We start from the raw sequence: 101,838 nt of genomic DNA on the forward strand, positions 1-101,838 counted from the left end.
CCATTTTCGACATTGATATTTTCGTTAATATTTCTAGAAAGCTCACTGTTGTCACAAAATCGTATACATAATACATGAAACTAAACGACCACGTTAATGAAATACCGTTAGCATCTTTAGCTCAGCAAATATGATGACTCAAATGTCTAGTTATTATAGTGGGCGTTCTATAACTCCGCTAAACCCATCACTTTACATATGGAGAAAACAGGGCATAATCCGCGACATTAACGTCATCAGGAGTCACGTGACGTTGCACGTTCGCATCTCTGTAGATGCCGGAACATGACAGAACATAGCAGAACATGGCCGAACATGGCCGAACATGGCAGAACATAGCAGAACATGGCCGAACATGGCCGAACATGGCCGAACATGTGCATACATATAGTATTTACACGTATAACGACATCGCGTTTATTTCAATAACGCCTTAGTTTGTACGTGTATTTCGACATATCGTTTTCCTGTGTAACGACATAGCGTTTAGCTTATGACAACAAAGCTTTTACCGGTATAATGACATAGCGTTTAGCTTATGACAACAAAGCTTTTACCGGTATAATGACATAGTGGGAACTGTGTTCGAATTCACGATTCACCTTGATTATGTTTCTAGGTTATTCAGGACCAATCTGTGTTCCTAGATTTCATCAAAGGGGCATTCATCTATGGCCTGCATCTCTTTTTGATTTCCTCCCATATTAAGTTGACGAGACAACTTATAACTGATTCAGAAATACTGTTCAAAGGGGAGTGAGTTTACCTCACTTACTCCACACGCAGCCCAGACAGCGAATGGGACTTCTCCCAGGAAGCGCTGCATAATGACACAATTAGTTTCATTGACACTTAGTGTGTACGTGATAGATGACACAATGCATAAAATACTTGTCTGTAAAACTAGAATGTCGCAAGGTGTTTTTATATAGCTAAACATATATATTTTCATATACATATGGTCTCCATACAAAATCTCAGACCCCACCCTCTCCAAGAATATTTCATCGCGTCATAATGCTAAGGCGTTGTCTCCAAACAGCTGTCACCGCCGCCCAGTGCCGCGGGACGTGCACGTTAAGATAATTGGCGTACGGTGATGTGAAATGGTCACATTCCCATAAGAGCACATGCAAACATCGGAACACAGATAACATAACTTTATGTAGACTTGGTGGACCAAAGGCCTGTTTTGCATTTTGTTTGGGTATATCTCAATTATGGCGAAACATCTCATCCTTAACTATCTTCATTAGATATTAAGATCACCTACTTTCGTTTCTTTCTTAACTATTGTTGTTGCATGTAAGAATGTGCATACATCGTGATTCTACAACTAAAAAAGAATAGACTGAGTGACATGTTTACAAGCTACACAAAGCTAAACAGTTATCAGCTGAAGAATAAAGGATGATTTGACCACAAATATGAAAAAGAAGTTGGTGTTGGCTTTGGCATTGATGCAGAATGTTTGGAGGTGTGGTAATGTTGTGTGGGCTTCTCTTTAGGCTCGTTAAATGTAGGCGTTTTGTTACAAAAGTTATATTTAAAAATCCTGTACTTTTATACAATGGTTAATGCACATATTGGATTGTAGTTCTGTGCTGTAAAACCTATACAGACGTCTTTAGTCATTTTAATTTTGACTTGTGTTTTATTTAATATGCAGTTTTCTCAATCAATCCAGAGGGAGCTCAGTTTTCTACACGCCCCAAATATGTGTTCAATAGTTCAATAGTGATTCAGGTTACAACATTCTAGGGCTCGGTAAAGCTTTATGGCAGACACGTGGAAGACATTTCCAAATTTGAGGCATCAGTGGCAAAAATTATGACCGATGCAATTCCCTATTTTGACTTGTACCATATGTTCCCGTGTTTTTTCAGGTGAACAATTTACTTGCCTTTGCATGTGTCTGTGTCGGGTGCCACCGGTTGGGCAGGATACGCCCACCTTCTCGTGTACACCTGTACAATTTACTATTTGATAGTGATTCATAAACACATCCTCATGACATAGTCGGAATCGTACAATCGACTCTACTTTAATATATCTAAAACACATAACCTAAATACAACAATAGTGTATGCAGAAAATGTTAATCGTCTGTTACATGTTTGCGAGTTAACACGCGAAAAAAATGAAAAACAGGTGCACCACGGACAACTGCAAATGCACGTGCGGGTAAGGGTAAAACACGATTGCAACGGCAAGTCAGACATCCACAGTGATAAAAAAAAACACAAAAGAAATGTCACGACTCACAGTCGAACAACGTGAACGAGCCTTGGGTAGGGTACAGATGGGAGCAACCCACGCCCATATTGCACGAACCTTCGGTTGCTCCCGTGTTGCCGTTACCAAGTTGATGCAACGTTACAGACAGACAGGGCGGACCGCTGACAGGCCAAGAACCGTCAGACCCAGGGTGACCAAGCCCCATGATGACCGGTACTTGCGTACCTTGCACCTCCGAAATCGCTTCCTGACAGTGACGTCATCGGCGACAAATGCCTTAGGTCACAGGGTTAGTCGACAGACAGTGGCAAGGAGACTCAGGGCTCATGGAATCAGGGCTTTTAGACCATACAGAGGACAGCTATTGACAGCGCAACATCGTCGTCTGCGATTGAGATGGGCCCGGACTGTACGACGTTAGCAACGACGTGACTGGCAGAGGGTTGTCTTCACTGACGAAAGACGATTCTGTATGTTTAGGGCTGATGGAAGACAACGTGTTTACCGCCGAAGGGGTGAACGAACGGCGGCGTGTTGCGTGCAGGAGGTCGTACCATATGATGGAGGGAGTGTCATGGTGTGGGGAAGGATCTGTGGGCAGGAGAGGACACCGCTGGTCATCGTTGACGGAAACTTGACAGCTCAGCGTTACATGGATAACATTCTTCGTCCAGTTGTCCTACCATTTCTCCAACAGCAGCCACGTGGTCTCATTTATCATCATGACAATGCTAGAGCCCATACAGCCAGAATTGTCACTAACTTCCTCGCAGCGAACAACGTCAACGTCCTGCCGTGGACTGCACGCTCAACCGAAATGTCCCCCATAGAACACCTCTGGGACTTGATGGATCGTCGTGTTCGACAACGACTACACTCTCCAGCCAACCGGCAAGAACTGATCTTGGCCCTCCAAGAAGAATGGCGTAAAATCCCACGTGACCTTATCAGACGACTGACTTTTTCTGTGCGTCAAAGAGTTTTTGCGTGTATTGAGGCATTTGGTCGTCACACACGCTACTAATAACTTGTTATTGAACGTGAGCGATTGTTTATGTACTCTGCCTATTGTCCATGATTCTGAATGCTCGAGATTTTTACTACACCCAACTTTGGGGGGCTCTGACGTCATTCTCGGTCGCGGTATGATTGTCATTTTCAGTGTAGATTATGTTGAAATATTGATCTTCTCAATACCCTTTACTATATGCATGTATTTTTTGTAGTTTTTGAGCAAGAGTGATTTCAAACTCTGGTAAAGTTTCTTTTGGACGTCAGTTTAGTTTACTACTTTTCCTTTCCAGTCTTTCAACATGTATCACCTATTTTGTTGTAATCGTTAAACCAAACTCCCCATGACAAAGTACCAAATTAGCAATATTCTTTCACCCTGATGTTTTAAAAAATATTCCACTACGTATAGGGTACATCCTCCTAGTATATACACTTGACCTGTAACAGTCACTTTGTTTCTAAATCACAACTATTAATTTCGAAGGCACTGACATTATTGATACTTTGAATACATTAAACAAGTGCAATCACTTTGAAGTAAATGCCCTGTGTGTCATTGATACCGTTTCAAACTGCATTATTTATTTTACTTGTGGGCAACTAATGCCCCATCTCTATTTTCACATACAATTAAACTTCCTTTACTTGACCTGGTTTGTTTCCCCAAATGAAACTGATCTATAACACAGTCAGGTGGGTCAGGTATTGCTGAAAACAAATGATTGAGGTTTGGTAATACTAACGATTTTAACGCTCTTCCCATGTCAGAAGAGTCAGATTTCTGATTGACCATATTGTCATCACTGTTTCACACTGTTTAAAGTTAGTTTTATAGATTGCTTCGATCATTTCCTTACCGTCTGTGTTGAATTACACACCTGACAATTCCAATGGTTCTTGGCCCCAGCAAATACAATGCTTTTGTCAAATCTCAAGTTATTTTCAAGTCTAAAAGTGCACAACGTAAGTCGTGATCCTATAATATCCTTCGACACAGTGGCTTCATGGCTTAAAGATTATATTATATTGTACCCAATACACACATATATATATATATAGAATAGAAAGAAAAGCGTCTGAGAAACAAGTATCCATTAATCAGGTACGGAGTTCCATTCTAACGAAACGGAAACAAGGCATACTGGGGTTCTTTGAACAATTCCTATCTAGCAGACACGTATCTAAAATTGCTCAGTGGGCAAAAACCAATCATACCTCCTAAATTCTAAATCAAGCCCATAAATGGGGAACTCGACACACAGTGTGTCCTTAGAGAAAAACGTGCCATGGATTCCATGAAAACTGAAATTGAACTTTTACTACTGCATGCGGAATCCCATAAACTGAAATTCAAAGAAATGGATGCAGAAATCATTGAAGAACATATGAAAACAACACAGGGAAAAGTTCTTGAATTGTTGCGGAAAGAATGGGACAGAGTATGTCAAATTGAAGAAGAAATATCTAACAAGCGATTAGAGAAAAACAAGAAATGGCGTACAATCTATGTCTCAAACGTCAACTCAAAAGAAGAAAATCCCTTCATAAAAGTCTAAAAACTGAGGGGAAATCCTATCCTGATGTGGCAAAAATAAAACCACCCCAATCACATTCTGTGAAACTGACTTGCAGAGGTCCTCTAACACGGAACTCCACATTCAGAGGATGCACAACTTCCAGAGGAGGAAGACCCACCCGAACAATCAACATCACCCAAGGCAGATCTTCAAACCAAAGGAGACAGCAAGACCAAGGTCGCCCAAGAAGTCCAAACTGCAATCGTCGGGGCCAAGGACAAGCCCCTGACAACAGGCGAGGACATTTCGAAACTCAAGGACGTGGTCGAGATCGAAATGAAGATGGATATCCACGCTTTAATAAAAAGGACTATAGTTCTTTTTTAGTGACAGCGCGGTTCCCCAAGGGAGGGGAAACTCAACAATAGAACCTAAAGTGATCAACTTATCTTGTGTAGATCTGACCGAGGAGGAAATGTCTGTATTACTTAAAGGTGTGAAGTTCACCCCTACCCCATTAAAACAGGATTTACATGAACTAGAAACAGATATGTCTGATTTTTGTAGAAAATTGAGATTACTAAATCCTTTTGATATTGATGCCAATAACGAAGATAATTCATTAGTTAGAAACAAAAGCACCTTCACTCCAAAACCTAGTAGTAACAAAGTGTTGGACATTGTTATTAACCGACTAACAGATTTAACCTTTACTGTAAACCCTCAAAGAGGTAAATCTAACATATCAAAAAATGAAGGAGCAGCTCTCAACAGATTATTAAAAAAAGAGTCAATTGTTATTAAAGAAGCCGATAAGGGACGCGCTATAATAATTATGGACAGTAAATATTACAAAGAACTCTCATGGGATACGTTAAAAGATGAATCTTGTTACAGAAAACTTTCAGACAGTTCTGAAAAATCTGTATTACTTAATCTTAAAAGATTAGTATATTCACATTCTCATGCCTTACTAAAAACGAGGAGGATTATTTAATTAATTTTGAATCGAAAGAAAGTTATATTTATGGCCTCACTACAGTTCATAAGAGCGCACAGATCCAAGAAAAATGTCGAACTTTGAATTCTGCTCATGTCAAAATAGCCCCCGTAAATGATTTAAAATTACGGCCAATAATTGCGGGACCAAAATGTCCCACACACAGAATCAGTGACCTTATGGATAAAGTGTTGAAACCAATAACTAAACATGTCAAGAGCTACATAAAAGATACCACTGATTTTCTGAACCAACTTCCCGCCTCAGTCGAAAATGGTACAAAGTTGGTCAGTTTTGATGTAGTCAGTTTATATTCAAACATTCCCAATTATCTCGGCATAGAAGCTATTGAATACTGGATAAATAAACACCGTTCGGAAATCCGAGAAGACATTATCTCCGAATTCATTATCGATAGTATTAAATTAATTCTAAATAATAATACTTTTAATTTTGATGGTTCTCATTACAAACAAATTAAGGCACTGCAATGGGGACAAAAATGGCCCCAACTTATGTAACCCCATTACTTGGTTATTTGGAGGAAAAACTGTACTCAAAAATTGAAGAAAGATTCGACATTGAATTTGGACAGGGTTTTCAAGATAAATGGAAAAGATTTTTAGATGATTGTTTTGTTCTGTGGAATCGGAATGAAAACGATCTGAAGTATTTGATAGATATTTTACAGACACTCCATCCAAGTTTAATCTTTACTTTAGAGATGAGCGATAACAATCTAGATGTAATAATCAAATTTTCGTTGTGTTCATGGAAATTCCTGCATTCTGATTAGCTGAATTGGTCACGTGTTATTGCCTTTATTTCCCAATGAATGTAAAGAAGTAAGCCACGCCCACCGCGGCGCACTAGTTTTATTACTGCGGAATGTCAGGGAATCCCAATATTACAGTCGAGGGAATTCCCTGTCTGCTCACGTGTATCGTCATGCACAGGACATTTAGCGACTTTCATGCATATTCATTTTCCAAACTACCCTTTGAAACCGAAGGCCGAGAATGAATGAAAAAGCAAACGTGCAGGCTCGCTCGCCTGTTTTTTCCCGCTCGCCTTGGTTCAACTTTCATGTCTTCGGGTTTCATTTCTAACTAGCATTTCTCCAACTGTGTTTTACCGTTATCAGGGAAGTAATGTTTGAATCACGCAGTAAATGACCATGTTATTTGAAACAGCCGCCTTCTCTAGGACATATCTTTTCCGGTTCGTTACAGTCTGACTGTTGCAGTTCTTTTCGCCTCTTGGCTTAATTGACAGGTCCAATGAACATTGTTTTAATCCCACTCTCCGTTGATTGGCTACTGACTGTGAAGGCGTGTCAAGTTATGTGCATAAATTAAACGATCACCTGATTCATGTCACGCCACTGTATGTATTCCTACACCTGGAATGTTTATCAATGCCGTCATTTTTGTCTGTTGTGATATATGCAACTGTTTTGGGTTAAACTATTGTAGATAAAACATGTTTTACGTTGTCGAATTTAATTATAAGCATTGACTGTATATTTTTTTCGGTTCATTGAGGTATGAATCGAAAAACCGATGTGCAAACTTTTGTAAGAATCCGCTATGCAATTTCAAACAATAACATTGAAACAGATGTATATTACAAACCAACCGATTCCAAGGCAATACCTCAATTAAAGGCTATCTAAATACAATGTTTATTCCTAATGCAGGATATTTACCATCCCCAAACACACAAGTATGATAACCTCTATATCCATCTATCTATCTATCTCGCTCTCTCTCTCTCTCTCTCTCTCTCTCTCTCTCTCTCTCTCTCTCTCTCTCTCTCTCTCTCTATATATATATATATATATATATATATATTTGGTACAATGTTTGAACTTACATTTATTAAGTAAGATAAACAACCACTGCTGTCCACCAGGACACTAGAAGACCCATTCCTTGTAGACACCGATGAGGGTGATGAGGGGAGGAAATCGTGCTTCGCCAATAAGTGGGGTTTTATGACATAAACAGCACAGGTTCGTTTGCACAGAAGCACAGGCGGCGTGGATATTCAGTGGATGTAAAATCAACAGAAATAAAGCAACGCCAAGGGACAAATTGGCGAAACTGTTTGAGTTTGCAATTGCACAAGTGCAAGTCTAAGAGGGTATAGTTCCACAATTGTCTTCATATTGTCTTCAATAGGCAATTTTCAAATGTGAGACGTTTTTGCTGGTTTCGTATGTAAAAGGACACTCACGTGTTCAGTACTATTAAACACGTTCTTATTTCTTTTCCGCTTTCATAAATGATCTGAAGGGTAATTCGTTGCACAGTATTATGACGGGGTATACACGCTGGTACGATCCTCGGAAATAATACGGTGCTTCGGCTTAGTTTCGCCAGAGAGGCGAAAATGAGAGTAACGTCACGTTCAAGATTATCGCACTTATATGGCAATGTGCATGCGCATGTACTACTCCGGACTAATGCCGATTTATAGGCTAGCCCACTGACACACGCAGTTTAACATTGATACCACACCTAGACACAGTGTACTGACACCGAGCAGACCAGTCCTTGTTGTAGCCCATTGATGCCGAGCGCCGGATAGGGTAACAACAGGTACCACCTTTTAACGACTTTTGGTATGGTCGAACCCCCAACCTTACACTCCGGGCGGACGCTGCAAAAACTAGAACACGGACACGGTCTATAGTCTCTTAAGAAATTGGGCATTCAGAGGGGCTATACGAGCCTGCAAGCCATGCCAAAGTTCCACACAACTTATAGTATTTCTCATAAGAGTAATTTACTAAATTGCTTAGATTGTTTGTCAAGTCAACGTTTCAACAGGAGATATTTATTCACCAACATTTACATCAATATATTCAGTCATAGCATGGTTTTTCACATCTCCTGGGGCAGCTTCCGCAGCACTTCTGGTCCCCGGGGCAGTCAAAGTCACCGTCACAGTACACAACGCAGGCCCCCGCATCATACTTTCTCTTTGGACAAGTTCCGGGCTTTTCTGGCCTGTAGCACCCCTGACACCCTGGCTTGCCGCAGCACTTCTTGTTTCCGGGGCAATCCTGGTCGTTGTGACACGCATTTCCTTTACAAGGGCCTCGTTTTATCACTGGGCAAATCCCTACACAATATAAATATTAACTTGTTAGCACATTTCAGTTTTCAACTTGTCAATAATATTTGTTATACAGTACATCTGCGAGGGTATATGAAAGAAACAACGTGTTTTGTAACATATAGCTTGTAAAGTGTGTAGCGATTCTTGGTCCAAGGTTGTGTCCCGTTGTCGTGGACGGATCCTGATCACCCTGAACATGACCCTTTCTTTTCAAACACTTCACAGGTCATGGTGTAATTATTTCATACTGTTTAATTGACTGAGAAGATGTTGTGATCGATGTTTAATGCTCACAAGCAGATATGTGTCGGCCCAATCAGGTCAAATCCTCTTCAATCAGCTTTTACTCGAACGCAAGGGGAAATATCAGGGACTAATGTTACCTCAGGATGCCAAAAAGAAAACAACACATTCCCTCAAACTTTCACTTAAGCAGCTTGATATGTCTTTGAATGCGTTTAATTTACCTGGCTTGGGTTTGGAGACACAGGTGATGATGCATCCAGACCTACAGCAGAAGTCCCCAGGACGGCAGTCACGGTCGCTGTAGCAGCTCTGATTGCACACAGGAATGAAGGTCCACCCAGGAGGACAGTCTGGAACAGTTGGTACAGGTGCATGGTTATTATGTACTGTTATAGACCTGTATGTTCAGCTGCAAGTGACACACACATATATCAAGATGAACCATTTACTGTTACCCCATCATCGGCACTGTGATACTAATTAAATTCGTATGTTGAGATAAAGCATTTTGGGTTTGTTTTAGTTTTGTAAAATATTAACAGTAAGCCTTAAGTGTTTTATCATATTAATTAAATTGTGTGCATTAACGTGCAATTAGAAGCATTTCTTTAGATTAGAAGATGTGAAGTTAACCAGGATAGCAAACTATATCAACAACATAAACATAAGATATGACATGTTCATTTCATAATATAAGTACTTGGTGAATGGCCCTTTTGGAAGTGACACGGTAGAATTAATTCACGTTTCACCTTTCACCTTCCCCAAGCATGCCAAACATACATCATAACATTGTTACACATTGAGGAATGAATTTTGTTTTGTGTTAGTCAGAAATAGATGCCTGCTATGGGACTGTTAGTGATCATGTTTGGACTGGGCGGACACGTTTCGCGGGTACATTTATCATTGGACCAATCAGGAACAGACTGTATAGCCACCAAGGGTGATAATATATCATCTGTGAGTCACTGTATATTTTGAAGTTATATTCTTCTCCTGGTAAGATATATCTATTTCAATGTGTATCAATATTATTGTAAAATAAAAATTCATGGATAAACATATTGTTAGTGTGTTCATTGCAGATGTGCATGAACGCGAACGTTTAGTGAACTTGGAGCTGACCGCAACCTTATGGCGCTTAATGTGAGCGGCATATCCTGAGAGTGAGAGTCAGTACATGTGCACTCAGGAATACCAAGCTACCTGACAGTAGGTAACATATATGTTACAATGGTCAACAACGGGCAGAAGAAGAGACAGTGCCAAAATATAAATAACTGTAATTAATCAGAGACATAGTTACACAGCTCGTTTAGGATGGCAGACAGTCAATGTACAATGAAATGGCGATTAATAATGGGGATGAACATTTTAAAGAAATTGCGATAAACTGATGCTTGGCAAAGACAGGTACAGAGTAGTTAACCTTTGTTCATTCAGACATTCAAATCGGTCGCTATGACAGTATCAGTATCAATATCTGGGGTGATTTGCTTTACCTGGGAGCGGTGGCCCATACCCAGTGGCAGTTCCCACAAGAGCCGCTGTACAAACAACCTGTAGACGTCAAACAAGTGATATATGCCATGCAAATACAACAGCTTGAATTTTAGATCAAGATTTATGCTCAGCAAAATTGCAACAGAACTGTGGATTCTAACACACCCAACAAGAGGGAAATGACCATGTTTTCATTGGTGAGTTTACGACAGCAATACGTACCAAACACAGGAGGAGATGCATGTTGCTGGTGGTCACATGATGGGAGCAGTTTGCTTATATAGGAGCCCAGAGTTGAAGGTGCGCTGGTCTGACATATATCACAGGTGTCAGTGACTCATCTGTAGGATTACTTTGCGTATTCAACAAATATATTGTTTTTTGCTTTATGAAAATGAGCAGTTTATGATTCAACATACAATCCCTCCATGTAATACATGTTGTTTTAAAACTAATGTGATTGTCTTACGCGATCTGGCTAAACATGTGGGTCATTAGAGCCAGTAAGTTCTTTTCATGGCATCACCTCTGGTTAATATTGGCGTGAAGTCTGCACACTGAACAGTAGATTTGTCACTTTTCCGTATACTATTAGGTGTTTGTTCTTAAAAATCAAATTTACAGAAAGGTGTTTTCTCAGGTATCATACAAAACAGTTTTTGTCGTGCTTAGAACAACGTGTTGGAAGCGTATCGGCTGCTACTTTGTCAACATAGTATGTTGCGGAACCTACTGTTTTATGTCAGTGTATGGTATTGTTTAACAGTGATTATTGTTGTGTTACATTGTTTCTGTTGGGATTCGGTTGGCGCTCATTGCATTGTGTTTGGGCAGTGATCAGTCGTCAGGAAGCTACTATGTTTAGATTCTAATGCGGTCTGTGAACCTCCGGTCTGGTTTGCCGCGGACGGTGATCGTATGTTATGGAAATTTATTTAATGTTCCAGTGACGATGGACTGTTGATGGCACTATACAGAACTATCCAGTGGCTGGGTAGATTGTATCTAAGGAGACACTGGCGTGTTTAATGATCTTTCACTCATTTCATCGCTTCGGAACAAGCTTTCATGTGAGGATCGTTCATCATCCCTGATTGCCTGCTTGGCCCATCTCGAAAGTTGATCACTGTTGCCGCTGGGTGAATATATATTATTATGACTGACTTTTGCTATCTCCTCTGTATTTGTTTATTTGATAGTGACCACAGACATCATATTATATACTGTCTCATTGAATATTGTGTTACCACTCTATTGTGTATCGCATTGTAATGGTGCTGATGTGTAAACCTAGTTAATTTTGTAATAATTTGTTGATTGTATACCACCTGTTGGTTGTGTGTTGGTTTCACACTACGTTCTGTCAGGTACAGATTGTTTCAATTTGAGAATCGACACGTGACAGGTCTCTCCATGTTTTCGATGCCGGGTGTTTGATGCAGGAAGTGAAAGGACATATCTGGTGTTTGATGCAGGAAGTGAAAGGACATATCTGGTGTTTGATGCAGGAATTGTAGCTCCTCGCTGGTGAAAGGCTGCCACTGTACAACGGCCAGGGAACATCATGCGGGGTTTAGAATTGGTTAAAGTGTTGTTAAGCTGACATGTCTTGACACGTGTCGTTATAGATGTTATTGCTGAGGTATATTGTGCATGGATTGCAAATCCTGTTATATACCCGAAGGCCGGTGTCTAACGTTGTAACATAAAAGTCAAGAGTATATGTGAGTTCATACATTTTTAGTTGCATCTACATTTAAAACATTGGACAGCATGTCCTTTCGTTACCCCACCAGCAGTCGGTCAGGGTGACCTACCTCGCCCTGCCTCAGGTCACATCAGTTGCAGTTGACAAGGTGCAATATCGACCCAAAAAGGTAAGGAAGGAAAAAAGTGTCAGTTTAATGCCACAGGATCGTGCTTCAGTGACCAACTGAGCTTCTTATTTGGGTAGTTGTAAGCCACGTTCCTAACGCTAACTACATAGGATGGTTAACGGTGACAATTCAAATAAATATAGCTATCTAGCTGCATAAGTTGAACTTTAAATTAAGTACAGTTATATGTGGGGCATATTTCCTCTGGGGTTTGTAACACATTACCACTGTGTGGAGCAATAGTTTCCCTGAGAGGATTGTTGGACTAGGGATAGAGCTGCTTGCCGAACGAGACGTGCACTGGACGTCTGGCACTGTGCGATGGGCTCTTTGCGTTCTGACCTCGTGGATAATAATTCATTTGAACAAGGCAAGTTCGGCAAGTACTCGAGTAAAACTGTATGTTGAAAAACCCGTGCATAATTTTTATCAAAATGAAATGACCCATGAGAGCAATTTCTGAAGGAAAGTTATAATAGGCGCCAAATACTATATACATGCTATCTACGACTGAAGAGTGTGATTAGGGACAATAGACTCTGGTTTCACTGAAGAGTTTCTGGTTTCTTTGTAGCTATTCTCAAAATGATAAAAATGATTCTTCTTGACTATGTTTCTAGGCTTATCAGAACCAAACTGTGCTATTCGTCTATGACCTGCATCACTTTTGGATTTCCTCCCACATTAAGCTGACGAGACTTGTTTTATAACTGATTCAGACCTGTACAATGACACAATACATACCTTACCATGACACAATTCATACCTGTACAATGACACTACATACCTGTACAGTGACACTGCATACCTGTACAATGACACAATGCATACCTGTACAATGACACTGCATACCTGTACAATGACACAATGCATACCTGTACAATGACACAATGCACACCTGTACAATGACACTGCATACCTGTACAATGACACAATGCATACCTGTACAATGACACTGCATACCTGTACAATGACACAATGCATACCCGTACAATGACACTGCATACCTGTACAATGACACAATGCATACCTGTACAATGACACAATGCACACCTGTACAATGACACTGCAAACCTGTACAATGACACAATGCATACCTGTACAATGACACAATGCATACCTGTACAATGACACTGCATACCTGTACAATGACACAATGCATACCTGTACAATGACACTGCATACCTGTACAATGACACAATGCAGCCATGTACAATGACACTGCATACCTGTACAATGACACAATGCATACCTGTACAATGACACAATGCATACCTGTACAATGACACTGCATACCTGTACAATGTCACAATGCATACCTGTACAATGACACTACATACCTGTACAATGACACAAAACATTCCTGTACAATGACACTGCATACCTGTACAATGACACTGCATACATGTACAATGACACAATGCATACATGAACAATAACACAATGCATACATGTACAATGCCACAATGTATACATGTACACTGACACATTACATACCTGTACAATGACACTGCATACCTGTACAATGACACTGCATATCTGTACAATGACACAATGCATACATGTACAATGACACCATACATACCTGTACAATGACACTGCATACCTGTACAATGACACTACATACCTGTACAATGACACAATACATACCTGTACAATGACACTGCATACCTGTACAATGACACAATGCATACCTGTACAATGACACAATGCATACATGAACAATGACACAATGCATACATGTACAATGACACAATGTATACATGTACAATGACACAATACATACGTGTACAATGACACTGCATACCTGTACAATGACACTACATACCTGTACAATGACACAATACATACCTGTACAATGCCACTGCATACCTGTACAATGACACAATGCATACCTGTACAATGACACCATACATACCTGTACAATGACACTGCATACATGTACAATGACACAATACATACCTGTACAATGACACTGCATACCTGTACAATGACACTGCATATATGTACAATGACACAATGCATACATGAACAATGACACAATGCATACATGTACACTGCCACAATGTATACATGTACAATGACACAATACATACCTGTACAATGACACTGCATACCTGTACAATGACACTGCATACATGTACAATGACACTGCATACATGTACAATGACACAATACATACATGCACAATGCCACAATGTATACATGTACAATGACACAATACATACCTGTACAATGACACTGCATACCTGTACAATGACACAATGCATACTTGTACAATGACACTGCATACATGTACACTGACACAATGCATACATGTACACTGCCACAATGTATACATGTACAATGACACAATACATACCTGTACAATGACACTGCATACCTGTACAATGACACTGCATACATGTACAATGACACTGCATACATGAACAATGACACAATGCATACATGTACAATGCCACAATGTATACATGTACAATGACACAATACATACCTGTACAATGACACTGCATACCTGTACAATGACACAATGCATACTTGTACAATGACACTGCATACATGTACACTGACACAATGCATACATGTACAATGACACAATACATACCTGTACAATGACACTGCATACCTGTACAATTACACTGCATACTTGTACAGTGACACTGCATACCTGTACAATGACACAATGCATACATGTACAATGACAATGCATACCTTTAAAACGACACAATGTGTACTTTACAGGGACAAGGTATGAACTTGTTTGACATCGGAGATTGAACTGTACACTGTGTCTTCGAAAAGCTTCAGCAAGACATATTTATTATATGTAACCATTTGGGATTTTATCGAAAAAAGTAAAATACAGTAAAATACGGTTATAACGAACTTAAAGGGACTACTAATTTTAGTTCGTTATAACCGTAGTTCGTTATAAGCATATATACAGCATAGCTACAGCATATAGTCAGGACCAAAAAAGTGAGTTCGTTTTATCCGTCAGTTCGTAATAAGTGTGTTCGTTATAACCGTAGTTTTCTGTATACCCAAAGGTTCTTTGAAAATATCATTTTACTTCAGACTGATATAATCTCTTTTTGTATAAAACTAGATTATCGCAAGGTATTTATTAATTATAAATCTGTATTAATCTTTACAATTATAGTTTTGTACACACGTTATTGGGTAAACACTATATCGTTACAGGATAAAATAAAAACTATTTCGTTATAAACTGTACACTATTCCTTTACAGGTTGATGCCTTTTCAATAGACGGACGACATGTCCCGATACAGGACCTCGACGATAAGAACCAGTTTAAGGTTGGAAGTTTAATCATGCCATGTTCTGTCATGTTTGTCATGTTCCGGCATCTCTAGAGATATGAACGTGCAACGTCACGTGGCATGATGTATCAGTCTCACGCCTCGAGGCAGACTCTCGTGCTCAGACATGATCTAATGAAGCGAAAAAAACTTGTGACCAGTCCTCTGGTCTGTATATTGCTAGAGAGAAGTGTGTTTTTCATTTCGAGAATAGCAACAAAGAAACCAAAACACATCCCTCAGTGAAACCAGGGACAAAAGGTCACCAATCACACTCTCGTGTCGTAGTTAGGAATATGACTATTGTTTTTAGAATAGTATGTGTTTGTATGAGTGTTAAAGTCGTTAATACTACCAAACATTTGTTTTCAGCAATACCTGACCAACCTGACTGTTTTATAGATCGGTTTAATTTCAGGAAACAAACAGATAAAATAAATGAAGTTTTATTGTATGCACAAAAATAAATGGAGGCATAACATGCCCACACATGAACGAAATAATGCCGGCTGACAAGGTATCGATGATAGACACTGCACTGGCAAGTTTTCAAAATGGCCGCAACTGTTGAATATATTCCAAGTATCAATAATGTCAATGCCTTCAACATAAAAAGTTGTGATACAAAAACAAAGTGCATAGTACAGGTCAGCAGTCAATATTCGAAGGACGTACACTATACGTTGTGGATTTCTTTTAAAACGATAACAGCAAAATATTTGATACATGTATTGAGTGGAAAGATTTGAAAGGAAAAGGGACACTTTCTTACACACAATTTGTGATATAAAAATCAAATAAAACGACACTCTCTAAGATGCACGAGTAAACTGAACGCAGGAAAAAAATTCTGTCGAGCAATGAGGATAAGCAATTTCCCCCGAAAATGGAATACGCTTTTAAATTATTTCACCTAATTAAAACATCACAAGGCGTCATCATTACAACACAACTATGCCAAACATCAACACTATTTTACATTGGAATGTCTTCTAGATCACGGATAAGGATAAGCGTAACCACAACATACAACCTTTTAGATGGGAACCAACACAAAAGTCAAATGATTCCAACACCAAATGACTCATCTCATTTTATTAACAATAAAACAAGTAGGGATACCCAGAGAACAAATACATAGCTTCAGTTCAGATTTCAAAGAAACTATTGAACACATATTTTGGTCGTGTAGAAAATTGAGCTCAAACTGGATTGATTGAGAAAACTGGATTCTAAATAAAGCACAGGTAAAAATTAAAATTACTCAAGACGTCTTAACAGGTTTTCCAGCACAAGACTACAATCCAATATATGCACTAACCATCGTATCGAAGTACATGATTTTTAGATATAACTTGTGTAACAACACTCCTACATTTCAGGAACGTAAAGAGGAGTTCATACAATATATGCCCACCAAATATTCTGCATCAATATATATGCCAACACGAACTTCTTACTAACACATTTTTGGTCAAATTATCATTTATTGTTTAGTTCATCACTGTTTAGCAACACTGTGTCTATTAATTTTAGTTATAGAATCACGATGTATGCATATTGTTATATGCAATGACAAAATCTTAAAAAGAAACAAACAAGGTGGTCTTAATGTTTAATGGGAATAGTCAAGGATGTGAATGTTCGCCACCATTGTGAAATAACCAAACAAAATTTAAAGTAGACCTTTGGTCCACCAAGTCTACAAGGCTATGTTGTCTGTGTTCCGATGTTTGCATTTGCTCCTATGAGTATGTGACAACGTCTTATCACCGTAGGCCAATTCTCTTAACGTGCACGCCCTGCACCACTGCACGACGTTGACAGCTGTTTGGAGACAACGCCTTAGCATTATGACGCGTGGTGACAATATCCATTGCGCTCTACCTAAATATTATTTAACAATGCATTCAAGGACAACATCATCAATCAGTCATCATCACGCGAAAATCAAGAGTGGCAAGTTCCTGAGTAAAACAATGATTATTGTGCAAAACTACGTATTTTAAATGAATCAGCGACCGTCCATTTGGTATTCTGGGGGAGGGTGGGGTAGGTATACAATGACACAATACACACCTATACAATGACACAATACATACCTATACAATGACACAATACATACCTATACAATAACACAATACACACCTATACAATGACACAATACATACCTATACAATGACACAATACATACCTATACAATGACACAATACATACCTATACAATGACACAATACATACCTATAAAATGACACAATACATACCTATACAATAACACAATACATACCTATACAATGACACAATACATACCTATACAATGACACAATACATACCTATACAATGGCACAATACATTCCTATACAATGACACAATACATACCTATACAATGACACAATACACACCTATACAATGACACAATACATTCCTATACAATGACACAATACACACCTATACAATGACACAATACATACCTATACAATGACACAATACATACCTATACAATGACACAATACATACCTATACAATGACACAATACATACCTATACAATGACACAATACATTCCTATACAATGACACAATACATACCTATACAATGACACAATACATACCTATACAATGACACAATACATACCTATACAATGACACAATACATACCTATACAATGACACAATACATACCTATACAATGACACAATACATTCCTATACAATGACACAATACATACCTATACAATGACACAATACATACCTATACAATGAAACAATACATACCTATACAATGACACAATACATACCTATACAATGAAACAATACATACCTATACAATGACACAATACATTCCTATACAATGACACAATACATACCTATACAATGACACAATACATACCTATACAATGAAACAATACATACCTATACAATGACACAATACATACCTATACAATGAAACAATACATACCTATACAATGACACAATACATACCTATACAATGAAACAATACATACCTATACAATGACACAATACATACCTATACAATGACACAATACATACCTATACAATGACACAATACATACCTATACAATGACACAATACATACCTATACAATGACACAATACATTCCTATACAATGACACAATACATACCTATACAATGACACAATACATACCTATACAATGAAACAATACATACCTATACAATGACACAATACATACCTATACAATGAAACAATACATACCTATACAATGACACAATACATTCCTATACAATGACACAATACATACCTATACAATGACACAATACATACCTATACAATGAAACAATACATACCTATACAATGACACAATACATACCTATACAATGAAACAATACATACCTATACAATGACACAATACATACCTATACAATGACACAATACATACCTATACAATGACACAATACTTACCTGTACGACCCGTGAAGAACCGGAGTAGAATAGGTCTTAAGCAACCATGCTTGCCGTAAAAGGCGACTATGCTTGTCGTAAGAGGCGACTAACGGGATCGGGTGGTCAGGCTCGCTGACTTAGTTGATGCATGTCATCGATCCCAATCACTGGATTGTCTGGTTCAGACTCGATTATATACAGACCGCCGTCATATAGCTGGAATATTGCTGATTGCGGCGTAAAACAACAATCCAAACCAAACCACACCATCAGGAGTCTGACGCAGTTTCTCTTCTGTAGTGTCAACATCGAGTCCAAAGCCTGTTGATTTAGCAAGAGCCGATATCTGCTGTAACAGTGGATACGTAAAGTAATGCTATTCCAAATACTAATGACAAATCCTGACTTGTTCACGTTTATATTTCACAAATTCATCGGTAAGCAAAGATTATTTATGACCACGCTTCCCCTCCTCCATATGGATGTAGAGGTCAAGGTCAGTAAGGTAAATTATTGTGAAGCGGTAGTAAAATATTTTTTTAAAAATATAATAAAATGAATAATTCAGTTACACAGTCTCTGTCGTTCTTTGCACGTGCTTTCCGGTTTTTGGGAGATATTGGTGTTTTTCAGCAATTTTTTAAAACATTCTTTCCGAAATTATCGTGCAATTTCCGGGTATAAATTACGCACGGATCTGTTGCCTATCATTGGTTGCGATGATTAACACCAACGAACATGCCTAGACTGACCGCTGTCCAGAGGGAGAGAGCCATAGGTATGCTGCAGATGGGAGCGACACAGAGAGCGGTTGCCATTTACATGAACTGCTCCAAGATGACCATTACCAGATTGGTCGCACGTCTCCGACAGACTGGCAGAATCGCAGACAGACCACGGAGTGGCAGACCAAAGGTCACGACCCCGCAGGTTGACCGCTATTTACGGGTACTTCATCTGAGGAACAGATTTCTTACTGTGACGTCATCAGCTACCAACAGCTTAGGACATCCGGTCAGCAGACATAATGGTCCCCGGGCTTATCGCCCTTTCAAGGGCATGACCTTGACCCGTCAACTTCGACGTGTAAGATTGACATGGTGCAGGCAAACTCAGCGATGGCAACAAAGGGAATGGCGGCGAGTGCTGTTTAATGACGAGAGCAGGTTCCAACTCTTCAAACCTGATGGGCGGACGCGAGTTTATCGGCGACGTGGTGAACGTCCAGGATGTGTCCAGGATGTGTCCAGGAGGTGGAACCTTTCGGGGGCGGAAGTGTGATGGTCTAGGGCTGAATTTGCTGGGACGAAAAGACGGAACTTGTCATCATCGAAGGCAATCTGACAGCACAACGCTACATTGACAATATCTTACGGCCAGTGGTTCTTCCTTTCATCCAGCGTCAACAACGGACGTGGCCAGCTCGATCACCAGATCTGTCACCCATAGAACATCTCTGGGACCAGCTGGAAACGTCAACATCCTCCCTTCACGAGACAAGCGTTGATCGCTGCCCTCCGTGAGGAATGAAATCGGATACCTGCAGTCGAAATGAGGACGCTTGTCTACTCAGTTCAACGCCGCATTCGAAGATGCATTGCCGCTCATGGAGGTCATATGCCGTATTGAACGGTCTGGGCCGTCGTCACCTTAAAGTTGTAATCAATGTTGTTGATCGAATACTGGACGAATGACCCCTTGTCAAGAAATGTCCCAGTTGGAGGTCAAGGACATTGTTGTTGAATTAGTAAATTCGCATTTTACTGTTCTGAATGATGAATTTCTACAATACAATTGTTATTGCTGCTTCATATTGGGTTGGTCATATTTTATCCTAGAAATATCGTTGGTATATCGTCAGTTTAGAAACACAGACAAAACCATAAATATTTATATTGATAATTGTTTATTCCTCCAGGTTGTGCTGAACTTTCATCAGTGTATGATCCTTGGTTACCAACTGGAGCCATAGATCCTACTTCAGCAGCTACTACCTCAACCCCAACATAAAAAAATCCTGAAGTCAGAGAATCCCAAGAAACAGAGCACAGTGAAGCAGCACCAAGACTTGATGACGGACGTCAAGCCAGGCAACTCAAGTACAGAAAAGAAAGTACAAAACTCAGTTCTTAAGACAGAGTCTATCAATTGCAGGAAAGAGTTCTATCAGGAGAGCTAGAAAACAGGAAATGGAAAAAAAGAAACTTCAGCTACAAATTCAACTCCTTGAGCAAATACTGCAACGTGATGCTATTGACAATTGTTACTTTCTATAAACCTGCAGTTTCATTATCACTATATTGAATTCGTGTGTCCTCTGTAGGTTTTTAGCTGGAGAAGAAGGTATTGGCTATATGATCTCTAATGCCTCGTCCATCATGCCTTCCGACATATGTGTCCACTGTTCATCTGGGTTGTCGTTGTCATCTTGTAATGGCTCATTCAGTAATATGGTTACATTGTGGAGGATAGCACAGGCAAGGACAATCTGACACTCACGGCGTGGACTCATTCTTATCTGTTTAATAAACAAGAAATGTTTGTGTCAAATACATAAATACAGAATGTCACATTAAAATTTTAGAAGCAGCTTGTTTGCTTCTTTGAATTATTAATATTACTAGTATTTGGATATGTCAGTTAGGATTCATGGAGTATTATTTGTTTCTGCTATGTGATCGATGTAAAATGTGAAGCATTGGAACACACAACACAATGACTCCAAACCTTAAAGTGAAGAAAAAAATCATGATTAGATGTAGAAAAGTAAAACATTGGTCAAATTAAGTACACAAATATACTATGCATATTTACCTCAGAATGAAGTACATGAAACCGTCTTTTCCATCGACCAAATGTTCTTTCTATTGTAACTCTTGTAGCACACAAGCTGTCATTGTATCTGTGCTGAGCACTGCCTTGTGGAGTCATGTATGGGGTTTGGAGAAAAGGCCTGCAAAGATATCCACTGTCTCCCAATAGAAAGCCATCTGATATTGAAGTGTGCGATCTCTCTAAGTATATACACAAAGTGGAGGTTCTAAATATGTGTCTATCATGAGTTGATCCCGGCCGTTTAGCACACACATTCGTAAATTTACATACAAATTAGACAAATAATTAAAAAAAATAAGCAATGTTCATAATGGATTAATGGAATTTCTATTATGGGCATACATGTATATATTTTATTACCATTTAATAAACATACAGCTGTATAACGCATTGTGTAATACCAAAACGCGTGCTTATGTACTCTCGGAACACGTTTCAGGAACAAATATTGGAAGCCCCAACATCCCTTGGCTTATTCAACGACATTGCGTGTAGAGTTGATAGATCACTGAGACGAACTTATCTTGCAACAAAATTCCACAAATTACGTCATCGGGTATTGTGACGTTATTGTAAACGTTGAGGTGCAAGGCCCGTTCCACAAGGCGATCGTATTGTATCGCAACGACAGTCGTTAGTCTGTTAAAGTATGTGAGTTGTGATAGTCTTAGCCCTACGATAATTTTGTGAATTCTAAAGGTGGACCGTTGTATAGTATTAAATTCATACGTTTCAATTTTTGACGTGTTTGAAGTATTATTCTGTTAAATTCAATTGGACTATGCGGTGGATCGTGTAGGTGTCAGCTCATTAATACTCAACAGTATAATTCTAAAAACGTTATAAATGGCAAGTAATAAATATAATACTACAAACTTGTTACAGCTTTATTTTCTTAAAATTACACATCTCTTGTCACAGCTTAGAGCTGAAAAGAACTTTAAAACATCCTATGTTAGCTGACTAGAATATCCCATTTGTGTTTATTAAGAGTAATGAGAGCATTTACGCAAACCTTTCATTATTTATCTTATTCCGAATCTTTTTAATGCGGAGTTTTATAGACCTTGCAAGGGAAGCTACTCTAATTGCAAAAAGGGACAGTACTCTAATCTCACAAGACGTACCTTCGTGGTCACAGACTGCCTGTACGATGATACTGTGGTATCCTTTCCTATTAACGTAAGTTGGTTAATCTCTGATCGGTGCCTGAATACGTATGTGAGTACCATCAATGCAACCTAGGACACTCCGAAAACAACCTTGAACCTGACGTATGTAGCATTCTTGTGTTGGCCACTTTATGAATTCGTTCTTTCTTTTAACCAAGGCATCAGTCACATCGACTATGACACGTGAAACTGTACTTTTATCCACCCCCATCGTATCACCAATCACGGAAACGGAAAGCTATCATCAGTTGTTGATCGACGTTTAGAGCACGTTGTGTAGGGCGCTCCAAATCTTCTCTCAGTATACTGGCGATGTAGTTGATAGATTCCCGCCTAAAAATATGTACCTATCACGAAGTTCACTGTCTGTGTAGTTCATTAATGCAAAATTAACAGCTCGGAATCGCTTCTGTTGTCTCGCATTAACCTCTGGAACCATGAAAGCGGCGCTAGGCCTAACCATGACCGCGATTTTGTTTCAAAGATAACCAAGGTGTTAAGTATTTAACGGAGGTCGGGAGGTGTGTTCACTTTAACGGGTGTTTAACCAGTCGTTAAAGATGACCATGCTTTGGGAAACAACATAACCATTTGGTTAGATTTAACAGAGAGTTAACACTGACTTAACGGCTGGTTAACAGTTAACCGGGTTTTGAACAACCGGGCCCAGATTGTTAGGCAAGGCACGTATCTCAAGGGAGGAGTATCAACTAGGAAAAACCAAGAATGATAACTAATGCATTAAAAGAAATCAGTTCATCTCTTTCTGTCTAAAAGAATCCTATGAAAATTCCATTCTTTGTCAATCTATGACACTATTGCCACCCAAATTGCAATGGAGGTAATTTCAGGGGATTTGTACATTGCTTAGTGGGATATATAAAGTCAGATGAGGCACAGCAGGCTGCATTGAAGACACGTGTCTGGATGATCATCTGAGAGTCCAATCAACGGTATAATAGTGGTTTGTGTTTGATGTTGTCTGTAGAACACACACAATAACACTTAATATATTTTATTCACCAGCATTTACATCTTTACATTTATTCATAGCATGGTTTTTCACATCTCCTGGGGCAGCCTCCGCAGCACTTCTGGTCCCCGGGGCAGTCAAAGTCACCGACACAGTACGCAACGCAGATCCCCGCATCATACTTTCTCTTTGGACAAGATCCGGGCTTTTCTGGCCTGTAGCACCCCTTACATCCTGGCTTGCCGCAGCACTTCTGGTTTCCGGGGCAATCCTGGTCGTTGTTACACGCATTTCCTTTACAAGGGCCTCGTTTTATCACTGGGCAAATCCCTAGATAATATAAATATTGACATATAAGCACATTTCAGTTTTCAACTTGTCAAGAATATTTGTTATTCTGTAAATGTGTGTTTGTAACGGGTGCCACCGTTTTATTTACCTGGTTTGGGTTTGGGGACACAGATGTTCAAGCATCCAGTATTGCAGCAGTAGTATCCAGGGCGACAGTCACGGTCGCTGTAGCATCTCCGATCGCACACAAAAGGGTAGTTCCCAGGAGGACAGCCTTGAACAAGTGGCATATAGTGCAGGGTTATTGTGTACTGTTGTGCTACGAGTAACACTCATCATATATCAAGAAAGTATGAACCATGTACTGTTGTGCCATCATCTGAATAAAGCACTGGGACAAGTCACATGTTGAGATTTTACGAGTGCTTCATTAAATTCTCTAGTTTCTTTGGTTTGCTCGGTTAATCATCCCGGTTTTAGCCAGTTTTTGGCCAGGCACATGGACGTAAACAGAATATGAAATGATCTTGTGTAGGTGTAAAGGGCCCATAAAGTTTGTAAGTATTAACAAAATATATAAGTAACAACATGTAAATTATAACTAGAAATGCTATAACAAATGTAAATGGTGTAAAAGGGTAAATTGCATGTTGAAAATGTTGAAGTGTGTATCACAGATATTTTGTTTAAAAGCCGGAAAATAAAGTTTGGTTTGATAATAACATGTACTTGTTACCTTAGTTACAAGTTGTAATATTTCACATTTGTTTTTTATTTTAGCTTGTACCTGTCAACAATAAGCCTTACAATTAAAGTCCAGTAGAATAATTGGAAGAACATACTTAATATCGGTCACAATATTTCAAGACTGAATCAAGAATGTATGAATCAAACTATGTTGAAGTTTGACATAAACCATTCATGACAGTGTACAGACTTGTGTGTCAATGGCCAATGTGTATCACCTACAAACAGTAAGCTTTAAGTGTTTTATCAAATTAATTAAACTGTGTGCATTAACGTGCAATTCGAAGCATTTCTCTAGATTAGAAGATGTGAAGTAAACCAGGATAGCACACTAAACCATCAACATAAACATAAGATATGACATGTTCATTTCATAAGTACGTGTGAATGGCCCTTGGTGAGGCGACACGGTAGAATTAATTCACGTTTCACCTTTCCCCTTCCCCAAGCATACCAAACATTGTTATGCATTGAGGAACGAATGTTGTTTTATGCCAGTCAGAAATCGTATAGAGGAACAAACTGTGTAGCCACCAAGATTGATAATACATCGTCTTGGAGTCACAATTTATTTTGAATCAAATAGTAGATCGACTAAGGTGCATGTTATATTCTTCTCATGGTAAGAGATATTTATTTCAAAGTGTATCAATATTGTTGTAAAATATACATTCATGAATCAGCATATTTTAGTGTGTTCACAAAAGATGCACATGAACTCGAACGTTTAGTGAATTTGGAGCTGACCACAATGCGGGAAATAGCGATGGCAGTATTGTCAACGTTGACAACGGGAATAAGCGCTTGGGGGAATCAAGGACAAGATCGGTATCACATGTATGTCATAATATAAATAACAGTAATTGATCAGAGACATAGTAACACAGCTCGTTCAGGATGGCAGACAGGCAACGTACAATGAAATGGCGATTAATAATGGGGATGAACATTTTAACGAAATTGCGACAAAATGATTCTTGGCAAAGACAGGTACAGAGTAGGCAACCTTTGTTCATTCAAACATTAACATCAGTCGCTATGACAGTATCAGTATCAATATCTGGGGTCTTCTGAACAGTTTAGAGAAGAATTTAGTTTCTAATTGTGCAGTTTTGTATTATAAAGCCAATGTGGGGAAAACAGCAATACTGTGAAGCTTTATCCAAACTAGCTGGCTTTTGTACCACCACACAACAAAGACTCACTTCTAGACACACTTCTGCCTTATTTCAAATAATATCAAACTAAAGGATAAGAGGCTTTACCTGGGAGCTGTGGTCCATACCCAGTGGCAGTTCCCAAAAGAGCCGCAGTACAAACAACCTGTAAACGTCAAACAAGTGATTTATGCCATGCAAATACAATGAGCATCAGTGCACTTTCCCTAGATCTATGCTTAGCCAAATTGCTATAGATTTTAAAACTGTTAGCAACACACCGAACAAGAGGGAAATGACCATGTTTACATTGGTGAGTTTACGACAGCTGTACGTACCAAACACAGGAGGAGATGCATGTTGCTGGTAGTGACATGATGGGAGCAGTTTGCTTATATAGGAGCCCAGAGTTGAAGGTGCCATGGTCTGACAGATGTCACAGGTGTCAGTGACTCATTTGTAGGATTACTTTGCGTATGCAAAAGATATATTGTTTTTTTGCTTTATGCCAAATGAGCAGTTTATGATTCGACAGTACCTTCGGGGTAATGCATGCTATTTTAAAACTAATGTGTGTTTGATTAGGGCTAGAAACTTCTTTTCATGACGTCACCGCTGGTTAATATCAACATAATGTCTGCACATGGAATAATAGATTTGTCATTTTGTGTATACTTAAGGATTGACTGTGTATTTTGTTCGGTTCATTGAGGTATGAATCGAAAAACCGATGTGCAAAAGTTTGCACATCGGTTTTTCGATTCATACCTCAACGAACCGAACAAAATATACAGTCAATGCTTATAATTAAATTCGACAACGTTAAACATGTTTTATGTACAATAGTTTAACCCAAAACAGTTGCATATATCAAAACAGACAAAAATGACGACATTGATAAACATTCCAGGTGTAGGAATATATACAGTGGTGATGAATCAGGTGATCGTTTAATTTATGCACATAACTTGACACGCCTACACATTCAGTAGCCAATCAACGGAGAGTGGGATTCAAACAATGTTCATTAGACCTGTCAATTAAGGCAAGAGGCGAAAATAACTGCAACAGTCAGACTGTAACGAAACGGAAAAAATATGTCGACCGAGAGAAGGCGGCTGTTTCAAATAACATGGTCATTTACTGCTGATTCAAACATTACTTCCCTGATTACGGTAAAACACAGTTGGAGAAATGCTAGTTAGAAATGAAACCCGAAGACACGAAAGTTGAACCGTGACGAGCGGGAAAAAAATAGGCGAGAGAGCCTGCACGTTTGCTGTTTCATTCGTTTTCGGCCTTCGGTTTCAAAGGGTAGTTTGGAAAATGAATATGCATGAAAGTCGCTAAATGTCCTGTGCATGACGATACACGTGAGCAGAAAGGGAATTCCCTCGACTGTAATATTGGGATTCCCCGACATTCCGCGGTAATAAAAGTAGTGCGCCGCGGTGGGCGTGGCTTAAATTTTTACATTCATTGGGAAACGAATGCAATAACACGTGACCAATTCAGCTAATCAGAATGCCGGAATTTGCATAAACACAACGAAAATTTAATTATTGTCAGGTATTCCAGTTTTATAGATTGGTATGATACCTGAGAACTGTTACATTGTCTTGCTTAGAACAACGTGCTGAAAGTGTATTGGCTGCTACATTGTCAACATCTCCACATAATGCTGTATCAATGTATTATTCTATAACACACACGAGACACACGCGCACACACGCACACATACACACACACTCACGCACGCACGCACGCACGCACGCACGCACGCACGCACGCACAGAGTAGAACTCCAGATACTAATTGCATGTTCCACAAACATTAACGACAAATGGAAACAAATTAAGATCATCTAGAAATGAGTCATTCATGAAAGTGACATGTTTTAAAGAGGAAGTTTTTTAACAGGGATTACAATTGACAAGGAAAACAACATCGACATCGATTGCAAATGAAAGAGTTAACTTTGATTTCTAATGGATGACAAGACTTGTCTTACTGCTACCAAAACTGTAGGTAATATAATCACAGGTGCCTTCTCGATTGTTGTCAATAACACCCTTCGTCAGTTTTTAAAATATGGACCAAAATGTCGTGAGCTGCCTTCTACCAATTGGGATCACATCTATAAAAATCATTTTGGATGCTCTCAAAGAGTAAGCCCAAAAATAAACGAGAGAAATGAGAAACTTGTTGAAAGTCTTTCGGGGTGGGTTAAGTCAATGCGTGGTATTGTCATTGCTAGAATTCACAAACTGATAAAGAGGAAACAGAAATCAAATAAACCAATTCTGTCCCAGCCAGCTGTCATCAAGTCTGCCTGCCCTACATGGAATGTTTGTCGTTATTAACAGAACCATCATATGTAAGCATCACTACATTAATTGTTTAATCAAAGGACTTGGCATAAGTGACATATCAAATAATGCCACGTATAAGGCCAGTATAACTGGTTCATTAAGGAAGAAATCTACCAAAGCCATGCATCAGTACTAGCAGCTTTTGACTTCACTCTTAAACTTAAAAACGAGTCCATTCCGCCTTTGTGTGGGTTTCCAAAGCTTCAGAAAGATCCGCAGAAGAGAGATATATTGCTGGATCCAGGAAATGTACCACCAAATCCTTGTCTCAAAAACTAACCATAACCATTAATACAATCAAGGACTGACTTTCTTTGTAGTTGCAGAAAGTATTTGAGACAAGTGGAATTAATACCACGTGGGTTCTCAAAATATTCAAAGTACTCAAATTTAATTCTATCAAAACATTTGACTTTTCTACAACCAATATCCACATGAGAAAGATAAGGAAAAACTTAATTCTGTGATCCATGGGACTTTTGTTACAAGACCATGGTGACCATGGATACAGTCACATATCTATATTCAGAGGTTCAGGACAATTTGTCAAAAATGAACGCAAATGCCGGAGAAAACAATATGTGAAATGCTGAACTTCTTCATTGATAATATATTTGTTAATTGTGGGGGTAAGACATTTAGTCAAAATGTGGCCATACCCATGGGAACCAATGGTGACCCCCCCTTCCTACTGTTCTGTGTCTCTATGCTTATGAATTTCAGCTCGGATTGGCCAAGTCAAAAGCAGGGAAAATGGCCAAATACGTTAATTTTAGGTATTTTCAGGTATATCGATGATCTTATATCATTCAATAACAATAAAATAGTCAGTTCCCTTTCATTGGTTTACCCAGTGATCGGGAAATAAGGGAGTGTTTCATATTTAGATCTATGCATAAAGATTCGGAGTGACAAATCTCACCAAGACTGTATCAGAGGGATGACTTTAACTTTCCAATAGTCAACTTATTCCTTCATTAAGTAAGGTTAAGAATTTATTGATGAACAACTGCTTTATTACAATTAGGATCGACGTTTCGATGTAGATTCTAACCCTGTTATCAAGCAAGTGATATACAGAGTGTGGTTGACAAGTACATGTACAAGTAGGAGGCAATGTTTATACAGGAGAGTAGATATTGTTATACTGGAGTAGAGAAGCCTGCTGTGTACACACAAGGGTCGTGATGACAATCATCAATGAAGTCATTGACATAAACAAAGGATGAAGAAAGTAATAAAACAATGTGATTATTGCTGATTGGGGTCTTCGATGAGTTGATGGTACTTAATAAACTGAAACTGAAACTGATAGGCATTTAGAAGTTGGAGTACTAAGTACCATCATAATATATATAGTTGCCTTCAGGAAGTAACAAATAGTTTAAAAGATTTGGGTTTTGCTTATAGTGTTTATAGTATATACCCTTTGGACTCGACTCCATACTTTCCCTTCTACTTTTGTATAAACTGATCCCTAAGTATCTGTTGAGCATGTGTATGGTGCATGAAATATTTCACTTGTTCCAACATCATTAAGTATCTTTTGAACACACATTATCCATGGAAAATTTGTTTTGTATTCCGCTGGCTTTTAAATAATGCCTCGTCACGATATGGCTGAAATATTGGCGACGTGACGTTGAATTACACTCACTCACTCACTCACTCACTGAAATAATGTAGCGGTACAGAAAATGTGATATTTTATTTATGCCATTTTGGAGACTATCGAGTGGTAGGTTTACATTTCTAGCTCTTTTTAAAAGGCAGTACATTGCTCTCGTTGCACTTTCAATCAGAGCTTTTATTCCCATAACAAATCTTCTGTTTCTATGGGATTTTATTCCTAGGTATGTATAAGTATCTACTATTTCCAGAGGCCGTTTATTTAAAACAAATATATTTTTGGAAGATTTGGCCGGATGTCCTCCAAGAATTAATTTCTTGGTTTTGGATATAAACTAGTGTCCAAAAGAAACGATACCACCTGTTTGCAACGACATAAAAGAAAAACTAAACAATGCAGAAGTAGGATTGGTGTTATGCTTTTGAGAAATCCTTTCACAACATCTGTACAACAATTTCATTTCAAGAAAATCTGTACAACCAATATGACAAGCCTTTAAAGATGGGTGGGGTCGAAAAATGAACATTTCGTTAGAGCACTGATCACAGAAACAACGGGAAATGTCACACCACACGTCTCAAAGTCAAGTCAGTAGCGGGTATGTCCACCGAGAGCATCAATACATGCCAGAACACGCCTACGGACTGTTGACGTCAAACGTCTGATGACGTTGGGAGTGATGCGTTGCCATTCCTCGAGGAGTCATCGTTCCAAGTCCTGCACGTTGACTGGAGGCACACGGCGACGTCGGATTTGCCGATCGAGGTGGTCCCATAAGTGCTCGATGGGATTCATGTCCGGTGAACATGCGGGCCATGGCAAAACCTGTACGTTGGCGTTGGCAAGGAAGTTCTGTGTCAATCTTGCTGTGTGTGGCCTTGCATTGTCATGTTGGAAAAGGAGTCCACGAGGCTTTTGCTGAATAAAGGGCACCACAACAGGCCGTAGGATGTCATCAAGATAACGCTGTGCATTCAGGTTTCCACGAATTACGACAAGCATCGTTTTGACGTCACCACATATGCCACCCCAAACCATTAACCCTCCACCTCCAAACGGCCGGACCTGTTGGATACAGTTAGGCGCCAAACGTTCACCAAATCGTCGGTATACAAGCTGCCGTCCATCGTTTCTGAAGATGAGGAATCTGCTCTCATCAGAGAACATAACACGTGCCCAGTCCCGCCGTTGCCAACGTCGAACTCGCCTGGCCCAGATCAGTCTGTTGTTCCGGTGTCGAGGCGTCAGGAGCGGTCCGCGGTAGGGATGACGTGGCCGGATACCATACTGCCGTAGTCTCCTGTAGACGGTCTGTCGACTGATCCTGTGTCCCAGTGCTGTAGCCGCCGTGGACGTCGCTGTTACGGTGCGGTTCCTCAGGTGTAATACCCGGATGTAACGATCTTCACGGGGCGTGGTTACTCGTGGTCTTCCACTCCTGGGCCTGTCTGACGTCTGACGTGCCTGACGTAACCGCTGCATCAACCTGGTGATAGTGATGCGTGCGCAGCCCAACCTTCTGGCGACGTCGACGTGTGACGCTCCTTGTTGGACCATTCCAACGGCTCTCTCTCTCTCGATGGCTGTCAAACGTGGCATATCTTGTGTTCTTTTTGTTGCTGTGATATCAACGTGTCTGATCAGCCGTTTTATACAGTTTTTCTGCACGTGCAGAACATGCTAGAGAGGGAAAATGTCACTTTCACGAAATTTACGTTTTTTCCCGGAAGTGATCACGTGTTCCCGGTATTTTTTATCGACTATGCTGTGTTTGGGATGTGCAATACGAATTGGCATGTTTTCATACTAGACAATTCACTTAGTAAAAAAACAATTTTGAAAATAAGTTGGTATCGTTTCTTTTGGACACTAGTTTATTTACATTTAGTTTCCGACTTATACTGTAATTCTGAAACACATCTAGTGAACATCTTTTTTTCGCTAAAAAGTACAGTGCCGTCTGCATATAGGAGTACTATCAAATGTATCCGGATCTGGGTCTCATTCTCTGTTAAGCAGTCAATTATTATTCCTACGCATTCATTATCGATTAAAAAAGATTCCAGGTCATTAGGGAAGATTGAAAACAAAAGGGGTGACAGATTTTCCCCTTTTCGTACACCTGATTCACATGGAAAATACTCAGATAACGTATTATTTGATTTTACCAATGATTTTATGTTCATATACATATTTTTGACCAAATTGAAGAATCTACCCTTGATGCCTGTTTTTAGCATTTTGGTCCAAAGACCAGTTCTCCAGACGGTGTCAAATGCTTTGGTGAAGTCTATAAAGGCACAGTAGATTTTTTTCTTTTGTGTTTTTAATAACTGTATTAACATGTAAATAACAAATACATTATCTGCCATTGAAAAATTCTTTCTGAAGCCAGCTTGTGCCGATGTTATAACATCGTTTCCTTTTTAAAAGAGTTTTAATCGGTCATTTAGAATACTTGTAAACAATTTACCAAAGCAACTCAGCAATGTTATTGGTCTATGCGAATTTGGGTCATATGGATCACCTTTCTGTTTGTAAATTGTTTTTATGATTCCTCTTAACCATGTTTCAGGGATAATACCAGAGGCGAGTACCAGATTAAAGAATTCAGTATATAAAGGGGCTAATAAATGGACACTGTCAATGATATAGTCGTTTTCTACGTTATCTAGACTCGCTGCTTTGTTCCGTTTAAGATTCTTTGCTGCCTTTATAATTTCATCAGTATTGATATCATCATTCAAAATACTGCAGTCTCTTACATTCCCGTCTAAAATATATTCATTAAAGTCACCTTTGTCTTGTTTAGGGTTCTGGTTTATTTTTTTGTAAACAAAGAAGCTAGCAATATCCGGTATATTTTTCTTTTCTGTTATAGGTTGTTTATTTAATATTTTCCAAAATTCTTTTGGCGATTGTTTGATATTTTTGCTAAAAGCTTGGGTCAGTTGGTTATTATAATTTTGTATATATATTTGTCCATGCATTTTTATATGCTTTCGAATGCTGTCGGTAAACACTTTCATTTCTTATTGTATTATTTTTTTTAAAACAACGTTTGGCTTTGTTAAACATTTTCTTGCCTTTTTGCATTCATTTCCGAACCATGGTTTATCAATTTTACTACGGTACATAGCTTCACCACTACAGCTTCTTGCACCAAATGCCGCACGTGCAGCGTCAGTTAGCACGTGCGCTATGCTGTCTCCGAGATTGTTTATGGAAAGTGGGTCACATAGTTGGATACGCGCTGCGTGGACTAACTGGGTGTGTATATTAATTTGTTCAACATTTATATTTTGGCGGAATAAGTCAGTTTTGTTGCTGTTGTAACGTTTTTGTTTATCCATTTCCTTATGTATGTTATTCGGTTGATGGGTGTCCAGGTTTTCTAAGTCAGGTTTTGTCACAGTTGGAGAGAATGTGAGTGGACAATATACATTCGAGGTAGAAATCTTGGTCACAAGTTAAATAATTCTCCGTAGATTTTAATCCATTGAATATGCTCACATTTGACCTCAGTAGGAGTAATATAGTTTACGTATTTATTTCTAATTGCAATACCTAGTAATCCCTTTGATTTTCTCAGTGCCCCTGATCTATTTTGAAGAAATAGAGTATATCCATCAATTTGTAAGTCATCCAAGGAATCAGTTTTTGTTTCTTGAAGGCATATTATCTTTCTACTTTTAAGCATGTTTTTAAATTCTTTGTACTCTAATCGTTTTCCATGTCCACACACACATTTAACCTTAGGAATGTGAACTTATTTATAATAATATCATTTCTATTTAAAGGGTCATCAGCATGATCACTATCTGTAAAATCATCATCATCATCATCATCATCATCATCATCATCATCATCTCCATGATTTGCATAATTAGTATTGTCGTTATCAGCAGCATTGTCTGCTCGGGAAGATTCACTTTCTGGAAAACAAGTCTCTGCAATGTTTACATATTGAGCAATATCAATGGCCCTATTATTTACCTGCTTGTTTATGCAGTCACTATTTGAGGGATGATCAGTAGGAACCTCAGACATATGCAAAGTTGAATTTGCTGAAAACATATTACTTTGGATGAGAGTGACTATACCATTTATAACATCAGGGGGTGATATTTCATTATCAACTTGACGTGCATCGTTTGTATTACTATTATCACCAGTATAATCTCCTAGGGGAGATTCACTTTCTAGAATGAAATTCCCTGCAATGTTATTATGTTTAGAATTATCATTGACCCAATTATTTACCTCTTTGTTCATGCAGTCAGTTTTGCGGGGATGATTAAAAGGGACCTCAGACATATGAAATGTGGATTTTTCTTAAAATATATCACTTTGAAAGAGAATAACTGTACCATTTTTTACACCAGACGGCGATATAAAAGGGTCAATTTTCAACATATCATTATGGGTACATGCGACAACAGACTTGCAATCATTAGGTAGATCTGAAACATCAAGAGGATTATAGTTGTCAGTACATGAATTATTAATAGACAAAGTTATGTTGTGAGCAGCAGAGGCAGCTGAGTTATCAAATTGTTCTGAAAGTTTAGTCCTATTGCTATATCTAGACTTTTTACCCCAGGGGCTAGAGTCTATACCAGGATCAGATTCTTGTAAACGTGAAAAACACTAGAATAGTCACTCGTGATGTCGTGTCCACTGTCCCATTCCTATGCTTGACCAGATTGTTTGCGGGGAGTCCTGTAGGGTGGTGGGGTGTGAACGCGTGATCCACTCACAGAACGACAAAAGTTTGGGTTGAGAATTTAGCATTTACTGGTCATTATACATAAAACGAAAATACACTGAACTAACACCATACTATACAGTCTGTACAATTTGGACAACGTGGATCACTGACAGTGTATAATTCAACCTAATCTAAGTAAATGTCAACAGGAGTTTTCTGGCCATTCTCAACCCTTCTTTAAATCTAAATAGTCTCTTTATATACAAGTCCTGAGGGGAGGGGCAGATCCCAAGCCCATCTGATTGACTTTGGATCCCTCTGACATCTCAATCTTCTTGATGTGTTCCACAAATCTGTGCACGTTCGGATGATGATGGTGCATGGAACGGTTCAGTCTTAAATTGAACCTTCCAGGTTGTTCATCCTTGTCCTATAGTAAAGTGCTGGTTCCAGATGGTTATTGTAAAGCGAGCCTCCTCATCTACCCACGTTGCTACGACTTAGTCGTTCATGGCGTCACACCATGGACTTCCAGGCGTGTCCTTTATGGCTTTGAACCATGCATCATGTAGTATTGGTAATCCAGCAGGTCTTCGTATCCATTTCTGAACTTCCCAATTCTTAAATCTTTCTTCATATAACCTGGTTATAATTGGGAAAAAAAGAGCCTTTAACTTCCACTTGTGGAAATGTTTCTGTGGCAGCTTGGATGGTACCTGACTCATAGTCTGTCTGAATGATAGTTGGCCTCAGTCATGTTATGTACATTGTTCCCCCGTGGTCTGGAACCATCACAAACACCAACGGATACATAGTAGTACCATGTAATGCCTGAATTATGTTGTGCTGATTCCACAATTGGGGGCAAATGGAAAAGTGCCATCCATGTAGATGGCATCGGATGCTTTTAGTACTTTAAGCTGGTTTTCTGATGAAATACTAAGATCTTATCTTCTTCAACGTCACTGAATAATAGGAAAAGTCTGCCATCTTGAGTAGTAGGCCATTGGTTTTCGAGCACGACGTCAGTTGGGAAAGGGCTGGTATGTTCACTTTTCTTTGTCAGGAACTGTAAATGTTAGATGAGGGGGCACAGGTGTCACAATTTGCCGTGCAGCGTTTTGTCCCTTGGGCACGCCAGAAACCTATGATTGTGGGTTCGAATCCCTTTTCGCCCTGATAATGTTTCCAGGTTTGTAAGCACTATACCTGTGATCGTGCTCACCTAAGTGGTAAACGTCTCAGACCTGCATCACTTCGGGCTTTCCACCGACATTAAGCTAACACGCCGTGATACAACTGGAATACTGTTAAAAGCGGTGTTAAACCCAAACTCACTCACTCACTCACTCATGCTAGATGAGAAACAATGTCTGGGTCTTGGTGGTTGATATCATCATTGTAGATTTGCGGTATCGGCGCGGTTTCTTCTCTTGAACATTTTCTCATTGTGCTGGTGAAAAGAATAACTCTCTCATCACAAGGAGGATGGTTGTGGCCATATCAAAGTTCCTGACAGTAGTACACTTGCCTCGGCACGTTCGATCGATTTACCTTTTACACGATTCATTGCACACCATGATACACACCAAGTGAGATTTGTGCGGCACCGTACCCTTCTGGGACTGAACGAATTCCACATGCTTAAGGCCGAAGTTATTTCTTTTGCATTTTGTTGGTGGTTATGTATACATGTATTCTAAAATGACTATTTTACAATCAAAACATAACAATGTTGCTGATTTAATTAGACTATGCACGTTTGAGTTAAAGTTAAAACCAGGCTGCGCTGTTTGTGTGCGCAATAGTATGTTTAGATTACAAACAATGCTATCATTACTTGTCTTAAGACTGAGTAGATTGTAAGAAGCCGGTGTAGAGTTAAGATCCTTGTTAATCCTAATTGTAAGTTTTGATAACAACATATGTTGTATTAATGTAATGAGAAAGTTGATTGCGTTTCTGCTGCTGTTCGTACATTATACTTATAAGAAGCTAGTTGAAGGCTGAGTCGCAAGGCTAAGCTATTCTAATGCGAGGAAGGTTTATTAAATAATTAGTGGTGACAAGCATCTGCTATATAGTCAACTTTACTTCTTGGTCTTCTTTATGGCAGGTCTGCGTTATAGCAAATAGTGATAGTGGTGATACCACGCGTACGCGAAAAAGCCAGCGTTTACCGCCTGCCAGTGGCACTCATTGCAAACACGTGCAAGGCAAGTTAATTGTTCACCTGAAAAAAGACGGGAACAAATGTTTAGATTTAACAACATTCTTTAGCAAGGGTTCACACTTCTTGTAATACAGCCTTGTGGAGAGCTTTTTGTCACTTTAAATGACAAGAGGGATGATTTCAACTTTCCCTATATGTTGAGCACTATTCCAACAGCTCCAGCCTTTGGTGTGTACATTTCATAACTTTTCAGCTTCAATCGAGCATGCTCTGACCACGAATACTTTAAAGAGCGTCATTAGACTCAAACGTTGTTTGAGGCGGCAACGGTCAAGGCCTCAGTAAAGCTTTCTAAACGTTTCATGGTAGACATGAGGAGGACATTTCGAAACGCATCAGTGACACAAATGTCCGAAGCAATTCCCTATTATGACTTGTACCATATGGTCCCGTGTATTTTTAGGTGAACATTTGGACTGCCTTTAATGTGTTTGTGACGGGTGCCACCGATTGGGCAGGATACGCGCATATGTTCGTGAATCTTATGGTCAGAATCGTATGGTACGTACAAAGGATTCTGTAAGCAGAGATTTCCTGTGATTATGGTAATGGTTTTTGTCGCTTTAATTGATCAAATGATTAATGTAGAGATGTTTATCCGTTATAGTTATGTTTATTGAGGCCTTGCCCGTGAGAACAACTACACAGTCTTCATGTAGCGCAGCCTCCATTAAGTGACAACACTCACTTACCCCACCCTGGATCACTCTCAACATACGCACTTTCTGTTTTGGCCGATGTTTGGCCGTTGTGACTCTTTGTTTTGGTAGCATGTTGTTTGCGATGTTTTGGACTTCAAATATGACGAGATGCAGGTGTGGATACTCCTTGTGTTAATCCGTTACTATTCACACAAAATGAAGTTGGTAGTACTTTTTCAAAATCGACAGAGCTACATTTGCAATGTGTCCTCACATATTGACCTCCATGAGAAAATTAATTTTCGGTTAAACTTTAGGCTACTTTTGAACAACATTTTAATAATCTGATCACCAAACACTCCTGACGATGTACCGATTATAAGTTAATTTTGAACCTTTCACGAGAGCTACAAAAGTGGCCGAATACCACAGTGATAGTGACAATCTGTCACATGTTTGTTGATGTAGATAACTAAAGCGACAAATCCCTCTTTATATCCAATACGAATCTCTGCATAAAGCAAAGTCGATTGTGCGATTCCGATTATATCATGATCATGTGTTTATGATATACTAGCAAATAGTAGTGATACCACGTGTTCGCGAACATCTGTTTTCTTCACTGATTGATAGTGATTCATAAATACATGCTTATGATATAGTCGGTTCATGTGCAGCAATCTCGTACTTCTAAACGTTGATAGGGTGTTACTGTAATGTTTTGCCTCTATTTGGCCTGAGGGAAATGCGTTCCGTGACGTTCCCAGTTCTGAGACGTCACCAGCGACGTGCCAAGGACGACCGGAAATGACATCTGAAGTGCTGATATTTCCTTTTTTTCGACATGGACCCTTAAGTCGGCCTCGTACGGACCCTGACTCACGTGTAACATGTCTAGACAAAACACATAAACAGATTGCAATGTCATATAAGGCAAGGTGCACTTACTCTCCTGCTGAGAGACCTGGCGGCAGTATACACCAGCGGCGATAAGCGTTGCTGGCAGGTTCTTTGCAGTTGACATGTGTCATGAACAGACACTTTGCTTCATAGAAATTTTCTTTGGGCGTTATAGTCTCAGGTTAGATTACGTTTGCTCACATAATCACCCCCCCCCCCCCCCCGTGATACACAACGCATTAACGAGGTGGCGAGAGGTCTGTCGCCTCATCGTGCTATAACAAATTATCATCGAACTATAAGAACTGATTTGATAAGAGGGGTTGGGTATACACATAGAGGTATATCTTAATTTAAAAATAATAGATAATAGTAAAGAAGGTGACAATTGGCGTTTGTGAGTTAGTGAGTGAATTGGTTTAACGCCGATTTGAACAGTATTTCAGTATTTCATATCATGACATGACATCTGGATGTGGGAGGAAAGCCCGACGTGATGAAGTTACATTTACCACTTTAGTGAAACCCACAAGCACGGGTCTTCTACAGACAAACCGAGAAACAAAGCCGGGGCGAACAGGGTTCGAGCCCACAACCACAGCTGCTTGGCGTTGCCAAGGGACACAACTCTTCACATAGAATTGCGGTGCCTCAGACGACTAGGCCACCCCTGTCCCCTATAGCTTAGGTATAGTTTTAAATCCCCTTATATATTTCACTCTGTGTTTCTCTTCATTGGTATACCTTCTGAACAGTAACATACAGAATACAAAAAGACAAATTCCTTTCCATAAAAAGTATCCATTGTATGTTTCCGACTATATCATAAACATTTGTCTTTTATGAATGACTATCAAGTACTGAGGATACCAGGTGTTCGTGAAAATGTAAGCGTATCTTACCCCACGGCACCCGTCACAAATACATGCAAAGGCAATTTAAGCGTCACCTACTGGTTTTGGGTGTTACTTGTGGCGTGAGACCGATCACTGGGTTTTCTGTTCAAGACTCGATTATTTACTTTACTGAAATATGGCGGATTCCCATACATAAGCGTAAACTCGTTTATCCAGACGGCACCCTGTGACATCGACCGGATAAATACATCTCCGGAATAGCAATGTGCTACGTGTAAATAAGATTAGTGGCGGCAGGAACTGTTATTAATTTATTTATGGTAATGTCTCAGAGTCAACAAATGATTGAACTGCAATTAACAACCAACATCAGTCAACAGCAGTGTGAGGAGCTTTTCAGGTTGGCTTTGTGTTAGAGTTATCCGCCCTTGTTGTATACATAAACACGACAGGCTTGATCGTTCGAGAAGTGTCGTGACGTTACAGTTTCCAGATGGCTGGCTGTACCTGTATCAGAGCGACAAGAGGGCGGTTGGAGACCTCTTCGGACAAAACTTAGTTTCTTATCTCTTCTTGCCAAATGGAATTCCTGCCAGCTTCCAACACTATTCGCGATTCAAGAAGGAAGACCGCGTCCCCCTTTACGACAGTCGACAGTCACTGTCACAGGAGTGAGTGAGTTTTACGCCGCTTTTAGCAATATTCCAGCAATATCACGGCTGGGGAAACCAGAAATGGGCTTCACACATCGTACCCATGTCGGGAATCGAACCGGGGTCTTCGGCGTGACGAGCGACCGCCCCCACTGTAATAGGAACATTTGTGAGTGCACTAACATTTACTATAGGGTCTGTTACTTATTGCTGCTGAAACCTATTACACCCATTGTATAGACTTTTGTATTGTAAAAAAATGTATTGATTGTTCTTTGTTCGGGGTCGGTCATTTACTAATTTCCCAACTCGGGACAGTGCGAACTGATTTCTGTGGTAAGCTCTGCGTATCAACTGGCAACACATGGTTTGGAGATATGTTCGGAATCATGTACAGGTTCCCACCAAGAGCACACGGAAGGTGGGATTACCATGCGAACCAAGTTTCATTGAATACTGAACGGGACAATAGCCCCATGCTGCTATATTGCAATAATTTACTCCGTCGTTCGAACATGCTAGTTCATCTTAACATAACAATGTATTTTCCCTGTAAGGAGTAATTTCTATACATTTTATATTATTTTAATTTTGTTAAGTGTTTATTTTGTTGATAATGTCTCACATCGCACCAACGTGATAATAACAGGATATTAGATGAGGAAATTAGGACTGAGTACTGTACATGTTGACACCATAAGCTTGTCATATTATTAGGAATATATATTGTCAAATGCAAAAGACTGTAACCAGCCTTGATTGTCTGCTGATACATATTCCACTTGGCGTAAAGGGCAAAACGCTGTGGAAATTATATGGATGGACCACTGAAAATCAGTGATGTCACCAGGTGTTCGCGAAATGGGTAAGCATGCCCTGCCCTACCGGTAGCACCCGCCATTCGTACAATTTCCATAAAAAATCTCAGCACAGCAGAACCCCTGCCATGCAACGTCAGCCTGTAAACAAACCAGACAATCACGTGATCGATAAACCAGAAACTCCAGTGACACGAGAGTGACACTTGTTTGAGAATAGTAAGAATATGAGACACATGACTGACACAAGATGTGCCCATGCCACTCTGAACCTGCTGTGCGGTACCGTGACTCCACGTATGCGTCTTGCGTAATAAGGAACATGCACCCACAACAGAATGTTTACCTCCAGTGTCGACATCAACAAGCAAACCACTCCAAAATAAGAACTTATGGCACTTTTGAAATGTTGATAGTTATTATGTATGTTTTTGCAAATTATTTTAATACAGTATCTAGACAAAGCAGGGCTTCTGGCATGTGCGACCACACCCATTGCTGCAGCATTTCAGATTGCCCCGGCAATCATTATCACAGAAGCACCGGACGACACATATCCCCGCCCAGTCTGGCCTCACCGCGGGACAACTTCCTGGCTTCTGCAATCTTTTGCCTGCAATAAAGAAACATTGTTAAGTTATTTGATTTTGTGACGATAGACAGTGACAGTGAGATGACACACACAGTTGGTGAGATGACACACAGTGATGATGAGATGAAACACACATTATGAAATGACACACGCGGAAGATGAGATGGCACTCGCAGATGATGAGATGAAACACGCAGATGGTGAGATGACACACACAGATGATGAGATGACACACAGTGATGATGAGATGAAACACACAGATGATGAAATGAAACACGCGGAAGATGAGATGGCACACGCAGATGATGAGATGAAACACACAGATGATAAGGTGACCCACAATGATGATGAGATGACACACACAGATGATGAGATGACACACGCAGATGATGAGACGACACACATTGATGATGAGATGACACACGCAGATGATGAGATGACACACGCAGATGATGAGATGAAACACAGATGATGAGATGAAACATGCAGATGGCGAGATGACACACACAGATAATGAGATGACACACAGTGATGATGAGATGACGCAGAGTGATGATGAGCGGACACATAGAAATGATGATATGAGACACGTAGATGGTGAGATGTCACACACAGATGGTGAGATGACAGACGCAGATGATGAGAAGATACACACAGATGGTGAGATGACACACAGTGATGATGAGATGACACACAGTGATGATGAGATGACACACGCAGATGATGAGATGAAACACAGATGATGAGATGAAACATACCGATGATGAGATGACACACACAGATGATGAGATGTCACACAGTGATGATGAGATGACACACGCAGATGATGAGATGAAACACAGATGATGAGATGAAACATACCGATGATGAGATGACACGGTGATTATGAGATGACACGCACAAATGATGAGATGACACAGTGATGACGAGATGACACACAGTGATGATGAGATGACACACAGTGATGATGAGATAACACACACATGATATGACACACGCAGATGATGAGATGACACACACAGATAATGAGACGACACACATTGATGATGAGATAACACATTGATGATGAGAAAACACACAGTGATGATGAGATGACACACAGAGATGGTGAGATGTCACATACAGATGACACACGCATTTGATTAGATGACACATACAGATGATAAGATGACACACAGAGATGATGAGATGACACACAGAGATGATACGATGAAACACACAGATGGTGAGATGACACACGCAGATGATGAGATGACACACACAGACAATGAGATGACACACACAGATAATGAGATGACACAAAGTGATGATGAGATAAAACAGTGATGATGATATGACACACGCAGATGATGAGATAAAACACAGTGGTGATGAGATAACGCATAGTGATGATGATATGACACACGCAGATGATGCGATGACACACAGAGATGATGCGATGACACACGCAGATGATGAAATGAAACACACAGATGATGAGATGACACACACAGATAATAAGATGACACATAGTGATGATGAGATGACACATAGTGATGATGAGATTACACACAGTGATGATGAGATATCACACAGAGATGATGCGATGACACACACAGATGGTGAGATGACGCACACAGATGATATGACACACACAGATGATGAGATGACACACAGTGATGATATGACGCACACAGATGATGAGATGACACACACAGATGATGAGATGACACACATAGATTATGAGATGACACACACAGATGGTGAGATGACACACACAGATGATATGACACACAGTGATGATGAGATGACACACACAGAGATGATGAGATGACACAGAGATTATGAGATGACACACAGATGGTGAGATGACACACACAGATGATATGACACACACAGATGATGAGATGACACACTCTGATGATATAACACACACGGGTGATGAGATGACACACAGAGATTATGAGATGACACACAGAGATGATGAGATGACACACAGATGATATGACACACACAGATGATGAGATGACACACACAGATTATGAGATGACACACAGAGATGATGAGATGACACACAGATGATGAGATGACACACACATATTATGAGATGACACACAGAGATGATGAGATGACACACAGTGATGATATGACACACACAGATGATGAGATGACACACAGAGATTATGAGATGACACACAGAGATGATGACATGACACACACAGATGATGAAATGACACACACATATGATATGACACACACAGATGATGAGATGACACACAGAGATTATGAGATGACACACACAGATGATATGACACACACAGATGATGAGATGACACACACAGATGATATGACACACATAGATGATGAGATGACACACAGAGATTATGAGATGACACACAGAGATGATGAGATGACACACAGTGATGATGAGATGACACAAACAGATGGTGAGATGACACACACAGATAATGAGATGACACACAGTGATGATATGACACACGCAGATGATGAGATGACACACACAGACAATGAGATGACACACGCAGATGATGAAATGAAACACACAGATGATGAGATGACACACACAGATAATAAGATGACACATAGTGATGATGAGATGACACACAGTGATGATGAGATAACACACAGTGATGATGAGATGTCACACACAGATGATGAGATGAAAGACGCAGATGATGAGATGACACACACAGATAATAAGATGACACATTATGATGATGAGATGACACATAGTGATGATGAGATAACACACAGTGATGATGAGATGACACACAGAGATGATGCGATGACACACACAGATGGTGAGATGACGCACACAGATGATATGACACACACAGATGATGAGATGACACACAGTGATGATATGACGCACACAGATGATGAGATGACACACACAGATGATGAGATGACACACATAGATTATGAGATGACACACACAGATGGTGAGATGACACACACAGATGATATGACACACAGTGATGATGAGATGACACACACAGATGATGAGATGACACACAGAGATGATGAGATGACACACAGATGGTGAGATGACACACACAGATGATATGACACACACAGATGATGAGATGACACACTGTGATGATATAACACACACAGATGATGAGATGACACACACAGATTATGAGATGACACACAGAGATGATGAGATGACACACAGATGATATGACACACAAAGATGATGAGATGACACACAGAGATTATGAGATGACACACAGAGATGATGAGATGACACGCAGAGATTATGAGATGACACACAGAGATGATGAGATGACACACACAGATGATATGACACAGACAGATGATGATATGACACACACAGATTATGAGATGACACACAGAGATGATGAGATGACACACAAATGATGAGATGACACACACAGATGATATGACACACAGAGATGATGAGATGACACACAGAGATTATGAGATGACACACACAGATGATGAGATGACACACACAGATGATATGACACAGACAGATGATGATATGACACACACAGATTATGAGATGACACACAGAGATGATGAGATGACACACAGATGATGAGATGACACACACAGATTATGAGATGACACACAGAGATGATGAGATGACACACAGTGATGATATGACACACACAGATGATGAGATGACACACAGAGATTATGAGATGACACACAGAGATGATGACATGACACACACAGATGATGAGATGAAACACACAGATGATATGACACACACAGATGATGAGATGACACACATAGATTATGAGATGACACAGACAGATGATATGACACACACAGATGATGAGATGACACACACAGATGATATGACACACACAGATGATGAGATGACACACAGATATTGTGAGTTGACACACAGAGATGATGAGATGACACACACAGATGATGAGATGACACAAACAGATGGTGAGATGACACACACAGATAATGAGATGACACACAGTGATGATATGACACACGCAGATGATGAGATGACACACACAGACAATGAGATGACACACGCAGATGATGAAATGAAACACACAGATGATGAGATGACACACACAGATAATAAGATGACACATAGTGATGATGAGATGACACACAGTGATGATGAGATAACACACAGTGATGATGAGATGTCAAACACAGATGATGAGATGAAAGACGCAGATGATGAGATGACACACACAGATAATAAGATGACACATTGTGATGATGAGATGACACATAGTGATGATGAGATAACACACAGTGATGATGAGATGACACACAGAGATGATGCGATGACACACACAGATGATGAGATGACACACACAGATGGTGAGATGACACATACAGATGATGAGATGACACACAGATATGATGAGATGACACACAGAGATGATGAGATGACACACACAGATGGTGAGATGACACACACAGATGGTGAGATGACACATACAGATGATGAGATGACACACAGTGATGATGAGATGACACACAGAGATGATGAGATGACACACACAGATGGTGAGATTACACATACAGATGATGAGATGACACACGCAGATGATGAGATGACACACAGTGATGATGAGATAACACAGTGATGATGATATGACATACAGAGATGATGAGATGACACAAACAGATGGTGAGATGACACACACAGATAATGAGATGACACACAGTGATGATGAGATAACACACAGATATGATGATATGACACACAGAGATGATGATATGACACACGCATTTGATTAGATGACACACACAGATGATGAGATGACACACTGTGATGATATAACACACACAGATGATGAGATGACACACAGAGATTATGAGATGACACACAGAGATGATGAGATGACACACAGATGATATGACACACACAGATGATGAGATGACACACAGAGATTATGAGATGACACACAGAGATGATGAGATGACACACAGAGATTATGAGATGACACACAGAGATGATGAGATGACACACAGATGATATGACACACACAGATGATGAGATGACACACAGAGATTATGAGATGACACACAAAGATGATGACATGACACACACAGATGATGAGATGACACACACAGATGATATGACACACACAGATGATGAGATGACACACAGAGATTATGAGATGACACACACAGATGATATGACACACACAGATGATGAGATGACACACACAGATGATATGACACACACAGATGATGAGATGACACACAGAGATTATGAGATAACACACAGAAATGATGACATGACACACACAGATGATGAGATGACACACACAGATGGTGAGATGACACACACAGATAATGAGATGACACACAGTGATGATATGACACACAGAGATGATGAGATGACACACACAGACAATGAGATGACACACGCAGATGATGAAATGAAACACACAGATGATGAGATGACACACACAGATAATAAGATGACACATAGTGATGATGAGATGACACACAGTGATGATGAGATAACACACAGTGATGATGAGATGTCAAACACAGATGATGAGATGAAAGACGCAGATGATGAGATGACACACACAGATAATAAGATGACACATAACACACAGTGATGATGAGATGACACACACACAGATGATGCGATGACACACACAGATGGTGAGATGACGCACACAGATGATATGACACACACAGATGATGAGATGACACACAGTGATGATATGACGCACACAGATGATGAGATGACACACACAGATGATGAGATGACACACATAGGTTATGAGATGACACACACAGATGGTGAGATGACACACACAGATGATATGACACACAGTGATGATGAGATGACACACACAGATGATGAGATGACACACAGAGATTATGAGATGACACACAGATGGTGAGATGACACACACAGATGATATGACACACACAGATAATGAGATGACACACTGTGATGATATAACACACACAGATGATGAGATGACACACAGAGATTATGAGATGACACACAGAGATGATGAGATGACACACAGATGATATGACACACAAAGATGATGAGATGACACACAGAGATTATGAGATGACACACAGAGATGATGAGATGACACACAGAGATTATGAGATGACACACAGAGATGATGAGATGACACACACAGATGATATGACACAGACAGATGATGATATGACACACACAGATTATGAGATGACACACAGAGATGATGAGATGACACACAGATGATGAGATGACACACACAGATGATATGACACACACAGATGATGAGATGACACACAAAGATTATGAGATGACACACACAGATGATATGACACACACAGATGATGAGATGACACACACAGATGATATGACACACACAGATAATGAGATGACACACATAGATTATGAGATGACACACAGAGATGATGACATGACACACACAGATTATGAGATGACACACACATATGATATGACACACACAGATGATGAGATGACACACAGAGATTATGAGATGACACACACAGATGATATGACACACACAGATGATGAGATGACACACACAGATGATATGACACACACAGATGATGAGATGACACACAGAGATTATGAGATGACACACAGAGATGATGAGATGACACACAGTGATGATGAGATGACACAAACAGATGGTGAGATGACACACACAGATAATGAGATGACACACAGTGATGATATGACACACGCAGATGATGAGATGACACACACAGACAATGAGATGACACACGCAGATGATGAAATGAAACACACAGATGATGAGATGACACACACAGATAATAAGATGACACATAGTGATGATGAGATGACACACAGTGATGATGAGATAACACACGGTGATGATGAGATGTCACACACAGATGATGAGATGATACACACAGATGGTGAGATGACACATACAGATGATGAGATGACACACAGATATGATGAGATGACACACAGAGATGATGAGATGACACACACAGATGGTGAGATGACACACACAGATGGTGAGATGACACATACAGATGATGAGATGACACACACACATGGTGAGATGACACATACAGATGATGAGATGACACACAGTGATGATGAGATGACACACAGAGATGATGAGATGACACACACAGATGGTGAGATGACACATACAGATGATGAGATGACACACGCAGATGATGAGATGACACACAGTGATGATGAGATAACACAGTGATGATGATATGACATACAGAGATGATGAGATGACACAAACAGATGGTGAGATGACACACACAGATAATGAGATGACACACAGTGATGATGAGATAACACACAGAGATGATGATATGACACACAGAGATGATGATATGACACACGCATTTGATTAGATGACACACACAGATGATGATGAGATAACACACCGTGATGGTGAGATGACACACAGTTGTGATGAGATGACACACAGTTGTGATGAGATGACACACACAGATGATGAGATGACACACACAGATGATGAGATGAAACGCAGATGGTGAGATGACACACACAGATGATGAGATGACACACAGTGATGATGGGATAACTTCCAAAGATAACACACAGTACACATCAAATGACACACAGAGATAGTATTATACAAAGATGACAAGATGGAACATCATTGAATGACTTTTCGATATTGAGTATTATTATGTGTCATGACAACATACAGTATTAAGGACACTGCGACCTCACTTTCCTATATAGCTGACTTAAACCCCGATTACCTGAGCGTCCTTGTTTAAGATATTTTGCCAAATATCTTGAACTTCGAGGTCTAGCTATTGGTCCACGGTAGCAACATATACCAGGGCTTTTACAGTAGGTATTACTGGGACACTGTAAGTTGGTTCTGCAGGAGACTTCTTTATTAAAGTAGTTCAAAGCCGGTAGACCAACTGGACATTCCCCACTGGCATCAGGAGATGAGTCTGTTGAATCCAAAGACACAAATGATATAGAACAAAGCTGACGGGACACAACACATCCATTGATTATCAATGTAAATTGAATACAATATACACAGATGAGTGCATGAGGCTTAGATGATGGTTATAGATAGTATAAGGCCACGGAAGAATATTGGTGACGCATTGAGTTGCTTAGGTATTGAGTTGGTTACATATTTGAGTGTGTGAGTGAGTGAGTGTATTTTATGCCTCTTTTAGAAATATACTAGCAATATTCTGTCGGGAAACAACAGGCATTTACACATTGGTTACACATTGAGGAACTGAGGAAATAGTAAGGTAGAGAGGATATTTGCATCAAGAACGAGAAGCATAAGACGTGTGAATGAAGAGTTGAAACAAGCTGCTACTTTCTTAGATATTTTGACCAACAATGTGTTAAAAGGTAGTTGCATGGGGTTCTTAGTAACACTTTCCCTGCAGCAGAACAATGACCTGGAGATATCAGCATAACACATCGCACACTTATAAGGCATGTACAATAGTATCATATACACTGACGATGATGTATGAACTGACAACACTGCATATTTGAGTGAATGAGTGAATTTTCTAGTCACGATATGGCTGAAATACTGCCGATGTGACACATCATGTCGACAATGGATAATACAATATCTGGATTATCAGAGATTATATTTTAACTAGTATTTGAGCATTAGAATATCACTACTAATAAAAACAGTACACTATAAAACCGGGCTATAGATCGACAGAAAACAAAGGTGAATCCTCATACTAGGGATCCTGGGGACATATAATACCCCTGCTACCTGCACAGTAACCTTGCATGATTGACACAACCTCTTAGATGCTGGCTATAGCAAATGTGAACAAGGGTCAACGGAGGTTTTTCTTCTTAGTCATTGTTTCTGTTATTTAACGGAAACGAATATGTGTTCCCGTTAGAGTCATGTTACAGTATATAACACAAATATAACTTTAAAAGTATATGTATGAGTATATGAATGGCTGACGTGACATTGAACTAACCAACACAGGTCGGCACTGCCGGGCAGAAGTTGTATAAGCACCATGCCGTGAGTCGACAGGTGCCCGCTGTGCAGTTGATGTAGAGCTGTCCAGAAATAAAACACATTGTCTCACACAGGCTGGAAAGGAGTCCAGGTTCAATATCAGTACGTTAAGCTTGTTATGAATCCGTCAACAAATGCAAATTTGTTTGAAGAATAATTCCTGGAAGAGATATTCGTTCGCACAGGCCGTAGATCAATTCGCGACACATTGGGAGAGTATGTGAAGTATATGTGAGTGTATGTGGAGAGTATGTGGAGTATATGTGAGTGTATGTGGAGAGTATGTGGAGTATATGTGAGTTTATGTGGAGAGTATGTGGAATATATATGAGTGTATGTGGAGAGTATGTGGAGTATATGTCAGTTTATGTGGAGAGTATGTGGAATATATGTGAGTGTATGTGGAGAGTATGTGGAGCTCATGTGGAGTGGATGGGGAACGTGTGCAAAGAGTGGAGAGTATGTGTGGAATGTATTTGGAGTGGATGTGGAGTGGATGTCTGGATGTGGAGGGGGTGTGTGGAGTGGATGTGGAGTGGAGTGAATGTGGAGTGGATGTGTGGAGTGGGTGTGTGGAGTTGATGTGGACTTGATGTGGAGTTGATGTGGAGTGGATATGTGGAGTGGATGTGTGGAGTTGATGTGGACTTGATGCGGAGTTGATGTGGAGTGGATATGTGGAGTTGATGTGGAGTGGATATGTGGAGTGGATATGTGAAGTGGATGTGGAGAGGATGTGGAGTGGATGTGGAGTGGATATGTGGAGTGGATGAAGAGTTGATATGTGGAGTGGATGTGGAGTGGATTTGCGGATTGGATGTGGAGAGGATGTGGAGTGGATGTGGAGTGGACGTGGAGAGGATATGTGGAGTGGATGTGGAGTGGATATGTGGAGCGGATGTGGAGTGGATGTGGAGTGGACGTGGAGTGGATGTGGAGTGGATATGTGGAGAGGACGTGGAGTGGATGTGGAGAGGATGTGGAACGTATTTGAGTGAATGAGAGAGTGAGTTGGGCTTTAATGCCGCTTTTAACATTATTCTAGTTATATCACAACGAGTTAGCTTAATATGGGAGGAAAGTTCGAAGTGATGCAGGTCTCTGACGTTTACCACTTCGGTGAAACCAAGAAGCACGGGTATGGTGCTGACAAACCTAGAAACATAATCGGGGCGAAGCGGGATTCGAGCCCACAATCATAGGTTTCTGGCATGCCCAATGGACGCAACTCGGCACAGTGAGTGAGTGAGTGAGTTTGGTTTAACGCCGCTTTTAGCAGTATTCCAGTTACATCGCGGCGTCTCAGCTTAATGTTGGAGGAAAGCCCGAAGTGATGCAGGTCTCAGACGTTTACCACTTCGGTGAAACCCACAAGCACGGGTATGGTGCTGACAAACCTAGAAACATAATCGGGGCGAAGCGGAATTCGAGCCGGCAATCATAGGTTTCTGGCGTACCCAAGGGACGCAACTCTGCACAGCGAATCGCGTCGCCTTAGACGACTGGGCCACCCGTGCCTACGTAAGGTACTTGAAGTGGATGTGAAGTGGATGTGTAGTGGGTGTGGAGTGGTTGTGGAGTGGATGTGGAGTGACTGTGGAGTGGATGCGGAGTGGATGTGGAATGGATGTGGAGTGGATGCGGAGTGGATGAGGGGTGGATGTGGAATGGATGTGGAGTGGGTGTGGAGTAGATGAGGGGTGGATGTGAAATGGATGTGGAGTGGGTGTGGAGTAGATGAGGGGTGGTTGTGGAATGGATGTGGAGTGGGTGTGGAGTAGATGAGGGGTGGATGTGGAGTGGGTGTGGAGTAGATGAGGGGTGGATGTGGAATGGATGTGGAGTGGATGCGGAGTGGATGAGGGGTGGATGTGGAATGGATGTGGAGTGGGTGTGGAGTAGATGAGGGGTGGATGTGGAGTGGGTGTGGAGTAGATGAGGGGTGGATGTGAAATGAATGTGAAGTGGATGCGGAGTGTATGAGGGGTGGATGTGGAATGGATGTGGAGTGGGTGTGGAGTAGATGAGGGGTGGATGTGGAGTGGGTGTGGAGTAGATGAGGGGTGGATGTGGAATGGATGTGGAGTGGATGCGGAGTGGATGAGGGGTGGATGTGGAATGGATGTGAAAAGGATGCGGAGTGGATGAGGGGTGGATGTGGAATTGATGTGGAGTGGGTGTGGAGTAGATGAGGGGTGGATGTGGAATGGATGTGGAGTGGATGCGGAGTGGATGCGGAGTGGATGTGGAATGGATGTGGAGTGGGTGTGGAGTAGATGAGGGGTGGATGTGGAATGGATGTGGAGTTGATGCGGAGTGGATGAGGGGTGGATATGGAATGGATGTGGAGTGGATGCGGAGTGGATGAGGGGTGGATGTGGAATGGATGTGGAGTGGGTGTGGAGTAGATGAGGGGTGGATGTGGAATGAATGTGGAGTGGATGCGGAGTGGATGAGGGGTGGATGTGGAATAGATGTGGAGTGGATGCGGAGTGGATGGGGGGCGGATGTGGAATGGATGTGGAGTGGATGCGGAGTGGATGAGGGGTGGATGTGGAATGGATGTGGAGTGGATGCGGAGTGGATGAGGGGTGGATATGGAATGGATGTGGAGTGGATGCGGAGTGGATGAGGGGTGGATGTGGAATGGATGTGGAGTGGATGCGGAGTGGATGGGGGGTGGATATGGAATGGATGTGGAGTGGATGCGGAGTGGATGAGGGGTGGATGTGGAATGGATGTGGAGTGGGTGTGGAGTTGATGAGGGGTGGATGTGGAATGGATGTGGAGTGGATGCGGAGTGGATGAGGGGTGGATGTGGAATGGTTGTGGAGTGGATGCGGAGTGGATGAGGGGTGGATGTGGAATGGATGTGGAGTGGATGCGGAGTGGATGAGGGGTGGATGAGGGGTGGATGTGGAATGGATGTGGAGTGGGTGCGGAGTGGATGAGGGGTGGATGTGGAATGGATGTGGAGTGGATGCGGAGTGTATGAGGGGTGGATGTGGAATGGATGTGGAGTGGATGCGGAGTGGATGAGGGGTGGATGTGGAATGGATGTGGAGTGGGTGTGGAGTAGATGAGGGGTGGATGTGGAATGGATGTGGAGTGGGTGTGGAGTAGATGAGGGGTGGATATGGAATGGATGTGGAGTGGATGCGGAGTGGATGAGGGGTGGATGTGGAATGGATGTGGAGTGGATGAGGGGTGGATGAGGGGTGGATGTGGAATGGATGTGGAGTGGATGCGGAGTGGATGAGGGGTGGATGTGGAATGGATGCGGAGTGGATGAGGGGTGGATGTGGAACGTATTTGAAGTGTATATGGAGTGTATGTGGAGTGGATGTGTGGAGTGCACGTGGAAGGTATGTGAAGAGAACCTGAAGAGTATGTAAAAAGTATGCGAAGAGGATGTGAAGAGTATGTGGAGTGCATATGGGAATACATCTTGGGCCTGGTTTACATAGACAGGTGATTACCCAGTTTGATGTTGTATACGTGTATATGTTAATAAAGAGGTGTACACCATGAGATGTAGGTACAGGTGGGTACATCTTGGGCCTGGTTCCACATAGACAGGTGATTACCCGATGTGATGATGTATATGTGTATATGTTTATAAAGAGGTGTATACCATGAGATGTAGGTACAGGTGGGTACATCTTGGGCCTGGTTCCACATAGACAGGTGATTACCCGATGTGATGATGTATATGTGTATATGTTTATAAAGAGGGGTATACCATGAGATGTAGGTACACGTTGGTACATCCGAGAGATGGTGTTTTCAGTAATGTTCATAGAGCATTGTCATGTCAGCTTTTTGCTCACAGTTCGTGACAGAGATTCGTAGCATGTAGGCTTGTCTCTACTAACCTGTTCTCAAGTCACATATTTCTACTTATAGAGTTAATGCTACAACGGCTATATAACAATCCGACACCACATATAACAATCCGACACCACATAATTGCATGATCATACTTACTCCGGGAGTGCATGGGTCTTGCGGCAGATAGCCAGGGGATCTGTTATCTACAGAAATACCAATCATGAAACTATATTGCGAATAAAAGTACAGAGAGCTAACAAGGAAATAAGAATCATCCCACCCGTTACTACATTACAGTATTTCTGCATGTTTAAACAGCCATGTGTATATGTAGCGACCATGAAAGTCCAAATGCCGTAATGAGAGTCAAACCACAGACCTTCTGACACGGTGCCGGACGCCTTTTCCACATAACCAAAGAGGTCACGTATGTTACGAGGTAAGATGTAAGCATGCCATCTCTGCTACAGAGCCGTTCAGTTGGGTACTGTTCTAATGTGATATGAACGTGGTCAGACACACGTTGGTCGCCAATGTAGCGGCGATGTAGTCGGACGTCTTGTCCACGTCTTGGCCAAACATGTTAACCCTGTCAGCAAGCTGAAAAGGTAAATATTTCTCACTCTACGCCCGGAAACACGTGCATGCGTTTTAATAGAATGTTTGATTTTGATCTTTTTTGTTCAGATAATCAATAAGCATTTCCTGTTACCTGAGCCCGAGTCTGCATCAGTGTCATAACTTGCGCCCTTTCCTGAGCCTGTGCCTGAGCCTGACGCTGAACCAGAGCCTGAACTTGACCCAGATGTAGACCCTGAGCTTGATCCTGAACTAGAATCTGAGCCAGACCCTGAACTTGATCCTGAGCTAGACCCCGAGCCAGTCCCTGAACTTGATCCTGAGCCAAACCATGAGCTTGATCCTGAGCCTGATCCTGAGCTTGACCCTGAGCTTGACCCTGAGCCAGACGCTGAACTTGATCCTGAGCCTGATCCTGAACTAGACCCCGAGCCTGATCCTGAACTAGACCCTGAGCCAGACCCTGAGCTTGATCCTGAGCTAGACCCTGAACTTGATCCTGAGCCAGACGCTGAACTAGACCCCGAGCCCGATCCTGAACTTGATCCTGAGCCAGACCCTGAGCCAGAACCCGAAGTTGACCCTGAGCTGGAACTAGAGCTGGAACCTGAGCCTGAGCCTGAGCCTGAGCCTGAGCCTGAACCTTTGGAGGAATAGTTGCATGAATTACGATAAGTATAATCCTGGACATATGTTAAAGGGACTATGTTTAACTATGAACTAAGTATAATCCAGGAACATGTCAGCTATTACACACACACACAGACAGACAGACAGACAGACAGACAGACAGACAGACAGACAGACACACACACACACACACACACACACACACACACACATATACACACTATAAATATATCTCTATGCTGTTCTGATTATTCTCTTCAAATCAAATGATACTATGTCTATTACAAAGGAAAATCGATTCTTCGAGTTTGCAATAGACTCAGTGAAAAAAAGGCAAAGCAAACATCTTCATTTAACGGGGCTTACACCAAATTGTAGACAAATCAACCACAATGTAGCCCATATGTCTGCCCTAGACCTGTGTTACCGCCTGACATCGTCTTTGCCTAACAGTCCACCAGACATTGACAGAACCCGGATATTGTGATGGTTAAAAATAATCAGTCTGGCAGTATGAGGCCTTGTGTTGTCTTGCTGAAATTCAAAAGTTGGCCCAACTCTCTGTGCCATCTGTCGAATCACTGGATCAGAATTCCACCAATACTGTTTGACATGCATGCATCCAACTACATGAGGGCAGTCTGTAAATAATGAAGTCTAGATCAGACGATCCAGTAATTGACTTCATGACCATCGATCTACGCAACTTGGATACGACGAAATGCATCAACCTCTCCAGTGTCTTTCTGAAGACAAGTTCTAAGCCGGATCTCAAAGGGGGACATTCATTATTTCAGCGACACTGAAATCTGCATATGCCTCGTTTGTGATATGAAGGTCACAAGACTCTCATCCGCGCGTCTCAAAACGCGCAGTCGTCCCTCTACACAGTGGAGGTTATATCGAAATGCATGTGAGCACTTTCCATGGTGTCTGGCACTGTGATTAGCTGTTGGACAAATTCATCTCAATGGAGGGCGGCATTAAAGACCAGCTTCTTTCAAGCGGTTCCTGTCAGTGGCGTTGGATACTCTGCTAATGGCGTTACATAGCCTGGTAGTGGCGCATAGCCTGGTAGTGGCGTTTAATACCCTGATAGTGACGTTGCATAACCTGCTAGTGGGGTTGGATACCCTAGTATTGGCGTTGCATAGCCTGGTAGTGGCGTTGGATACCCTGGTAGTGGCGTTGCATAGCCTGGTAGTGGCGTTGGATACCCTGGTAGTGGCGTTGCATAGCCTGATAGTGGCGCTGGATAACCTGGTAGATGCGTTGCATAGCCTGGTAGTGGCGTTGGATACCCAGGTAGTGGCGTTGCATAGCCTGACAGTGGCGTTGGATACCCTAGTAGAGGCGTTGCATAGCCTCGTAGTGGATATCCCGGTAGTGGCGTTACATAGCCTCATAATGGCGTTGCATAAACTAGTAGTGGCGTTGCATAGCCTGACAGTGGCGTTGCATAGCCTGATAGTGGAGTTGGATTACCTGGTATTGCTGACAGGCCTGAACAGCTGACTTTGGAAGCAGACTTTGTCTTGTCTCTCAGAGACACGAGTCGTATTATTGATCATGTTCAGGCGTTGTGCTCCTCATTCCCCCGCGACCGGCTTGGAGTACGCCTGAAGTTTGCTATCAAGTATGGAATCACAGACTAAGGAAACTGTCCGTCAACTTCTCCTATTTCTGATCATTCCAACAGTCTGCCACCCCAGGTTCATTTTCAAACAGGTATAGTGTTGTGTGTGTTTGTGTTGTCACCACTTTCCATTCTATGATCCTTTACCATGTGCTGTAAGCTCCGTGTATGTCGGGTATCATACATGAGAGTTTGATCCACCTATGTTTGGAAGCAGTGTTTGGTGCTTAGAATGCTTAGGGCTATTTTATATCCTAAGCCAGTGCTATATAATCCTTACTCTTACGAAGGTGTCACTGGGCATGTCATCACTTGAATGGTGTGATGTGACACATGTAAACTGGTTCCTACTGGCAACTAAAGTACTCCCGGAAATGAAAAAAAACCGTTTTTTCGATCTCAGATTTTAAATAAATGCAGTTAATATACAAAATATATAAATATTCAAACAACTCAATTAGTACTAATTGGGCCTTGGCACAAATACAACGTATCCAAGGTTTGTTTTTGTTTTTACACGTAAAAGTGTGTAAAAATATGAACAAAACAGACTATTGTGAAACTGAGCATAACCAAGTGTTAGTAGATCAAGGTGAATGTCCATGACCTATGACACCTTGACGTCAGGTGAAAACAGGTGCTTGAAACCCACGTGCATGTGATTTGTCAGTGGTTAGTGATTTGTGAGTGGCATTGTTGGATAGTGAATCATCGTCAAAATATCAGGATGTAAAAGTAACATATTCCCTTCTCAAACAACAACTTACATTATTATTATGTACATAAGCATAGCTGTTATTTTTATTGTTGTTTTGATAACTTTTTTCCAGGCTAATTTGCATAATGCCTATAGCCTGTTTCTGCCATGTCAATTTGGACTTTTTGAATGTTGAAAGTGCCTACAAATTACCTCCTGTAAAGTACATTTTGTATTGAGCACTGAGATAAAACTAGCAAATCCAGACTAGTACTTTTCCAGTTGTTTTGTTATTTCGTATTTACATATACGTAATGCTTTGTGTCGGTTATTAAATCCAGCAAAACATTTTTTGTTTCCATTTCCATGAGTACTTTAGGATGCCACCCCGAAAGATATTGTATACATATCACCAGTAATGTCACTGCAACAACTACACAAGGTAAGGTTATCCCATTCCATCACCAAAAAACTACATATACTCCCCTGGTATTGGGGTTCATATACACACATGAGATTGGGGTTGACAGACACATCCAGTATTAATGTTGATATACATACCTTGTGTTGGCCGTAATCTGTTATCCCAACAACATACTCCTGGTTCGTCACCTGGACCCCTGAGACAGAATGAGTCACCTGGACACAGACGGACCCTGGGGTAACATCTGAACTCCGTCAGCCTAGGGGTGAGAACAGGCTTACCCACTGGGCATTTTCGGGTTGGGGGCGGCGAGGGGTCTGGAATAGTCATGACAGTGGAGATTACAATGGACTCGGCATTACAATACAAGTAAAGTTAACTGTCCTCTTTATCCCATGGAACAACAAGAAGGGTGCTTGCAGGTGGAGCCCCATCTCCATTTTTTCCGGAATGTCCCCAAATTGCCCCCCCAACCCCCCCCCCCCCCCCCCCCCCCCCCACTCACACACACACACACACCTCTAATACAAGACAAACAGAAGCCCCAGGGCCATAACCATCTTTATAAAAAAGTAATATGCAGTTACGGTTTAGTGACCTTGAATATTTATTTCAGCCAATAACATATTTGGTCTATGGAACTATCCTTGTTGACATGAAGAAAATGCTCACGAAACCGATTGGTTAAATTTCCTATTTCGTTTCTTTCTTTATATATATAACCACCCAGATTTGTTAGGTGGGTGTAGTATACATTCATACAACATTCTTTTGTTTCTGCGCGTATTTGTTAAACATAAACCTAATGTTGAAATCTGGTATGTTACGTGGAAGGCTGTGTATAGTGAAAACAACGTTTGACTCATTCCTCATTAAAGTTGCAAACTTATATTTCCATGTGTCCCCGACGTGTGGAATATACCGTACCAACACATGTTGGCGTTGTCCTCCCACAAGGCACCGCGTTGCAATACGCCACGAGACGACATTCGCCGGCTGTGCAGTTAATATTCTGAAGAAAGAAGAGAATGTATGCGGAATGGAACCTGGAAGGTCTCTGGCCCGGGATGCACACATTATGAATAGTAGCATTCAAGTGAAGATTTGTAATAGCAACATTTACAAGGAATATTAAGACATTTACACTTTTTTACGATTTTCAAACTTAATGGAAGAGTACGTAACATGCGGTATGCATTATGGATGTCAAGCTTAGACACAGCACATAGAAGAACGGAAGTGCAACTCACGGCAGGTGTGCACGGGTACGTTGTTGGAGGTGGGGGTGTAGGTATAGGTGGCTGCGGACCTATATAATAAGAAGAAAGAGTTAGTTATCCTCAGTAGCCAGGGGCAAATGTGGGAAATATGTGATTGTGTTACCTTGCCATTGTCTGATTATACTAAACAGATTAGTATCAAGAAGAAAATGCATTAGTTCATTCTATGAAATATATAATGATAGATTACATTTTTACAATACAAAAAAATATCGCACAGAGTGACAGCCTTTTTATATTTGTTGAGATTGTTCCTTTTGTACAACATATGGTCAGTGATCACAGGAACACCTGTTAGAAGAGCAAATTGATACCTGTTAGAAGAGTCTACTGATACCTGTTAAAACAACAAACTGATAGTTGTTAGAAGAAAACACCGTTACCCAATGGAGTGAGCAGATGAGTGTAGCTTTACGCCGATTTAGTAATATTCCGGCAATATCAGGGCGGGGGACACCAGAAATGGACGTCATATATTCTACTCATGTTGGGAGTCGAACCTGGGTCCTCGGCGTGGCGATGGATCAAATTAAGCCGATACTAGTTAGAAGAACATACTAAGAAATACCTGGACCAGAACCAAAACAGCATACAGCATATCTATCCGCGGGATGAATAACGCAGTAAGTATTCCCGGGACATCTTTTCCCTCCGCGGCCACAATACAGCTGCTTTAAGTCTGCGCCAAGTACAGGTGTACCCACAGGACAGACGTCAGGTGGAGGTGGAAGTGGTGGGTCTCGGTCTATGGGATGAGAAACTGACATGAATTTAAAACATTCAAGAATTTTTTTATGCATGAGGCTGTGAGAATGTGCATGTGTTTGTGATTGTTCGAAGTGGGTACGAAAGTGGGTATTTCTTGGTCCGTTAATTTCGTTGACGAAAGGCAATAATAGCAATGCTATCATTCTAAACACCTTTGTCTTGTAAACCAAATAATGTAACATTAAAGACAGTTGACTGTCAACTTGTTTATTGCTTCATTGCGACGTTTCGGGACAGATACCAGCACCTTTATCAGGCAAGTCCATGAGTCTGTTCTGTTGTCATTGATTTCAATCACTTCTAAATGCAAACGATTACATGGTAGTGTCAGTGCCAGTACCTACCAATGCATGTGGGGACGGCGGGGCAGCCAGGTCGTCTACAGTCCTCGACAAGTCGACAGACACCGCTTGTGCAGTTGACATTCAACTGGACACCATAAAAAAGATTTGTGGATAGATTATTGGAGTACCGTCATATCTATGGTATTGCATGATACAAGTGTTTTGCAAATGCCAAACAACACAACAAAGAGGATGTAAGTAAAATAATATTAATTTGAAAAGGTATGGTATAAACGTTGTAGAACTCACACCAGGCGTGCAAGGGTCCAGTGGGACGGAGGTTGCGGGACGTTCGGGACCTGCGGGACCTGCGGGACCTGCGGGACCTGATGCATACAGATAATAAGTCGAATTCTAACCATCGTTGTGTGCCATGTGCACCAATACAAACAATGTGGAATGATTCGCCTTCACGTCTGATTGTTACAGCAACTACCAGGAACTGACACCACGTATGTCTACCTCAATCCGTTTCTGAGACGCTCATATATCTTTACGTCTGTGTCATTCAGTGTAATACTTATCATATTCAACCCAGCACCTAAAAGGTAAACACCAGCAACAATTTCATCATTCATAATCAAGGAGTTTGTTTAAGATAACGATCACGTTAAACATAGTTATGGTGCCACACAATATCATTCAGAAACAACGATTGAGACACAATGGATAAACACCTGATGGTCTGTTTCCTGACCATGGGACACAACAGACAGCGCCTTTATAACACACGGTATTGAAGGGGCAATCTTTGCAAGAGAATTCTTCGAGCTTTTCATCCAACGCTGGTTTTCCCACTGGACACTCAACTGACGGTGGCGGAGAGGCATCTGCAAAAGGAGAATCAATGACAACGATTAATACATAGTGTACATCGATGACCACAGTCAAAACACTTGTATCGGAAGCCTCCACAGCATCACCTCCGAGCTACAGTCCTCCTATATGGACATATTTGAACATCGCCCATCAACTGGTCTCATGAAACATAAACTGTATTCAGCTTGGCTTCCTAATTATGTCTGTAACTGTAACTATGATAAGAAAGGTTCGTCATTTCCGGTTTGTGAAAAAGCACATCCATTATATGTCCGTTCCATAATACGTCTGACCCATCATGTGTCTGATCGCAAGGGACGCAACTCTGCACAGCGAAACGCGGCGCCTTAGACGACTGGGCCACACGTGACCCCCAATATCAGCAAGAATTATATGAATGGAGTGCTGAAAACCAGTGATGACACCAGACACATGTCGCTGCACACATCAAACGCCACACACATGTGGTGTTACAGGCGTCTTCATATCATGATGCCACCTTTTGTCCTTATGCAGATAACAACACAGGTCTGATGCGATAGGCCCCGCCCTAGATATCATGTACATGAACTTCTGACAAGTTCCGATCATGAACACTGGCATATCGTCTGTTGTGACGCTGAGTTACTTTCAAGTTATCAGATCTTGAAGTAAAGTACATCCCAATGTAGATGAATAAAAGCGATACAACCCTTTTGATAATCATTAGACAGCTCTTCTAATAGCAGTTTATTCGATTCCGACAATGTCATAAGAATGTGTTTATGAATCAGTATACTATAGTAATGATACCAGGTGTTCACGAAGTGGTGGGCGTATCCTGTCCCGGCGACGGTACCCGTCACAAACACACGCAGAGACAAATTAATTGTTCAGCTAAAATATGGGAACAGATTGTACAGGTTAAAATAGGGAATTTCAACATAAACCCTTAATAACTTTTGAAATCGTCTCAGAAAGTAGACGCTGAAGGCTCGAGATGCTGGGATATTGTTCGATATAAAGAAAGGGAAAGTTGACTATTTGAAAGTTGGAATTTATGGAGAGTCTCGTCATACAATTCCGTAGAGAGTCACCCTGAATCCTTCTGCATAGATCTAAATATGAAACAGATGATTCGGTGTCGGTGGTATTTCTTGCTCAGTGTGAGTAATCTTTGGAATGGAATTGACTACTTGACCATCAAAGAACGATATCAGATCATCGAGGTACCTGCTGCTTAATTTAAGCGTCAAATTCCATTAAGTATTATAAGTATGAGATAATGAATTGAGTGGTCAATTGTGTGCAAATCCTTGAAAACAATTTATACACGATTAATGACTGTCTCCTGATCAACAACCGAGCAAAACAATGTTTTACAAAGACATATATTTTCAAAAATGTGGGGATAATTCAATGTCTGACAACCGATATAAAGGAATTATACCATACCAACACACGTTGGGAGCGCAAAACACGGCCAGTATTTACAAATGGCCACCAGTCGACATTCGCCTTTCGTACAGTTCACATTGACCTGTGTACAAAGGAAGTGTTATGTATGAATATCTGCTGATTGAAGGAAACATGATTAATAATGCAGTCTCAAAATATCAGTTATGCTTATCATAGACGTCATCAAAGATGGTATTCTTGGGTATTCATGTGGGACAAGTACATGTGTACTTACACCAGGTTGACAGGGATCCACAGGTCCTGGTGCTGATGTTGGTGCTGCTGTTGACACTGGTATTGGAACTGTTGTTGGAGCTGGTGGAGGAAACGAAACTAAATACAATTCTTCTGAATGCACTTTGTGTGTCATAAATGTCCCCTGAAATTAACTCAGACAGTTAATGGGAGTATTGTTAAACCATAATTGGCAGTTTCACTGGTCTTGCACACTATAATTATAACATCTGTAGCTGCTGTCTAAATGTCTACTTCTATCAAAGTTCAACAATCAAATAGTTGCATTTAAAGTAGATTTACAATACCAGTGTGAGTCATGACATATTGAAAATGAATTTGTAAAATTGCAGCTATTCATACAACTACCAATATCTACTGCATTATGACACAAGTCACTTACCTGACAGTGAAATGGGACACATGTTCTACTTGTTCGTCAGCGTTACACAGACGCACCTTGATAGTTCGAAAACATTACAGTTACATCAGTGAGTCCTTTAATGTTATCAGTATGACTGCAGTTCCAGGATTGCACTGTGTTGCCAAATGTAGATCTCGTTCTATATTTAGACAAATCTTGATTTGATTTGTATCTCTTATGGCATTTGAGGGTTCTTGGGGTTCCTACAATAAGTAGGAGTGTCCCAACCTGGGGGTTTGCATGGTGTGCAGGCTGGCCTCGCTTGGGCTGCCAGAAACCTGTGCTCGTGGGTTCGAATTCCGATTCATCGCAATTGCTATCTTTGCATCACTTTCTTCTCCCTAGTGATACGCCATATATAACTGAAATATTGTGCAAAGGAGCGATAAAGCATCTAACTCGCTCATTTCCGAAACATTCCTGCTTCTCAGACCTATTCTGATGTTCCACAAAACTAATCTGACACATGTAACAGTCTGCACGACTGTGTTAGGGTAAGCTACGTGTAGGATGTTGATATAACCGTCTGACATCGAGCTCAACCGGTACAGCGGGACCCATTTCATTAACACCTGGTGTTTCACCTGAACGACCTACCTGGGGTGATGGCGACAGGTGGCCTGTAGCAACAGACTGCTGGTGATCCTGAAGGGGCGGCAAGACACGTTGTGTCTAGGGGACAAAGGCGTCCCCCAACACATGAGAATTCCTCTAATTTTCCGTTCAGTGCGGGGTCACCTATTGTGCAGTTCAGTGACGGTTCTGGGGAGGGATCTATAACATAACGGGGTATACATTGACACATCATGTCCTCAAACTGTGAACAGACTTCAAACATAGATTACGACTGCTTTGTCATTTTCATTGAAAAATCACTGTGGTCTTTTTTATGTAAATTAGACACAAACAAGTTATTTTCGGTTTAATGGGTCGCCCGAACGCAGCCAAAGCCACAATCAGAAAATAAGATAACGTTCCAATTTGTCCTTCATTTTTGTCTGTTATTAGAAAAATGAAACAAATATATTACTACAAACACACTTTTGACATTGGTATCATTTTAGATCAACTGCATTGTGTGATCTCATGTGTACATCAGGAAGTTTCAGCAGAAGCAATTCGTGACAAATTTAAGAAATGTCAACCATGAAACGTTTTGAAAGATTTACTGAGGCCTTGAATGTTGTAATCCTTAACAACTGTTGACATCGTCTTAGAAAGTAGACACCGAAGGCTGGAGATGCTAGACTATTGCTCGATATAAAGGGAAAGTTGACTATTTGACAGTTGAAGTCCATTGAAAGTCTTGACATAAAGTCCTGTGGAGAGTTTTTTGTCACTCTGACTCGTTATGCATAGATCTAAGCATGAAACAGATGATACGGTTTCAATTGTATTTCTGGCTCAAGTGAATAAATCTGTGGAAGGGAATTGACGGTTTGATCATGAATGAACGATACCAGGTCACCGATGTACCTTGATGTCCCAATTTAAACCTAAGCTTTCATCATGTATTATAAGAATATGTGTGAGATGATGAAATAAGTGGTTAATTATACACGATCTAGGACTGTCGCCTATGACCATAACGTGCTGACAATCTTCAAACTACGATTATTATCAACAACCGAGCAAAACAATGTTTAACAAAGACATATTATTTCTTAAAATGTGGGGAATATTCAATATCAGACAACGAATATAGAGGAATTTTACCATACCAACACATGTTGGGCGCGCAGGACAGGGCCAGTAATCACAATTTGCCACCAGTCGACAAACGCCTATCGTACAGTTCACATTGACCTGTGTACAAAGGAAGTGTTATGTATGAATATCTGCTGATTAAAGGAAAACATGATTAATAAAGCAATCTCAAAATATCAGTTATGCTTATTTTAGGCTACCTCAATGGTATTCTCTGATATGTGTATTCATGTGGGACAAGTACACGTGTACTTACGCCAGGTTCACAGGGATCCACAGGTCCTGGTGCTGATGTTGGTGGGATTGCTGAATCTGGTGGAGGAAACGCTTCTTAATATACTTCTTGTCATAAACTGTTGATGGTATTATAGTAAAACAAACATGAAATTGACAATGTCAGTGGTCCGACACAACATAATTATGACATTCGTAGATGAGGAAATAAATTTGATGCTGGGACATTTCTAGTCCCATCAAACAAATAATTCCCATTAAATTATATTTACGAGTCATGACATATTGAAAAGGGGCTTGTAACATTGCAGCTATTCGTGTAACTATCAATACCTACTGCAGTATACACAAGTCACTTGCCTGATAGTGAAATGGGTTACATGTTCTACTTACGTTACCCAAACGTACATTAAAACATGTAGTTACAAATGACGAACAGATGTTAGTTACAACCGTGAATCAACTGGTGTTGAAACAAGGTGAAAATGTGTTAGTTCATTCTATGAAATTTATATTGACAACTTACTTTTCACAATACAAATGAATTTCGCACATGGTGACAAACTTTTAATAAGTGTTGAGATTGTATGTTTGGAGTTCCTTCTGTGCAACAAAACAATGGTCCAGTTAGAAGAGCAAATTAATAGTTCTCAGAAGAGTAAATTGAGGTAGTGGAAGAGTGTGGCTTAACGCCACTTTTAGCAATATTCCAGCAATTGACTTTACACAGTGTACCCATAATGGGAGTCGAACCCGGACCGTCGACGTGACGGCGTAACCCACCGCCTCGATACCAGTTAGAAGAACATAACAAAAATACCTGGACCAGAACCAAAACAGCAAACAGCATATCTATCCGCGGGATGAATAACGCAGTAAGTATTCCAGGGACATTTTCTCCCTCCGCGGCCACAATACAGCTGGTTTAAGTCTGCGCCAAGTACAGGTGTACCCACGGGACAGACGTCAGGTGGAGGTGGAAGTGGTCGGTCTCGGTCTATGGGATGAGAAACTGATGTCATGAATTGAAAACATTTAAGCATCTGTTTGTACAGAAGAACACTGTGATGTGGGTATGTGTATGGGTTTGTGCTTGTGCAAAGTGGGTACGAAAGTGGATATTTAAAACACTTGTGTCTGAAGCCTCCACAGCATCACCTCCGAGCTACAGTCCTCCTATATGGACATATTTGGACATCGCCCATCAACTGGTCTCATGAAACATAAACTATATTCAGCTTGGCTTCCTTATTAGGTCTATAACTGTAACTATATTCAGCTTGCCTTCCTTATCAGGTCTATAACTGTAACTATATTCAGCTTGGCTTCCTTATCAGGTCGATAACTGTAATTGTATTCAGCTTGCCTTCCTTATCAGGTCTATAACTGTAACTTTATTCAGCTTGCCTTCCTTATCAGGTCTATAACTGTAACTTTATTCAGCTCGCCTTCCTTATCAGGTCTATAACTGTAACTATATTCAGCTTGCCTTCCTTATCAGGTCTATAACTGTAACTTTATTCAGCTTGCCTTCCTTATCAGGTCTATAACTGTAACTTTATTCAGCTTGCCTTCCTTATCAGGTCTATAACTGTAACTTTATTCAGCTTGCCTTCCTTATCAGGTCTATAACTGTAACTTTATTCAGCTTGCCTTCCTTATCAGGTCTATAACTGTAACTATATTCAGCTGGGCTTCCTTATTAGGTCTATAACTGTAACTATATTCAGCTTGGCTTCCTTATCAGGTCTATAACTGTAACTTTATTCAGCTTGCCTTCCTTATCAGGTCTATAACTGTAACTTTATTCAGCTTGCCTTCTTTATCAGGTCTATAACTGTAACTTTATTCAGCTTGCCTTCCTTATCAGGTCTATAACTGTAACTATATTCAGCTGGGCTTCCTTATTAGGTCTATAACTGTAACTATATTCAGCTTGGCTTCCTTATTAGGTCTATAACTGTAACTTTATTCAGCTTGCCTTCCTTATCAGGTCTATAACTGTAACTTTATTCAGCTTGCCTTCCTTATCAGGTCTATAACTGTAACTATATTCAGCTGGGCTTCCTTATTAGGTCTATAACTGTAACTATATTCAGCTTGGCTTCCTTATCAGGTCTATAACTGTAACTTTATTCAGCTTGCCTTCCTTATCAGGTCTATAACTGTAACTTTATTCAGCTTGCCTTCTTTATCAGGTCTATAACTGTAACTTTATTCAGCTTGCCTTCCTTATCAGGTCTATAACTGTAACTATATTCAGCTGGGCTTCCTTATTAGGTCTATAACTGTAACTATATTCAGCTTGACTTCCTTATCAGGTCTATAACTGTAACTTTATTCAGCTTGCCTTCCTTATCAGGTCTATAACTGTAACTATATTCAGCTTGCCTTCTAATCAGGTCTATAACTGTAACTATATTCAGCTTGGCTTCCTCATCAGGTCTATAACTGTAACTATTATACGAAAGATTCCTCTACTTCCAAACCAGTAACGTTAATTTCGGTTTGTGAATAAGCATATCCGGCATTTGTCAGCTCCATCATGTGTCTTATCTGATCATCATGTGTCTGATCCATCATGTGTCTGATCGTAACCATCATGTGTCTGATCGGATCCATCATGTGTCTGATCGGATCCATCATGTGTCTGATCGGATCCATCGGATCCATCATGTGTCTGATCGGATCCATCATGTGTCTGATCGGATCCATCATGTGTCTGATCTGATCATCATGTATCTGCTCCATCATGTGTCTGATCTGATCGTCATGTGTCTGATCTGATCATCATGTATCTTATCTAATCATCATGTGTCTGATCTGATACATCATGTGTCTGCGCCATCATGTGTCTGATCTGATCATCATGTGTCTGATCTGATCCATCATGTGTCTGATCTGATCATCATGTGTCTGATCTGATACATCATGTGTCTGATCTGATCACCCTGTGTCTGATCTGCTCAATCATGTGTCTTATCTGATCCATCATGTGTCTGATCTGATAATCATGTGTCTGATCTGGTCCACGTGTCTGTTCCATCAATTGTCTGATCTGACTATCATGTGTCTTATCTAATCATCATGTGTCTGATCGGATCCATCATGTGTCTGATCTCATCATCATGTGTTTTATCTAATCATCATGTGTCTTATCTGATCATCATGTGTTTTATCTAATCATCATGTGTCTGATCTGATACATCATGTGTCTGATCTGATACATCACGTGTCTGCGCCATCATGTGTCTGATCTGATCCATCATGTGTCTGATCTGATCATCATGTGTCTGATCTGATACATGTGTCTGATGGGGTCATCATGTGTCTCATCTGATCATCGTGTTTCTTATCTAATCATCATGTGTCTGATCTGATACATCATGTGTCTGATCTGATCATCATGTGTCTGCTCTAATCATCATGTGTCTGATCTGATACATCATGTGTCAGCGCCACCATGTGTCTGATCTGATCCATCATGTGTCTGATCTGATCATCATGTGTCTGATCTGATACATGTGTCTGATCTGATCATCATGTGTCTGACCTGATACATCATGTGCCTGCGCCATCATGTGTCTGATCTGATCATTATGTGTCTGATCTGATCATCATGTGTCTTATCTAATCATCATGTGTCTGATCTGATACATCATGTGTCTGATCTGATCATCATGTGTCTGCTCTAATCATCATGTGTCTTATCTGATACATCATGTGTCTGATCTGATACATCATGTGTCAGTGCCATCATGTGTCTTATCTGATCCATCATGTGTCTGATCTGATACATGTGTCTGATCTGATCATCATGTGTCTGACCTGATACATCATGTGTCTGATCTGATACATCATGTGTCTGCGCCATCATGTGTCTGATCTAATAATCATGTGTCTGATTTGATCATCAAGTGTCTGATCTGATCCATCATGTGTCTGATCTGATCATCAAGTGTCTGATCTGATACATCACGTGTCTGATCTGATACATCATGTGTCTGCGCCATCATGTGTCTGATCTGATAATCATGTGTCTGATCTGGTCCACGTGTCTGTTCCATCAATTGTCTGATCTGACTATCATGTGTCTGATCTAATCATCATGTGTCTGATCCGATACATGTGCCTGATCTGATCATCATGTGTCTTATCTAATCATCATGTGTCTGATCGGACCCATCATGTGTCTGCGCCATAATGTGTCTGATCTGATCATCATGTGTCAGATCTGATCCATGTGTCTGTTCCCTCATGTGTCTGATCTGATCCATGTGTCTGTTCCCTCATGTGTCTGATCTGATCCATGTGTTTGTTCCCTCATGTGTCTGATCTGATCCATCCTGTGTCTGATCTGATCCATCATGTGTCTGCGCCATAATGTGTCTGATCTGATCATCCTGTGTCTGATCTGATCATATTAATCACTTTCAAGTAGTAATGATACCAGATGTTCCATGCGACGGTACCCGGTACCCGTCACAAACACACGCAAAGACAAATTAATTGTTCACCTGAAACATATGGTACAAGTTAAAATTTGGAATTACAACATACATAATTTGTGTCACTGATGTGTCTCATATTTTGTATGAGATAATGAACTGAGTGGTCAGTTGTGTGCAAATCCTTGCAAACACTTTATAAGCAATGACCTACCGATACACTTAGGGACAGCGGGGCACCCACGGATTCGACAGTCCTCCACCAGTCTGCATGTACCCGCTGTGCAGTTGACATTCACCTACATACAACAATAATGTACAGGTAGTTGTTAACATAGAGTAATGAGTGAGTGAGTGAATGAGTGAGTGAGTTGGGTTTAACGCCGCTTTAACAGTATTAAGTCATATCGCGGCGTGTCAGCTTAATGTGGGAGGAAAGACCGAAGTGATGCAGCTCTCAGACGTTTACCACTTCGGTGAAATCCACGAGCACGGGTATGGCGCTGACAAAACTAGAAACATAATCGGGGCGAACCGGGATTCGAACCCACAATCATAGGTTTCTGGTGTGCTAAAGGGACGCCACTCTGCATAGCGAATCGCACCGACGACTGGGCCACAGTAAAATGTCATTTGTTGTGTATCAAAGTAAAACATTCTTTGGTGTTATATTTTGAGGCCATTTGAGAATTATGTTTATTCAACGTCAAGACATGAGACATGAAAAATATAGGGAATCCAAACAAGTTGGAATTACAAATTAAAAACACTTAGACCCAAGAACCACAGTAATGCTCAATATTAACCATTGACATATACCTTAGTACAGTCACCTGCGGAATTTCGCGGTTATAACTGATGTGAAAATTCCTTGTTGTATGCTTTTTTCACGTACAGATCAAATAGTTGTATTATGACCCAGACATACAAAGTTGTTATAGCTTAAATATATCAATAGGTCATTTGTTCTTTTAAACAGATAGAAGGTAATTTTAGAAGGTAGAAGGTAACTGTACAGATAGATGGATGTGTGGTGACGAGAAGGCGTCTCATCGGGAGTTCATCATGTACTCGGGTCACAAGAGTAACCTGACATTTCATTTGGAGATAATTGTCAGTATCATAACACAAATTGAAATGAAAGAATGAGTCAGTTATTTTTGTTTGCTGATGATGTAATTATTTTGTCAGAGACTATTTCTGTTCTCCAAAAACAAATTAACGTGTTAGATGAGTGTTGTAAGGAATATAATTTAGCAGAAAATTTGAATAAATCTTAAGTGTCATTTGCAGAGTAACTATAGTTAGCATGTAACTTTATATAAATATCTGGGAATCATATTTTCAACAAAACTTGTCCTGAAAAGTTCTATTCTACAATACAAAAAGATCTTCTTTGGTATTTTAAATTCCTTTAAAATTTGAAACCTCTCCTACATGATGTATTTCTTTTTAAATATGTCTCAACGTAATGTCTGTTCTTACATACGGGGCGGAAATATGGGGATAAGACTGTAATAGTAACGCTGATGTTAGCTGGTAAATATTTCCTTGGTGAAGATTTATCTACCCCCAACCACGTTGTCCGTGGTGAATGTGGAAGGTATATATATAAACGTGCGTGGGCTTATAAACGTTGTATTAAATACACGTATAAGTTGTTGTGTATGCAAACCCTGTCGTTTCCCCAAAAGATGCTATAATCTACTACTACTAGATACTAGCCATGGAAACATAAACAGTGTTTCAAAGTAAGATTATTAATATATTAAAATGGGATTTGGTTTTGGCTGGGAAGATGAAGCTATTGGCAGTATGTATTCTTGACATGGCTAGATCAAAGTATATGTATCAACAGGATTGGCATGCCTCTCTACCCCTAGGCTCTAAAACGTTCTCACATTCTTTATTTAAAACTGCATCACTTTAAATGCTACAGTGTGGCTTCGGCAAGGTTAAGATGTGGCTCACATAGTCTAGCAATAGAAACTGGTAGAGACGTGGGCATGCACAGAAACCAAAGAATATGTGCTATGTGTAGCTACGGATACGTGGAAAGTGAATACCATTATGTATTAATATGTAGTGCATATTGAACACCTGCGGAAATTGTATGTCATTCGGAGATATCTTGAGCATTATAACATTAACTGAAATGAAAAAGTAAGTTAATAACTTACACAGATTTCATGAACTTGTAGGTCAAAAGAAGACTCACCCCTGGTTCGCAAGGATCGCCTGTACGGGATGGCGTTGGTGGTGGTTGGGGTGTTGTTGGGCCTAAACAAAATAGCTGATATTTTGCATCGGTATCTCACTGACGTTTCAAGGTACCTGAACAGTATCCTAGCTATACCAATTGATGTCCCATATCACTTGGCCACCTATGCCATGTTGGTGGTCCTTCCGATGAAATAGTAGTCGAGTAGTGTGTCTAAGCCCTGTCTAGGATATCCGAGTCGTGCGATGATGGTTTGGTGGTTAGTATGGATTGTTCGCTGGGGTTATGCTGTATTGGCTATGGGCGCGGGGCACATGTTCGCTATGGGTGTTGTGCACAGGTTCCCTGAGGTTATGGTGTATTAGCTGTGGGTGTGCGGCACAGATTCACTGAGGTTATGGTGTATTGACTGTGGGTGTGGGGAACATATTCACTGAGGTTATGCTGTATTGGCTATGGGCGTGGGGAACATATTCACTGAGGTTATGGTGTATTGGCTATGGTTGTGGGGAACATATTCGCTGAGGTTATACTGTATTGGCTGTCGGTGTGGGGAACATATTCACTGAGGTTATGCTGTATTGGCTATGGTTGTGGGGAACATATTCACTGAGGTTATGGTGTATTGGCTTTGGGTGTGGGGCACAGGTTCACTGAGGTTATGCTGTATTGACTGTGGGTGTGGGGAACAGGTTCACTGAGGTTATACTGTATTGGCTGTGGTTGTGGGGAACATATTCACTGATGTTATACTGTATTGGCTGTGGGTGTTGGGGACAGGTTCACTGAGGTTATACTGTATTGGCTGTGGCCGTGGGGCACAGGTTCACTGAGGTTATGCTGTATTGGCTGTGGGTGTGGGGAACAGGTTAACTGAGGGTATTCTGTATTGGCTATGGGTGTTGTGCTCAGGTTCGCTGAGGTTATACTGTATTGGCTGTGGGTGTGGGGCACAGGTTCACTGAGGTTATGCTGTATTGGCTGTGGGTGTGGGGAACAGGTTCACTGAGGTTATGCTGTATTGACCGTTGTTGTGGGGCACAGGTTCACTGAGGTTATACTGTATAGGCTATAGGTGTGGGGCACAGGTTCGCTGAGGTTATGCTGTATTGGCTATGGTTGTGGGGCACAGGTTCACTGAGGTTATACTGTATAGGCTATAGGTGTGGGGCACAGGTTCGCTGAGGTTATGCTGTATTGGCTGTGGGGCACAGGTTCGCTGAGGTTATGCTGAGGTGTTGCCTGTGGGTGTGGGGAACAGGTTCGCTGAGGTTATACTGTATTGGCTGTGGGGCACAGGTTCGCTGAGGTTATGCTGTATTGGCTGTGGGTGCGGGGAACAGGTTCGCTGCGGTTATACTGTATTGGCTGTGGGTGTGCGGCACAGGTTCGCTGAGGTTATATTTTATTGGCTATGATTGGGAGCACACGATATCACATTGTGTAATGCAGCCAACTCTCTCACTATTTCCCAGGAATAATATTTCGTTTATGACTATATGTACTGTTATGAGAAATACTATGTACCAGCTGGTTTGAAACAGCAGACGGCGGGTGCCCCTGATGGATGTGCCACACACACAGTGTTGACTGGACATGCTCCCCCTCCTGCACAAGAGATTTCATTGCCGTAGGAATTCAGAGCAGGCTTGCCAATGTCACAGTTCAGTGATGGTACGGGTGAGGGGTCTGTAATCAGAGAAAGATTATCAATGACATAAAACTATTTTAATAATAGCAGGACATGCTTACCCTTTCTGCTGTATTTACGTTAAAGACTAAAGGAGACCGGTTATTCTCTGACGTTAATGTGTTTATGAAAGAAATTATATTACAGAATTTGACAGTTCAAAATACACTTAATATGATGTTTATATAGAAATGTTGCAGATGTGATGAACAGTCTGCTGAAAACAGTTGATGGGTAACCATCACAACTCAAGTCAAAGTATGAATAACCTCATCCAGTGCTATTGGTTAGTTCTAATAAATATGTCTATTAAACATGTACGCCCACCCACTTTTGTGTCACATTTGCCTCAACTATGGACATCTGCATGTGTCTGTCCTCAACCACGATAGCTATCAAAGACATACCAACACACGTGGGGTCAGCAGGACATCTGCATGTGTCTGTCCTCAACCACGATAGCTATCAAAGACATACCAACACACGTGGGGTCAGCAGGACATCTGCATGTGTCTGTCTTCAACAACGATACCTATCAAAGACATACCAACACACGTGGGGTCAGCAGGACATCTGCATGTGTCTGTCTTCAACCACGATACCTATCAAAGACATACCAACACACGTGGGGTCAGCAGGACATCTGCATGTGTCTGTCCTCAACCACGATAGCTATCAAAGACATACCAACACACGTGGGGTCAGCAGGACATCTGCATGTGTCTGTCTTCAACAACGATACCTATCAAAGACATACCAACACACGTGGGGTCAGCAGGACATCTGCATGTGTCTGTCTTCAACCACGATACCTATCAAAGACATACCAACACACGTGGGGTCAGCAGGACATCTGCATGTGTCTGTCCTCAACCACGATAGCTATCAAAGACATACCAACACACGTGGGGTCAGCAGGACATCTGCATGTGTCTGTCTTCAACCACGATACCTATCAAAGACATACCAACACACGTGGGGTCAGCAGGACATCTGCATGTGTCTGTCTTCAACCACGATACCTATCAAAGACATACCAACACACGTGGGGTCAGCAGGACATCTGCATGTGTCTGTCCTCAACCACGATAGCTATCAAAGACATACCAACACACGTGGGGTCAGCAGGACATCTGCATGTGTCTGTCTTCAACAACGATACCTATCAAAGACATACCAACACACGTGGGGTCAGCAGGACATCTGCATGTGTCTGTCCTCAACCACGATAGCTATCAAAGACATACCAACACACGTGGGGTCAGCAGGACATCTGCATGTGTCTGTCCTCAACCACGATAGCTATCAAAGACACATGGTAGGTCTTTGATAGGTATCATGGTTGAAGACAGACACATGCATGCATACCATGTGTCTGTCTTCAACCACGATACCTATCAAAGACATACCAACACACGTGGGGTCAGCAGGACATCTGCATGTGTCTGTCTTCAACCACGATACCTATCAAAGACATACCAACACACGTGGGGTCAGCAGGACATCTGCATGTGTCTGTCCTCAACCACGATAGCTATCAAAGACATACCAACACACGTGGGGTCAGCAGGACATCTGCATGTGTCTGTCCTCAACCACGATAGCTATCAAAGACATACCAACACATGTGGGGCCGGCAGGACATCCTTTTCGAGAGCAGTCTGCTACCAGCCGACATTCACCTGCTGTGCAGTTCACATTTTTCTGAAAGAAAGTGTTTATAACATGAGGGAATAGAATAGAATAGAATTACCCGTTCGTCTGTAGTTTCAACATGTAATAGTTATGACATGTGTCAAAAGCAATGGTGCTACCAGTGAATATACATGGGGAAAGATATATTGATATTCCCGGCTAACACACAAATACATATATTTAATGTGATGAATAGTATGTAGTCATTCAATGGTCAGACAAAGATATCAAAATGAGACTCACACCAGGGAAGCAAGGATCTAAAGGATTTGGATCGGTCGGTGTTGGTCCTTAACAGAAGAAATACAGACAAATAAATAAAAGTGCATTGTGAACTTGCAGCCATGTTATTGCTATTCTCAGAAGTAGATGGGAACCCTTTAGTGAAGCGGTGGTTTGTCGTTGTCCAACCTAAAGATGGAAAGCCATGCTACGGAATGTGTCAACAAATCAACTGCATGCTACTCTCCATGTATCATGTTACTATCTGCCAATAAATTATTTATGTTCGTAAAGAATATTTATTGTAACGCAGGTATTCCAAACATCAGAAACACCAGTGTTGAACTGCATGATGCGTCTACCTGGTACAAGTGGAGGTCTGTAACAACAAACGGCTGCTGATCCCTGAGCGCCGACCACACAGCCAGTGGATCCTGGGCAAGCGTCTCTGTTTCGTAAACACGAGAACTCGCGGAGGTTGCGGTCGATAGCAGATTTACCGATAGGACATGGGACTGTAACGTTCGGCGAATTAGCTGTGGATGATATAATAAGATAGAAAAGAAATTAATGTCAAACACAATCCTTTGCAAAGACCACACCTGATCGCAAGGAAAGACTGTGAAATAATAAGTGTAAGTGGTAACATTACCCACAGGGACACGGATACACGTGAAAGTCGTAATGTGCATATGCTTCCTGCTTCCTGTTTGCAGCATGACGCATGGCCTTGTGCAGCATACATAAAATCCTTCCAGCGGCGACGCTAAGTCACCACGCAGCTCACAAGGCAACAGCGAACACTTTGAAATCGTCAATAAAATAAAGTTTCCTTTAGTCGTTTGTTAGTTGATGACTTTGCGTTAATTTACAGGTTGACCATCATACCGGTGTTTGCCTCTTGTATTAGTTGAGGATGATACCTGCGTTTCATCATCATACTCAAACTGTTCAGCAACTACACTGTGTTATGTGCAGAACGTGGTGATGATGTCTTTGTGATATCTCTGTGTTATATATATTGTACCGGCCTGCTTGTATGTGTTTGATATGGGTAATAATGGTATGCTTGCTACATACACAACAAGACAATCGTGGTGACGATATAAAGAAAAGTACAATAACGTTTCCTTACCAACACAATACGGAAGTGCCGGGCAACTCTGGTGTTGGCAATCTGCCATCAAGCGACATTCTCCAGCTGTGCAGTTCACATTTTTCTGTCAAGCAACCATTGAGAACTGTTATCAAATTGTGTCATGGAGGACGGGCAAAGAAAGGAAGGCCAAGTTAGGGTATGGAAGTGCAAACACACAGAATTATAACACGATGAATCAATATATAATTATTTCTGAAAGTCGTGCCCATCTCTTTAACAGAGTGGCAACAGCGACAGATACAGGGCGTTTCACGCTGACGTATTCATGGATTGTATCTAAAGTACTACTGGGTAACAACATAGAAAGAAAGGATAAGTAAGGATAAGAATTTATGGATGAACAACTTCTTTATCACAATTAAAAGCGACGTTTCGGTGTAGGTTCTAACGCCGTTATCAAGCAATGTTGCCTGTTTGCACACTGATAGATCCTTGACATAATATATAAAATGAGACATGACATAATATATAAAATGAGACTCACACCAGGGAAGCAAGGATCTAAAGGATTTGGATCGGTCGGTGTTGGTCCTTAACAGAAGAAATACAGACAAATAAATAAAAGTGCATTGTGAACTTGCAGCCATGTTATTGCTATTCTCAGAAGTAGATGGGAACCCTTTAGTGAAGCGGTGGTTTGTCGTTGTCCAACCTAAAGATGGAAAGCCATGCTACGGAATGTGTCAACAAATCAACTGCATGCTACTCTCCATGTATCATGTTACTATCTGCCAATAAATTATTTATGTTCGTAAAGAATATTTATTGTAACGCAGGTATTCCAAACATCAGAAACACCAGTGTTGAACTGCATGATGCGTCTACCTGGTACCAGTGGAGGTCTGTAACAACAAACGGCTGCTGATCCCTGAGCGCCGACCACACAGCCAGTGGATCCTGGGCAAGCGTCTCTGTTTCGTAAACACGAGAACTCGCGGAGGTTGCGGTCGATAGCAGATTTACCGATAGGACATGGGACTGTCACGTTCGGCGAATTAGCTGTGGATGATATAATAAGATAGAAAAGAAATTAATGTCAAACACAATCCTTTGCAAAGACCACACCTGATCGCAAGGAAAGACTGTGAAATAATAAGTGTAAGTGGTAACATTACCCACAGGGGCACGGATACACGTGAAAGTCGTAATGTGCATATGCTTCCTGCTTCCTGTTTGCAGCATGACGCATGGCCTTGTGCAGCATACATAAAATCCTTCCAGCGGCGACGCTAAGTCACCACGCAGCTCACAAGGCAACAGCGAACACTTTGAAATCGTCAATAAAATAAAGTTTCCTTTAGTCGTTTGTTAGTTGATGACTTTGCGTTAATTTACAGGTTGACCATCATACTGGTGTTTGCCTCTTGTATTAGTTGAGGATGATACCTGCGTTTCATCATCATACTCAAACTGTTCTGCAACTACACTGTGTTATGTGCAGAACGTGGTGGGGATGTCTTTGTGATATCTCTGTGTTATATATATTGTACCGGCCTGCTTGTATGTGTTTGATATGGGTAATAATGGTATGCTTGCTACATACACAACAAGACAATCGTGGTGACGATATAAAGAAAAGTACAATAACGTTTCCTTACCAACACAATACGGAAGTGCCGGGCAACTCTGGTGTTGGCAATCTGCCATCAAGCGACATTCTCCAGCTGTGCAGTTCACATTTTTCTGTCAAGCAACCATTGAGAACTGTTATCAAATTGTGTCATGGAGGACGGGCAAAGAAAGGAAGGCCAAGTTAGGGTATGGAAGTGCAAACACACAGAATTATAACACGATGAATCAATATATAATTATTTCTGAAAGTCGTGCCCATCTCTTTAACAGAGTGGCAACAGCGACAGATACAGGGCGTATCACGCTGACGTATTCATGGATTGTGTCTAAAGTACTACTGGGTAACAACATAGAAAGAAAGGATAAGTAAGGATAAGAATTTATGGATGAACAACTTCTTTATCACAATTAAAAGCGACGTTTCGGTGTAGGTTCTAACGCCGTTATCAAGCAATGTTGCCTGTTTGCACACTGATAGATCCTTGACATAATATATAAAATGAGACTTGACATAATATATAAAATGAGACTCACACCAGGGAAGCAAGGATCTAAAGGATTTGGATCGGTCGGTGTTGGTCCTTAACAGAAGAAATACAGACAAATAAATAAAAGTGCATTGTGAACTTGCAGCCATGTTATTGCTATTCTCAGAAGTAGATGGGAACCCTTTAGTGAAGCGGTGGTTTGTCGTTGTCCAACCTAAAGATGGAAAGCCATGCTACGGAATGTGTCAACAAATCAACTGCATGCTACTCTCCATGTATCATGTTACTATCTGCCAATAAATTATTTATGTTCGTAAAGAATATTTATTGTAACGCAGGTATTCCAAACATCAGAAACACCAGTGTTGAACTGCATGATGCGTCTACCTGGTACAAGTGGAGGTCTGTAACAACAAACGGCTGCTGATCCCTGAGCGCCGACCACACAGCCAGTGGATCCTGGGCAAGCGTCTCTGTTTCGTAAACACGAGAACTCGCGGAGGTTGCGGTCGATAGCAGATTTACCGATAGGACATGGGACTGTCACGTTCGGCGAAGGAGCTGTGGATGATATAATAAGATAGAAAAGAAATTAATGTCAAACACAATCCTTTGCAAAGACCACACCTGATCGCAAGGAAAGACTGTGAAATAATAAGTGTAAGTGGTAACATTACCCACAGGGACACGGATACACGTGAAAGTCGTAATGTGCATATGCTTCCTGCTTCCTGTTTGCAGCATGACGCATGGCCTTGTGCAGCATACATAAAATCCTTCCAGCGGCGACGCTAAGTCACCACGCAGCTCACAAGGCAACAGCGAACACTTTGAAATCGTCAATAAAATAAAGTTTCCTTTAGTCGTTTGTTAGTTGATGACTCTGCGTTAATTTACAGGTTGACCATCATACCGGTGTTTGCCTCTTGTATTAGTTGAGGATGATACCTGCGTTTCATCATCATACTCAAACTGTTCAGCAACTACACTGTGTTATGTGCTGAACGTGGTGATGATGTCTTTGTGATATCTCTGTGTTATATATATTGTACCGGCCTGCTTGTATGTGTTTGATATGGGTAATAATGGTATGCTTGCTACATACACAACAAGACAATCGTGGTGACGATATAAAGAAAAGTACAATAACGTTTCCTTACCAACACAATACGGAAGTGCCGGGCAACTCTGGTGTTGGCAATCTGCCATCAAGCGACATTCTCCACTTGTGCAGTTCACATTTTTCTGTCAAGCAACCATTGAGAACTGTTATCAAATTGTGTCATGGAGGACGGGCAAAGAAAGGAAGGCCAAGTTAGGGTATGGAAGTGCAAACACACAGAATTATAACACGATGAATCAATATATAACTATTTCTGAAAGTCGTGCCCATCTCTTTAACAGAGACGTATCACGCTGACGTATTCATGGATTGTGTTTAAAGTACTACTGGGTAACAACATAGAAAGAAAGGATAAGTAAGGATAAGAATTTATGGATGAACAACTTCTTTATCACAATTACAAGCGACGTTTCGGTGTATACTACTCAAAAGAAGTTAAAGAACACCCAAATAAGTTATCAAAATCACTCAAAAAATAAATCGTGGCCACAGGAACAACACTGATTGGGAAAGATAAGTATTTAATCATGACATTTCATTGACGAAAGAAACGCTGGCATACAGCTGACCAGAGCAAATCAATATGCATTGCATGTACCCTATAAATCAAAAGTCACACACTACAGTTCAGGATAATCCTGTTCCTTCAATATCGGGTAGGCCCACCCCTGGAAGCAATACAGTTCTGACATCTTCTACGCATAGATCGAACAAGCTGCCGCAGTGTTGTCTGTGGAATTGCTTGCTATTCCTGATGAAGAAATCTGGTTGCTGGAGATTAACAGGAGTTGGGTGGTTAGCTTGAACGGCTCTTCCCAAGGCATCCCAAAGATGTTCAATGGGCGCCAGATCTGGCGAATAAGAAGGCCATTGCATAACGGTAATCTGCCTTTGTCTGTGATAGTCAGTGATAATCCGAGCGCGATGGGGTCTTGCATTGTCGTCCTGAAGGATAGCACCTTGACCAATCTGACGAAGTGTGGGCAATACCAGGGGTTCAAGAATCTCATCACGGTACCTGGCAGCATTCAGATTCCCCACAATATGGTACAGAGGAGTCCTATGATTCCAACTGAATCCTTCCCATACCATCACTGATCCCCCACCAAAAGCGACACGTTCACGTACTGTGGCATCAGTGAATCTCTCTCCAGTACGACGCCACACCCGTATTCTTCCATCATTGAGCTGCAAACAGAATCGCGACTCGTCTGTAAACAGTACACGAGACCATTGCTGTCTGTTCCAACGCACATGTTGTCGACACCAAGCCAGACGTGCTGTTCTGTGAACTGGACGTAAAGGTGGTCTCACTGCTTGTCGTCGACTTCTCAAGTGCGCAGCTCGTAAACGGTTTCGCACCGACTGATCACTAACGACAGTGTTATTGACAGCCCTTAACTGTAACCTGAGGTTGTTTGCTGTTGATGTACGCTGCCTGAGTGCTTGGAGAACCAGGTATCGGTCATCACGTTGTGAGGTACACCTTGGCCGTCCAGAACGATGTCGCTCTTGCACTCCGCCAGTGGCAGCAAAACGATGCCAAAGGTGTGAATGACAGAGGGAGACACCTGCAATCTTCTGCCCACTTCAGGTAAAGAAAGGCAATCCTGGAGCCAACCAATAGCTCGTCCTCTATCAACATCAGTCAGATGTCGTCTCTGTGGCATGGTTTTGGAAAGTGTGATAACACGATCATCATCATCGCCTTCTTAAAGGGAAAGCATGCACGTGCACCATGAACATCACCACTTTCATATGCTGAGCATGAAAATTGTGTTGGTTGTTGCTAAGGACAGGTGCAGCGTTGTGTTTGGGCGACAATATTCCTGTGTTTTGCTCATGTTTTCAATTCATTTGCATGACTACCAGAAGTGTTTCCAGAAAGTGTCAGGAGGATCAGCAATACCCCAGACTCGGTGCAACATGTTGCCAAACATTAGATGATAGTAATGTTATAACACATAATGCCATGACCAATTTGCTAAATCGTGTATTATATATCTGGTGTTCTTTAACTTCTTTTGAGTAGTATAGGTTCTAACGCCGTTATCAAGCAATGTTGCCTGTTTGCACACTGATAGATCCTTGACAAAATGAGACTCACGCCAGGGAAGCAAGGGTCTAAAGGATTTGGATCTGGTTGTGGTGGTCCTTAACAAAAGAAATACAGAAAAATATGTAACAGTACATTCTGAATTTGCATCCATGATATTGACAGGTCTCAGAGCTAAAATAGGGGCTGCAAAACATCAACGTCAGAGAAAAGCCAGTCACGATTATCTGCCGAAATATATTTTATGGGTGGGAAAAGCCAACCAGTCGTGAACATTATTTGAATGGATCCCTGAAAATAGGTGATGACATGTGTTCGCGAAAAGCGTATACCTCTCGCGCTCTACTGGTAGCACCCGTCACTCACACGTCTCGCGCTCTACTGGTAGCGCCCGTCACTCACACGTCTCGCGCTCTACTGGTATCACCCGTCGCTCACACATCTCGCGCTCTACTGGTAGCACCCGTCACTTACACATCTCGCGCTCTACTGGTAGCACCCGTCACTCACACATCTCGCGCTCTACTGGTATCACCCGTCGCTCACACATCTCGCGCTCTACTGGTAGCACCCGTCGCTCACACATCTCGCGCTCTACTGGTATCACCCGTCACTTACACATCTCGCGCTCTACTGGTAGCACCCGTCACTTACACATCTCGCGCTCTACTGGTAGCACCCGTCACTCACACATCTCGCGTGCTACTGGTAGCACCCGTCCCTTACACATCTCGCGCTCTACTGGTAGCACCCGTCGCTCACACATCTCGCGCTCTACTGGTATCACCCGTCACTCACACATCTCGCGCTCTTCTGGTATCACCCGTCACTTACACATCTCGCGCTCTACTGGTATCACCCGTCCCTTACACATCTCGCGCTCTACTGGTATCACCCGTCACTCACACATCTCGCGCTCTACTGGTAGCACCCGTCCCTCACACATCTCGCGCTCTACTGGTAGCACCCGTCGCTCACACATCTCGCGCTCTACTGGTAGCACCCGTCGCTCACACATCTCGCGCTCTACTGGTAGCACCCGTCACTCACACGTCTCGCGCTCTACTGGTAGCACCCGTCACTCACACGTCTCGCGCTCTACTGGTATCACCCGTCACTCACACATCTCGCGCTCTACTGGTAGCACCCGTCACTTACACATCTCGCGCTCTACTGGTAGCACCCGTCACTCACACATCTCGCGCTCTACTGGTAGCACCCGTCACTTACACATCTCGCGCTCTACTGGTAGCACCCGTCGCTCACACATCTCGCGCTCTACTGGTATCATCCGTCACTTACACATCTCGCGCTCTACTGGTATCACCCGTCGCTCACACATCTCGCGCTCTACTGGTAGCACCCGTCGCTCACACATCTCGCGCTCTACTGGTATCACCCGTCACTTACACATCTCGCGCTCTACTGGTAGCACCCGTCACTTACACATCTCGCGCTCTACTGGTAGCACCCGTCGCTCACACATCTCGCGCTCTACTGGTAGCACCCGTCACTTACACATCTCGCGCTCTACTGGTAGCACCCGTCACTCACACATCTCGCGCTCTACTGGTAGCACCCGTCACTCACACATCTCGCGCTCTACTGGTAGCACCCGTCGCTCACACATCTCGCGCTCTACTGGTATCACCCGTCACTTACACATCTCGCGCTCTACTGGTAGCACCCGTCACTTACACATCTCGCGCTCTACTGGTAGCACCCGTCACTTACACATCTCGCGCTCTACTGGTATCACCCGTCGCTCACACATCTCGCGCTCTACTGGTAGCACCCGTCACTTACACATCTCGCGCTCTACTGGTATCACCCGTCACTTACACATCTCGCGCTCTACTGGTAGCACCCGTCACTTACACATCTCGCGCTCTACTGGTAGCACCCGTCACTCACACATCTCGCGCTCTACTGGTATCACCCGTCACTCACACATCTCGCGCTCTACTGGTATCACCCTTCACTTACACATCTCGCGCTCTACTGGTATCACCCGTCACTCACACATCTCGCGCTCTACTGGTATCACCCGTCACTCACACATCTCGCGCTCTACTGGTATCACCCGTCACTCACACATCTCGCGCTCTACTGGTATCACCCGTCACTCACACATCTCGCGCTCTACTGGTATCACCCGTCACTCACACATCTCGCGCTCTACTGGTAGCACCCGTCACTCACACATCTCGCGCTCTACTGGTAGCACCCGTCGCTCACACATCTCGCGCTCTACTGGTATCACCCGTCACTCACACATCTCGCGCTCTACTGGTATCACCCTTCACTTACACATCTCGCGCTCTACTGGCATCACCCGTCACTCACACATCTCGCGCTCTACTGGTATCACCCGTCACTCACACATCTCGCGCTCTACTGGTATCACCCGTCACTCACACATCTCGCGCTCTACTGGTATCACCCGTCACTCACACATCTCGCGCTCTACTGGTATCACCCGTCACTCACACATCTCGCGCTCTACTGGTAGCACCCGTCCCTCACACATCTCGCGCTCTACTGGTATCACCCGTCGCTCACACATCTCGCGCTCTACTGGTAGCACCCGTCACTTACACATCTCGCGCTCTACTGGTAGCACCCGTCCCTCACACATCTCGCGCTCTACTGGTATCACCCGTCACTCACACATCTCGCTCTCTACTGGTATCACCCGTCACTTACACATCTCGCGCTCTACTGGTATCACCCGTCGCTCACACATCTCGCGCTCTACTGGTATCACCCGTCACTTACACATCTCGCGCTCTACTGGTAGCACCCGTCGCTCACACATCTCGCGCTCTACTGGTATCACCCGTCACTCACACATCTCGCGCTCTACTGCTGGCGCCCGTCACTCACACATCTCGCGCTCTACTGGTAGCGCCCGTCACTCACACACTGTTCATGAAAGGTAAGTCTCTGTGTGTTGCCTAAGGCCTCACAGCAGTACCCCTGACATGAGACGGCGGCCTGTAACACTCGAGCCTGGACCAGACAATCCAGTGATCAACATCACGACCAATAAGGCGATTGTTCATCTGGCATCTCCAACATTGGATTTCGCTTTCGTCATGTTAATATCGGTCAATAAAAACATTACTTGCTGCAAGTACATTTATTGCCTATGACTTTACGTAAGTATTCCAGACAACAGAAATGGCGACAATTAAACATGAAAATTATTTTTTGAAGTAAATCGATTTTTATTTATTTTGAGGTAGTTCTTTATGTTGATCCCTTCATAAAGTGTCACCTGCTGTTCTATCTTTGACGCCCACTGGAACCTGGGCTGGGTATTCTCTGGCGTTGACGTCATATAGTCACTTAAAGGTGATAAGCCCACCCACCAAAGTAATTCCATGGATACATTCAAACCTGCTGTATATCTGACATCATATTTGTCAATACCATCATTATTTCCATCAGGTTCATATTTCTCTTTCTCTTTGAGCTGAAACGAACTGATATATTTCTGTGCCTTCATAGTTGTTAATAATTCTTCACTACCATAAACTTACATGTTAATGACTACGTATTTAGGTAATCTATTGTCGAAGAGTCAATCAATGATAAAATACAAGATTCATAGTTCATTCAGGGAGGGAGTATGCACATCGATGGCATCTGTGTTGAGCAACACACAATGAAGCGGTCCTGACCCTAACCCTAAATCTAACCCTAACCCTAACCCTAACCCTAACCCTAACCCTAACCCTAATGAAGAGGACTGACAACCTGTAGGTCCTGACCCTGACCCTAACCCTAACCTTAACCCTAACCCTAATGGAGAGGATTGACAACCTGGAGGTCTCGGAGGTCCCGGAGGTCCCGGAGGTCTCGGAGGTCCTGAAGAAGGATTAAAACAACACACTCCTGGCTTGGCTGGGGGACCTCGAACACACCCAGTGGTTGCTGGACATGACCCGTCTGGCGCACAAGAGATTTCCTGGAGGTTGGTGTCAATGGTAGGTTTTCCAATGGTACAGTTAATTGATGGTGCCGGTGAAGGATCTGTTGGAAGTTACACAAAACAAATAATCACGTCAAGATCAACACATCTCATGTGGGATGCAATGCAGTTGAACTGAAGCCACATGCGAGCGACCACATGACAGTAGGAAACATAATGCTACTAGCGAGACCTGCGACTCCAAATGTCATTGTAAACGAGTATAACGTCGGAAAAGAGGCCCGGAGTATCAAGCGGCTGTTATAGTGTAACGTCGGTATAGAGGCCTGGTGTATCAAGCGGCTGTTATTGTGTAACGTCGGTATAGAGGCCTGGTGTATCAAGCGGCTGTTATTGTGTAACGTCGGTATATAGGCCTGGTGTATCAAGCGGCTGTTATTGTGTAACGTCGGTATATAGGCCTGGTGTATCAAGCGGCTGTTATAGTGTAACGTCGGTATATAGGCCTGGTGTATCAAGCGGCTGTTATAGTGTAACGTCGGTATATAGGCCTGGAGTATCAAGCGGCTGTTATAGTGTAACGTCGGTATAGAGGCCTGGTGTATCAAGCGGCTGTTATTGTGTAACGTCGGTATAGAGGCCTGGTGTATCAAGCGGCTGTTATTGTGTAACGTCGGTATATAGGCCTGGTGTATCAAGCGGCTGTTATAGTGTAACGTCGGTATATAGGCCTGGTGTATCAAGCGGCTGTTATAGTGTAACGTCGGTATAGAGGCCTGGTGTATCAAGCGGCTGTTATAGTGTAACGTCGGTATATAGGCCTGGTGTATCAAGCGGCTGTTATTGTGTAACGTCGGTATATAGGCCTGGTGTATCAAGCGGCTGTTATTGTGTAACGTCGGTATATAGGCCTGGTGTATCAAGCGGCTGTTATAGTGTAACGTCGGTATATAGGCCTGGTGTATCAAGCGGCTGTTATAGTGTAACGTCGGTATAGAGGCCTGGTGTATCAAGCGGCTGTTATAGTGTAACGTCGGTATATAGGCCTGGTGTATCAAGCGGCTGTTATTGTTTTACGTCGGTATATAGGCCTGGTGTATCAAGCGGCTGTTATTGTTTTACGTCGGTATAGAGGCCTGGTGTATCAAGCGGCTGTTATAGTGTAACGTCGGTATATAGGCCTGGTGTATCAAGCGGCTGTTATAGTGTAACGTCGGTATATAGGCCTGGTGTATCAAGCGGCTGTTATAGTGTAACGTCGGTATATAGGCCTGGGGTATCAAGCGGCTGTTATAGTGTAACGTCGGTATAGAGGCCTGGTGTATCAAGCGGCTGTTATTGTTTTACGTCGGTATATAGGCCTGGTGTATCAAGCGGCTGTTATTGTGTAACGTCGGTATATAGGCCCGGTGTATCAAGCGGCTGTTAAAGTGTAACGTCGGTATACAGGCCTGGTGTATCAAGCGGCTGTTATAGTGTAACGTCGGTATACAGGCCTGGTGTATCAAGCGGCTGTTATTGTTTTACGTCGGTATAAAGGCCTGGTGTATCAAGCGGCTGTTATTGTGTAACGTCGGTATAAAGGCCTGGTGTATCAAGCGGCTGTTATTGTGTAACGTCGGTATAAAGGCCTGGTGTATCAAGCGGCTGTTATTGTGTAACGTCGGTATATAGGCCTGGTGTATCAAGCGGCTGTTATTGTGTAACGTCGGTATATAGGCCTGGTGTATCAAGCGGCTGTTATAGTGTAACGTCGGTATAGAGGCCTGGTGTATCAAGCGGCTGTTATAGTGTAACGTCGGTATATAGGCCTGGTGTATCAAGCGGCTGTTATAGTGTAACGTCGGTATATAGGCCTGGTGTATCAAGCGGCTGTTATAGTGTAACGTCGGTATATAGGCCTGGTGTATCAAGCGGCTGTTATTGTGTAACGTCGGTATATAGGCCTGGTGTATCAAGCGGCTGTTATAGTCTAACGTCGGTATAGAGGCCTGGTGTATCAAGCGGCTGTTATTGTGTAACGTCGGTATAGAGGCCTGGTGTATCAAGCGGCTGTTATAGTGTAACGTCGGTATAGAGGCCTGGTGTATCAAGCGGCTGTTATAGTGTAACGTCGGTATATAGGCCTGGTGTATCAAGCGGCTGTTATAGTGTAACGTCGGTATATAGGCCTGGTGTATCAAGCGGCTGTTATTGTGTAACGTCGGTATATAGGCCTGGTGTATCAAGCGGCTGTTATAGTGTAACGTCGGTATAGAGGCCTGGTGTATCAAGCGGCTGTTATTGTGTAACGTCGGTATAGATGCCTGGTGTATCAAGCGGCTGTTATAGTGTAACATCGGTATATAGGCCTGGTGTATCAAGCGGCTGTTATTGTGTAACGTCGGTATAGAGGCCTGGTGTATCAAGCGGCTGTTATAGTGTAACGTCGAAGTAGAGGCCTGGTGTATCAAGCGGCTGTTATTGTGTAACGTCGGTATAGAGGCCTGGTGTATCAAGCGGCTGTTATTGTGTAACGTCGGTATATAGGCCTGGTGTATCAAGCGGCTGTTATAGTGTAACGTCGGTATATAGGCCTGGTGTGTCAAGCGGCTGTTATTGTGTAACGTCGGTATAGAGGCCTGGTGTATCAAGCGGCTGTTATTGTGTAACGTCGGTATATAGGCCTGGTGTATCAAGCGGCTGTTATTGTGTAACGTCGGTATATAGGCCTGGTGTATCAAGCGGCTGTTATAGTGTAACGTCGGTATATAGGCCTGGTGTATCAAGCGGCTGTTATTGTGTAACGTCGGTATATAGGCCTGGTGTATCAAGCGGCTGTTATTGTGTAACGTCGGTATAGAGGCCTGGTGTATCAAGCGGCTGTTATTGTGTAACGTCGGTATAGAGGCCTGGTGTATCAAGCGGCTGTTATAGTGTAACGTCGGTATAGAGGCCTGGTGTATCAAGCGGCTGTTATAGTGTAACGTCGGTATATAGGCCTGGTGTATCAAGCGGCTGTTATTGTGTAACGTCGGTATATAGGCCTGGTGTATCAAGCGGCTGTTATTGTGTAACGTCGGTAAAGAGGCCTGGTTTATCAAGCGGCTGTTATTGTGTAACGTCGGTATATAGGCCTGGTGTATCAAGCGGCTGTTATTGTGTAACGTCGGTATAGAGGCCTGGTGTATCGAGCGGCTGTTATTGTGTAACGTCGGTATAGAGGCCTGGTGTATCAAGCGGCTGTTATAGTGAAACGTCGGTATAGAGGCCTGGTGTATCAAGCGGCTGTTATTGTGTAACGTCGGTATACAGGCCTGGTGTATCAAGCGGCTGTTATAGTGTAACGTCGAAGTAGAGGCCTGGTGTATCAAGCGGCTGTTATTGTGTAACGTCGGTATAGAGGCCTGGTGTATCAAGCGGCTGTTATAGTGTAACGTCGGTATATAGGCCTGGTGTATCAAGCGGCTGTTATTGTTTTACGTCGGTATAGAGGCCTGGTGTATCAAGCGGCTGTTATTGTGTAACGTCGAAGTAGAGGTCTGGTGTATCAAGAGGCTGTTGTAGTACAACGTGAGGATGAAGACCTGATGCTTCAAGCGGCTGTTATAGTGTAACGTCGGAGTAGAGGCCTGGTGTATCAAGAGGCTGTTCTAGTACAACGTCAAGGTAGAGGTCTGGTGTACGATGAGGCTGTTATAATATCGGAATAGAGGCATGATGACTAAAGCAGCTGTTATTGTGTAACGTCGAAGTAGAGATCTGGTGTATCAAGAGGGTGTTCTAGTACAACGTATGGACGAACACCTGATGCTTCAATAGGCTGTTATAGTACAACGTAGGGATGAAGACCTGATTTATCAAGAGTCTGTTCTAACAACGTAAGGATGAAGACATGATGCTTCAAGAGGCTGTTATAGTATAACATAAGAATGAAGACCTGATGCTTCAAGGGGCTGTTATAGTATAACGTAAGAAAGAGACATGATGCTTCAAGAGGCTGTTATAGTATAACGTAAGAAGGAAGACATGATGCTTCAAGGGGCTGTTCTAGTATAACATAAGAATGAAGACCTGATGCTTCAAGGGGCTGTTATAGTACAACATAAGAATGAAGACCTGATGCTTCAATAAGCTTTTATAGTACAACGTAGGGATGAAGACCTGATTTATCAAGAGTCTGTTCTAACAACGTAAGGATGAAGACATGATGCTTCAAGGGTCTGTTCTGGTATAACGTAAGAATGAAGACTTGATGCTTCAAGAGGCTGTTATAGTATAACATAAGAATGAAGACCTGATGCTTCAAGGGGCTGTTTTAGTACAACATAAGAATGAAGACCTGATGTTTCAAGAGGCTGTTATAGTACAACATAAGAATGAAGACTTGATGCTTCAAGAGGCTGTTATAGTACAACATAAGAATGAAGACCTGATGCTTCAAGGGGCTGTTATAGTACAACATAAGAATGAAGACTTGATGCTTCAAGAGGCTGTTATAGTATAACATAAGAATGAAGACCTGATGCTTCAAGGGGCTGTTTTAGTACATCATAAGAATGAAGACCTGATGTTTCAAGAGGCTGTTATAGTACAACATAAGAATGAAGACTTGATGCTTCAAGAGGCTGTTATAGTACAACATAAGAATGAAGACCTGATGCTTCAAGAGGCTGTTATAGTACAACATAAGAATGAAGACTTGATGCTTCAAGAGGCTGTTATAGTACAACATAAGAATAAAGACCTGATGCTTCAAGGGGCTGTTATAGTACAACATAAGGATGAAGACTTGATGCTTCAAGAGGCTGTTCTGGTATAATGTAAAAATGAAGACCTGATGCTTCAAGGGGCTGTTATAGTACAACATAAGGATGAAGACCTGATGCTTCAGGGGGCTGTTCTGGTATAACGTAAGAATGAAGACCTGATGTTTCAAGAGGCTGTTATATTACAACATAAGGATGGAGTCCTGGTATACCTGTTATTTGAATACTTCAACATAATGGTTTGTATATTAGTTATGCTCTGAAGCTGTATAGTGCCTCTGTGCTTGTACTGCCACATCACTTAATGAGAGTCCGCAAACTCTTCATGTTAATCACCTTTGTTCGAGACTTCTGCGAGAGATAACGTGTGCTTTGTAAAAAATAGAAGTGTCTTTCGAGAGTAGATTATCCGTGTAGGCATAGAGTAGACGTTGTAGGGTACAGTTGCACAGTGGAAGACGTAAGAGGCGACGGGCCCGTTCAAATGACTAGCCAAACATAGTCCGCACCTGATGTCATTAAACAGTTTAAAGGTGTATTGTTATCAAATAGGTGATCTCTTCACGAAAGGGTAATACATGCTTTCAGTAAAGCAGGAATGTACAGTTCTCACCAAGTGATGAAATACTGAAACTCTTGCAGATATGTATACTCATCGTATACATCACGTACACTGTGACATACATACAGAATACACACAGTATTCGTCTAGAACACAACTCTACTTACACACGAAGGTGTCATGTGTCATGTGTGCTATATGTAATGACGTCCACTGACACTATCACTAAAATAATCTAATGTTATTGAAAATGAATGAAAACTAATAGTAGTTTTAAACACAAGTACAAATACAGCTTTCCCTTACCTACACATTCAGGACGCACTCCACAACGACGAAGACTGCAACTGAACACTAACCGACATTCTCCAGTTGTACAGTTCACATTTAACTGCAAACAAAAACAAAAACGATCGTCAAACAGTATAATTATACAGTACTGGTAGATTACATTTACTTGTTTGTTCGTGTGTTGTATAACGCCGCACTCAGCAATATGCCAGCTAAATGACGGCGGTCTGTAAATAATCGAGTCTGGACCAGACATTCCAGTGATTGACATCATGAGCATCGGTCTACGCAATTGGGACACGATGACATGCATCAACCAAGTCAGCGAGCCTGTCCACCCGATCCCGTTAGTCGCCTCTTACGACAAGCATAGTCTCCTCTTTCGACAAGCATAGTCGCGTTTTGTGGCAAGTATGGGTTGCTGAAGACCTATTCTACCCCGGATCTTCACCGGTCGGTTAGATAAGAAGCTGCGTTGATGTTATCCTTGTGTGAAAATGATTCAACCAGGCTAGGTCTTGTTCGTAGTGTATTCCCACTCCAACCACATCGCTATTGTCATTAATTGGTTTTACCCTATGTTACAGTCTCATGTAAACCACACGCAGGATTGTATGCGCTTCATTCGAATAAGTGAATGTTTACTATTTTTAGGAGCCAATTGAAATTATAGAAATGATTAATGTCTTTATCATTGGGGATCCCTCCCCTGGTGACTGCCCTGTGTCAGTAACATGTCAGTGTTAGTTGCTGACGCAACCTTGGTGAAGGACGTGCGGCAGGGCGTTTTATTCTGTCCAGCTCCAATAAAAAACAAGAGTCCTTTGTTAACCACCTGTTTCCAGTTAGCGAGGAGGGGATAAAGGGGCTAAGAACAGAAGTGAATCTTTAGCTGAGTTTAAAGGAAGATAGTCCTTGATTACATCGGTGATGAGTATTTGTCCAGCAAAGTCTCGATACCCCCACGTGCTGGAGCCGGATACACATGTGTCAGGCTTCAACTGAAATCCTTTTCAGCACGAGTACGAGTGAACGAGTACGGTTATAGCAAACTCACCAGAAATGGATTTCACCGTGAAGAAACGAACGCAGGTCTTCGACGACAGAGAGAAGCTTTAACCACTGAGATACCACACGATTTGTGCAAGCGATCTTAAACACAGAGCCTTTAACCCCAAACTCACCCACACAATCCCAGGTTAACATGGTTCCATTGTTTTACAGTGATTGGACATTTATAAACCGAGATCCGACGTGTGAAACACTCACCCCCGGTTCACACGGATAAGGCGCCCTTCTCAGCCCATCTGAAGTAGGAACATGAGATATGGTCATGCTATGGGTCATAAAATACTTATAGTAAACTGTATTGAATGCTGTAATATTAAAGATACTTATAGTAAACTGTATTGAATGCTGTAATATTAAAGATACTTAAAGTAAACTGTATTGAATGCTGTAATATTAAAGATACTTATAGTAAACTGTATTGAATGCTGTAATATTAAAGATACTTAAAGTAAACTGTATTGAATGCTGTAATATTAAAGATACTTATAGTAAACTGTATTGAATGCTGTAATATTAAGATACTTAAAGTAAACTGTATTGAATGCTGTAATATTAAAGATACTTATAGTAAACTGTATTGAATGCTGTAATATTAAAGATACTTAAAGTAAACTGTATTGAATGCTGTAATATTAAAGATACTTATAGTAAACTGTATTGAATGGTGTAATATGATGTTTATCGTAAACTGTATTGAATGATGTAATATAAAGATACGTGCAGTAAACTGTATTGCGTGCTGTAATATATAAGATGTTTATCGTAAACTGTATTGCATGCTGTAATATATAAGATGGGTGCAGTGAACTGTATTGCATGCTGTAATATATAAGATACGTGTAGTAAACTGTATTGCATGCTGTAATATATAAGCTACGTGCAGTAAACTGTATTGCATGCTGTAAAATAAAGATGTTTATCGTAAACTGTAATGCATCCTGTAATATATAAGATACTTTCAGTTAACTGTATTGCATGCTGTAATATATAAGATACGTGCAGTAAACTGTATTGCATGCTGTAATATATAAGATGTTTATCGTAAACTGTATTGCATGCTGTAATATATAAGATACGTGCAGTAAACTGTATTGCATGCTGTAATATATAAGATGTTTATCGTAAACTGTATTGCATGATGTAATATATAAGGTACGTGTAGTAAACTGTATTGCATGCTGTAATATATAAGATGTTTATCGTAAACTGTATTGCATGCTGTAATATATAAGATACGTGTAGTAAACTGTATTGAATGCAGTAATATTTATATACTTATAGTAAACTGTATTGAATGCTGTATTATATAAGATGTTTATTGTAGACTGTAATGAATACTGTACTGTATAGAATACTTCTAGTAAACTGTTGTGAATGCTGTAATATTAAGGATACTTATAGTAAACTGTATTGAATGCAGTTTTATTAAAGATACTTATAGTAAACTGTATTAGACGCGGTAATATATAAGATGCTTCTCGTAAACTGTTTTGAATGCTGTTATATATAAGATACGTATAGTAAACTGTTTTGAATGAGGTAATATATAAGATTCATATGGTTAACTGTTTTGAATGCTGTAATATATTAGATTCGTATAAGTAAACTGTATTGAATGCTGTTATATATAGGATATTATACTTAACTGAAATGAATACTGTAATATAAGAGATACTTTTAAGATACTTATACTAAACTGAAATGAATACTGTATATATATCATATACTAGTATATGATATATATCGTAAACTGGTATTGAATGATGTGATATATAAGATACTTGTAGCAAATTGTATTGAAAGCTGTAATATATAAGATACTTATCATAAACTGTATTGAATGCTGTGATATATAAGATACTTATAGCAAACTTAAATGAATACTGTAATATTAGAGATTCTTATTGAAAACTGAATTATTGCTGTAATACATAAGATACGTATCGCAAAATGTATTGGATGCTGTAATATACTAGTGATGTATATCGTAAACTGGTATTGAATGTTGTTGTATATAAGATACTGGTTCTAAGTTGTATTGAATGCTGTAATATATAATGTTTTTTATAGTAAACTTAAATGAATACTGTACTATGAGAAATACCTAAAGTAAACTGTATTAATGCTGTACTATTAAATATACGTATATTAAACTGTATTGTATGCAGCAATAAATAAGATACGTGCAGTAAACTGTATTGAATGCTGTAATATTAAAGATACTTATCGTAAACTGTATTGAATGCTGTAATAATAGAGACTCGTTCACTACGAGGTAATATATAAGATTCTTGTAGTAAACAGTATTGAATGCTATTATATTAAAGACATTTATAATAAACTGTATTGAATGCTGCTTTATATATAAGATTTATTGTAAACTGAGATGAATACTGTAATAATAGAGACTCGTTTATTACGAGGTAATATATACGATACTTATAGTAAACTGTATTGAATGGTGTAATATATAAGATACTTCAAGAAAACTGTTTTGAATGTTGCAATATGTAAGTAGATAAATAGTTATTTCTCCAATTGAACTCCCGAACTGTAAGGAACAATCACATGCATCCCCCAACAGCGCATTACTTACAGTTGACAGAGAACCCGGCAGCTATACACAGGACCTTTGGAAATATAGCAGAAACAAATGAAATATACACTCGGCCACTGAAAGACACGCATCCGTCCAAATAAACTATGCTATACGTTGAGTAGGGCCATTGTGAGTGGCATTGCATCACATGTGTGATTTACGTATTGAAACTGTTTGGGAAATGGGGTAAAACATCGGCTACATCGAAGTAAAAAGTTCACATCAGGTTACAATTACATTGTACATACCCAGAGAAAACGCTCCATGACTGTCAGTGTAAAATCCGCAGTGATTATGTCCGGTCATGGCTTAAGTACGAGCTGCGTAGCCCTTAATCTGCCAGTTTGTGACAAGTGTCATTCTAATGGCAATTCATGCAAACCCTTTTTGATTTATTTGCTAAATGTCAACTGGGTGAATTTTCTAACTTAATATATATGTTTTATTGCGATGAGCTAATATGTACAAATGAAACTGGTCTAGGGCATGGTTCGGGTCAATAGATGAACTATGTCAGTGTTCTGGGGAGTACATCATGGGGCAGTGTCAAAGAAAGAGGCATTGGTGTTGTCACAGCAGCATGAAGCGTTAACACACAACAGAATTAACGGCCAGATTACAGAAGGAACTTAAAGACACAGGTGAGGGTTTCTTTTGTGTACCTCGATGAGGTACAAGTGAGGTTTTCCTTAGTTTACCTTGATGAGGTACAAGTGAGGGTTTCTTTTGTGTACCTTGATGAAATACAAATGAAAGCTTCCTTTGTGTACCTTGGTGAGATATAGGTGAGGGTTTCCTTTGTGTACCTTGATGAATGAGTTACGAGGGTTTCCTTTGTATACCTTGATGAGAAACAGGTGAGGGTTTCCTTTGTGTACTTTGATGAGCTACGAGGGTTTCCTTAGTTTACCTTGATGAGATACAGGTGAGGGTTTCCTTTGTTTACCTTGATGAATGAGTTACGAGGGTTTCCTTTGTGTAACTTGATGAGCTACGAGGGTTTCCTTAGTTTACCTTGATGAGGTACAAGTGAGGGTTCCTTTTGTGTACCTTGATGAGATACAAATGAAAGTTTCCTTTGTGTACCTTGGTGAAATACAGGTGATGGTTTCCTTAGTTTACCTTAATGAGATACAGGTGACGGTGTCCTTTGTATACCTTGATGAGAAACAGGTGAGGGTTTCCTTTGTGTACTTTGATGAGCTACGAGGGTTTCCTTAGTTTACCTTGATGAGATACAGGTGAGGGTTTCCTTTGTTTACCTTGATGAATGAGTTACGAGGGTTTCCTTTGTGTAACTTGATGAGCTACGAGGGTTTCCTTAGTTTACCTTGATGAGATACAGGTGAGGGTTTCCTAAGTTTACCTTGATGAGGTACAAGTGAGGGTTTCTTTTCTGTACCTTGATGAGATACAAATGAAAGTTTCCTTTGTGTACCTTGATGAGATACAGGTGAGGGTTTCCTTTGTGTACCTTGATGAGATACAAATGAAAGTTTCCTTTGTGTACCTTGATGAGATACAGGTGAGGGTTTCCGTTGTGTACCTTGATGAGATACAGGTGATTGTTTCCTTTGTGTACCTTGCTGAGATACAGGTGATTGTTTCCTTTGTGTACCTTGATGAGATACAGGTGATGGTTTCCTTAGTTTACCTGGATGAGATACAGGCGAGGGTTTCCGTTGTGTGCCGTGATGAGATACGGGGGTTTCCGTTGTGTGCCGTGATGAGATACGGGGGTTTCCGTTGTGTGCCTTGATGAGATACGAGGGTTTCCGTTGTGTGCCGTGATGAGATACAGGAACTTATTCAGCTTTGTGCTTTGTATTAAGTTTATGTATAACAAAACGTGAGAGAGAGGCGTTGTTTAATTTGACTTCAACTGACCCCTCTGACAAGTAACTTGCTCCACCCATGGCATGAAGGGCCTTAAGTGGAGTGCATGCATATGCATGTCAAGGTCGGAAGGTCGTAAGGAAGTAGTGCATAATAACATTATGTCATATTCTGAGGTCGCGAAACAAGGTTATAACTTGTAACGTCAGAGGTCAAGAATGACGTGGCACTACATTAAATTTCACTTTTACCATTAACAAATACCCAACCTTTGATAAATTGTAATTAATACCTTTTTGTTTTTCATTACACACCTTACATTTTACGATTTGACTTTTGTCCTTTCTCGGCTGCGTCACTTCATTTCGCCGATTGCTTGACTTGACGTATATCATTAAAGAACTCAACGGCGGTCTGTAAAAAAATCGAGTCTGGACCAGACAATCCATTGATTGACATCATGAGTATCGGTCTACGTAATTGGGACACCATGACATATACAAACCAGGTCAGCGAACCTGACCAGCCGATCCCTTAAGTCGCCTCTTACGACAAGCATGGTCGCATGTCACTAATTCTAACCCGGATTTCATTGATGGCTAAAAATGAAACAAATACGAACGGTTTTTCGATGGCGATGCATTTGATACGAGAATCATAGTTATGTTTTGGCTCCTAAGTTTACAAGATTTCGGTAACAGTTTTTAGCCTCGTAATGTTTTGATAACGTTTTGTTATGTTTTGGTCAAATTCAATTTTCAAATGAATATTTTGACTTTCTTTTGCCTGTCACTTTATCTTTAAATAAATGTTAATCCTGACCAAATATAATAAAGACATAACCACAGCACACAAAATGTTTTCGGCTACATTTTTAGATGAACATTACTTCATTAGCCGTGATTATTATTTGATAACGGGCCTTCCTAATTCCAATGTATCAATACGTCTGTTCCTATATGATCATTTCAGGTTTAGTCAAATGTTCACGAATGATATGTTCCGACATATTCGAAATTACTCATTTATTTACTGTTACACTTTCATGATGCAATTCCTCAACGAAAGAGAGACATTACCTGATGTGGTTTGTATTAATTCATGATCAGCTGGATCTCGATAGAAATCATGTTCCTTTAATCACTTTGAAGTTCATTGTGGGGAGATGTTGCCGCAGTGAACCTGTTTGTACGGACGACTGCAGCCATATACAACCTGTTCCTTGTCTTTCTGAGAGCAGGCCAATTTGTTGATAAGTGTTATCCCCGTTCAAACGTCTCTTGGGTGAACATTGTACTCAGCTGAGCATTAAAGATCAGGTTTCAATACGAACTGTACATTTAATGATAAAGATATTGAAGAACATGTCTCAAATAATTTCAGATATAGGGGCACCTAACCTTTTGTCTGTGTGCGCATGCGCAGTAGATTAAACAATGATTAAAATTTTCACCTTAACGAATCAGTAAAGTCAATTAATAAACACAAATAAATTCATAGTTAACAGTTTACAGGTACATACAAAGAGAAGAAATACATAATTATATACTGATAAATAACATTTAAAAACAATGAACACACACTCTATTCAGAATTGTGGCCAGCAGACAGCTGTTATGGAACTCTCTGACAGAAGGTATGTATACTTTGGTTTTGTATGATCAATATTAACTGAAAATGAATAATAATATATAGTAAAGAACTCTAGCACAATAAAACAAAAGTAAAATCTTTAAAAAAATAGCCGCTCCAAGTCTGTTAACGTCATGCCCCTTGCAGCATCCTTTGGTTCCTGCAACTGGCGGTGGTCAAGCGGCACCTCACCATTCCGTGCTGACATTAATGTGGTCAAGCGGCACCTCAACATGCCGTGCTGACATTAATGTGGTCAAGCAGCACCTCACCATTCCGTGCTGACATTAATGTAATCAAGCGGCACCTAACCATTCCGTGCTGACATTAATGTGGTCAAGCGGCGCCTCACCATTCCGTGCTGACATTAATGTGGTCAAGCGGCGCCTCACCATGCCGTGCTGACATTAATGTGGTCAAGCAGCACCTCACCATTCCGTGCTGACATTAATAAACTTGTCTGCCACTTTTGAAGGTGATAGTCTTGTCTTGTTGACCGGAGGCTGCTGACATCCTTGGATCTCCTTTCCTTGGCGTGGCGGCAGCTTTGTAGAGGTTTTGTGTCAATACTTTGTTGTCCGGGCTGGTGGTACCACCATCTTTTGTTGTCCGGGCTACTGGTATTTTTAGTATTATGTAATCATGTACATATCATCAAGTGTATTTTAAGGTCACCTCTTATTTTAATACCTAAGTATTAGTCTACCCTCCAATCTAAACTGCTTCATTATTGCAATAGCACAGTCACCCTTGCGCTTGCAATTGCCTTCTCTATTGTTTCTCAGGTCTCTAAAGTCTAGTGACAGGGTGCATTATGGGACCGGTCAGTTTGAATTTACACTTGTATTTGAGTATGTATGGAGCCAGGTTCTCAGTTCATCGCTGAAATAATTCAATCAACTGTCACAGGTTAGTTTGTTTGCATTGTATATTTATGTGTTCTTATTTAGTGCTTTGAATGGTTTGCTAAGGTGCATATGTATGGTTTCTTAACTTCTTTAAATAGTACTTATATTGTTAGGTGTGATAAATATGTATCATATCAGTCATCGTATTCAGGTATATATAGTTAGGCTGAATTTGCTGAAATACTTTAAGTATGTAGGTATGTTTATAATAGATAATCTTAAATAACATTGTGTTGTTGATATTACTTTACTTATTGTGTAACTAAGTATAATGAGTACATTTATTGATAGACTGAAGCTATTTACCTTTAAATTAAAGTTCTGCACCTAACTGCACATGTTTGAAAGTATGATGAGGTGAGTGATTAGAATATATATTTTAGAGTTATTGTATATACCTAAGGATGTAAATATATATATCACCATCTGTTGTTGTCCAGGCTGGTGGTGCCACCATCTGTTGTTGTCCGGGCTGGTGGTACCACCGTCTGTTGTTGTCCAGGCTGGTGGTACCACCGTCTGTTATTGTCCGGGCTGGTGGTGCCACCGTCTGTTGTTGTCCGGGCTGGTGGTGCCACCATCTGTTGTTGTCCGGGCTGGTGGTGCCACCGTCTGTTCTTGTCCGGGCTGGTGGTGCGACCATCTGTTGTTGTCCGGGCTGGTGGTGCCACCGTCTGTTGTTGTCTGGGCTGGTGGTGCCACCATCTGTTGTTGTCCGGTCTGGTGGTACCACCGTCTGTTGTTGTCCGGGCTGGTGGTGCCACCATCTGTTGTTGTCCAGGCTGGTGGTACCACTACTGTTGTTGTCCGGGCTGGTGGTGCCACCACCTGTGGTTGTCCGGGCTGGTGGTGCCACCATCTGTTGTTGTCCGGGCTGGTGGTGCCACCATCTGTTGTTGTCCGGGCTGGTTGTACCACTACTGTTGTTGTCAAGGCTGGTGGTGCCACCGTCTGTTGTTGTCCGGGCTGGTGGTGCCACCGTCTGTTGTTGTCCGGGCTGGTGGTGCCACCATCTGTTGTTGTCCGGGCTGGTTGTACCACTACTGTTGTTGTCCAGGCTGGTGTTGCCACTATCTGTTGTTGTCCGGGCTGGTGGTGCCACCATCTGTTGTTGTCCGGGCTGGTGTTGCCACCGTCTGTTGTTGTCCGGGCTGGTGGTACCACTACTGTTGTTGTCCGGGCTGGTGGTGCCACCACCTGTGGTTGTCCGGGCTGGTGGTGCCACCATCTGTTGTTGTCCGGGCTGGTGGTGCCACCATCTGTTGTTGTCCGGGCAGGTTGTACCACTACTGTTGTTGTCCAGGCTGGTGTTGCCACTATCTGTTGTTGTCCGGGCTGGTGGTACCACCGTCTGTTGTTGTCCAGGCTGGTGGTACCACTACTGTTGTTGTCCGGGCTGGTGGTGCCACCGTCTGTTGTTGTCCAGGCTGGTGGTGCCACCATCTGTTGTTGTCCGGGCTGGTGGTGCCACCGTCTGTTGTTGTCCAGGCTGGTGGTACCACTACTGTTGTTGTCCGGGCTGGTGTTGCCACCATCTGTTGTTGTCCGGGCTGGTGGTGCCACCGTCTGTTGTTGTCCGGGCTGGTGGTGCCACCGTCTGTTGTTGTCCAGGCTGGTGGTGCCACCATATGTTGTTGTCCGGGCTGGTGGTACCACTACTGTTGTTGTCCGGGCTGGTG

General features: G+C 41.5%; 3 protein-coding genes and 1 pseudogene across 6 annotated transcripts; all 4 read right to left on the reverse strand.

The window, feature by feature from the left end:
* Positions 1 to 8,594: 8,594 nt before the first annotated feature.
* On the reverse strand, positions 8,595 to 10,937 carry LOC124137341 (perlwapin-like). Its single transcript, XM_046503607.2, has 4 exons — positions 10,870 to 10,937; positions 10,647 to 10,704; positions 9,363 to 9,491; positions 8,595 to 8,898 (listed from the first exon to the last, which is right to left on the reverse strand). The coding sequence occupies exons 1-4, from the start codon at positions 10,888 to 10,890 to the stop codon at positions 8,639 to 8,641; spliced, it is 468 nt and encodes a 155-aa protein (XP_046359563.2). The 5' UTR covers positions 10,891 to 10,937; the 3' UTR covers positions 8,595 to 8,638.
* A 10,441-nt stretch (positions 10,938 to 21,378) lies between these two features.
* LOC124137417 lies at positions 21,379 to 24,303 on the reverse strand (annotated as a pseudogene).
* Positions 24,274 to 26,834, reverse strand: LOC124137347 (perlwapin-like). The gene is made up of 4 exons (XM_046503613.2): positions 26,781 to 26,834; positions 26,551 to 26,608; positions 24,687 to 24,812; positions 24,274 to 24,577 (listed from the first exon to the last, which is right to left on the reverse strand). The coding sequence occupies exons 1-4, from the start codon at positions 26,799 to 26,801 to the stop codon at positions 24,318 to 24,320; spliced, it is 465 nt and encodes a 154-aa protein (XP_046359569.2). The 5' UTR covers positions 26,802 to 26,834; the 3' UTR covers positions 24,274 to 24,317.
* Positions 26,835 to 41,586: 14,752 nt separating this feature from the next.
* LOC124137310 (uncharacterized protein ZC84.1) lies at positions 41,587 to 96,108 on the reverse strand. Of its 4 annotated transcripts, none has more exons than XM_048402508.1 (37): positions 96,032 to 96,108; positions 95,781 to 95,814; positions 93,383 to 93,420; positions 92,129 to 92,213; positions 86,404 to 86,613; positions 82,627 to 82,673; positions 80,557 to 80,641; positions 79,784 to 79,957; positions 79,443 to 79,489; positions 78,935 to 79,019; positions 78,162 to 78,335; positions 77,821 to 77,867; positions 77,313 to 77,397; positions 76,540 to 76,713; positions 76,199 to 76,245; positions 75,880 to 75,964; positions 74,098 to 74,259; positions 72,568 to 72,629; positions 70,564 to 70,648; positions 66,722 to 66,898; positions 65,924 to 65,979; positions 65,682 to 65,766; positions 64,558 to 64,734; positions 63,538 to 63,617; positions 63,300 to 63,384; positions 61,724 to 61,876; positions 61,296 to 61,363; positions 61,047 to 61,131; positions 60,503 to 60,679; positions 59,905 to 59,963; positions 59,582 to 59,666; positions 58,792 to 58,971; positions 55,401 to 55,910; positions 54,845 to 54,891; positions 50,814 to 50,898; positions 49,578 to 49,781; positions 41,587 to 41,870 (listed from the first exon to the last, which is right to left on the reverse strand). In XM_048402508.1, exons 1-37 carry the CDS (start codon positions 96,047 to 96,049, stop codon positions 41,713 to 41,715), a joined length of 4,215 nt encoding a protein of 1,404 aa, XP_048258465.1. In that variant the 5' UTR covers positions 96,050 to 96,108; the 3' UTR covers positions 41,587 to 41,712. The 4 variants fall into 4 exon arrangements, with proteins under 4 accessions (XP_048258465.1, XP_048258464.1, XP_048258466.1 ...); XM_048402507.1 differs by having other exon boundaries at positions 61,296 to 61,372; XM_048402509.1 differs by lacking the exons at positions 64,558 to 64,734; positions 65,682 to 65,766; positions 65,924 to 65,979 and having other exon boundaries at positions 61,296 to 61,372.
* Positions 96,109 to 101,838: the final 5,730 nt, after the last annotated feature.

Source organism: Haliotis rufescens, unplaced genomic scaffold (assembly GCF_023055435.1).
Source record: "Haliotis rufescens isolate VD_foot unplaced genomic scaffold, xgHalRufe1.0.p SCAF_26, whole genome shotgun sequence".
Lineage (NCBI taxonomy): Eukaryota > Metazoa > Mollusca > Gastropoda > Lepetellida > Haliotidae > Haliotis > Haliotis rufescens.

Excerpts from the sequence above, each read along its gene's own strand:
- LOC124137347 (XM_046503613.2), bottom strand. The coding sequence starts at position 26,801 with ATGCATCTCCTCCTGTGTTTG. Across the intron at positions 26,609-26,780 it reads TGCATCTCCTCCTGTGTTTG|GTTGTTTGTACTGCGGCTCT; the intron begins GTACGTACAGCT and ends TGACGTTTACAG. Across the intron at positions 24,813-26,550 it reads GTATGGACCACAGCTCCCAG|GCTGTCCTCCTGGGAACTAC; the intron begins GTAAAGCCTCTT and ends CACTTGTTCAAG.
- LOC124137341 (XM_046503607.2), bottom strand. The coding sequence starts at position 10,890 with ATGCATCTCCTCCTGTGTTTG. Across the intron at positions 10,705-10,869 it reads TGCATCTCCTCCTGTGTTTG|GTTGTTTGTACAGCGGCTCT; the intron begins GTACGTATTGCT and ends TGACGTCTACAG. Across the intron at positions 9,492-10,646 it reads GTATGGGCCACCGCTCCCAG|ACTGTCCTCCTGGGTGGACC; the intron begins GTAAAGCAAATC and ends CAACTGTTCCAG.
- LOC124137310 (XM_048402507.1), bottom strand. Across the intron at positions 79,490-79,783 it reads CAGACCTCCACTTGTACCAG|GACCAACACCGACCGATCCA; the intron begins GTAGACGCATCA and ends TCTTCTGTTAAG. Across the intron at positions 49,782-50,813 it reads GGCAGTGCCGACCTGTGTTG|ACTCATCTCCTGATGCCAGT; the intron begins GTTAGTTCAATG and ends TGGATTCAACAG.